This window comes from Vulpes lagopus, chromosome 4 (assembly GCF_018345385.1).
Source record: "Vulpes lagopus strain Blue_001 chromosome 4, ASM1834538v1, whole genome shotgun sequence".
In the NCBI taxonomy this organism is placed as follows: domain Eukaryota; kingdom Metazoa; phylum Chordata; class Mammalia; order Carnivora; family Canidae; genus Vulpes; species Vulpes lagopus.
The window spans coordinates 48,949,902-49,071,797 of NC_054827.1; the positions used below are offsets into that span (position 1 = coordinate 48,949,902).

A 121,896-nucleotide genomic window follows, 5' to 3' on the forward strand; every position below is an offset into this window, starting at 1 on the left:
GCAAATATTACTTATCATGCTGAGCCTGTGAGATCAGGAATTTTCCTGAGCATTGAGCACATGTTGGAGGTCCCGCTGATGAGATTATGGACAATGCAAACAGAATATTGAGTAAACTAGAGGATATTAGGAATGGTGGAAGAGAAAGAACATATCTAACTTTACAAACATTGTGGAGCACTAGACTCTGAGAGCAGCTGATTTTGAGGTTTTCAAAACTTCCAGTAAATAAACATTTTCCAGTTGTAATCTTGGTGAGAACTAGCTCTAATGAGATTTTCCTAAATCCTGATAAACCTTGGGTTTTTTCATGTCTAATAAATCTTCTATAACTCCTTTAATATAACTAGATGAGTAGTGATTTAAAATTCATCAGAGAGGCCTTTAGGATTTTTCAGTATTGAGTATGTATTAAGATCTGATTTCCATTCACAATTATGGGATACTTTGATATAGCACAAAATGTATCAAGTGTGTAGTTATTTTTTTCAAGTGTGTAGTTATTATGCAGAAATTAATCTCGTGTAGCTGTTATGGACTGTGTGCTTGTACCCCCCACTCCTGAAATGCATATGTTGAAACCCTGATCTCCAGTGGAATGGTATTAAGAGGTGAGGCCTTTGGGAGATAGTTAGGTTCCAATGAGCTCATAAGGGTGGATGGAATTAGTAGCCCCCTAGAACTAGAAGAGAAGGAGAGTCCTGCCCCCCCACCACACACACACACACTCTCTCTCATGTGAGGAGCAAAAACATAACTGACTGAAATCTAGGAAGAGGACTCTCACCAGGCACTAAATTCACCAGCACCTTGAACCTAGACTTCTCAGCCTACAGTACTGTACAAAATAAGTGTTTGTTGTTTAAGCCACTTAGTCAGTGGTAATTTGTAGTAATTTGTCATAGCTGCCGCTGCTGACTAAGACACCAGCATAGGTCTTTATTCTGTTCAAATATTTATTTTTAAAAATAATAACTTAAATGAAAAATGGAAGATAGGATAGTTCAATTTGAGTTCCCAGATAGGAAAAACATGTGAGGGATTTTGCTGGAAAACTCAGAGAGCCAATTCACATTGTTGTGGACTCTCTCCAGTTAATCAAGACACTGATAGAAAGACCACATCTCTTACATATTTTCTACATTGCCAAGATATTTTATTCATTACCAATACCTACCATGCTTAGTGTATATTGGAATATCACTAAAAATGAGCCCCTTATGCAACAAGATGACAGAAAGGAAATAAATATCTCTCTGTTGCATGTTATCCATCTCTCCCTACTAAAGTTTCTTTCTCAAATTGACATTTTAGGTAGCCAGAACATGGTCAGACACTTTGATAATGACACAGTCTGTACCCACTTTTTCTATGAGCCTTTATGCAGCTCATATAAATACTCTAAGACGTGTCATTCCAGTCTCAAAGATTTTTCTTGATATATAAGAACTCTCCCTACTTGTCATCTTGAAGTCTCTCTTTTCTCCACTCTCATAAAATGTGAGGAGAGGCTTCTTCCCGAAGGTTATTAAAGTTTATTTTGCAGTCCACTGGTTGGGAATGAGATTTCCTGGTGATTTAATTTTGATGTGTTTCCTAACTTGGGTTTAATTCTTTTCATCCCAATAGATGTCAAAGTAAAGAGGTATATGCTAACTATGAATATGTGTTACACCACTATGAAGTTGATGATATTTTAAGTAATTTAATACGGGCATTTTCTACTCTCGTAATTTTAATGACCCATATCAACCACAGAAATTTCAAAACAGTTGTCTGAAACAGAACTATCACTTGGAAAAGGCAAGCTGTGCACTAGAAATAATCCCATGGGGCAGCATCACAGTGACTACTATTTCATGGTTCAAGGGCTGACCCCAACTGACTCAGAGATTGAGTTATTAGCATACTAATAACGGATACATATGGCAGGCTGAACTCAAATTAACCATGTTATAGAGCTGAAATATAAAATCTTGACCTCCATCACTAATTATAGTGATGAAAATAACTATATCTCAGGCTGCAATACTCACATTGACATGGCATTGGTTTTCTTCCTATATGTAGACCTACACTGGGTATGGATATTTTCTCAGTGAGATCAGTCCTGTCCAGTCAGTGGGGTTGGATGTGGTTGGTAGGTGTTTTTGCTTAATGTTTCTCCCTTCCCTGCGCATGCTCATACTGCAGTGTGGCTACTACAACTCTCCAGATCATCTTCTCTCACCTCCCCCACTACCCCAGACTCCTCCTTCTGATCAGCGTACCCTGGTGGGTGACATCAGTCTCATACCCCTCAATTCCTTGAACTTGTAGCCAGTCTTTTTAAACTGCCTTTGTGTGCGACCAATTAAAATGCTAACTTTGTAGCTTCACTTGCAGATGGTGAGCCATTTTTTTAAAAATACATTCTGAAATTCTCGGAGACTGCCTCTCTGTAGGCTCCAAATGCTAATGATAGGTAAAAATAATTTTACATAATTGACTAGAAATTGAAATATGGTAACTTAAAGTCTGAAAAGATAAACTTAATTAGGAATTATGAAGCAAAGTTCATGAAAATTAGCCATTAAGGAAGCTGAGTTCAAGGTAGCTGTCAGAAAAAAAAAAAATCTCCATGATTCTTGGGGAAAATGTGGCTTCTTTTTAGGAACCACACATTTAGTAGCAAAACTAGACAAAAGATAGTAGAGTATAAAACATGAGAAACCCATATTAAAGCAACTTTCCCACCCTAGTCTAAATTTCTAATGAGAAAAATAATGGCATCTCAAGCCAGAGTAATCAGTTTGGCATGGAATTAATTTTTCTCTAGAGATTAATATCTATTTCTTCAGACTAAACTAACTTTATCCATCACATAGACAGTAGCTGTGGGCTCCTTAAAGTCTGATGGATTATGGACCAGCAGAGCCCAGGGGATGGTCCAGAATCCTATTTCAGAGAAGAAATATTCCTGCTAAGTGCAAGAATCCTAGCCTGGAAAGTGGACATTAAAAAAAGCAAAAGTAGGCATTGGTAGGAAGAGCAAAGAATATGACCATTCACATATTCCATTTAATGTTTAATGGAATTCTCATTTTTTTCTCAGATGCTCTAATGTCCTCTAGACTTACATACCAACATAGCCAAGTACAGTAGCATGGGGTAAGTAATCTTCAACAGTCCTGAAATTCACACTATCTAGATTTTTACTTATTTGTTTACTTTTTAATTGCTTAGTTAGATACCTTTCTCTTCATTTCTTTTTTTCCCAATTTTACCACCGGAAGGCCTAATCTCAAGAGTTGGAATACTATCACGTATCTTGAGAAATCTGAGAGAGAAGTACTCAAGAGTATAAAAGAACCAAAAAATTATAAGGTATCAGTTGGTGTAAAGGTTATGAAAACTTCTGAATCTTCTTTCCCTCCATGTTATAATGATTAACTTTCTTTGATTTTTAAAAATTATTGTTTTGAGTCAAAGGAACTTTAGATCTCAGATAGTTTGTCTCTCTTAGGCAACTGCCATCTACAACAGATAAAGATGCATGGAAGATAAGTTTATTTTCTATTTTTTCCATATGTATAGTATGAAATAGTCTAAAATAGACAAAATAATCAAGTCTAAGAATAATCAAGTTTGTATTAATTTCTTAAGAAAGTTCAGAAGTTTGACAACACCAAGCATTGACAAAAACAAAGAGTAATGGAAACTTGATACTCTACCAGTGCGGATGTAAATTTTGGAAAACGAATCTGCAAGAATTTAGTTGCTTCAACATCCCAAGGGCCTGCCTTGTAATTCTTCCCCTGGGGTTTGCAAGAGCAGCCCACTGTGTTGTGTTTTTTCTCACTGCTGACATACATATGCAGTGCCATAGTTGCTGCTAGATCTTAATGCTTAAGCTTCAGGGCTGCTTGCACCACAGCCTGGACCTGTTGCTAAGGCCTTTTCTAAATAAGGTCCTACTCAATGTTGACAATTCTGTGTCACCTGGTAGATGAGCCAGAGCCATGACCCTAAGAGGCCTACCAGGCCGTGTGCTTTCTTTGTTGTAGTAGCTGGAAACTAGAGCAATATAAGTCTCTTACTTTAGAGTGGTACATACCCCAGAAGCCCCTCTCCCCAGTGGACCCCTAAAAGCTTCAAAGTGTCAGGTCCCTGAATCTTCATAGGACTTCTCTTTTCACTCTTTGGAGCACAAGAGCCTTACGAAGGTCTCCCACGTATGAGCCACCTCTTGTTCATCCTGCCTAATTTGCATGGTATCATTAACATAATAGATTGCTATGATTTTTGTGGGTTATCCAGGTGGCCCTGATCAGACTACATCATGACAAAGAATGGGAATGTTAATACAGTCCTAGAGCAAAATTATGACTGAATAGTGGCTAAACCACAAACACGAACTATTTCTCTTTTCTAATTGGAATCAAAAAGAACACATTTGCGAAAGCAGTGGTGGCCTACGATGTGCCAGAGGCATCATTCATCTGCTCTGGCAGGGATACTAGGCCTGGCACAGCAGCTTCAGCTGGGGCTTCTCTTTGGTTAAGCTCTCAGGAGCCTGCAGTGACTTTTCAGGAACGATTATGTCAAGGTAAAGAAAGACTGGCTAAGAACCACTACCCACTGTATACTTTAGGTTTTTAATGGTGGCACTTATCTCCACTGTCCACCCCAAGGATGCAATACTGTTTTTGACTAACTAAATTGGTTGCAGGAGGACAGGGTCAGAGGTTTCTTGGTCAGAGGTTTCTTGTGAGACCTTTTATTGGAGGTCAGTGACCCAATGAGGGGGTTACTGCCATTGCTAAGTATGTCCGTTCCAATCACTCATTCTGGAATTGGAAAAATGACCAGTGGATGAGTCTTGAGATGGAATGGGCCCACTGTGATATGATTTTATCCAGGGGACTATGTTTTACTTGCTCCCTTAAGCCAGGGTAGAGGGCTCGATGATGATGATTTGGATCTCTAGGTATGAATATCAAGTCACAAACTTTTGTCAGTATTTCTCAGAATGTCTTGGTATTCTCTTGTCTTCAGGGTAAAGTCAACCTTTTAAGTGTCCTTAGATCCATTTGAGGATTCTAAAGGAATCATTATCGTATTTTCTAGTCATGAAGTTGCATAGTCTTTCCATCTAGGACCTGGATCTGTCCAGTCTTTGGATTCTGAATATTAAAATGAGCTCAGATCTAATAACTGAACAAGGAATCATAAGTCTTTTGAGGGCAAACACCCCCAGCCTCCTGCTTTTCTCTTCTTACCTTTTCCTGGTTGTAGATGTTTAGCATCAACCTTCTTGACTGCCTTGTCTTACCACTTAGTCTCTAGGAACAGCAGATTCCATTATTATCTTTCAGACTCCCTAAAGGTAAAGTCCAGTTGGCTCTCCCTCCAGCCTTGCTGGTCATTAAGGTAATTGCAGCCTTAGGTTACTGGCTTTAAGCATGGATGTCTGGCCTCTATTACTTGGAGGCTTCCCCATCTTCTTGATATTAACCAAACCAGTCTGCGACCACTGCGAAACCTGGTACCTTATACATCACAGAATTCATTGCAAAATTCCACAGGCATTGTCCCTAAGCTTGCATATTAACTAAGATTTTAAAAAGTCATTCCAAGTTCTATGGGCCAGTGTATTCTGGTATTCTGTGGTGACTCACCTATTGCAATGCCGTTTTTTTTTTTTTTTTTTTTTCTGTAGAATGGGCCTTTGTATGAGGCAATATTCTGAGGGTTGTGGTAATTCTGGCACTCTGTGAGGCCTTGCATAATTAGGGTGGCTGAGAGGTGAACTCCTATCTAAAATGTGAATCCTGGGGATCCCTGGGTGGCTCAGCAGTTTAGCGCCTGCCTTCGGCCCAGGGGGTGATCCTGGAGTCCTGGAATCGAGTCCCACACTGGGCTCCCTGCATGGAGCCTGCTTCTCCCTCTGCCTGTGTCTCTGCCTCTCTCTCTCTCTTTCTCTCTCTTTCTCTCTGTCTCTCATGAATAAATAAAATCTTAAAAAAAATTTGAATCCATCCCAATAAAAAAATGACTTGGTTATATCCTCTAGAATGCACCATTCCAATTTTATCTGCCTACTTCAGAGCTGCTGCATGTATATGTACACAGAGAATATTTTGGAAGAATACATATAAAAATGTTAACACTGATTATGGCAAGAAAATATTGGAAGGTTATTAATTTTTCCCTAATATATTTCATTTTGTTCTATTTATGTTAAAAAATGAGAACTCCTACAAAGAATCTAGCAAACGTTTATAATATGTTTATATGTTTTGAGGTAGGTTTATCTTATTTCCCTAGTCTACAATTCCTGAATTAAGCTGATAAAACAATCACTGCTCTTATTTTAATAAGAATTTCAGGATTTTGTCTAACCATTGGAGGGAAGACGGTTCCTTTATATTTAGAAAAAGAACAAAATTTTGATAACAAAGTAGAAACTCTTAACACAGTGAGAGAAAATACAATAGGAAATACCACCTGCCAAAACTTAGAGCTGTGTGAAAATGTGTAAGTTACTCCTCAGGTACAGTTGAATGCTAATATTTGTGCATTTCACTTATAGGAGGATATTGGGGGATTCATCTTCTTACCTTGTGTTTTATGGCTGTTACTCAATAACTTCTAGAAGTAATTTACATACAAATGGCAGAATGGATTTCAGTGGCCCTTATTTAAATATGGCTAAATATTATAATATTTAATATTATAACTTTGAGCATATATAATTTTCATTTCATATAATGGGTAAAGAGTGGCTAAAATGTAAGTATTGATACAATGCCTTTGCTCTTTCATACTGTCACTGGACAAATTATTAGCCCATTTGAATCTTCGTTTGACTATGAAATGAAGGTATTAATAGCCTTTCTCTCTCAGAATCATTATGATAATTAAAGATAATCCACAGGAAGCACTTATAACAGTGTTTTGCATGTAGTGGACACTCAGTACATCAAAGTTATTAATATTGCTTTCGGAGAATTCTACATTTTCAAATCCATTATAGGATTTGCTCTATAGAAAAGGAAAATTATTACTAATAATATCCACCCAGCAGAGACTGCCATATCTGCAAATGTGCATAATATATAACTGTAACTAGTAACTTTCTGCCTCTTAAAAAAATTGTCATCAGAAGTGAGTATTAAGCAAAGAGATGGTAAAGTACAAGAGTCTTAGGTGGGAATAGATTTTGAATCCAATCTGGACAGAGATATAACATGCCTTTTTTGTACACTTAAAACTTTGTTGAATTAATGAACAGATCGATGTATGAGTGAGAGAATAACAGCTAAGGAATTGGGAGAGAAGACCATTGCAAGGAGGTCTAACCTCACATTACAGAGGAAGCAGCAGGGACCCGGGCACCAGGGAGAGGATCCAGTGGAGTGTTCTAGTCTTGATAGGAAGGGAAGTCTAGTATTTGAGAAGGCAGGCAGATCCTAGTGTGATAAAAGAGTAAAAGAGCCCCCTTGGGAAAGAATTGACAACAGATCCCTAGCAACACTCTGGGCTTGCCCAGGATTGTGACTTCCATTGGAATAGGGTCTTAACTAATGGGTACCTGAAATAAATTTGGGGACTATGACATAACAGGAAAAAAAAAACATTTATTTTCACACATCTCTGGATGGAAATTTGACATTTTCTTCCATGGCAAATATGGGCAATAAACCACAACAGTATTAACAATATTTGTGACTTCGCCATGAACAGAAAGAACAGAGAATCTCATTTTTCGAGCTTTGTAGATATCTACAAACATCCTTTATATCTATCATTTTAGTGATTAGACTGAGCCCTAGACCCATTATTTAATGGGTAAATTTATTTTTTATCTTATTTTTTATAAATCTGTTTGTTCATTATGATTTTTATTTTTTTATTTTTAAAATTTTTTTATTGGAGTTCAATTTGCCAACATTTAGCATAGGTCAGGTTGCCAACATTTACCACCCAGTGCTCATCCCGCCAAGTGCCCCCCTCAGCACCCATCACCCAGTCACCCCAACCCTTGCCCACTTCCCCTTCCACTACGCCTTGTTCATTTCCCAGAGTTAGGTATCTCTCATGTTTTGTCAACCTCACTGATATTTTCACTCTTTTTCTCTCCTTTCCATTTATTCCCTTCCACTAATTTTTATATTCCCCAAATGAATGAGACCATATAATGTTTGTCCTTTTCCATTAATGGGTAAATTTAATGGGTAAATAGTGAAGCAAAATATTCTTCTATCAAACTTTTTTTAGTATATTTACACCGAATTACAATATAATTGGAATCATTTATAATCCACTGTACTTTAAGCATAGAAACACTGTTCCGTGAAGGCATCCACAGGCTTGTCCAGCCTGCCAAAGGAGTTCACGGATCAAAAAAATGTTAAGAGCCCTACCTGAGAATGAGCATCTTGCGTTTAGCATTCCCCACTGCTCTATCACATGAGTTCTCCACCAATCTCCAGGTAAAGGGAGCTCTATCTCTCCAGGTAAAGGGAGCTCTATCTATCTATCTCTGAGCTCTCTCTAGGACTCTCAGGTGATTGATAGCACAGTACCTGTTGTTGTCTGTGTAGATAAGATAAGGTGTTACATCACCTTTTCTATTGTTTTCTGTACTCTCCCCTGTGCCCATTCTCTTCCATTTAAATGACTTCCCCTATCTCAGCACACATCCGGAGATGAAGCGGATAGCTTCAGGCAGGTAGGACTGATTCAGAAGGGCTTAGATCTGGAAGCAGAGAGCTTCACATATGGATGGGAGCTGCTGAAAGGAAGGGAAGGAAACGAAGGTGATGGGAGAGAAGATGGTAGGAGAGAGAGTCCGCCTAGCAGAGAGAACCCAGCACTCAGGGGCAAGAAGGTGTATAGGTGTCGGCCACAGGTTGGTCAGAGTCTAGCATCAGGAAGGTCTAGGGGAAGAAAAACCTGAACATGTTTGCTGAAACAAAGCTCAGAGAACATGGTAGCAAGTACTCTAATACCAGACAAAATGCAGATTCATTCCCTGACTCACATCAGACAAGTCTCTCCAGATGTGATAAGAGGTTCAGAGCAGGACTATATCTGAATGGAGACTGCATGGTTGGGGAGGGGAGGATAGAGTTAGAAAAACAGAGTCTAGTCTTATAAAGTCCAGAATACTGGGCTGACTTCAAGGAAGTTAAGGGCATGGTGGAAGGGGGTAATAGATTAGAGGCTTTATCTCAGGTGTAAAACATGATTCTGTGTCTTACACATGGGATGCAACCTGAGGGCAAGAAAGCAACAGTGGCTTGCTGGTGAATATCTTACTGGTGAATCAGAGGACAGTTCACAAGACTCTTTATTGGGACTAAGTCTGCTGATCAAGGTGACCTCATTCATGCTAATAGGAACAAGGGGCTCTGAAGTCAGAGAATCAGGAAGTTTGGGACAACTGGTCAGCTCTCTAAATCTGTCTTATTTAGTAAGGAAGAGCTATGTGACATTAGGCTCCCAAAGCATGAAGCAAAATGTGTTATGAAATCAGATCTCCTTGGATCACAAAGAAAATAACAAGGCAACAGTGATAGAAGAGGGAAAAAAAAATAATCAGGAGAAAATGACTTGGTGGCCAGAGGCAAAATGTATGACAGATCCAAATGACCTTCATTATTTCTCTGTCAGAAAATTCCAATAACTTCCTAAATTGTCTCTACATCTTAAGTGCTTTGCTACTTAAATTTATCTTATAAGCCAGGCGACAGACTAAAATCCTTCAAGTGTAAGCACTGTTACTCATGCCAGTCTCCCATTAAAAATACTGGGAACTCTTCATTGTCTAACAGGCTCCTTTCTTTGCTTTCAAATTTCTGTACAAAATGGGTCCAGCCCATGTCAGTGTTTATTTCCTAGCACTCCTTATTTTTAATAGTTTAGTATTAAATATAATGAAAATAATTAATTAAAACAATTATTTTAATGCTTCATTTTTAGTATTTCCTTTTTCTTTTTTGGCATATATGCGCATCCTGGAAGAATGGGCTCTACTTCATTTTTGTGGGACTCCAGTAGGCTGCCAACCTCAGAATCATGGACTTCTGAGAATGGGAGTTCCATGTGGCCCAGGTTAGGCCAATCAGAGGCCTTTCCCAGGAGGAATGTCCCATGAATGCAAGAACATAGAGAGACCAAAAATGATTGGAACTGAGTCATGTGAGGAACTCTTGGGTTGCTCAGATGCTCAGAATACTTGTGTCTTTTGTATATTTTAACATTCCTCTGATCCTCTACCCTCCCTAGCCCTTTCTACTCCATTCTTTGAGCCACTGAATGTCCTTTCAAAATTTCCTTGCACACACACTACATTCAGTTAGGAATAGCAGTTCCAATTGCTTGCAACCTAAGAATGCAGAATGATGCAGATATCAGGAACAAGAGACTGTTAGGTACAGCATAGGGCACAGACCCTCAGAGATGATGGAAGTGTGTAGAATTAATTATCAAGCTGAAATGTCAAAAAAAGCAATGGGATTGACATTAACATTCTAAGCTGAGAAATGAAGGGTCCATGATATAGAGTGAAGAGCTCATAAATGAACTTATTGGTGGGGCACTGGGGCACTGGGGCTGACACTTTTAGGAATAGGTGGCTTTTTAGTAGACCCATCTAAACTAAGCCAAGGAAATGATGAGCTCAAATGTTAACATTTTCATTTTGAAGCATGGAATAAAATCCAGAGTCTTCCTGGCACCAGGCATCTCTTTTTACTAGTTGTCATGGGGTTGGGATTGAAGAAAACTAAACTGAGACATGGATCATTCAGCTCATTAAATTAGATCAGGTCAAGGAGAACTTTGCCACATACCTTATGGGAACCTTGAGGTGAGTTGCTCAGCAGGTATATTAGTAGGGAATTGAGGAATCTGAAGAAACCCCAACCTCCAAAGCTCCTGCCAGCCTTCCTACTTTGTCTTCTTGGTTGAGGAAGCTGTGACTCTCACAGGAGAAATACAACAATTCCTCTGGTTCCCATACCTCACTGGTGCTGCCCTCTTTCCTGTTACTCTGGTGAACTCTTCCTCCTTTTCCCTTGGCTTCCTGTGTCCACAGGCTCCCTGCTGTTCATGAAATGTGTTGGAAACTTCCATCTGGAAGCTTTGCACTCACTGCCTTTACAGAGCTCTTTCTGCCTGGAATGCTCTCCCTGTGGGTAATCTACTCCCTCACCTGCTTCAGGGTTTTGCTGGCTTGAATGTCCCCTCCTCTGATCACTGTATTTCAAATGGCAGTGCTTCCCCAACACTACGTATTGCCCTTCATGGTTTCATTTTCCTCCATGGTGCTTAACACGATCTAATGTGTGTCTTACTTTTTTGTGTATTTTGTGCCCAATAAGGCCCCCAGGGAATTGTGTTTTCCTGGGATTCACCCCTGTGTAGACCACACCTCTAGAATCTGAACTGGCCCTGATGCATTTTCACCATTAGAATGTGGCAGACATGATCCTGGGCCAGGTCCAGGCCTAAGCCTTAAGAAGTCTTGGTAGTTTCCAGCTTTGTGCTTTGAAGAACTCTGTGCTGCCAGGTGCAAAGGCTGGTTGCTCTGCTGGGTAAACCCCATAGAGACAGACAGCACCATGTAGATAGAGTGAGGTCTTGAGACTACATAGACAAAAGGAGAGGTCTACCAATCCAGTGTCCGAGTTGAATCCAATTTGTCATTTCCACTAAGAAGCCAGACCTGACGTTGAGCCATGTTGGACATCCAAACCCTCAACCTAACATCATGTGGAGCAAAAGAACCACACAGATGTGTCCAGTCAGCCTACTGGAAGGGTCATGAGATGATAAAATAATTGTTTCTTTAAGCCACAAGGTGATTTGTTAGGCAGCAATATATAACAAAAACATTATTCATTGTATTCATGATCAGAGTCCTCAGCAGGAGTGTAAATTTCATGAAAATAGTGGTGGGGGAGGGCCGTTTTGTTCTTGGCTACGTCTCTATCACCAGTAACAGCTGAGCACTTAATAAGTATGTTTAATGAAGGAATGCATAAGTTAATGAATTTAAACTAGTCATAGCCTATGAGGTAAAATGTATACTTAGAATTTGGAAGGGGGAAATATACCCAAAGAGGTTTTCAGGAATTAATCTACAGTAATCTATATAAATAACATTGAAAAGTATTTGTTCAAATGGATTTTAGAGATGGACTTAGTAGGAGAATGAGATCTTATTTTGGTTATGGTTAAGTTGTCTTGATAAAGATGCATTCGCCAGAAAGTCTGAATTCAATTTTCCCAGCACTGGTTACACGTCCTAGTTTAATGAATACACACCTAAACAAAATGCTCCCCAAAGAATATTACCTTTGACACCCAGGTATTCTTTAGCTTAATACAGAGGTAAGGAATTCAGAGGTGTCAGAAATGCTTGATTAGAGCAATTACACACCTCTTGCCCACTCTCCTCTGGACTACTTCCCAGAACAGGCCCCTCCTATCTCTCTCTTCATCCTTGGTATCAGACAGTAATTTGGCAAATCTCTAAATAAATTGCTAAGCATTTTGATTATTAGCTGTGACTACCTTAAAAGCATACAACCTTTGAATTTAGAAGCCTAAAATGCCTAACACTTATTGCAGGCATCTCAACCTGTTGGTCATTTATAATAACTATAGTAACATTTGTGTGATTCTCAAAGAATCTCATGAACTAAGATGCTTGAAGATGACTTTGTCCTGTGTTTGATGGATCTGACGATCAAAGGACAGAAAAGAACAATTCTCATGATTATTATTTTATGTAACCCTTGTATCTTCTCTAAGGGAAAGTCAAGTATATGGATACAGTCACTATACCTGCATGGTCTCTAAGGCGATCCCTCCATTCGCAGGAGTTTAGGGATATGATGGCAGGACCGTCCATTTTCATTCTTTAATGTAAAATGTATGGCTTCTATGCCGTTTTCAAAAAAACAAAAGAAAATATGTGGTGATAAACTAGATGTGTAATCTCCTTCACCGACCTCACAGATAACTTAATACAGCAGTTATAATGGTTACGTATGTAGGAAGTACATTGAACAGTCTACAACTGTTAAGCCTGTTAAGGTTAACAGTTGTACAACAACTTAACAGCCTGTTAAGGTTTTGTGTCCTAAAAAAAAAAAAAAAAAAAAAAAAAAAAAAACCACTTTACAGAAATCAGATATTGAGAGCTAATTGAATTTTATGTTTCTTTTCAAATGAACAAGCACATGTAGGTCCGTAATTGCTTGTGTCAAAACATCCTTGAATTACATGATTTTACTTGTGACCCCACCAGGATTGCGCAGCTTACCTTATTTTTGGTGCTTTGCTTAAAGACTGAACAGTTGAGAAGAACAGAAACAGGGAAGCAGGGGGTGGACTTGTAAGATCGTGATATATTTTTCTCTGAATAAGATGTTCCACATCTTTTATTTCTGGGGGAATTAGAGTCTCTGTAAGTTGGAGGTAGGCATTAATTGCTGGATGCTCAGAATAATACTGTGCCCTTTTGATGTAAACGTGTGCCAAGACTCTATATCTTCTTTGAAAAGTAGATTGAAAATGCACTTATTTGATAGACTGGGAGCAGTTACTGTCTGTTGCTAATGTTTCCAAATGTAGGGAAAGAAGTGTCCTGTTGCATTCTACTGCCTCATTGTGGCAGCCAAGACTTAATGGGGGAACACGGGAGAAAAACATAATGTAGAGAAAGACATGGAGGGAATTTTCCACCTCCAAACATATTGACTTGCTTTTTTTTTTTTTTTTTTTTTGAAGATTAATGGGGAGAAAGCCCTTTGCTTTACTCCCTTAGAAAATCTCATGCCTAGGGTGCCTGAGTGACTCAGTTGGTGAAGTGTCTACCTTCGGTTCAGGTCATGATTCCAGGGTCCTGGGACCGAGCCCCACATCAGGCTCCCTGCTCAGTTCAGCAGGGAGTCTGCTTCTCCCTCTGCCCCTCCATGCTGCTTATGATCTTTATTTCTTGTGTTTTCTCTCTTGCGCCAATAAATAAATAAAATCTCTTTAAAAAAAAGAAAGAAAAAACATCTCATGACTGAAGGTTAACAAAGTTCTAACTTTTATGTTTGGGAACTATTTTTGAATAATTCATAGTATTTTCTATTGCCGCATTCAATGCTTCCTAAAGCGTATTCACCTCTGGTTTTCATGGAAAGAAGTTATAAAACAATTGATTTAAGACTTTAAGTAATATGGAGACAAAGTGCACATTATGAAAAAAGTATGTGTGTCTCATTCCTCAAGAAATCTCTGTCTTCTTGATGACAGTGTAGCCTTTCTTTCCTCAAATAAGAAAACACAAATGCAATTAATTCTTTTATACCCACATATCCCCACCAATACAACTTAGTAGAACCTAACAGCTATTTCGAACATTAGATTGTATTTGGAGTTCCACTCTTGCACAGTTAACAGGAAGTTAGAACGTCATTCCAGGAATATATGAAATCGAAATGTCGCTATCCCAGATCCTCTTTGTCTATATGCAACGAATGTGACAGCATTCAGGTATTCAGGATAAATTAGAAAGTCTATCAGAACACAAGTACAGAGGATGCACTGAGTTGAACGAGGACATTTTCTGGTCGCTGAAGACATATTTTTGCTAGGGTTTGGATAGGCTGCTTTGTGCCCTCCTAATCACTAGCCAGAAAGCTTGTCTTCACTCTAAGGCCATGTAAGGAATCACAGCTGTTTTCTTTTTTGTTTGTTTTTAATTTCATCTTATTTTAATTCTAATATAGTTAAAATACAGGGTTATCTTAGTTTCACATGTACAGCGTAGTGATTCAGCACTTCCATACATCACCCTGTGCTCATCATACCAAGTACCCTCCTTCATCCCCATCGCCCCCCCCCAACACCCCCCAACACTCCCCCAACCTCCCTCCCCTCTGGTAATCGGCAGTTTCTTTATAATTTCTTGGTTTGTCTCATTTTTCCCCCTTTGTTCATTTGTCTTGTTTCTTAAATTCCACATAAGAGTGAAATCATATGGTATTTGACTGATGTTAGGGACATTACTGGCTGTGTTCTCTTCTAGGATTTTTATGGTTTAAGGTCTCAGATTTAGGTCTTTAATCCATTTTGAGTTTCTTTTTATGCATAGTGTAAGAAAGTGGTTCAGGTTCCTCCTTTTGCATATAGCTGACCAGTTTTCTCAACACCATTTGTTGGATACTTTCCTTTTTCCATTGGATATTCTTTCCTGCTTTGTCAAAGATTAGTTGACCATATAATTGTGGGTTTATTTTTTGTGTTTTCTATTCTGTTCCATTGATCTATGTGACTGTTTTTGTGCCAGTCCAATACTGTTTTACTACAGCTTTGTAATATAACTTGAAGTCTGGAATTGCAATACTAACAACTTTGCTTTTCTTTTTTCAGGATTGCATTGGTTACTCAGAGTCTTTTGTTGTTCTATACAAATTACAAAGTTGTTTTTGTTTTGTTTTGTTTTGTTTAGCTCTAGTTCCATAAAAATTTTTTACTTGTCCTTTGATAGGAATTGCATTGAATGTGTAGATTGCTTTGATTAGTATAGACATTTCAACAATATTTGTTCTTCCACTTCATGAGCATGGGATGTCTTTCCATTTCTTTGTGTGGCCTTCAATTGCTTTCATCAGTTTTTTATAGTTTCCAGAGTACAGGTCTTTCACCCCTTTCGTTAGGTTTATTCTTAGGTATAATATTATGGATGCTGTAATATTATGAATGTTGTACATACATACATATGGATGTATGGATGTATGGATGTTGTGCTTTCTCTGCATCCATTGAAATGGTCATATGGTTCTTATCCTTTCTCTTGTTGATGTGATATATCAGTTGATAGATTTGCAAATAGTGACCCACCTTGCATCCTGGGAATAAATCTCACTTGATCATGGCAAATAATTTTTTTAATGTAATTTTGGATTTGGTTTGCTAGTATTTTGGGTTTTTTTGTTAAGGATTTTTGCATTTGTGTTCATCAGAGATATGGCCCAGTAATTTTCTTTTTTTCTGGTGTCTTTATCTCATTTTGTATTAGGGTGATATCTCATAGAATGAATTTGGAAGTTTTCCTTCTTTTCTTGTTTGGAATAGTTTGAATAGAATAGGCATTATCTCTTCTTTAAATTTTAGGTAGAATTTGCGTATGAAGCTATCAGGTCCTGGAGTTTTGTTTTTTGGGAATTTTTTGATTACTGATTCAATCACTGCTAGTAATCAGTCTGTTTAAATTTTCTATTACTCCCTGATTTGATTTTGGTAGGCTATAAGTTTCTAGGAATGTATTTATTTTTTTAGGTTGTCTACTTTGTGGGCATACAATTTTTCATGATATTCTCCTACAATTGTTTGCATTTCTGTGGTGTTGGTTGTTATTCCTCCTCTTTTATTTGTGACTTTGAGTCATTTCTCCCCCCTGCCTCCCTTCCTTTTTGATGAATCTGTCTAGAGGTTTATCAATTTTTTTTGTTGATCATTTCAGAAACCACCTCCTGGTTTCATTGATCTGTACTGTTGCTTTTTTAGTTTCTATATCACTTATTTCTGCTCTAATATTGTTTCCTTTCTTCTGCTGGCTTTAGGCTTCATTTATTGTTCTTTTTCTAGCTCACTTAGGTGTAAGGTTAGATTGAGAAATTTTCTTGGTGCTTGAGGTAGACCTGTATTGCTATAAACTTCTCCTTAGAACCACTTTTGCTGCATCCCAAAGGTTTTGGGTCATTGTGTTTTCATTTTTGCTTGCTTCCATGTACTTTTTGATTTCTTCTTTAATTTTTCCGGGTGACCCATTCATTATTTAGTAGCAAGTTGTTTAACCTCCGTGTATCTGTACTCTTTCCAGATGTTTTTCTTATGGTTGACTTGTCGTTTCATAGTGTTGTGGTCAGAAAAGATGCATAGTATGACTTCAGTCTTTTAAAATTTATTGAGACTTGTTGTGGCCTAATATGTGATCCATTCTGAAGAATGTTCCATGTACACTTCTATGTTTTCTGCTGTTTTAGGGTGAAATGTTCTGAATATATTTGTTTGTTTTTTAATTGAATATATTTGTTAAATCTATCTGGTCCAGTGTGCCACTGTCTCCTTGTTGAAGTTCGTTTGAATGGTATTATATAGTGTCCTTCTTTGTCTCTTTTTACAAATTTTGTTTGAAAGTTTATTTTGTCTGATACAAGTATTGCTACTCTGGCTTTTGACATCCATTTGCATAATAAATGTTTCTCCATCCCCTTTCAATCTGCAAATGTTTTTAGCTCTGAAACAAGTCTCTTATAGGCAGCATATAGAGGAGTCTGGCTTTTCTATATTCTGTCACCCTACATCTTCTGATTGGAGCATTTAGTTAATTTACATTTAAAATAATTATTGATAGATAAGTATTTATTGCCATTTTGTTACTTGTTTTTATAGTTTTTCTCTGATCCTTTCTTTTCTTTCTGTCTTTCATGATTTGCTGGTTTTGTTGAAATACTTGGATTCCTTATTTATTTTTTGCATATCATTGTTTTTTTGATTTGTGATTACCATTTGCTTTATACATCATATCTTCTGCATGTAGCAGTCCATATTAAGCTCTATTAAGCAGTCTATATTAAGCAGTCACCTAATTTTGAACTCCTTTATTCCTCTCCCCTCCACACTTCAGATATTTGGTTTCATATTTTATATCATTTTAATTTGTGCTTCTCTTGACTGATTTTTACAGATACACTTTTTTTTCTTTGCTTTTGTGCTTCCTATTTTTCTTACTCTCATTTATGGATTTTGTTTTCTAGACTCCCTCTTAACATTGCTTGTATGGCTGGATTAATGGTCATGAATTCTTTTGGCTTTTCTTTGCCTGCAAACTCTCTCCCTCCTTCTATTCTGAATGACAGCCTTGCTGGATAAAGTATTCTTGGCTGCAGATCTTTCCCTTTCAGCACTGAATACATCATGCCACTTTCTTCTGGCCTGCAAAGTTTCTGCTGAAAAATCAACCAATAGCCTTATGGGACTTCCTTTATAATTGCCCTCTTCTCTCTTGGAACCTTTAAAATTCATTGGTCATTACTATTTTTTGGCATTGTAATTACTATGTGTCTAGGTGTGGACTGCCTTCAATTGAATATGTTGGGGGAATCTCTGTTTCCATCTTCGATTTGGGAAGTTTTCAGCTATTTTTTCTCCAAATACATTTTCTGTCCCCCTTTCTTTCTCTTCTTCTGGCATCCCTATAGTGTGAATGTTATAATATTGAGTTCTCAAAGTCTATTCTCATTATGCAGTACTTGTTTGTCACCTGTTTAGCTTGATTGCTTTCCATTAGTCTATCCTTCAGGTGACTGATACATTCCTTTGCTTCCTATAGTCTACTACTTATTCCATCTATTGTATTTTTAATTTCATGTATTAAGTCCTTCATCTCTGATATGTTATTTTTTATCTCTCTGTCAGGGGTCTCATTGATGTCCTCCACCCTTTTCTAAGTCCAGTGAGTATCCTTATAATCATTTCAGATTCTGTATCAGGCTTATAACTTATCTTTTACTTAGGTCCACTGCTGTGATTTTGTCATGTTTTTTTCATTTGGGACATACTTCTCTGTCTCTTAATTTTGTCTACCTCTCTGTGTCTGCTTTTTCTCTGTTAGGAAAGCCAGCTATGTCTTCTGTTATTGCAAGTGGTGGCTTTATGAAGAAGAGGTCCTGTAGTGCCATGCAGTGCACTGTCTGCTGTTCATCAGAACCTGGCACTTGAGAGAAGTTTCCTATGTGTGTTGCTTGTGTCCTGTTACAAGTCTGAGTCCCTTTTCCTTTATGCCCAGTTGTTTGCATGGACTCTCTGCCTATTGTAGCCTGTACTTGCTCTCTGTGATGTTGGTGAAAGCCAAGCATGCAGGGTCTGAGGAGGCGTGATCACAGAAGGACTCAGGGACAGGGCAGCAGTATTAGGAAAATTTGCACTGAGCTGCTAATCCTAGGCCATATCCCCTGTAACCTGGTGGCTGCTGGGAGCATGGTGCATGGCCATGGTGTTGGTGGCCAGGGGCATGCAGTGTCTGTGTGCATAGCAGTTGGGTGGGGCCTGCACAGCATTAACACAATTTGCACTGAGCCCAGGGCTCAGGCCAGCTGGTCTGGAGTGGGCGAGGCCTCAGGAGAACTCATGGGCAGAGCACACCGCTAGCAAGTAAGGTAGCAAGTGTCTGTGCAGTGCCATCTCCCTCAGGTGGCTCTGTTTATGCTGGGGGTCAGAGGACGAAAATGGTGCCTGCCAGCTTCTTTGTTCCCAGAGAAGTATCCCCATCACTCTCCAAAATTACTATAAATAGATCTCTGTCCTGTTGTGCAAACTGTGGCCTCTATGTTGAGTCTCCTTGGGCTGTTGTCTCTAGGGGCAGGAACCTGGCTATCACTCGCTATCTTGGCTTGCCCAGTGCTAAGTCAGCTTTTACTTTGATTGATTGATTGATTTTGAAAGCTCCAGGCTCCAGTTGCACTGGTTATACTCACAGAATTCAGCCCCTCTGGTTTTCAAAGCCAGATGTTATGGGGATTCATTTTCCCTATGTGGGCTACCCTGTGTTTTCCCGTGTCCACAGCTCCCTTCCACCTTCGGTCAGCTACTAACCACCACTCCTGCCCTTCCTCACCTCTCCAACTCCTAACCTCTCCGATGCAGCTTCTTCTCTACACTTAGTTGCAGAGTTTGTTCTGCCAGTGTTTGGATTGCTCTCTGGCTTATTTTCTTGGCTATGAGTGGTATCTAGTTGTAAACGTGGGATGAAGTGAACTTTGTGTCCTCCTACTCTGCTGTCTTCCCAAGACACTTTTTCTATCACAGCTGATTCTTTTATATCTCCCTTTCCTACCTCAAGGCTAAATAAACTTCAAGGCAAAGTCTGTAAGCCTCAGAACATTTGGGAAGGAAGAATTTGCTGGAGCACTCTCGGAAATGACTGATGATGGTCTGTTTTCTCCTCTTTGTTGGAATCAGTGATTTTTGGAGCTTGTCCTTTTGCATTTATGTTTTAAGTACTTCGGGGAGGCTTTTTATGCTGGGGTAGAATAATTCTCAAGACTTAGAGGAAGTTTCATTTCCTTGACTATGCAACAGCAATTAGCATTCCTTGCTGAGACAGAGACTCAGAGGTTTATTTTAGGGTTTGTTAGGAATCATCCTCCATGCCCCGTGAGTGAAGGGGACGCCACAATCATTTACAGGGCTGCTTTCCCTTGGGGAGATTTTGTTCTAGTTTACCTTAGCTCATTACTGATTCATGAACTGCTAGCTTGGCTAAAGGATGATGGAGGAACAATAGTAGGTGAGAAGCTAACAAAACTTGCTACAGACTCTTCCACCATCTCTATCCTTATGAGACTTTCTATAAAAAACCTACTCAAAACAATGTCTTTCTTCTCCTCCATCTCCATCTTCTCCTCCACAAGTGCTTTTTCCCTATTAAGGCCCCCTTGTAAAAAGACCACATCCACTGTTCGCAGTTTCTGTCGTCTGCTTTTTACAAGGTACTCTGCTTTTATTAAGCACCAGTCCATAAAATGTTTGAGCTTTGTCTACTCCCCCTGGCAGTTGGTTTTGACTTAGTGGGGAGAGACAAACCCCCTGAACATTTCTAGCTCAAGTGGAGTCCTTGACTAGACAGCAGAACAGCTTAGCTTTGTAGGCTCTGGCTGCATCATTAGACCAGTTTTGTAATTATTTTTATGGCTAGCCCAAGGTGTGTTGAAACCATGATTTCTGAAAGTGGACTTGGAGTTATCTTGGTAGGTAGGTGTGTGTTTATCGAGTCTTACACTTGAAAATTAGAGCTGGATTTTTCAAGAGGAATACTAGCTAATCCCAGCTGATTCCTGAGGTGTTATTTCTCTAATAGAAGCAGGGACTTGTTTATTTAAAGACTGTACTTGGAATCCAGCAGATAAGGGAGTTGTACAGATAACCCTTGGTAGTTATCTTGGTACACATGGTAGATAATAGAGTAGAAATCTTGACTTGTAGAAACCAAGTACAAAGTACTATTTTGCATGTTACCCTGTTCCTGATTTGGATTGTGCAAGCCCAAATATATTCAATATAAGTAGAGTGTTTTTCTGTTCCATAAAACTCTAGGTTACTTTGGGACTTTTGTTCAATTCCATAGCACTAAATGCTGATAGTTAAAAATACATAGATCTACATCTACATCTATATTACATAAGCCCTCTATAACATTTGTGCCCATGAGTAATTTAATTTGTATGATAAATTCTCACTGCTAACAGGTTGACTAGGGGAGTGTAGGGGACAAAGGAGGAGGGTTACAGTATCAAATCACTGCACACAAAAGCACCTTTTTCAGCATCACCTTGATTTATTTTCCTAGTCTTTTTTTTCCTCATAAGGAAAAATAATTTCATCAAGAAAACAAATGTCCCTGCCAAAATGAAAGAACTTCTTTTAATGCTTTTCCTTTTTAAAAAAAAAAAAAAATTCAACATTGAATTAGGGCATGCTCCACCCCTCCCCCATTTTGCTGACCAAAGGTTTTTTTTTTTTTTTTTTAAATCCATTGGCAGAAAAAAAAGATATTTCCTCAGATAGGGTGATTATATTTTATTGCTGCTTTGTTTAGTATATATTTTTCTCAATGGGGAAAAAAGTCTAGGTGAAAAAATTATCTAACAAGAATAGTAGTTTACATAACACGTAAATTGCTGCCAAAAGAAAAACATGTAAAAAAACGATTTTTAATGTAAAATATCACATAACTTCAAAAAACTTACCTCAATGTTCTAGCATGTACTATAAGTCAACTTTCTAAATAGGATTACAGTCCTTTATTATAAGTCCCTAGTGGTCCTATGGTATACATTAAAAAAAAATGCTACTACAAAATTTTTCTGTTCTTTTTGTTTCTGCCTATTGTGTACTTAAGCTATAGATAATTTTTGAATAAAAAGCCTACATAGGTATAAATGCAATAGTTAACTGATCCTGCTTGCTGATGTCCTTCTCACATTCCATCAGAAGGTGGTGTCTATTAGTCCAGCATCTTCTCTTGTTTCTTGCCTTCCTTTTTCTTCTTCTTGGATTCTGCTGTGATTAAAAATACAGACAGAAGAAAATCATCACGTTAGTAAACAAAGGGGGCGATTTTCTTATACAGTTGCCCCCTGACCAATGCTCGAGTTAGGGGTGCCAACCCCCCATGCAGTCGAAAATCTGCATGCTTTGTACTCCCCCCAAACTTAACTATTAATAGCGGTTCCAACCCTCATTTTTCATGGGCCAACTGTAATTGTCCAGGAGTGAAATGATTACATGGATAGACAAGGTGTGTGGTGTGTACACCTGCTTTTGCCAGGATAGTGCCTAGGAGAATAGGCAGGAGTCATACAGCCTTCCTTCATGTGAACACCTATAAATGCCTGCCATCTTATTGGCTGTCCCCATTTGATAAACAAAATACTACCTGAGGATCCTACTTAGAAAAGAGAAACACAGCAGACCTCCCTGAGAGAATATTCCAAGACACTGATCCATGGAGAGCTATAAAAGCTCTGCTTAGCAACTCATGCCCTATATGCCCTTTCCATGGGGCTATTGATAAGCATTTTCCTGATGCTTTCGAAGTGCTTCCTCTCTTGATTCGCCCTTTGCTTATATATTTGCCAGCTATTCATGTTTGAAGGACCAGCTATGAACCATGTGGAGCTTTGACTCTATAGAGCCTCCTAGTCTTGGATGAAGCAAGTAGAACATACCAACCTGGCCTGAACCAGGTAAGTAAAACCATGAGAACGTGAATCAAAACATCCCATCCTTTTCCATTCAATCCTCTTGCTCTCTCCCTTTTTCTAGGCAGAGGAGAATGCCATGTAGAATAGGACATGTCAACTTTGGCTCCAGAGATGAGAATGGTCAGAATCACTAGCAATTGAGAGGATATTGCTAAATGTTTTCATGATCCTTCCCCTTTATAAGATCCTTCTACCACAGTAGTGGTAGAAACATAGGGGTTCAGTATAGGCTCTGGAGTTAGACTGCTAGAGTGTTAGTCCTAGCTCCATCATCAAGTTACTTTGAGACTTCCTGAAAGCCAGTTCATGTATCTGTGTGTCTCAGATTCCTCACTTGTGAATGGGCATATGAATCATACCACTTTGTAGGGCCAATATCCACATTAAATAAGTTGTATAAAATTCACTGAGAACAGAACATGGCATAATCGCCTATGCTCAATAAGGGTTAGTCTTTCATCACACTGATGAAAACTGCTAAGAACAAGAGGTCATTTCTCCACATAATTAATATTCTTCATTATCCCTCAGATACATTGACTGAGCAGGTCCCTGAAGAGGTGGAAAGACAGAGGAATCATGAGATAACAATGATGGCCATCAGGGATTGTCCACTGGATCACAGGGCCTGTGTCCAAGAGGGGCTTAGAATGAGAGGGGACATAATGCTAATTGTGTATGTTGTAAAAATCCAAACTTATACTTAGGTAGAGCTTGAACCTTTTTTTTTTCCCTTATCCTTGTCACTTCTTCTAAGTTCTAAAGTCCACTATATACTAGGTGAAATAATATTTCTGCACCAAGTAATTGTCCTGAGCTCCCTTTGTTCAAGCTCCAAAAGTGTGCTAATCACAATTATGTCAGGAGTTGCTAACATCCTGCTAACTTGCTGTTCACAAGTCTTCACTCTGTTCATGCCTATCCTTCACTTTCCACCTAAACTGAAGAGATTTAACCTTTCACTCTGTTTTTGTCATTATAAATGTTTCCTCCTTTTGATCCATGAAAGATGAGATGACTAGTTCTTTTTTTTTTTTTTTTTGACTAGAACTTTCAAGTTCAAAGATACCTATAAAGTCAAAGAACGTTTTCTGTTTAATTTCTGAATAATCATTGTCTTAACATTTAATAATTCCTCAGTCTTTGGTGGAAATTTTAAACAACAGCTGTTTATTAGAAAGATATCCTCAGAGAAGAATCTAGGGTGTCAGCTGGGATATAAACCTAGTCTCTCTTGTCTCAATTTCTCCAAATTCTGTACTCGAGAATGCCCATATTTTATATTCATAATCAACAAGAAACCAAACAATTGCCAGTTTAATCTGCACAATGCCAATCAAACTTTTTTTTTTTTACACTACTGAGAAGTCATCAGGGCATTCCTTTGACACAATGCAGACCTTGAGTCCAGTCTGGGTTCAAATCTAAGTAGAAAAATGAGGAGACTGCGATAGTGGTGGAAAGAAGGATACATTTCTATTTGCATAAGGTCAACTTGGTTTGTCACATAAAAAATTATTCAAGTTTTTGAGAATAAGGATGAAACTTGTGTTGGTAATATTGGTGCCAAACAAAAGCAGGTTTTTTTGATGACTTATGTACATGTTACTGACAGATTAAATGAATGTTGTCACTCCTCATCTCTCTGGCCTCAAAAACTTAGAAACAGCCTCTTGGGCTTTACCCATTCTACATGAGGGTTTTTAAATAGTATCACGGAATCTATAAGCTGGAAAGAACTTAGTTGAACTGCCCTGTGTAGTTGATGAAGAAACCGAGTGCAAAAGAATGTCTATCGTTCCTCAAGGTCCTCAGTGATCCAGCTATAGAATCAGATGAGAGGCCATTCTCTGACCTCCTCACACAACACAGCACTGCCTCCATTGATCATAGCCTCTCTAGTAAATGCACTTGTTCAAATCACCTCTCTTGGCTTGAGTCTCTATGCTTAGGCCTATTTCAGTTCCAGGAGCACATCATTCTTTTTCTCCCCTACTCTTTGGCCTTCAAATTCACTTTTCATTCCATCAGCTCTGTGCTTCCCCTACTACCTCCATCTTCTTAATGCCTCTCATCCTTCAGGTACCAGTGTTGACACAACTTCTAGCTTGTTGATTGCTTGGTCTGAGTTAAAAGCCTCTTCTCTCTCTTCTCTCAGAGCACTGACTGTTAGTATTATAATTGTCCCTAAGCATAAGCTGTGAGGGGCATAATCCCAACTCACTGTCACTTCCCTTGCCCCTAGCACAGTGCCTAGAGCACTGCAGCTGATGCACAACCCTTCAATAAGATACATAAATCTCTAGCATGGAAAGAACCCCTGCCTCACTGGCTCACCATGCCCTTCTCTTCCTAATGGTGGTTCTTTGAGGTTTCCTTGTTTAGTTTCATGTCAGCCTTTGTACAACACTGTGTTCTCTCCGCACCTTTTTCCTCCTACCACCTCAACTTTGCCTAGCCAAAATCTGTTCATCTTTGACACCTTTGTTTCAACTTCATTTCCTCAAGGAAGCCTTCCCAGAACTCCTACACTAAGCAGGTTGCACCTGAAGTTAGATACCTCCATGTGCCTCTCACATCTGCCTTTCATCACTCTTATGAAATCAGAGTTGATTTTATATCTAATTATTTAATATGCATTTCTCCCTCCCTCTGAGGGTGGAGACTGTATCTGTCTTTTATATCTGTGTCTTTAGTGCCTGGCACATAAGTGCTCATGAAATACTTGTTGAATAAAAGTCAAGAAATGAACACTTGGATGGGAAACAGAGTCAATTCATTAGTATACAGAGTAGTAGTATTTCTCAAGGAAAGGAGTGTAGATTCAAAGTCTGGCAGTATTTCCGTACTTCTTTAAAGATATTTTATGAAGAAAAAAATTACAAACGTATATACATGAAAGTTATCCAAATTTCTTAGCCATTTGTCTCTGTTTTTAATATAGAAGACTGAAATAACTCTGTGAATAAAGTCATGTCCCATCTTAGTAGCCTATCAAGGTTACAATTGAGAAATCTGCTATGGGCACAAAGGTCATGAATTGACTTGGAGCGTGGGTATACCAGTGTAAAGCAAGTGTTTTGTAATACAGTCACATAGTGGCTACTCTCAAAGGTTTGAAGAGCCATTGTGATCAGTATCCTGATGTCAAACAGTAGGGCACCTGAGTTCACAGTGAAAAGAGCCAAGTCCAGAGAAAGAAGTACACACATGCCACACATCAAAGAACACCTTAGGCTACATGTCACTCTTCCCCACAGGGACTGAGGCTGTGAAGCCCAAATGGATGCAAACGGGAAATGAGCCATCGTTGGTATGTGAGCACAAAGGCCACCAGCCTGAAAAGTGACTTGTTTTTTCCCTTGGATGATGATCCCTACCAGGACATCACCATACTGAAAACTCACAGTGGTGCCTTTGCTGTGTTTTAACTTCCTGTGTTTATAAACTTTCATTCTTTCTTTGGCCAGTGTTCAAGGTGAGGGAGGAGAGTATTCATTGTTCTCTGCTGGTATGTGTGTACTTTGTATTATTTGAAAAGAAATATTTGAAAGTGTTCAGAAAGTCCCAAGACTTTCTTAAGAAGAAAAACTCTAGAAAGAATTCAGGATCCTCACATTGCTATGAATCACCTGGAGTGCCATCTTTACTGTCTTCTATCTAGAAAGCTCAAAATGGAGCCAAGAAAATTCTTGCCATTCACAGCAAGTACTGATATGGGAGAAAAGAGGCAGTAAGAAAGCATAGGAATTAATATGAGTCATGCTACAATAATTTTTGAATCTATACATTTTAAAAACTTTGATTAGAAAACAAAATTCTAAAAAAAGAAAAAGAAAAAGAAAACAAGATTCTCAAGTAGTAAGTAGCATCATGGCATCATTTGTTAGTAGGGCAATGAGGAAACCAGGACGTTCCATTAGAATCAGTCTAAGAACAAAGAATCGATTCTAATCCATATCTTCCATTTACCAGCTCTGTGATATCAGGCAAAGTGTCCATTTTGCATCTGTTTCCTATAAACTGGGGATAATAACACTGAGTGTATCCTCCTCGGAGGGCCATCATGAATATTATGCGAGGTTATAACCTCTAATATCCTATTTGGCCAAATAGGAATATTCAAAAAACATTCATCTATTCATTTAGCAAATAATACACCCTACATCCACTATATTCCTGGCACTGTTCTAGATGCTGGGATATAATGGCAAACAAGACAAAATTCTACTTTCATTGAGTTTACAAGATTTCAAGATTGCTTTATGTGAGTCTCAAAATTGTAAAATACTCTTAAAGTATATATTTTTAATTGAGTCATGGGTATGTGGCAGCTATTTTTATTATCTCAATGCCTATTTCTCTTCCTCCTAGTTTCTTCTGGCATCGTAGATGCATACGATGTAAAAGATAGAGTATCCACAGGGAGAATTAATTACTAGGGTGAAAAAGAATGTCTATAAAAGATTTAGCCTGAAGGTAAGAGACAGTTTCTCCTCTCTCTGTTACTTCATTCTTCTTAAAAATATTACTTTTCTGGTTTTAAAAGTAATACAAGTTTATACAGAAAGTAAAGAAACATAGATATATGTTAACAGAAATCACCCATATTTTCACAATACAGAGAGAACACTTTCCACAGTGGGTACTATTTATGTTTTCTTTCAATGAATATATGTAACATATATTTAAGTAGGAACGTATTGACAGTTGATAAGGTATCTTCTACTAAAACTTGTTCTGTCCCATATGTTTTGTAACCTTTCCTCTTTTATTGGTTAGCGTGGTCTCACTTTTCGTTACCATAACTAATGGTACGATGCATGCTTTGTAGATAAATCATTACATTGTAAAGTGTTGGCTTAGGATAGATTACTAGAAGAGAATCTACTGGACCAAAGGGCAGGGCATTTGTAAAGCTCTAGATATGTACTGACAAATTTCTTTCTAGAAAGGCAGTACTCATTTACATTCTATCACACCCCATCACAGCAAATTTGTTCTCAAAAGACAAATAATCAAACAGCATGCATCATCTCTTTTCCCTCGATCACGGGCCCTTTTAGGAACAGGGTTGCCATGCAGTTGGTACAAATAAGCACCCACTCCCATTTTCAGTATTCGGGAAATCTGAGAGAAATAATTGGGGAGTGAATCTTGGAAGAAAGATATCAATGTAAAAGTTCTCAGAGAACTTCAGGAAGGTGTTATTTTTAAGGAGTAGAAGAGTTGAGAATTCTGGAATAAGGTTATCTCATTTTTTTAATCAACATGTCTTGGTTTGATTCCATTTTTTTTTTTTCAGATGGCCTGCTTGTGCCTCCAGAAAACATAAAAAGGAATTGAGAGATGAAATGGTCGACTGGAGCCTGGATTTTAACTAAAGTGAGTTCAACTGTTTGCTACTGACTTCAGTGAAGTAGCTTCACGTCATTAAACCAATCAGGAAGTACTGATTTGAATAGAAAAAAAGAGATTTGCACCTTCTCACAGGTAAAATTCACATGGGAGGCAGCTATGGACAGTCAGAAATGGACACTGCAGATTTGGAGGGCAGGAGGGCAGCCCAGCTGGAGCCATGCCAGAAAGACCTTGGAAGCTAGCGTATGGAGACTCCTTCAATCAATCATAAGAACTGAGTGAGGGAAAAGGATCATATCACTGTCCAACAGTACAATCACAATATGAATATGTCCAAAAGTACTGCTTCATGAACCTATTTAAAGGAACTTGCCTGTGCTTAAGAATGAGCTGCCCACTCACCTGAGAATATCTAATCCCTCGCATCAGCTAGCTGTTCCTCAGAACTGGTAGTAAGGCCTGTTGAATCCTGATTATGCAACTCAGTGATCCATCTAGAATCCAGGTACTAGTTGGCTCAGCCTCCTTCATTAAATCTCCCAACATTGCAGTTTAAAGTAGGGTAGCATATATTAAATTGCACAATATAGGTAGAACTTTCTATTTAAAAATCAAAAGTAAAATCTTAAAAATGTTTTCTTCTTAAATCATTCTCAGGTCTGTTTGGTCCAAAGTCTGTGCAATAGTTGTTATTTCTTCTTCGATTTCTTATTTTGTAATACCACTGCTTTGTTTCCCCTTATCGACTCCATGCATTTCCCTCTAGGATTATGAATGGAACACACACATACAAACAACTGCTCCTTGACACTGCCCACACGTTAGTACCTGTTCTTTCCCTCACTGTCCACCTTCCTTTTCACTCAACAATTGTGTTGCACAACAGTACCTACCTCTCCCTCTCAACCATCAGTCCTCCTACACATGTGCTTTCTGCTATCAAATAGATGTGATAGATAAAAGATAGTATGCATCTGTCTAGGCACAAGCTAAACATGTCTGGACCATACAAGGAACCTCTGTCCTGCTCCCTTTTACTCTGAGAGGTGGTAAAACAGAAAGTTCAACTATGAAAACGCTGGTGAATAATACAGATTTAACTGAATGTGGAGTCGAAGAGATGAGGGAATTTATTTCATCAACCTCACGGAGGAAGCTTAATAAAGGTCACTAAAAATGTCAAGTTACTTCCCAAAGCAACCTACCCAGTAGTGGTAGAGTTGCTTTGGAAAAAACCAAAAACCCCTCTCCCTTCATCCAAGAATGACTCTCTATAGCCTTTTCAGCCTCTTTTCCCTCCCATCTCTCCATTCCCCTTCCTTTAAAGGAAGCAACTGAGCTACCTAGTGGCTTCCCCAGCCCATGGCAGAAGTATCACAGGCCCTGTATATTGTCACACCTGCTGGTAGTGGTGGCCCTAATTTCATTCTTAGATCTTCCAAAGTTATTCTGAAGAACTCTATGGAGTTAGGTAGAATGATACACATGCAGGTCTGCATACTTGCGCGCGCACACACACACACACACACACACACACACACAACCATGGAGGGGAGATTAATGTTTGGTTTCCCATGTTCAGCAAAAGCATCTGCCCCTTCCTCAATCTGAACCACCACTCTGAGGACCTTACACTTCTTCACAGTGACCTTCCCAACACAAATCCACTGACTTCTTCCACCCCAAAACAGGAAAGGTGTGATGTCTCTGCAAGAATGAGGGCCCATGTAGAAAACCTTATTATCAAATCTTATTGGTAGCCTAAGCCAGAAATGAAGTATGTTATTATAATCAATAATAAATAGTTCCCACTTAGCACATCATTATTTTCTCTTATCATACCTGATGTTTAACATAATATGACTGGTGCTACTAGAAAATCAAATTTTGATTTATGTCAAAGGGGAAAAAATGTGAAGTCCAGGATATTTAAAATTTCAGTAGGTACAGCTCCATACATCATGTCTTATTTGCTTCCCCAATGGAATGGATTTTTTTTTGTTCCAAGTGATGGTAGCATTTGTTATGAATCAGTTGTTATGAGCTGAATTATGTTCCCCTCAAAAATTCATATTGAATTCCTGACCCTCACATCTCAGAATGTGAACATACTTGGAGAGGGTCTTCATAGAAGTCATTAAGTTAAAATCAGGATGGGCCCCTAATCCAATACGACTAGTGTCCACAGAAGATGGAATTTGAGCACAGAAAGGCACCGAGGGAAGACTATGTGAAGACACAGGGACGAGACAGCCATCTATCAGCCAAAAAGGGAGGTCAAAACAGATCCTTCTCTCAAGACCTTCGGAAGGAATCAAGCCTACAGCAATCTTGATCTCAAACTTCTAGTCTGCAGAACTGTGAGAAGACAGATTTCTGTTGTTGAAGCTACACGAGCTTAGGTTCTTTGTTACCTAAGGGTGCAAGCAAACCCATACATCAGGGAATTAGATTTCACACTTTCATTTTTGCATAGCTTTCAGAGCACCCTCATTAATAAGTGCAAAATACATGTGAGTTCATGGTGTCTTAAATGTGTCCTCCAGAATTTTAAATACACACCATGTAAGTCTGTGACTTTGGTAGTATGCAGTATAGGATTTAATGTCCCTCACTAGTTTCACAAGCTGCTCCCTGCAGTCGGCAGTTCACCCATCTGCATGCATGTCTTCCAGATTTCCCCTCCACCCACCTCCTCTCACCCCCACTCACTCCACCCTCTCTCTACAGCAGCAGCATCAAAGGTTAGACTTGAAGAGGTGCCTCCAGACTTCTCTCTCTTTAGAGAGAAGCCTTCACAGCAGCTTAATTTATTGCTTTTCCTGTGTCTGGGTGAAGATTTGAAAATACACTTTTCTATTAATGAAAATAATATCTGAAAGACTTACAAGGGCAAATGAATATGTGAACCCATAGTCAACAGCTCCAGGTCTTGTCCCCTATGTGCCCAGGCAGTAGGACACCAGGAAAATTTTTACCTGCTTTCTGTTCTTTGCATTTCTGATGAGTTCTTCTATAAATATTGTTTATCCCTCTAGAAAAAGCCTCCCCCCACCCTTTTCCCTGCCTCTGTGCTGAGCAACAACCAGCCTGCTTTGATTTCCCTGAGGGTTCCCAGAGGCTTTGCATCAGTGCAAAGCTGGCTGGAGTCACTGAGAGTGTGCGAAGTGTCTCCACTGGTTACCAGGACAGCGGAGCCTCAGATCCTTGCGAAGCACCAGAGTGGCTATGACTCTCACAGCAGCAAGGCAGCAGTCCTGGATCCAGCTCAGGGTCTGGCCTGGCAGGCCACAGGTTAACAGGCTATGATGCACTGCTTTGTCTTACTCTGCAGGATCCCAGCTTGAGAAATGCAGCCCTAAAAGTTATTATTTGCTTCAGTGAGCTTATTACGCAAAGAGGGCTTGAGCCAAAAATTATCTGACACGTCTCAATCATCAATGACCTTCAAACGTGCTTATAGTAATGTTTTAGGATTACAGTAGAAACACAATCCAGGGCACCTGGGTGGCTGCCTTTGGCTCAGGTCATTATCCCAGGGTCCTGGGATCGAGTCCAGCATCAGGCTCCCTGTGGGGGAGCCTGCTTCTCCCTCTGCCTATGTCTCTGCCTCTCTCTCTGTCTCTCATGAATGAATAAATAAAATCTTTAAAAAAAATGAGATACAACTAGAATTCTTAATTTCTTTCAGAATATCCAGAGAGATGCCATAGGTAACACTCAGTTTGGGAAGCGTTGGGATATTAGAAAGAACTCTGGAAAAGGACTGTCCTGCGCTCAAGTTCAAACCTGACCCCTCTCTGGCTGAGTGATGTTCTGCAAACTGCAACCTTAGTGACTTGTTTGTTAAATGGGAACAACTCCTTGGAGCTCCTTGAGGACTGAATGAGACCATGCACATGAACAACCTAGTGTGATGCCAGTCACATCACAAATACTACTTTTATGTTGCTCAAAAATGCTGATGACAAGAGCTACAACTTAAAACACAAAGCAGAAATTCTCCATCCAGAAGTCAGAAGGGAGAAATGCAAAAGCTGCAGGGGGGAAAGAAAGAAGATCCCTTGACTCGTAACTGATTTGGGTGAACACTGTTCTATTATGCAGCCTTCCTTCATACTAATTATTACATAGCTGTTTCATGTGTGCACAGCTAATGAGCCCCTGAGCTTGGAATTTACCAAGGGAGATGAAGCTAGACACACAGTGTGAGGTAAACCCTACAAATATTTATAGTTCCTAGTTCTCACATCTGTCCCCACAATGAGGACTAAAAATCCTTTTAATAAGGATGGGAGTGAAACACCCAGATGACTCTTCTTCCCAGCAAACTGTGCCTCAACGGTGATTTCTCTGTACATTTGCAGCCGCTGAATGAATGATGTGGCCTTGTGAGCCAGACCAGGACATCCGGTTGGATGCTTCATTGACTCATTGATTGACTGATTGACTCATTCATTCAAATCAGTACTATTCATTGAATTCCTCTCATGAACTAGGGACTAGGAGATGTAGTCACTGGCAGTGGTGAGTGAGATGTGGCTCCTGCCCTCAAGCAGGTCAGGGTTGAGAGGCAAAGATGCACTCACAAAAGCAGAATGAATGAATGTCTTATCAGAAGAGCCCGTCCTGCAGAAAGGCAGCAACCTAACGCTCGGGAAGGGAAATCTTGCAAGTTCCAACACTGATCTCTTTGCTAGTCTTTGAACAAAACAATCTCATTTTGGCCTCAGGGACTTTGAGCTTGTCCTTATGTCATTTAGAAACTAGTATGGCTAGCTCCTGTGCTCTGTATTCAAGACCAAGTTCAGAACTTCCTTTCCAAGAAGCTTTCCCTTGTTTCTCTATCTAACTTAACTGCCCTCCCCTCCCCAACCCCCGCCAGTCTAACACTTGGCTCTTTAGTTTTTAAGACCACTTACTCCAATACATAGTTATTCTTTTAGTTATTGTTTTTGTCCCATTATCTACCCACTACCCTCACTAGAACATAACAGTAAGAGGGAGGAAACTTGCTCAGCATCACTAGCACCTGACATATTGCTTGCTCCACTGCAGGCTCTTCATAGATTTTATAAATAAATGAATAAATTGGAAACAGTACCAGAGGACCATATGCTTCTCTCTTTCATAGCATCTGTCACTCTCTGCAGTACATTGGGATTTATCCTTCTGCTTTCCTACTGCATTATGGGTCCATATAGATCAGTAGTTTAATCCCACTTAATAACTATTTGCCAAATGAACAAGCTAGATTTTACGGAATGAGATATATGATGTATAGAAAAAGAACAGATTGCCTGTTTCTAGAACCACAGGGTGCAGAGAAGTGGATGTATAAGAACTCATGGCCCATTTAGCCATCCAGTTTGGGGGCATGGGATGGCTGGAGCAGAGCACATGGGCAAGGGTCAGCCAAGAAGATGATGCCTGAGCAAGATGTCCTGTGAAGGAGCAAGGATCTGATTCTGTTGCTGATGGAAAGCCATGATAAAAGTGGGATTTTAGGACTGGGTCTGAAATTCATCCTTTCTTAGATAAGAAACTGAGATTCCTGTATTAGCTATACAACTTTCTCTGACTCCATGTCCCCATCTGTAAAATGAGGAATGATGATAGTAACTATTTCACAGAGTTTCTGTGATTATTCAGTGATGCAATGTATACTCAATATACTAAAATACACTCAAAACATACAAGTCTCTCAGGAAATATTAATTATAATTACTACTGTTATAATCACCATGGTTCTTTTGCCTAAAAAGGTAGCATGATTTCTACTAAACTTAAATACATGATATTTTAAACAAATTTTTATAGTAAATGACAAAAACCTAAACAGGGAAACACCCACCTCAAGCTTTTCATTTGGAAGGAAGGAAATAGTTTGTAAATACTGCACAATTTTCAAGCATTTTTACATATTCACTTCATCTTTGCAATAATGAGGTATTCACTGTAGACTTCATAGAAGAAAAAAAAAAGGTAATTCTAATAAGAAAGGGGCAGAACTAGATCTTCTCATTTCAACTACAGTATCATGAATGGGAAATAAAATATAAATGTTCAAAGGCATGTCCACAGCAGAATAAAAAAGAAATCAAACCTCAAGACCAAACTGAATGAGAATGTTTTTCTCTGATCAAGAAGAAAAAAATTCCTGCAGGGTTCCCCAGGCTTCTCTTTCCGGTCAGACGCAAGGGCAGCAACCACCAACCCTGCTGGGCCTTCAGGGAGAAGTGAGCCCATCCCAAGCTCCCCTCCACCTCTCTTGACACAGTCGAGTCTCTCAGCCTAGCAAAACTCATCTGCATAATGGCACCATGCTCATTGCTAAGGTGTATCAGAGCCCAGACTCCAGAAAGAAATGTCGGGAACTTCTTTTATCTTTAAAAGAAGTGACAACAACAAAAAAATCTATTGAGCAGGAGAGACCTTAGAATGCTGGGAATATCACTTTACTGACCCCCTTTCTCATTTATAACCAGCTGCCAAGTGCTGTGTCCAGCACACACAGCTGAGTCTTGCACTGAAACAGTTGCCTTTCTTTTGATCTTTAAAGATGAATTGTCAAACCTAAGAGAGGGCTAGGCAACTGTCCAGAAAAAAGAACAGCAAGATGGCAAAACTTTTAGAAATAGCTGGGAAGAAATAAAAGGAATTGGGGTCCTCCTGAGCGAGGGAAGCATAGCAAGGATCTGGCGAGCGCAGAGCATGAACTGGTGGACAGGGCAGCAGGAGGGATTCACATTGTTCCCTGGCCCACCTGTAGCACAGACATGCATTCATGTGCTCCCGCCTCCTCCTGCCCTAGAATACCCTTCCACAGGCAAATGTGGAAACTGTCACAAATGCTCGCCTGTCAGTACAAGAAAAGCTCCACAATACCCCCTTATTTATGTATCTTGTTTAAATAGTAACAACTAAAAATTTCCATTTCAACAATAACTTAAGATTCTAGAATGTTCTAAGACAATCACTCAGGCCACATCTCCTGTGGTCCCTAGGAAAATCTCAGCTCGTACGAAGGCCTCCTGCATAAGCCCTGACTCAGCCTCCACTTAGATGCTTCCCTCCAGTGATAACTGGAAAGAAGAAAGAAGCCTGCTCCCTCGCACTGCACCTGCTTGCACAGATGGGACTGCCAGTAGGGCCACGGCTCTCCCACAGGTGGGCCATCTTCTAATTCCACAGTGAGCCCATCCTCCAAGGGGACCCCTGGGAGACACTGTGGCTTAGACACCACTTCTTTGCCCTCTGGAATAACTGTGCTCTGATGGCTTATGCAGTGCTGTCAGCGCAGACTGAACTTGGTTCCCACTTTCTTCATTGGTCCACAGCTCAATTATCCCCATGTTTTTGGTTTTTTTCAAGCTGAAAAGATCGTTAATGACTTGACAGAAAAACTACTGGCAGTTCCAAAAAGGAGAGCCCTAACTCACTCTACGCTGGAGTAACTGTCCCTATCTGAGATTTCTCTCAGCAGCTTCCTCTCCAAGAAATGTCATCTATGCCTCATCTACACAAAAGGAATAAGCGTTAGGTCCAGTGAGATACTTCAATACATTCCACCCTCCTGCCCACTCCCTGGCCAATTGCTCACTAAATACCAATTCAAGCACCTTTCAGCTGTTCTTCTCCTATTCAGAGGGAGAGTTTTGAAGGTTAAAGACACATGCCTCAGAGTCCCTTGCAGCAAGATTTTACATGTGATCTCGTTTCCATCAAGCAAGCACACTTTGAGTCTTAGAGGCAGAAGTCAGCAACCAGAAAAAAGGGGGGGGGGCAAATTTGGGGAAATTGGGCATTTTGGCAAGAAAGGAGGCCAACGAATCTGGTTTTGAGGGGACAGGTATAGCAGAATCTCCAGTGTTCAATTCTTAGCATATGTGCTGAACTGTGGGTAATTTTAGCAGGAGGCTTTCTGCTCCATCAGTCATGTTTGGCATGATTAGACATTTCTCTTGGATCTGTTGCCTTCTGCTGCAATACTGCTGGATCCAATCCTCTGGCCTTTCTGGAGATTCTGTGAGCTATATAATACCCTCAAATAACCCCCTTTTTGCTTAACTAGCTAGAGTAGACCTTGCTGCAACTAGAAACCCTGACAGGTACAGGATTTTCTTAATTAGTGATTGTAATTAATACTCTCAGTCTCTTTTCCTAAGAAAGTAAAATCTCCAGTGTCCAACACAATTGCTCGCCAGTTGATCCCTGGTAGATTCTGGCTGCAATTAAGCAAATTCTGGTTACAATCTTTGAATCAATGGCCTCCCCAGAGCAATCCTGTCCCCATTCCCAGGAAAGCTATATTCTGGTTACGCACCTTTCAATTCTTATGTCTACATAAGACTATCAATATTCGCTCTTCCTCTGGGTATATAATAGAGAAGATGACTAAAGCCTCTTCTTGGATTAAGTGGGGTTTCAACACAGGAGAATCTCTAGATAAGAGTTTCCAATTTGATATCTAGTATCACTGAAATTGTACCAAGGCTAGAGTGTGGCATTTGTACAATATTGACATAGCAACAGGAAGAACCACTTCTATTCAATAGACAGGAGTGTGGTGAATTTTAAGGCTATTTTTAACTAAACCAAGTGGGATTGTTAGCAATTTCCCAGAGTTCAGGTGCCAACTCCGGATATTAAGTGCCCTCTCTTCCCCCAAGCAAGTCTTTTAAACTTGTGGCCTTATTGGGAATCATATCACAATGATATTCTCCAGTCTCTTCTCAATTTAATTGCTGAGTAGGCTCAGCCTTACTGATGTCTTTATGTTCCATTCCAAAATTTAAAGACCGTGTTTCCCACACTGCAGGTCATGCAGTTTGCATATTAAGCCACTATTTTTTTCCAAAACAAAAGAGGACAGAAATCAAACCAAAAAGTTTTAGAAAAAAAAAAAACAGACCCCAAAAAGGCAGACAAAAGAACAGGACCTGGTGATGTGTTTGATGAGAAGGATAATGATGAGGGGAGGAAGGATACTTTCTGGCCATGAGCTCAGAGACTCCATTAAAAAGCCAGAAAATGGTGCTAAAAGAGAAGAAAACCTGAAACTGATTCTGCTCCTACACAACAGGATGGATTTAGAAGATTCACTGATGTTCTCGTCCTCATCTGTTCCATCAGGGATACCTCAGATGAAGGTCTCCAGGAGCTCTATTTAATGATGCTAGACATCAAGATTTATCTAACATGGCCAAAGTGTCATGAGCTTATAATGCCCAGAGGCAGCTTGGTGCAACTGAAAAGGCAGTGGTGTCAACCTGACTTTGAATTTGAATCACCCCTTACAAGCTGTGAAGTGTTAGGCAAGTTGCCTACCCTCTCTGGGCCCGTGCTTTGTCAAATATAAAGTAAGATAAATACAATGTAGTGCACAGAGTTGATTTGAAACTGAAGTGAGGAGTGCCTATCACAGTGCCTGATTCAAAATAGTAAGTTCCTTACCCCCTTCTTTCCTCAGTTAAAATAGCAGGAAGCCCTGTTGAGTTGTTCTTTTCAAAAAGGAAAAAATAATATATAATTTTATTGCTTTATAAAAATATTATTTAAATGACTTTTTTTACTGCAGCTTCCACCAGTCTTTGGTAAATGTAATGTGTGGAACTTTTCTTTGAGCATTTACCTTTTATACACATATTTATTCAGCACCTGCAATGTGCTATGCCTTATTCTAAGCAAAAGTGACACAGTAGAGAACAGAACAGGTCAGGTCCCCGCCCTCCTGAAACTTATACTCTGATAGATGTCTTCCAGAACAGTTTTAGAAATAATGTTTGAGAGAGCACAGGCAGTAATTTCTCTGACATCAGTCTTAGCAACATTTTTCTAGATAGGTCTCCTGAGGAAAGGGAAACAAAGCAAAAATAAACCATTGGGACTCCATCAAGATTAAAAGCTTTTGCACAGCAAGGTAATCAATGAAACTAAAACAACTTGCTGAATGGCAGAAGATATCTGCAAATGACATATCCAATAAAGGGTTAGAATCCAAAATCTATAAATAACTTAAGCAACACAACACCAAAGAAACAAATAATCCATTAAAAAATGGGCAGAAGACATAAGCAGACACTTCTCCAAAGAAGACATCCAGATGGCCAACGGGTACATGAAAAGATGGGCAATGTCACTCAACATCAGGAAATGCAAATAAAAACCACAATGAGATATCAACTCAGATACAACACATCAGAAAGGCTAAAATAGAAAATGCAAGGAACAAGTGTTGGTGAGGATGTGGAGAAAAGGGAACCCTCACGCACTGTTGGTAGGAAGGCAAACTGGTGCAGCCACTGTGGCAAGCAGTATGGACGTTTCTCAAAAAGTTAAAAATGCAACTATCCTAAAACCCAGTAATGGCGCTACTGGGTATTCCCCAAAGAATACAAAAACACTAATTAAAAAGGATATACATGCCCCTATGCTTACTGCAGCCTCCTTTACAATAGCCAAATTACGGAAGCAGCCCAAGTGTCCTTTGACTGATGGATGGATGGAGATGTGGTATATATACACAATGGAATACCATTCAGCCATAAAAAGGAATGAACTCTTGCCATTTGCAATGATGTGCATGGAGCTAGAGAGTACAATGCTAAGCAAGATAAGTCAGAGAAAGACAAATACCATCTGATTTCATTCAAGTTTGGAATTTAAGAAACAAAACAAAGAAAAAAAGGAGGCGAACCAAGAAACAGACTCTTGACTAAAGAAAACAAACTGATGTTTACCAGAGGAGAGATGAGGGAGGATGGGGGGAAATAGATGATGGGGATTAAGAGTACACTTGTCATGACGGGCACTAAGGAGTGTACGGAATTGCTAAATCACTATACTGTACTCCCGAAACTAATACAAGACTGAATGTTGACTACACTTGAATGAAAACTTACAAAAATAATAAGAAATCATGCTCCAGAAAGTGTCTTCTTCCATTTAGGAGTCCTCTTTGCACATCAGTGTTAGGCTTTACCTAGTGCTGTGAAATATAGAACTCGCTCAGGCTAATCCCATTTTCAATTAATTGTATATACCTTAATTTTTGATATTTGAAATTACAGACTGTTTACCCACTTAAAATATTTTACCCCCCATTTTTCAAGGTGAAAGCATGAGCCAGACTTATAACCTTCATTATATATTACCAAATGAGAAAATGGAAAACTATCTGCCAGTCCAGTTCAAAAGAAATCCTCACATACTGTCTTTGCCAAATAACCCGAAGGGTCTTCCTGAATCATGTCCCCACACTGTCCTATCTATTCCAGACTTTTCGACATTTTCCATATCCACCCAGCCCTACCACCACCCACCACCTAATCCTTCTCTCATTTTTCCCTACTCATCCATTAGACTGCAGTCTCTCTCCACCACAGGAAGGAACAGAGTAGATTGTGTACACGTGTGTGCACACATGCATGGGCATGCATGCGTATATGCACATGTGAGTGTGTGTGGTCTCTATGAGTTTCAAACTCAGTAATTCTTGTTTCTGGCTGATACTGAAATCTTTCATGGGACATCTCAATTCTCAAGGCTACTGAGGCTGAGATAGCTGGTCTGGGTTACGCCTGGACAACTGGCAGTTTTAGGTAGGAAATTCTAATGTGCAGGCCAGGGTGAGAACCACTATGGTAGAACATGGAGACTTCTTTAATCCCTTTTCTTTCCCATGCTCTATTTATGCTGAACATTTTGGTTCTCTGGCTGGCTACAAAGTAATTTGGACACTGTATATATCTGAGAAGAATTATATCTCCTCCAGTTTTGGAGAAGTCTCATTGGATAGATACGGCCACTAATTTTCATTAGATCCGTGTAGTTGTCTCCAGGGCAAGTAATACTCGTAAAGCTGGCGCACACACACTCATGTACTGACCCCAGCCTCACATCATGCCTTCCAAATACACACTGCAACCAGCAGATTTCCATGATCTGCAAAGGGCAGCTTGAATCCTAGATGTGCCATCTGCAACTCTAGCCTGCATCTGGCCACCAGGCAGTTGAAGGTAACCATATCCATGGACAACTCTATCAGAGGCTAAAGAGCTAGGTCTGTGAAATGAGTCCTTTCTGACTATCAGCAGCAGGCCAGCCAATCCTCCTGATTTTTGGAGGTATTTTATCCCCATTTTCATTTATTATGGACTTCATGTTCATTTTTCTGAGTTTCCCCTTATATTTAATCTGGCCAGTAAGAATTTTCGGGTCCATTTTCAAGCTCAAATATGAGCAAAAAACAGGGAGGTATCTTAGAGTTCCCAGAGACCCACTGTATTCATTTGCATGGGTGGCTTCAACAATAGAAATTCTTCTCAGAGTTCCAGAGGTGAGAAGTCTAAGATCAACAGTCAGCAGGGTTGCTTTATTCTGAGGTGTGTCTGCTTGGCTTGTAGATGGCCATCTTCTTGCTGTGTCTTCATACAATCTTCCTCTGCATGTGTCTGTGTCCTAATCTTTCTTTATATGCCAGACAGATTGGACAGGGACCCACTCATATGACTCATTTCACTTTAAGCTGGCGCAGGGTGGGGGGACACCATTCAGCCCCTAACACCCATGAAACAAGACTGCAATCCCCCCTTGTCTGCCCTCAGCTGAGATTCTATTTCTGTGAAACCATAGCCATGATATTTGTTTTGGTTCCCCTTCTCTGGCATGAGAGCAGAGTGTAACTCTCTGGGAATGACTAGAAAGACAGCCCTACATAATTTTAAAATTCTATGATAAAGGGACTTGGTAAAACTGAAAGAATTGTAAGAAATACAGGAGAAATGTAAAATCATGTGGCTGACTTCATGCAAACTATATATGCTGGATAATCTAGAAGAGACCTGATTTTAGATTTTCTGCCTCATGATCTTCATAAATGTGTTCATCATACTTGTCAGGATGCAGTCTCGATTTAGGACTTGGAATATACAGTCACCATTCAACGACTGGCGTGTTCTGCTAAGTTGTTTATTTGTGCGAGGAGATTATTCCAATCCCCACCCCCACTCCCCATCTGTGCAGAGGATTCTAATTTGAACTCATCAATTGCCTGCTGAAAAGCACTGGTGTGATGCTCAACATACGGGGCTTTTTCAATCCCTTTCTTGAGGTAATTCACCTAAGATTTCCCTCTAGAATATTTGAGTCTCCACATCTGGAAGATCCAGCATGACCCATTAACATATGCATAAAGAAAGCATGCTACGATGACAGGAACCTACCTTGAGGTTTGGGCTTAGTCAGTTTGCCACAAGGCTTGGAGATGGTGACTGTCTTCTGGCAGTCGGCATTGTGGAGGGCTCGCTTCAGACTTCCGGTTCTGGTCTTCAAGGCCGTATTCAGGTCACATTCTCCCCAGGCCTGGAACTGGTATTTGCACTCCGCTAAAGACAAGGTAGGATGAAAGAGAAATCTTTGAGTTCCTCTAGATAGACACTTTTTAACTTTTTGCAGTGGGATCATTGTAGAGTCACATGTAGTTGAAAGAAATAATATGGAGAGATCCCTATATCCTTCACCCTATTTCCCCCCAGTTGTGATTATCTTGCATAACCAGAGTCCATGGACACAACCCGGAAATGCAGAGGGACACATTCCTCAGGGGTTATTCATGTTCTGCCAATTTCACAGACACTCAGTTGTGTGTACCCATGAATGTGTGTGTTTAGTTCTGTGTGAGGTGTCACTTCTATAGATACGAGCAAACACCAATACCATTAAAGTGCAAAAGAGCTCCAACATGAGAGTCCTCTGGGTTATTCCTGTCACAGGCTTAGCTTTGGCACCTTTCTCCCTTTCCATCTCAAGTCCTGGCAATCACTCATCTCCTCTCCATCTCCATAATTTTTGTCATTTTAAGAATGTTATATAAATGGAATCATACAGTATGTAACCTTTTGAGATCAGCATTTTTTCACTCAGCAGTGAAACATTTACTGGAGGTTCATCCAGCTTTTGTGTTTCAACAATCAGTTCCTCTTTTTTTACTGAGTAGTATACATAGTAGGCATATAGCACGGGTTGCTTAACCATTCACCAGGTGAACGATAGCTGGGTTGTTTCCAGCTCTTGGCTGTTACAAGTAAAGCTGCTATCCGCGATTTGTGTGCAGATTTTTAGAGGAATGTTAAGTTTTCATTTCTCTAGGATAAATGGCCAAGAGTGAAACCACTGTGTTGTATGGTAAACAGATGTTTATTCTTACATAAAAAAAAAACCTGTCATATCCCTTTTTATTTTTCTTTGTATTTTTATTTTTTTGTCATATCCCTTTTTAATGTGACTGTACCATTTTACATTTCCATCAAAAAGGTATGAGTGCTCTAGTTTCTTTATCTCCTGTCTAGCATTTAGTGTTATTTGTAACTTGAGTCCTTTTGATAGGAATGTGGTATATAGTGACATCTCACTGGTTTTCATTTCCATTTCCCTAATGAGGAAAAGATATTCAACATCTTTTCAGGCATTTATTTGCCACCTATATTTCATCTATGGTAAAATAATTATGTCTTTTACCCACTTTCTAATTGTATTCTTAGTTTTGAGAGTTCCTTACATATTCTAGGTATACATTCTCTAAGACACACTTCTAAAAAGTGTGGATCTGTAGGTGGATCTGTAGGGGATCTATAGGTGGATCTGTAGGGGAACCCATATATAATTTAAGACTATTGTGTCTGAATTTCACCATGCCCTTATAAAACTTATCACCATTCATAAAAAGTACCTTAAAGATTATAGAGGATGAAAAAGATAGATACAGCATGTATATTCATTGTTTTTCTTTACTGGATTATAGGTCAGAATACATTTCTGCAGAGAATAAGAATATTTGGGGCACTGTGGACCACCATGGCCAAGAAAGACAAGGTCTGGAATGTGGAATAAAGAAGTAATCTGAGTGTTCAATAATGGGTTTAAAAGTTGGAAGTGTTGAAAAGGATTCCTTCCCAAATAGGCAGATGAGGCCTGCAGAGGAATGACAATAGTCAGGGAGAGAAGAGTCTATGGGAAGTGACGATAAGCAGGCCTGCTGGATTTGATATGTAACTCTATTAACCAGTGTGGATGGTGCAGAAAGATCGAAAGAGAGAGGGGGCCTGAAAGTCACAGAAAGAGGACTGGAGAAGAAGAATAAGAGAGGGGGCAAGGAAGGAAAAAGGAATGAGAACTAGAGGGAGAGAGAGGAGAGAAAATAGATCAATGCACACTTAGGAGGGATCAAGGGTATATTTCAAAAAAAAAAAAAGGGGGGGGGGTATATTTCATGTCCCGATTGGTACAAGAGTGGTTCTCAATCTGGGACTGTTTTGACCTCAGCGGTCATCTGGCAATATCTGGAGACATTTTTAGCAGTCACAGTTGGTGGAAGTGAGGAGTGCTATAGGAAACTAGTGAATTAGAAGCCAGAGATGCTGGTAAATATCCTACAACGCACAGAATAATATCCTACAATGCCCTCTACAACAACAACAAAAAAATACACAGCCCAAAAGGATGGTAGCACCAAAGTGGAGAAACCCTGGGGTAAGGCAAGATATCTGGCTATTTGCAACCTGATAAAATCAACTTACTTAAAATAAGTGGTAGTCAATCTGAAAAAGATAATTGGTGGAAAAATGCAAGCATTAGCTCAGAGTGGAAGATTAAATCAATAGGATAATAGGGGTGGGGCTTACCTCCAAATTGCTTTTTCCAGTTGCAGGGGATCTTACATCTCTGGGTCTTCATGGTTTGCTTACACTCAGCTCCAGTCCGGGTGCCCTCCCGAGTGCCCAGGCCACAATCCCCACTGGTGGGCACACACACACTCCACTGCCATTCTCCACAGTCAGACTTCTTCACTTTTTTTTCTGGAAAGAAGAACAGAAAAACAGTCAACCTCTGGAAAACTCTCATTCCTATAACAAAGTTCATTCCAGGGCACCTTAACTGAGGAGTCTGTGCTTTTTGCCTGCATCTTCCCTGTCCAGTCAACAGGAGCACTTTGATGAGTGTTAACCAAATGACGAATCAAGAGAAGGGAGAAGGAAAGCTGAAGGAGATAGAACCAATACTAATGTAACTCTAGGTGCGAGGGGCTGTACCAGGGATTTAATGACATCTCCTTTTAGGAGCACACGCCTCTGTAGAAGATGTTCAAAAACAGTGAAACATGAAAAATAAGGAAACAGTCTATTGGAAGTCACGGTTGTCAGATTAGCATCTCATTGCAAGTCAATGTTCTTTTCTCTGTCTTGGAAATGGAATCGCATAAGCTAAATGTGGTGGATCACAGACATACACAGACTCCCAGCTCCACAGCCTACTATTTATGACACTGGGAGTGACACAGGAAAGATGCTGTATTGCTCTGAGCTTCAGTTTCCTCCTTTGTTAATGTAAGATAAAACAAAAATTCCTTGCAGGACTCTTTCTGAGGAAGAGAGGCAACCTAAAGTAAGACACCTGACGGCCCGTCAGTGTTTTGTACATGGTAGCTACTGATATGATCATTATGTTAATCGTCATCATATCTTAGGGCTTATGATGGAGGGTGGGGGGGTGTCAGGGGTGTCACTTAGCTTCCTCTAAATACATGGAAAGAAGGAAGAAAGGATGGGAGGAAGGAGGGAGGGAGGGAGGGAAGACAAAAATCAGGTAGTTGGATCAGATAGACATTAATCCATGAGCAGTCTCGCCTTCATAACCCTACAGCTTACCTGGCTTCTCTTTCTTTCCCGCTTCAGCAGTGTCCACAGCTGCCAAGATGAAAATGAATGCCAGGAAGGCAGCTGCAAATTTTCGACGCTGCTGCACGTACTGTTGGGACTGCATTCTAGGAAAAAACAGAGCAACAGAAGAAGGTGGTGTCATCCTAAGTCAGAGAGGTAGGCTGGTGGAACTCCTTAACGGAGGGCACCATTTTCCATTTCTGGAATAGATTTTTGGAAGATTTCTATCAGTGCTCTCAGGCTGAATCTATCTTTTCTCAACAACAGCCACTGAAGTAAGTGCATCTGCAATTAGTCAGATATTCACCGACAAAAATACAACGGTTCTCCATATAAGAACTTCACACACAATCATTTGCTTTGCTGAGTATGACTCAGGAATTAAGGAAGCAAAAGAATTTTCATGGCATGTTTTTGAATGGACTCCTGCAGTTAATGTTGCTGACGGTGACACATGGTACTGTGTCGAGAACTACGGTCATCTTTGTAACTCCTAACAATTCCTAGAAAAACCTTGGTGTTGTAGCCCACATGGATAATTTGAATGACACAGCTAATGGATTATCTGGGCCAGTATATTATTTGCCTTTATCTTTAGATGTGTCATAATGACCAACATCTCTGACTTTTTTTAAACGTTTCCTACAATCATGATTATTTTATCATCACTGTTCCATTAGTCATTGGTCCACCAAAGAGTGAAGCAGAAGACAGAAGTACAGCTAACACACTGATTTATTTCAAACACGTGTGTAGCTCACATACAGTCCCGAAATCTTCTAAATTCTAGGATAAAGAGATTACACTCCCTCATAATTTGAAATTCTCCCCATTTTATATGAATCAAAAATCCCAGATTACATTAGAAAGACTGTCCTAGTAGTTGAAGTCACTCATGACAACTAATTGTCAACATGCTCACCCATGATCATTAGCTCTGAGGATTTGTCTTTCCAGAAGAGTGATTTTATATTTCCTTGAGTGTGCACAACAAAACCTCACACACACACACACACACAAACACACAGGACTGAGATCATCCTGTTTTACAGTTTCTTTCTATAATTCAAAATCATCTATGAAATGATATCCTTGTCTGCAAATTTGTCTCCCTCTCTGTGTCATGGGAATACTGTCCCTTATTAGTGTTTTTTTTTTTTTTGATGACTTTGGATTCCATCGTATGAATGAAGCATATTTCATTTACTAATTAAAATGAGTATTTTGGTCATTTGGTCCTTTTGCTGACTTATAAGTCCTAATTAGCTATTCACCATCTCCATCACTCTCTAATACTGGATGCTCTGTTCATCCTCCTAATGCTGAATTTTTATAACTATACTTCACTAATGCTCACACAGAAATGTTCCTATTGATTCTGAGACTTTTCCCGTGCCTTTCATTGGGCATGAATGACATGTAAAGCCAGTCTAGACTTCCTGGCTGGCAAGACTTCTTAGAGTTGACTACCCTGGTGCATCTATACTGATATATATTACCATATATTTGAATATCATGTAAAATTATTAGGTGTAAAGTGAATCAAAGTGAAGTTCTCCTGTTGTTTTCTCCAAAGGCTGGCCGAGAACCTACTCTCAGTGACTACTTTAGAGGCAGTTTTTTTTTTCTTTTTTAAATATTTATTTATTTGAGAGTGAGAGAGGGAGACTGTACACAAGTGTGTGAGTACAGGGAGAGGCAGAGAGATAGAATTTTCGAGCAAACTCCCCGCTGAGCGCAGAGTTCAGTGCAGGGCTCAACCTCGGGATCCATGAGATCATAACCTGAGCCAAAACTAAGAGTTGGACGCTTAACCAGCTGAGCCACCCAGGAACCCTCATTTGAGTTTTCTCAAAGGGTAAATTAACTTTTCAATTCAGAACTTTAAATGTATTTCTTTCCGAGTTAGAATTTGCTTTTACTTTTAACAATTACCTAGGAATACCTGAAGCATTTAGATTCTGGATTAGAGTCCTTTGAGAATTCACAAGTTCCCACTGAGATAGCACAGCTCATGGGCAAACTTTCTGACCACACAATGGGCTGATCCTTGTAGGTTTTTGTAATACTTGCAGCAAGAGGAGAGGGCAGGAGCCCTTGGAGCCCCCCAGAAAACCACAGCCACACCGGCAGACACAGTTCTTAACAGAAAGGTGCTCTCACTGGCTCATTTTAACCTGGGCGTTTCTAGTTTTACATTACTAAGTTCTTTTACATTTATTTTCAAAAAGCTTTCTCTCAAGTCAAATTCACTTCATTTCAAAGGAAAAAAAACCCATCCAGACCAGAATTTCCTAAGGATAAACTTGTTTTAAGTCATGAAGTTGCCTTACTCATCGAGTAAGCTGACAGGAAGGAAGCAGAGAGAGGAATTGGATGAAAGTGGGGAGAGTTAGAATGGAAATGCAGCCATTCTGTTTCTGATATTAATTCAGAACAATTCAGAACCTTAAGAAGTGGGTGAATGGGGAATTTCAGTTTTAGATGCACTGAGGAAAAATGCACACAAGTCCATGTGTACAGGAAGTCTCTCTGTGTAAAATATGCGATCGGCCATGGGGTGAGTTGGAGAATATCTTTCTTCTCATTTCTTTCGCCCCTACCTCCTATTCTGCTTGATAGCTTAGATTCTTCTGGCTGGAGAAAATGAATAAAGATTATTTAATAGAGTAAGGGGTTTCAGAAAAGGGAGGATTGAAATTATCCCCAAATTCAAGTGTTCCCAAACAATGTCCAATTAGCACGCTGATGCCTGCTGCTGTAAATACTTGAGTCTTCAGTACATGTGTAGCTGACAGTTCCCTGCTTGTGGCATTTGCATAGCTGATTGTTTATTTGTCCTTAGCATCAAGTAAAGGCAAGAGTTCTCTCCATATATAGTTTAACCCTGTCCACTCTCCAGCAGGGTGCGAGATGAACAGAGACAGAGACATTGATCACGGCTAAGTTTTTGCACTGAGGGAAATCAAACAGTGGAAGAGGGTGACTTGCCGAACCAGCTGTTCTTTCGAACCATTTCCTTATATTCACCTCCTCTAATTTCCATCTTTCGTTGTACTTGCCCTGATAGATTTAATTTCATAGGGTTTAATAGTCAAATAGAAGACTGCCATAGATGGATGGTGGTTTCTGGAAATTACTGTTGAGTTAATCTCCATCACTCATAAGTGTAAAGCTCAGAGATGAAAGGAAATTAAAGTGAAAGAAACCAACTCAAAGGAAAAGTGTTAGTTTATTAAATCCTCATCCCTTCCCTAGAGAAAAAGCTGACGAGAAGGGGAAAAAAAAAGAGAGTTCCATTTCCTTTAGCATTTTAATAGGATCTGGAACTTTAAAAGGTGTTCAACCTCTGGTATAAACACAAGACAAGGATGCTAGAATCGAATTGGCCCCTTAGTGATCTGTTTGGAAGGACAAACATGGGAACTGGAGGCAGAAGCTTTGGCTGAGGCTCCAGCTCCACCACCTAATTTTGGGAATGTCCTCAGGCAAAAACCAATCATTGGAACTTCTGTTTTGACACCTGCAAAGTGGGAGTGATTATAACTACTTGAGAGGCTTACTGTGAAAATGCAGATGTAGACAGAGAGCCAACCCAGAATATTAAGAAATGTATGATTAGTTGCTGAGTAAAGTTAATTCACCCCTACACTCTTCTTGCCACAAAGAAATATTCTCTTTAACTTTTTAAATTAAGATATATCAACATACAGCATTATATTAGTGTCAGGTGTACAACATAATGACTCAATATTTGTATTGCAAAACGATAATACTTCTTAATGAGAAATAACAGGCATCACACCTTGAACTATCTAGCATCATTCAAAAGCAAAAGACAAAAAAATGAAACCGAAAAGGAGACAGAGAGAGATATGATTTGACTGTCAACTGAAGATTTGTTCAGCGTGATCAGGGCACAAATTCATTCTGCCTTTTGACTTCTTAGGTTAAAATAAATCTGAGGACCTTTATCCTCAGTATTTTCTTTGAAGTTCATGGAAGTCAAGAGGTTCCATGTTGAGAATCAGGGATCATATCAAGGCAATTTAACTTGTATGAAATGTGGGGGAAAAAAAATCTCACTTTGCAACTGTACTTTACGCCCTCGGGGTGCAGAAACCATTCCAATCCCCTTTTTCTGTTTTAAATACCTGGGCCAGGGCCCCAGTCCATAGCAGCTGCTTGGTAAACTTTCTGCTAGTGAAAAGTATCACTAAAACATGGCATCAGAGGAATTAATTTGCCAGCTCAACTGATTTTTCAGTCCTTTGTCTAAGCCAAGAGGATATGAAATTTACTGAGGAAGTTAGGCTGCAGACAACAGCCAGAATCTAAAGCAGTCATCCATAATCAGTGCAGAAGTGTGTGTGTATACACACACACATAACCAGGGTCATCAGTGAATGATGTGGAATGCTTCTGCATCATGTATTACACATCACTAGACCTTTCTAGACTTTGTCATCTATTTGTCCAAACTCCTATGAAATCGTTTTTTTTTTACTTTTTATTGTAAAATCAAAAACACGAGGTACAGAAAACCACAGAAAGCAAATACGTAACTTCGTAAATTATAAATTTTCCACTCCTATCCAAAGCCTTTAACATGCTCCCCATCCCCATCATAGCCCTGTACCCCCAACACTAATATGCAGTAATTGCCTCTGCACTTCTTGAGGGTTTTACTCAAGTGAGCTTCCTTTGACACGTCTCATCTTAAAAACTGATGTCTTTTGAATTGCTCTTTATTACACAGGCTTATCCTCTAGCTCCTTTTTCCTTTTCTGGCTTTTCATTTTTTACAAGAACCAGGCCATTTAATCAGCAGTAGCCCACATTCTGGATTTCGATGATTGCAAATTCATGATGAATTTCAACATTCCTTTGTTCAGCTGCAAATAGGCAGCTGGATGCAGAGGCTTAATCAGACTCAGGTGTGATCCCTTTGGCAGGACTGTAAGTGGCACTGTGCTGTTTCACCAGGAGCTGCACGTTTGTGTTTGGCCCTTCTGTCATGCTAACAGCAATGGGCACTACTCCATGATTATCGGTAGGATATTATGGACTGAATATTCATATCCCCCCAAAACCTGTATATTGAAACCCTACCCTTCGTCATGCAGATGATACTAGGAGGCAATTAAGATCCAAGAAGTCATGAGGATGAGTTCTCATGAATGGGATCTGTGCCCTTATAAGAGTCACCGGGGAGTTCCCTTTCTGTCCAGTTTTCCTCTGCCATGTGAGGATACAATGAAAAGCTGGCAGTCTGTTACCCAGAACCCCAGATCCTGGCACTCTGATCCTAGACTTCCAGCCTCCAGAGCTGTGAGAAATAATAATAAAAATCTGTCCTGAGTTTTGCTTTAAACCTTGTCCCTGGGTTTTTAGTTTTGTTATCTACCAAGCTGCACCATCTATATTTATGGGAGGATTCGGGAAGATTCCAAAAATATCCTGATACCTCCTTCCTCCTGACATTAGCAAATAATTTCATTAAACATTTTGGGGACACCTGCCTTATGCCAGCCATTGGGCTATAGTCTCAGGATACATCAATGACAAGTGGTAAGTTTTATGCTTGTTCTCATGAAACTTGCACTCCAATAAAGTTTACACTGTCAAATAGCCAATTGTGGTTCACTATGTTCTGATAACAACTACAAAATGTCATGAAGTGTAAGGGAAGGACAACAATTTTGCATTTCTCTTTCTTGAGGGTAAACTAAAGACAGGGATTCAGTTAAGGCCAAAGATTTAATTTCCTTTAAGTTCCATATGAAGCAAACAAAACCACTAATGGTCGGATATTCTGTTATGGAGCATTAACTATTAATCACATTCCAATTATTGCAGTCTTAAATTAAATGTCTCTGTTCTCTTATCAGAACTGACCTCAGCTTGAGGGAGATTGTTCAGCTCGTTTTAGGAAGGTATTCAATGAGTTAAACATTTATTATACTATATGCAAGGACCTATTTTAAGTACTCTATAAATATTGACTTAGTTAATATTAACCAATACCTGGAATATCACAAATATTGGTTAATATTAACGAATACCTGTATCCATTTACTCAATTGTTCAAAAAGTCTGTGTATGAAAGAGTTGCATCCTTTGTAGCATAAGCTAGTCTAGGCAGTGGTGGCAAGGAATTGAATTATATGGACCAGAGTACTGACCCTGTGGTGCTTACACTTCGGGGGTAAAGTCAGAAGATAACATGTAAACAAAAAGGCAAGTAAATAAGTTCATAAATAAGACCATTTCTGACTGTGGTAAATTTTATGAACAAAGTAAAAAGGTGAGGTGAGTTTGAAGAGGACTAGTTCGGTAGGTGGGTTATGGATGGCTTCTTCCATACGACTGAGAAAGAGCCAGAAAAATAAAGTATCTCTTACTGATATTTTGCAGCAAGGCCCCTAATTATCACTTTCACTACTCATCATTATCTTCTGAGATGGAACAGTCTTATGTTAGCCTCTAAGCTTTTCTAATTCTTCTGGAATTCAATAATCAGCCATCCAGTCCTCCTGACTGATCTTGTTCTCTCTACTCTGCTAAAATCAATGGGTCCACTGAAGGTTTGACCAACAACCAACAATTTCTAACTCCTATTGACTTACTAGTAAGCAGCCTAGTCAAACCTGAGATCTTACCAGTGTATAATCTATATGAATATCTAATCCCATATTTCAAAAAGTAAACCAACCAAATCATCGTGTTAGGAAATGTTTACCTTCCCCAAGAAAAATAATGACCAGCATTTATTTCATTTAAAACATGATATCTCCTGTTTTCTGACGTGGCAATATAGTAGGAAACCCATTTTTACTAAAACCATGTAGCCTTCTCACCTCTGACCCCTATTAATCTTTACATGGATGTGTAGGTTTCTTGAAAATGGCTTTCTACTTCAAATTCAACTCTAAATACATAAAAACATTCAGGGATGAAAAAGAGGGAAAAATCAATCAACAGAAGCAAGCATTCAAAGGAAATCGATTTGGTTACCTTCCATAATATGACAGTGAAGTTATGTTTATTCAACTATTTTTTGGAGTCACGTGAGTTCAAAAAGGACTTGGGTTAGTTGTAGTATTCCTTTACTGTTTTCATTTGTCATAATCAAAAGTAAGTGGAAATCGACTTTTAGAATGTTCTAGTTTCCTCTTAATCCCTTTCGTATCCATCTGCTACAGCTTGATACAGAGGACTAAGCAAGGGCTTTATAGTAGGTCAGCCTTGAGTTAAGATCTCAGCTCTGGCTAGGTGATGAAGCACTACATTTAATTTCTCTGGAGCTTACTTTTTTTAGCTGTAGACATGGCTCTAAAGTCTGTCTCACCGTGTTTTGAGACGAGAGAGTATGCATGAAAAGTTAGCATCGCAGTACCTGGCACATGGCAGCCCCACAGTGCCTTCTGTCAGTAGGCTTTCTTAACTTCTGTTGCAGCCCCCTTTTTCCTTTATCCTTAACTGTACTAAGACAACAAATTGGCATTTGGAGTGGGATGTTCCTAGAATAGAATGGAAAACACTCAATTTTCACTGGGCACAAATGGCAGTCCAGTTCTCCTCACAGATGACTGTACTATCTTGTGATTTCTCTTGCAGCATGAAGTGGCCTTTCTTGCTTCCTTCTGATCTATATCCTACAAAGCCAAGGTGTAAACAGAATATCTAGAGCATCCCCAAATCTTTCTTTCTCACAGGAGTTCCTTTCCACCTGTGCTCACCCTCGTACACTCAACCCATGGGTCTCTTATTCTCTAAACTCAAAAATATTGTTTCAGTCAACTGATCTTTTGCTCCTGCTATCTCATGCAACCAGTTCTTTCCCACATCTCTCTACCTAGCAAACTCTTATCTCATCCTGAAGTTTCGCATATGGGATTTTCACCTTCAGAGAAGCCTTTGTCAAGGCAACATTGTCCTCTTTTCTTTGGAGCTCACTGTGCCATGTCCATCTCACAAACTCTGCTCATTCACAAACCCTGAAAGCTCAAGGGGCATATTACTGACTCTATGAACGGAAGCACAGAAAACTGAAAAACATCATGAGCCCACAACACCATTATATTTAATAACCATCACTTTGTAAGGCCCCTTTAACTTCTCTCTCTCTTTTTTTTTTTTTTACCATTACTAGCAAACGACTCTAACAGTCATTCCTTTCTTTAAAAAAAATAATAAAATAAAAAATAAATAAAACCAAAACAAAATGAAAACATACAATTACAGAATTGTAAAGCACAAAGCAAGTGGAGAATAAAAATCTGTAGTCACTGAGCAGTTACTGGAGCTCAGGCTCCTCACTAGCTAGTTGACTCACTCCCACACACCAGCCAGGAAGTAAATGCTCATCTCTGAAAAACTGCCAACAATACAAGCCATGAACCTTTTGAGGTCCTCTTAGAATGACTAACATTTAGAATACCCTCTACTGCTGAATTCTTTCAAAAGCCTTAACATCAGGGATGCCTGGGTGGCTTGGTCAGTTAAGTGCCCAACTCTTGATCTCAGCTCAGGTCTTGATCTCAGGGTCATGAGTTCAAGCCCAATGTTAGGCTCCACGCTGGGCATGGAGCCATGGAGCCTACTGAGGGAAAAAAAAAAAAAAAAACCTTAACATCATAGCATAACTTTCAGTGTGTGCATGTGCATTTGTGTATATAACTGTGTGTACACAAACTGTATACATTTTCCTTCAGTAATCCATAAACCTTTTAAGGGAAAAGACACTAACTTTTTGTTACATTCATTTATAAAGTTTAGAACAGTGTTTGACACACAGATGTCAGTGACATATTTTTTAACTGAATAGAATAACATAAATTAGAGAAAAATAAGAGAAAAAATAGCCCAGTGTCAAATATGATAACCCATTCCACTATCTAAAATTGCACTAATCTCACACATGTATGTTCCCTCACCTGGCTTTACTTTTTCCTTGGCACAGATTATTGTTGGACATATTATATCTTTATTTTTGCTTGCCCATTATCCTCTCTCCCAAGACAGCAGACCTCTGGAGAACGGAATTAGGTGCTGGCCGCTGAGGTCATATTGGCGTGGGGAAAGCACACAGAAATGTAAAGACATCCCAGGCAGTGTTATCTAGTTGCAATAGTAACTAAAATACATGTTAATTCATGTGTTTCTTAAATAGCTCAGGACCTTTGATTTTGGAGTGGTTTATTATTTTTTTTTATTTAAGTCAGCTTTCTCCATCTTGCTTGTGAAATGCAAAGTATTCATAGAGGTAGTTTACTTCTAAGGGTACAAAGACAAAAGGTTAAACAAAAACACCACTGTAATCTTACCTTTCCACATTATACCTTTACTAAATAATGGTGATTTCTTCTGTCTCCTACATTTGAGAGAGATTTGTTTCTACGGAGAATTTAGTGGGTTTTTTAAAAAAGATTTTATTTATTTATTTGAAAGAGAGAAGGAGAGAACATGAGCAGGAAAGAGAGGCAGAAGTACATTGAAGAAGACTCCCCACTGAGCAGGGAGCCTGATGTAAGGCTCGATTCCAGGACCCTGGGATCATGACCTGAGCCAGAGGCAGATGCTTACCCTGCCTGAGCGGTACCCTGGGAATTTAGTGTTTTAATTTTCCTTACTTACAGGTTCCCTTTATTTTCAATAACTCTTCTTCAAGTCTAAAATCATCATGTTGATTTATTCTCGAATGGTTTGATCATTGCCTCAGATTCCTAAAGTCTCACATAAATAAGCATTATGTTTATAATGAAGTCTGTTACTAAACAGCCCTTCATTTTGGCCTTGTTAAGCTGTCTTATTTAAATACTAAGCCTTGAAAAGAATACGTCCTAAGCGCATGCATGCATAACCTCAGGTGTACTCTGCTCACAGCACAGAAGTAAATTCAACAGCGTTCCACCTTTGATTTTAACTAAGTGCATATCAATTAGATTGATAAAGTAGGGCATTCATTTAATTTTGCATAACTCAGTATCTCAAATGCAGAGAACTTTCAGGTCAAAATATACTTTATGGCATGGTGGCACCTGCTGGAGAAGTGTGATATTTAGGACATTTTTGTTATACGTCTATTTGCCAATTTTGAAAGCACCTGCAAAAGGCTGAGTCTATGCTGAGCATGGGAATATGAATATGAATATGATACAGCCCTTCCCCAAAAGAGTTCTAAAGGGGAGAAAAGGGAGACAAATGAGTATGATGATTCACGGTGGCAAATATTAGGAAAAATTATACGCACGGTGTTATCTGAGTGTATAGGCCCAAGTACTAATTTTGCTTAGCAAGTCTGAATGAGGTAGAAGGTTGGAGCATTTTTTGAAAAACAAAACAAAAACAGTTGAAGTCTTCTAAGAAAGTAAGGAAAGAAGGGAACTTCAGGCAGAAGAAACCACGTAAGCAAATGGGTGAAGATGTTTGTAATAATATTCAGGGGAAAAATGTGATTAGAATGTAGAGTACAGGGCAGCACGTAGCAATGGGTGGATCTCCAAAGGAGAAGCGGAAGTCAGTACATCCTAGGAGCTGTGAGAGAGGAAGATAGAGATAGAGAAGCAAGGGAAGATCCCGGAGAGAAGGAAAGGCTGCTTGTTATACAAACATGGCTAAAACTATAGTTACCACAGAGAGGAGAGCCACCAATCAACAATCCATCCAGATACTCTACGTGATGGCTCTTTGGGTTGGGTTTTGTTGTTGCTACTTGTCAATTTATGAAGGTTTCAGAGATTTCATTTTGTGGGATTTTTTACAAAGGTATTATCACTGAGAGTCAAGAACAAGATCCAAGACTCAAAAACCTCGCACACAGACGCACACAGACGCACAAACACACACACACACACACACACACACACACACACACACACCCTTCTGATTTTCATTAGAAAAACAAAGTTGGGCTGAAGCAGTGATTTTTAGATCACTGGTGTTTCCACAGAGAGACAGTGAAGGCTGGTGCAAGGCATTAAAAGGGCATCCTGAGCAGGTTTATTGAAAGCCTCCCATGTCCCTCACCTTTATCTCCCCTCTGGCTAGAGCAGTCCTTCTTTCACTACTTTCCTCATTGGTTTCCTTGTAACTTTCACTAGTCAAAAATGAAAAATAAATTTAATAGTCACTGGCCTAGCCAATCTCAAGTCTATGCTGGGGAGGATACAATAACGCAAAACTTTTTGTTCAAAAAGCAGAACTGAACAGATGTCCCACGTATGGTGATGTAAATATGAAATATATTTTGAGTATTCAAAATACCTTGCTTGTGGTATTAACAGGAATTTACATAATTTACAAATAGGAAGTTTACAAGTGTCTATTTCAACAGTTTCATACTTCACAAGAATTTGGTGTGATTTTATCCTTTTATCAAAGATCAAATGCATAGTCTAACAAGTATGATCGTTAAGTATGAGGATAGTATAAAAGAAAGTCATATGGCAATAAAAATTGTTTTAATACTGTGGAAAGAGAAGAGGCTTTGGAGTCAGCAAGATTTTCTCCACGATGACTCCAAAAATATTCCATCAGTGATCCGAACAAAGTAGTCAATCTCTTACTCAGTATCCTCCTTTATGGAAACTTATTATGTAGGCTTACAATCTGTTTGAAGATTAAAATGAGGTAACAGATATAATATGACTGGCATCTCATGTGCTCCATCAATGGTAGCTCCTGTGGTTCTTATCTTCCTCTGGAAGATAGTTGGGATAGAAGACAGCATATCTTTATGAAAGTTAACCAGGGACAGCTTAATAAACATAATGGCAATATGATCTTTTAAGATGGTTTGGAATCTGATAAGTAAATCTGGAATACGAAGCATTCCAGTGGGAGAAACAGAACTGGCTAAAGCTCTACGTGAGAAATCAAGAAACCAATTTAAAGTAAACAGTTCAATGTAGAAGCTATAGTTTACTATATTTTGGTAGTAAAAAGAAGAAAGTACAGCGTAGATAAGCTGGAGTCACAGCAGGCAAAACTTTGAAATCCTAATTATTATCAATAAATATTTAGTGACCACCTACTAAATGCAATTATAGGCTATGTTATAATAATTATATAATATATAATATATATTATACACTAATGTATATTATAGGCTATGTTATAAGAGAGACACAGATGTGAGTTATATCTGATTTCAAAAAAACCTACTAGATTACTAACTTATTATGGAGACCAGGGCAATGAAAGTATATACCATATTTTGTGTGAGATATAAAAATGCTGTAACTGAAAGCAAATGTGTTTATGATAAAAGAAGTGTCTAATGTTCTTTCCAAAATCTCTTCTGAAAAAAAAAATCTCTTCTGAATAGTTAAAGAACACTTCTTAATTTGGGGCAGTAAAAATCCAAACAAAGTCATCTGTATTGACAAACTGAACTAATTTCTCAGTAGTACTAACACATCATAAATAAATGCCCCGTGTTGACTGGAAACAAAAATGTATACTCACTCAGGCTCACTCAGCAAGCAACCACATGTTCTCTACCTTGATCTCAGCAGTGTTTTCATGGGCACACACATCTTGCAGAGATTTATTGCAACTTTCATGTTACTTTACCCCCCCCCCCCCGCAAAAAAAAAGGAATATAAAGTCTGTTTAGGTTAAATAAAAAAGCAATATCCACAAAGCAATCAAAGACCAGTTCATTCCAACCTTACACAATTCTCCCAGAGAATAAGAAAAATAAATAATATTGATTAACTTATATTATGTGGCAGTATAACCTGCAGGTCAAGACCAGACCAGGAAAATGAGGCAGTAAAAAGAGGACTTTCTTATGAACAGAAATGAAAAATTCCTCAACAAAATGCTACCAAAATCAATCAGGAATTACCAGTTTAGGTTTGTTCCCCAGAAAGCAAGGTGGATTTAACAGTCAAAAATCAAGCATCAGGCATACAATAAATTAAGAAGGAAAAAAGTATAAATCTCAGCTTCAATTTAATTTTAAAAAATTAAATCCATCAAGATCACTACCACATTTTCAAGCTCTTCTAAACAGGTCAGTACAGCTTTTATTAACTACTGAGTTCAGGTGGGATCTTTAATAGCTGGTGGCTTTATTTGTTCAAATGAAGTGACTCAATTAAAAACATAACCAACAAAACAGCATGCAGATTTTCATGTTCACTAATATACCATTAAGCAAATGAAAATTATCTGACAATATCATATTGGATAGGTAAAGAATAAATATCCTATGGCTGTGTGAGGCAGAGAATTCTCAGGGCAGCAGTTAGCACCAACCCCAAGAAGCAGCTCTTCTACATTTGCCAAAGGGTCAAACACATAATGAAAGTGAGACCTTGAAGAAGGACCTAAATTTGTGGATCAGCCTGTCACAGACCATAAATCTACACTGGAAATGCAACTTTTACTTTTGATTGCAAAGAAATTACAGAAAATCATAACCCAATAAACCTTAATTGTATATCAAAGGCTGCACCAGGTTTCTCAACTCAAGAACATAGAATTATCAAAGAGCCTGGAAGGAGCAAGATTCTACTCACAGATCAATGGAATTACCCCCAAAAGCTACCAGGAAGAATAAATGAGTTCAGTAATGCTGCAGAATACCAGATCAACATACAAATATCAATTATATGACTATATATTTGCAAGATATGTATCTATCAAAGGGTTTCAATCTAGAATATATAAAGAACATTTACAACTCAATAACAATAAGAAAATCCAATAAAAACGTGGGCAAAAGAATTGAACATTTTTAAAAGAAGATATACAAATGGCAAATAAGCACATGAAAGATGTTCGATGTTAATGGGAAAACCTCAGTGTGATACCCTATATACCCACTCACATGACTTAAAGGCTGACCCCAGCAAGTGTTAGAAAATGTTGAGTAAGTTTACCTCTCATAATCTTCTGATTGCAACTACTTTGGAAATCATTTTGGCAGTTTCTTAAGAATTCAAACATATACCTATCATACAAATTGACTACTCTACTATTAGGCATTTTCCCCAAACACTTGAAAACTTGGGGCTACACAGAGACTTATATACAAATATTCATAGAGGCTTACTTTATTTATAACAGCCAAACTTGGGGGATCCCTGGGTGGCTCAGCAGTTTGGTGCCTGCCTTCAGCCCAGGGTATGATCCTGGAGTCCCGGGATCGAGTCCCACGTCAGACTCCCTGCATGGAGCCTGCTTCTCCCTCTGCCTGTGTCTCTGCCTCCCCCCGCCCCCCCGCCCCGTGTCTCTCATGAATATATAAAATCATAAATAGATAGATAGATAGATAAATAAATAAATAAATAACAGCCAAACTTGGAAACAACTCCAATGTCCATCAACAAGTAAACTGGTAAATAAATTGTGGCTTACTTGTATTATCTGACTAAGCATAAATAAAAGATAACTGATACATGCAACATGTATGAATTTAAAAATTATTGTGCTTAGATGTTATACAAAAAATAATATGTACTGTACAATTGTACTTTCATAAGATTCTAGAAAATGCAAACTCATAAAGTGACAAAAAGATTATTACTTAAATATTGAATTTGGGAGCATTTGGAGGATGATGAGAGAAAGATTACAAAGAGGCATCAGGAAATTTTTGCAAGTGATAGATGCATTAATCATCTTAATTGTGATAATTTTGCAAGTTTCGATTTACATACATAAAAGTCATAAAATGAATAGATTAAATTTGTGAAGTTTGGGGTATATCAGTTAAATTCAATAAAGCTTTAAAACTGTTCATTCCAAAGAACTGTGAAGCAGGGCATAATCAAGATAGTCAACAGAAACAGATTCCAAGGAGTGCTTGGGTGGCTCAGTTGCTTAAGCACCTGACTCTTGATTTTGGCTCAAGTCATGATCTCAGGGTGGTGTGATAGAGCACCCTGCTAGGCTCTGTGCTCAGCAGGGAGTCAGCGTGGGATTCCTTCCCTCTCCCTCTCTTCTGCCCCTTCCCCTGCTCTCTCTCTCAAATAAATAAATCTTAAAAAGAAAACAGATTCCAAGATGAAATAAATGTTGGCATTCACTGAGAATACTGTAGATAGGATAAATATTGTCAATGATTCCAAGAAAAGATGGAAATACCACAATAATAAATGAGGAATCTTGGCAGAAAAAAATGAGAACTGTAAAAAAGGATCAAATGGACATTACAGAACTGAAAACTACATATGTAATGTTTGCTGGATGGGTTAATAAAATATTAGATACAGCAGAAGAGAGACTTACTGAACTTGAAAATAGAGCACTAGAAATTATCTGAACTAAGACACTGAGGTATAAATTAAAAAAAAAAAAAAAAGAGGATGCCTGGGTGACTCACACAATAAAGTGTCTGTCTTCAGCTCATGTGACGATCTCAGTGTCCTAGGATAGAGCCCAGCATCAGGCTCTCTCCTCACCAAGGAGTCTGCTTCTCCCTTTGCCCTCCTCCCCTGATCATGTTCTCTCTCTCTTGCTCTCAAATAAATAAAATCTTTAAAAAAAAAATAGTGCTTCAGTGTACTGTGAACCAGTATTAAATAATCTATCGTACTCCAGTGAGAGAAACCCAGAAGTAGAGAAGAGAAAGAATGCAGCACCACAAGTATTTGAAGAAATAAGAATTGAAAACTTCTATAGTCTGATTAAACATCAACCCACAGAAGAAGCTCAGCACACCCCAGGCATGAAGAAAATAAAATATGCCTCGCATAGGCCCTTCATATTTAAACTGTTGAAAACAAAATTTAAAGGAACAAAACAAAAAGCCTTCCAAGCAACTGTGGAGGGAGGTATGTCATGTAAGCTAGAACAACAAGGATGACCTTTTCTTATTTAAACAAAGGAAGCAAAAGACCATGGGACAACAAAAAATCACAAACTGTAATTGATATATTTTAAAGCTAAAGGCAAATAAATATATTCTCAGGAAAAAGCTGAAAGAATTAGGTGCTGGCAAATTTTCTTTATAATGAATTCTAAATGATGTTGTTCAAATTGAAGGGAATATTGTGTGGCTGTGTATGTATTATAGATGTTAAAATATATGTAATATGTAATTAGACCCCATATATATTTTATATACACACAATGTATTATAAATATCATATATTGTAAATAAATTGTTGTAGGATTTACAGCATATGTAGAAGTAAAACAATTAATAAAAATGAAGGAAATGCAATTATACTGTTTTAAGAACTTTTGCATTTTACAAACGTGATATAACATTCATTTTAAATAGAAAGTGATATGTCAAAGATACATATTTTGATTAATCCAAAATAGGAAAGGAGAAACAAAGGAACGAAGAACAGATGGTATAAAAAGAAATAACAAGATAGTATGTTTAAAACCACACAAATAATTGGATTAAGTACAAATACACTAGATATATTAAGCAAAACCCAGATTGTCAAACTACATAAACAAGCAATACTAAACTGTATGCTATCTACAAGAGACACATTTTATATATATTAAAAAGGTTGAAAGTGAAAAGACATAGTAATCATAAAAAGGCTGGTGCCTATAGTCCTATTAGTCAATATAGACTTGAAGACAGGGAAAATTAACAAGATAAGAGGGACATTTTATAATCTGAAAAGATCTATTAATCTATAAGACAATACCAGATGGGTTGTACCTAACAAAATTTTCAAGAACATGAATTATTCACTGACAGAACTGAAGAAGGAAATAGAACAATCCAGAATTATAATCTGAGGTTTTAAAAATCTCTCTGGTTAATTGAAATAAATAGGAAAAAAAATAAATGAATTTTTCTTTTTTTTTAATTTTTTAAATGAATTTTAAAATTCATTGATTGATACCAAAACCTGACAAAGACATTGAAGAAATTGTAGACTAATATTCCTAGTGAACATAAAAACATGAAAATATTTTTTAGATACTAGTAAATCAAGTCCATCCATCAAATATTTAAAAAGCTAACAAATCATCACCCACGGTATTTATTCCACACCGCAAGGTTGTTTCAACACCTGAACAGTCATGTATTTCACCACATTAACATCATACCAGAATAATGGAGAAAAATCATAGGATCATTTCAACAGATGCCATAAGAAAACTGAATCAAATCCAACACTATTTTCTATGTGTAAAATTATGAAGCACTAAAGTTTAAAAACTGCTACAATCATTTTTATGCGCATAAAACAGTTACCTAAGTATGTTCAGAGATTTTAAGAAAAGTTTCCAGAGGAGACTAATTTTGAGTTTAGTCCCAAATAACAGATGAGGAGAGGGAAGAAAGAACACTGAGGCACAGGCCTGCAGACTTGAGCAAGTGTGATATATTCCAGGAGTCAGCAAGGAGTTAAAGACTGCTCAAGCATCAGAGAGAAAAGTGTGGAAATTGAAAAGGAACAGAGAGAAGCCACCTTTCTTGGTGTTTCCTTCTTGTGTGTAAGGCTCCCATGAGATGGGCAGTGATGCTTTACCTCAGGACACCCGGAGCTCTGAGGAACCCGGAGTGCAGCGGGGACCACAATCAGCTGCGAGGACCCCTGCCAACAGTCAGCAGAGTGAACGGAGGACACAGGACTAGGGTCAGGGAGGCTGAGAGGGGACCATCTGACATATTCCAGGTGAGGCATTACAAAGACTTAAAACTGTGACATTAGAAAATGAATGAAGGGAAAAAAGAAAAGGTACTTAAGAGTTAAAATTGATTGGCTTTATCAAATAAACTGAATCTACTGTGGATGGAGAAATCTCGGGTATCCCCTCAATTCTGACCTCCAATCCAGAGACAGGTGTCAACACAGAGAACAGGGGAAGGAAGACATACTGTGATCTGTTTGAAGGACAGTAGTCTAAGCCTCGGGCACGTATTAAATGTGATTTAATTCTCAGCAAATATGATTATTTAGTTTCTTTTATTATCTTTAATTTTCAGATGGATCACAAAGGCTTAACGATGTTATGTGACTGAAGTTAGGAAGATGTGATAAAGATCTTCATGGACATGTTGAGTTTCAAGTGCCAGTAGGACACCTGAACCGAAATCGATAGGATGTTATAGATCTGGAAAAGGGCTCCGGTATGGTGCTCGGAGTGAACATGGAGTCAACGGAGGCTCTTTGAATGAATGGAAAGCCTTGGGGCTGCCCAATGAGACCAGAAAGTAAGAAGACCCAGCAAGAATTGGAGAGGCACGCAAAAGGTGAAAACAATTGTAGTTTTTACGTAAGTGAATTATGGGTAGCAGCAAAGGGGTAAAAGCAACAAGTGTAAGCAAAGGGAGTTGAATCCTGCAAACCAAGCAAAGAGGAAGTTTCAAGAAGTAAAAAAATGATGAGCAAAGTCAAATTCTACCCAAATCCTGCGGGGAGGTGCCCACAGGAATTAGCAATAAGAAGTCACTAGCAATCTCAGAGATACGTTTCAGTATTATTGTGAAGTTAAAAAAGCAAACAGCTATCTCAGAAACAATCATTAAGATAACATTAGAGACTGTTTCTTGGCCAGTGAACATCCTGTGTGACTTTGCCCAGATATTATATAAGAAGAGCCTAATAAATATTCAATGTGACATAATGAAAGGCTTTGAGAACTGATACAGTATAATGGAAAAGACTGTCCAAGAGTCAAGGACCAAATACCTGTTCAAGGAGCTGGGGTGACTCAAAAGGACGGCAAAGACAATGACTCCTGTTAGAAATTGAATCCCATGAGACCCTTTCAGGTAAATTTGATTTGCACGATTTGACTCATAATAAGAGAAATAAGAGACCCTCTCACTGCTTTTGGTTGTGATTCGGGGAGTCCCAGCGCTAGATACTTTGTTTCTATAAAGCTCTAGAGATGACATCCCTATCTCTCTTCTGAAACCCTTACTGCACAAAGGGCTACTGGAGAGCCAGGCACCATCCACCTACCTGGGAGCACTAAGAAATGCTGCTTCTCGAGCCCCCACCCCCAGACACTTCCGAAGTATAACTGACATTTTAACAAGGACAAGATCCCCAGGTGAACTCCTACATAGAAGTTTAATAGATGCTTCTTCAAAACCATTGTTTCTTTAGAAATAAGAAGTTGAATATTGGGGTGGCTGAGTGGCTCAGATGGTTAACTGTCCACCTTTGGCTCAGGTCATGACCCTGGGGTCCTGGGATTGAGCCCCATGTCTGGCTCTCTACTCAGTGGGGAGCCTGCTTCTCCCTCTCCTCCCTACTTGTGCTCACTCTCGCTACCTCTGTCTCTCTCTCAAATAAAAGCTTTTTGAAAAATTGAATATTTGCTATTGATTGATTGATTGTCCAGCTTCTTCCAGTAAGCTTAAGGTAGGTTTTAAAAATGTATACATTCTAGAAAGGTTAAAAAATAAAAATAAGGAAAAAGGCAGAGGGACAATAAACGTAGGGAAAGATAATAGTCACTGTGGACTAAAGGCTTTGCCTGTGCTAAGAGCTTTATCTGATTTTTATCCTCACTTTAGAAGGCAGTCAATACTATTCCAATTATACAGGTAAGAGAAAAAAACGTACGTGAGAAAGTTGAGATAACTTGCCCTAGATCACAAAGTCTGAGAAATGGGGTTGGAACCTAGATCAGTTAAAACCAAATTAGACATGTGCTCTAATTGAATAGTGAAGTTAAAATACAAGATGCCTGTTAAGCACTCTACGTACAAGCTAATGATTTACGCTGCATTTGGCTCCACATTTTCTAGAAGCTGATATGAAGACAGCATGTAAGAAGAGCATGCACAGAGCCTTTTTAAATTATCAGGATGTAATTTGTGTAGAAAAAGAGCTATCATGTTTTTCAGAGGAGCTATACGTCTTTGTAAAAGTGTGAATTATGTAAAACCTCAACAAATTGAAAGGCATACTGATTCAAGGTCCTGTTTCTTAGCTAAAGTGTATCCAGAAAAATTTTTAGATTCTAGGAAAATCATGTACAAACTTTAAATGGATGACTGATAATTTATTATTCTGAATTTGAAAATGAGGCAGGAGGCAAGTAGTAGAACAGAATAAGTACAATAGAGGGTCAGGACGGAATTCCTGTCATTCACGGCCATTTATCCACCTGTCCCTATATTGAGAGAGTCTGGTACCTTAGGCTTTTTGGAGGTCTTCAAAAATGTTTGAGATTTGGGGGGAAAACAGGTTTCTCTAAAACAAGAAAACAGCAAAAACTGAAATTAGTATTTAATAATGGCTACAAAATAAAGCCTATGTCAACTTCATATGATCTAATATTTAGCAATAAAAAAAATTCACTCTACTTGAAAACCATCTTTAGATTAGGTTTTCTCACTTTGCGGGAATTCTTGGATACACTTAGACTAGAAAGGAATCATTGGCAGGTAAATAATTTTCTAAAGCAAAATTAAAAATAATCTTGCTTCCCTCCCCAAAATGTGTGTGGAAACAGGTCTATATCTCCATCTGTGGGCTACTCCTCTCTCTCCCCAACCCCCATAGGTCAAGTAAAATCCCTTCCTGCAGAGTTCCCACACTACTAGAAAGTGACCGAATGGGTACTAAGACACTGCAAGGTAAAGATGTGATGTGTATTTTCTTGGGTTAGCATGCAAAAGCTGGATTATTAATGTCTGGTTCTATACCAGGAACAAAGCCCTAGGATAATGGAACAATTGCCCAGGAAGCCATTTGGATTGAAGTTAGCCTCTCCTTCAAGAACGGAAGAGCCAACACTTGCCAGCTTTGATTTGCACGCTTTTCAGCTACTAGTTCCAGCCAATTCAGTTCATACAACTCCAGCTTTCATTTGGGGCTGAGTTCATTGACTAAAAAAATAAAGAAGAACGGAAAAAAAATCCACAAGAAAAGAAATCAAGGAAAGGCTTAATTGTTTATGCAGAGTGTTGCTTTGGGAAAGGGGAAAATCTTGTTAGAAGGCTGGCAAATTCACTTCATTAGGGACCTAGTGACATCTTCTAAAACCAGAACATTACATCAGGTTAGTTTGAAACATCAAATGACCTTGTAGTTCGGTAGGGATACCCCATCTCCATTCAATCTGTCTGGTTCATTCTTTGCATTGTTCACCATGCCCTTGTCAAGGATGAAAAGGTTGCTTACCAAATAAGCTGAAAGAAATGTGACTTATCAGAAATTAGAAACACAAAAATCAGGGATTGCGATTCTGCTCACTCACTTTGTCCTCGTCTAAAAACCCACTTTTCTTTTTTCAACTTCATGATCATTTAACCTCCTTTCCACCATCCTTCTCTCTCCTACAGTCCCACTCATTCTCCTCGCACCTGATGATTCTCTGTACACAATGTTGAAATGAATGCAGCCATGATCATCAGATCTCATATTGGTGTGTGAGAATCCCTTGCTTCCTACCCCTTCAGAGATCCCCTGAAGTATGCCTTCATGGTTTCCACACCAAAAAAAAAAAAAAAAAAGGTTATTTAGTTTTGTCCTTCCTTTCATTGGGAGAATCAAATGCCCAACTCATTGAAATCTCCCTACTTCCTAGAAATAACTAGCCTAAAGAATAAAATTACCGTTGTAACTTATAAAAGAGGAATTAAGAGATCAAAATGGTTCAGTCGTACCAAATGAATCTTATTCAGTTATGTGACAAAGTGGCTAACAATAATGATCTCGTGGCCATAGAGTACCTTGATTTCAGGCAACATTTGACACGTATTCTGAAAACACACCTATGAGTCAGACAATGAAGTTTGAGTTAGACAGTAACATTATAAGGTGGATACACTCTGGAAAAGTCAACTGGAGAGGTACCTACAAGAAATTCACAGAAGATTCTCTCTTTAACGGTGTTCCACAAAACATCGTGTGAATAAGCGAAAAAAAAAAATCACCAAAAGGATAGTTAAATGTGCTACCTCAAATCTGAGCAAATATGAAATTATTTTGATGACAAAAATCAAGACTAATTACATCCTCAATAAACTACAGTATCAACTTAAAATAAATTAATTAAAATAGAACAGTGAAGACTATGAGGTCCTGCATTTGAATGTTCTTAAATCAATAGCTTAAGCAACAGAAGATAACTTACTTCACAGTGGTTCACAGGACACCAGGAATGTTTTACTGGATGGCCAAATTAATATATGCAAACGGTAAATATGGATGGAAAAATGAAGCTAATGAGCAAATCTGCACATTCCGTTTTTGAGGGACTCCAATTGTTAAAAAGCTCTTTCTTATATGGAGCTGGAATATATTCACTGTCATTTCATTTAATTTTTCTCAGAGAGGAATGAGGTTGAGTTCCTGATAACTCAGACAGAGACAATAGGATATAAAATTAACTCTGATTATGTCTATATGTGACTATGACAGCAGGGACTAACACCCAAATGGATTAGAGATTATTACCTTGTAAATTGTAACTAGATTTTGAGTAGTGGCTAACCTAGATCATATTTGTTTCCTTAAAAACCATACTTCTTAAAAAAAAAAAAACATAATTCTTATTTTATTGGCATATAAATCCAGCAACTTCCTGTTTCTGAAACACTGTGTTCTGTATGTCTTTCTACCCACATGCTTACTAAAGTACCTAAGTCCTTGGCAAATATTTACAGAATGAATGGAAAAAAATTTAAAAGGCTGACCAGTCAAACCTAATGAAACAATATAATGTGGTGGATTCTCTTAGGATATTCATCACTACCTTTTGAATTTTACATGTAATTCTGCAAGCTTGGCTAATTGGTTTTTCAGGCCTATAATTAATTAGAAGGAAGAGGGCAGCCCGGGTGGCTCAGTGGTTTAGCGCTGCCTTCAGGGTGTGATCCTGGAGACCCAGGATCTAGTCCCACATCAGGCTCCCTGCGTGGAGCCTGCTTCTCCCTCTGTCTGTCTCTTTGCCTCTTTCTCTCTCTGTGTGTGTCTCTAGTGAATAAATAAATAAAATCTTTAAAAAAAATTAGAAGGAAGAAAACTAAAGGCCATCACCAACTATACTGGTATCAGCATAAAAATAAAGGAAAATATGGAAATGTTTAAAAATTCATATGCATGTATGGATCATTGAACAGAGTCAAATAACCCCCAACAACTCAGTTTGCCCTGATTAGAGCACCCACCAATGTCACAGTACTAATATCTGTAAGACACTGAGATCATCAGTGTACATATTATGGGTATCATTAGGTGATCAACGATATAGCAAAGTATGCACAAAGGAGCCTTACAAGACTATACCTACAAAGTTAATTTGTTGAAAAAATAGCACTCAAAGGCATAAACCCTCCGCTCTCTACAAACACTCCACTGTCCACTATTTGTGATTACTTGCTTCGGCCGAGATCCTGAGAGTTTCAGTTTCATTAACACTTCCGAAAACCTCCTTAGCGACTTCCCTTCTTATATTCCAGCAATTCCTATTTTTACCTCAATTATCCTAACAGCTCAGAGTAGCAGAATGAGGACATTATATCCATTTTATGGATATGCAAGCCAAATTAACACAAAAGAAACCAAATCAGATGGAGGTGAGGCTGGTCCACTCCTCAAAGGTCAAGATTTTGTTTTTCACTCAATCATTAATGTAGACTGAATACATTTATGATGTGGATGTGTACTGAATTCCAGGCACCAGGCTGGGTGACGCACATGTAGAGCTAAAGCAACTCTGCTGGGAAAACAAATAATTGGAGGAATAGTTCAGAATGCGTTAAAAAATCAGGACAGATAGGTTTAAAATACCATATACAGTACTAAATGTCTGTCTGTAAAGCACTTTTCCTTTTAAAGCCCTAATTAGACTAAATAACCATTAACTACTTTTCAACTCCAAAATGATGTGATTCTACTTTGTTCAATTTCACAAAATCACTGTGAAATAAACAATGTCAGGCATTGTTAATCTGCAGTTAATAGACTATGAAATTGAAGATTTTTATAGATTGTGTAACTTACCCCAAACCACACAGCTAGTTAACAGTGAAGCCAGATTAGAAGTTAACTTGATTTGAATCCTAATTAATTATTCTATTATGATATAAGCGTCATTCATGTTTTATGATGGGAAATCATTAGCTGTCTCATTTCATAGATTGAAATCTCACTCTGGTATATGTTTACGATAAAGCTCATCCAATAAATGAGGCTTGTTCCCCAAGGGGTGGATTGTTTGCTGTTTTGCTAGTGAAGTTTTTCTTTCTCCTCTCTTGGCATTCCACATGCACAATTTGTGAACAAATCCACTGTTATCTTTGCTTATACTGCTTCTTTTAAATAACTACTGCTTCCAGACCCTTCCAGAGTGCTTGTAAAAAGTAGCTTATGAATTGCCAAGCCTCATTACTATGTGTATGTAAAGCTTGTCAGCTATTTTGGGGATGACATGGAGTTCTTTTCTACTTAGGGTCCTTCAGGATGTGATCTAAGTACAAATAAAATGTGCATTTTTTTCCCCAGAGAGTTTCAGAAAAAGGAACGACCTTAAATTGATCCTTCAGCTACTCACCCATCAATGAGAATTTGTTTAGTGCTGATATATACAAGACTCTGTGGACATAAAAATAAATAAGTGACCCTTATCCTTAAAGAACTTAAACCAAAGCTTGAAAGTTTTCATGAAAATTTAAGTGTAACTCCTTCGTTCAATAAGACAAGAATGAAAGAAATTCCCACATAATTAAAAGTTTATACTACACGTGCTTCTCAAAGTCCCCTGGAAAGCCTTCCTCACGTCTCATCTTACATGTAAAATACAATTTGTGATTACTGTTTACACTTCAAAGGACATTCAGTCACATTCTAGGGGCCTCTGATGAAAATAGCACATGCATTTATTATCAAATATATTTAATGTTACCAAAAATCACATTTTCAGTTTTTAACTTAGTGTCGTGTATATAATCATATGCACAGAGGTGGAAAGAAACATGTATTTGCGGAAAAACAAACTCTTCATTTGGAGTTTGCACAGTTTGGGCTTACTGTTCTTCAAGAAGGCTAAAGTTATAAATAATACATTTATTAAAAGTGGTATTATTATGGGATATCACTTCCAGTAAAAGCACTAAAAAGGCAGAATCAGCCCTTCTGCTGGATTGTGGATTTAATTTAAAAAGTCCAAGAGAAGAAAATAACCTAAATTTGCATTTTCTTTGTTTTCTTCCCCACTGAAGCAACATTGAGATCATTATTCATCTTGCACTTAAATGCAGGTGCTGTACTAAAGCTTTTTACATGCACATTCTTACTTCACAGTCAGAATGCCCTTGCGAAACAGGTAGCATTCAGTTTCACAGGTGGAAAAACAACAGAATCCAATAGGTTACACATGTTGCCAAACTCATACAGGTCTTAGTAGAAAGACAATTTGAATTTTGTAGATCTGATTTTTTTTAAGAGAAGAGGAAAGGTAGGGGGAGGGAACGAGAGAGAGAATCTCAAGCGGGCTCCAACAACCCAGCACAGAGCCCGATGTGGGGCTCCATCTCATGACCCTGAGAACATGACCTGGGCCAAGTCAACAGTCGGACACTTGACCGACTGAGCCACTCAGGAGCCCCTGTTGATCTGATCTCTAAGCCTGTTCTCTTGGGCCTGCAAAGAGGAGGTTAGGGTGACTGTCGTCATGAGTTAGAACCTCAGGAGTGAAATGTCATCTCCAAGCTCTCTAGAACTCAGACTTACTTATGACTCTTGCACTGGGAGTTCTCTTTATTCAGAGAACAAGTATAGTCCTTTGAATCACTGGAAGAGAAGAATCTTGGATTTTGGGGGTATAGAGACAGAACACTAAAATGTTGCCCAAATTTTCCGCCTCTGGGTGCACATACCTTCTCCTCGTTATTCAAGTAAACACTGAGTGTTGCTGTGACAGGACCTCAGAAATGCAATCAGGTCCCAAATCAATTGACCCTAATACAGGGAGACTATCTGGGTGGGTCTAATCTAATCAAATGAGGCCTCTAAATTAGGGCCATGACGTCAGAGACAAGGAAAGTGTGAGAGGTATTTGGACAAGGAACATTCTCCCGCTGGCTCTGAGGGTCATGTGGCCAGAAAGTAGAAAGCTTCTAGGAACTGACAGTGGCTCCTTGCTGAAAACCTCCAAGGAAAAGGGGACCTGAGTCCTACAACCACAAGGAACTGAAGACGGCTAACAATCTGAATGAGTTTGGAAGCAGATTCTTTCCCAAAATGTCCCGAAATAAACAGAGCCCTACCAATACCTTGATCAGAGCCTTAAGGCCCTGATGGGAGAGCCCAACCACATCATGTCCAAGATGACCCGCCGAACTATGAGCTCATCAATGGGTGTTGTTTTAAACCACAAAGTTTATAGTAATTTGTCCCAGGGCAATAGAAAACAAAAACAAAGGGCTAAACACTTTTAGAAAGTGAGAGAGCTAACGTGTGATTAGAACATTAATGAGTACCTCCGGTTACTTTGAAAACGAGCTTGCCTTATCTGAAAGTAGTGTAATCAATCTCCTACAAACACAGTTTCAGGAAAACATCACTGGTGTATAAATTAATTGCAGATCCATCAAATTCCTCTGGCCATCTAACCATGGACCTATAAATAATCATAACAGCAATAATAATAATATGGAAATAATGCTTTGGAGTGTTCCATCGACTTCCACATTCATTGTATCATTTGAGCTTACTATAAACTCAGTGGAACAGACAAATAATTACTATTCCTTCTTATTGTACACGAACTGAGTATGTAGAAAAGGAGATAACTAACTCAAGATCAACCACAGGAATTTGGGAGTGCACTGTGGTGGCCCAGTAGGTGACAATCAAGGTCTTCTGATTTCCCTCAAAATCACATTTTATTCTCAGGGCCGAATAAAATATTTTGGCCAAATTTTATTTAATTTTCTATTTTAAGAAACAGAAGAATAACTAGATAATTTTATATTTGGAATAATTGCTTTTCTTCCCACCCACATTAACTTCCCTACCCTTCACATAAGGCTATTAAAAAACAATTTTTTAAATGTTCATTTTTATGTTGAAAACATCTTTGTTTAAAATTATTTTTTACTATTTTAAAAGAAACTGATTTTTGTAAAAGTTTGAACTAAGCTTCAAAATGACTAAAGCTGAAAAAAAAAAGACTAAAGCTGTATGATAAAAACTTTCTAAGAGCCAGCATGAGATTCATTAAATGTGTCTATGAAATGAAGTTTTATATTCCCATTAAAATGAGATCTGTAGTTATCCACAAGAAAAATATTAATTCTCACAAGAAGTTGTTGATTCCCTTTGTACCCTACAATCCTATTCTGTAAAGAAAAGAGAATACACATAGGCACCCACACACTGATATATACAGATACTAAATTCTTGACAGAGGTCATCTGTGGAATGGGGGCATTTTAATGCTTTTCTAATTTTCTGCATTTCTTGTAAGTATTGCATCTTATAGTGTATTTTTTTATCCAAGGAAACCTGCCCTGGAGTCATTTTCATTTGACAAAATAATTTGCTTGAAACTCTCCATCTAGTTGTATCAAAGCAACAAGGCTATCAGAAAATAGCCAGGAATCTATATGAAGGCCAAGAATTTCCACCCTGTCCCCATTACCATAGCTGGGTGCGCCCCCAGCTGCTGAGCATGTGTGACCACCAGTGGTGGCTGGGTGGTGAGTGCCAATAAGCACGGCCAGGAGCCCACAGCAGCAAAGTGAGCCTGAGGGAGCTTCTAGTCCTCCCTGACTCCACTTCTTCAAGGCTTCAACTGAAGTAAGTGGAAGAGAATTTCCTTCGTGGTCTATGAAGCATCAGGCTCTCTACATGGGGCTTCCAGTCAGGGTCGCTGAGACCTATCAATCTATCACCAAGGGCAGTAGGATAAACATGATTCCAAGTTCTTTTGACTCATTCAGAAAAGTTGGTGTGACTGGGCTGGGGTTGCCCACTCGCACTGGGACCGTGTCCTGTGGCAACCTCCCCTAAGGACCTAACCTCACTCACCCACCCCATGCTCCTTGGTGTCTGAGGAACAAAGCTCCCATCCCTAAGGAAGAGTGGAGACTCGGAGTCTTTGGCCTGCTCTGAACCAATAAAAATGTACATGGATTTAATGGTTTTCCAGCCACTAGAAAAATATTCCAGCTAAAATCAAGGGGGTGAATTTCAGCCTCTCAGGAGGGTCATCTTCAAAAGAGGGAAAAGAAATCCTCAGAGTGTGGAATAAAGTAGTTTTTTTTAATGTGACAAAGAATGAGATCTGATTCCTTTATCCTAACCCTCTACCCAAATGCTTTTAAAGCTTCATCAGCTTTCATAGCTTACTCACCTCCGTATTTACTTGCCATCTTAGGATACTCACAATTTTCCATGGTTTGTCTCAAAATTGAACAAGCTGTAAGAATCTCTCCATGCTTTTTATTATTTTTTTAAGTCTTCATTTATTTATTCATGAAAGACACAAAGAGAGGGAGGCAGAGACACAGGCAGAAGGAGAAGCAGGCTTTTTTTTTTTTCATGCCCACTGCCAACCAGTGACTGTGGCAGGGATGGGACTATGGCTGCTTTTTTTAGGTTGGAATTATGCTAATTTGCTTATATTGGAACCATATGCTCCATCATGCAGCCAGGGCAGGGATGTGATGGCTAAAAACAAGGGGGAGGGGGTTGTTAACCTAGATAAGGGAGAGTGAGCAATGGAGAAGCTACCACAAGGTCCAAGGTGTGCCCACTGACAACCATGGAAACCCCCAGCCCCAAGCAAGAGTGGCCTTCTCCCTCTGGACAGCTTGGGTTGCAATAAAGCACAATTGCAAATTTGCAGCTGAATCTACCTCCTTGTGTCTGCCAAGTCTGGGCTTCCCTGACTCCTTCTGGCCATGCTGTTGCCCTCAAGGTGTTGGCTGCTTCCTTCAATTTGTTACTTTGGACGTGTCTTGCATGGAGCCCGACCTGGGACCCAATCCTGGGACCCAGGGCCATGCCCTGGGTGGAAGGCAGATGCTCCCCCACTGCAGAGGCCCCCAGGGGTCCCCTCTGCAGCTTCTAGCTGGTAGGTCAACCTGTCTTTGCACTAGGCTGCAGAAGTCCTCCCAAGTCAACGGGCCACGGCTGCAGGCGCCAACTGGGTCCCCCCCTTGTCACCCGGGGCGAAGATTCCTGCGTGGACACGGGACCGGACGCGCAGCCCCCAGCCCTGCTGTACCGCCCCGGCCTCGTTCCTGCCCGGGCGGTGCTGCAGGACCCCGAGGGGACCCCCATGTGCCGAGCAGCCTGCAGAGTCCGGGGCCAGCGCCAAACCACAAGCCAGTAATGCGCCGGGTCCCCGCCCCTTGCCACCGGGCCTGCTCCCCACGGCCTGCGACAGCAAAGGGCCAGGCCCCGAAGCGCATCCACGAGCCCCGCGTCACGCGATCGGTGAAGCTCCTCGGCTAGCACACTGAAGTGCTAGTGACTACTAGTGACGAAGGGCACAATCCACTGCGCAGGTGCCAAGGGAAGAGAGCAATCTTTTGGGGATCCCCAGGTGGCTCAGCAGTTGGGCGCCTGCCTTCCGCCCAGGGCATGATCCTGGGGACCCGGGATCAAGTCCCACATCGGGCTCCCTGCATGGAGCCTGCTTCTCCCTCTGCCTGGGTCTCTGCCTGTGTGTGTGTGTGTGTCTCATGAATAAATAAATAAAATCTTTAAAAAAAAAAAGAAATCTTTTTTCCGGGAAGTGATGCTCTGGATGATTCTACTACATGTAGCACTCTGAGGATGGCAAGCTGAGGTCCTGACCTTAATTCTTTTTTTTCGGGGAGGGGGGGATGTTATTTTTTATTTCTTTGGCAAATCTATTTTTTTAATTCTTTTTTTTTAATTGAAGTTCAATTTGCCAACATGCAGTCTAACGTCCAGTGCTCATCCCTTTTTAAAGTGAACAATTTGGGGGATCCCTGGGTGGTGCAGTGGTTTAGCGCCTGCCTTTGGCCCAGGATGCGATCCTGGAGACCCGGGATCGAGTCCCACGTCGGGCTCCCGGTGCATGGAGCCTGCTTCTCCCTCTCCCTGTGTCTCTGCTTCTCTCTCTGTGTCTTCATTAATAAATAAAATCTTCAAAAAATTATTTAAAGTGAACGATATGTTATGGAAATAGAAAGGGTGGAACAAAGAGTCTTAAGTGTTCTTTTTTTATGAGGTGTGATGATGGTATCATGGTTATGATTTCTAAAAAGCTTTTTATCTTGGCAGTTTCAGATGAAAGAATAACATGTCCAGGATTTGCTTTAAAAGTACTCAGGGAAAAGGAGGGCCTAGGTACACCATCCAAGCAAAAATGTTGCCAGAGCATTACACGTATATCTCACATCTGTTCTCTATTCACATACTTACAGAACTTTGTTGTGTTCCTTTTGTTTCCTTTTACTTCCTAGAAAGAAATAATATTCACTCATATTTAGACCAATATAAGGTATATGAGGGCTTCCGTATTTTAGCATTTAGCTACAGAATGTTGTTACATTACCACTGTTGTTTTTTGTTTTTGTTTTGTTTTTTTGTTTGTTTGTTTGTTTGTTTGTTTTACAGCTTCAGCAGAAGGGAACTCTTCCTTCTGGCATAGCTCGAGTGTCAAATGTGCCTACCTAGGTCCTAGAGGTGGCCGCCGATGGTCCATGAGGCATCCTTGGACAAAACTTAATAACGTACCACTCCCTCCAGGTGATCACAAGCCCCCGGGAGGGAACACGGGATACGCACTGGGCACCCTTGTGCAGAACACGATTTTGCATCATGTTGCTTGGTGCAGAAGAGTCCTGGTCCTGAACGCTTAGTGGGGTTTTTGTGTTGTTGTTTTTTGTTTTGCTTTGTTTTGTTTAGTCTCTGGCTGCTTTGCTTGGCAGTCAAGTATCTAGTCAGAAGCCAAATTAGGATCACTTGCTCCCCACCAGGACATCTCAGGCCCCACCAAGTGACGTTGGCCTGTTAGCAAGTTTCTCTGCCATCTACCCCAGCCACCAGAAAACAGGCCAAGTTGTAGTTACTGAAAAGCCTATTATCTATTGTGTCTTAAAGTTCCTCTCAGCGCTTCTAGTTATGTGCCCTGCTGGTATTACACATACAAACATTTTGGAGAAGGTGAGGCAGGCAAATGAAAATCTATGCCATTTTCATTAGCCACATTATTTGGATTGTGAATGAAGGTAATAGTAGTTGCTTTGGCTAAGTAAGTGTGGCAGTATGGTATCTCTGCTGTTTCCTCTTTTATAAGGGGACTCAGAGTCTTAAGTTGGAAGTCAGGCCTCCAGAGAGCTGGCAAAGAAAAAAAAGAATTCACCTCAGGTCACAATATCTGGTGACTTACGTTGGTCACAGTGTAGCCTTAAATCCCAACAACCTACACCTACCCTGTCTCACCCAAGAACCACTAGTCACACGTGGCTGCTGAGCACACAGGATGTGGGCAGAGTCTGCACTGAGATTCTGTGCGGGAAGTGTGAAATGCACACCAGGATTTGAAGACCTAGTATGAAGGAAAAAAAAATGTCAAAATATCTCAGATAGGGTGATATAATTCATTTCATCAATAGTTCTTTCATTCATTCAAGAGTCAGGCACTGTACCAGTCATGAAAAATAGAGCAAGATATAAGACAAGCTTAGTCCTGGCCCTCATGACACTTCAAGTCTAGGAGAGGACATTGAAAATCTCCTTCCTTTACTGATTGGTCATCCTCCTGAATACTATGATGACACTTCTGATAGCCTCAAAGCAAACACCACTGTAGCCCTGTGATGTCGAAAAAAATCGAATGTGTGCTAGGAGCACGTACCACTTGCCAACCAGGAAAGGTGCCATTTCTCACTGCTCAATAAAACAGCCACTCATCCCAGGTGAACACCTGAAATGCAACCAGTCTGAATTCTGATGTGCTGTCAGTGTAAAATACGCAGTGGATTTCAGACAGTCTAAAAGGAGTATGAAGTTATTTCCTTCCTATTTCGTGTTGACTACGTGATGAAATATTTTGTACATATTCAATCAAATGGATTATGAAAATTAATCTTATCTGTTTTTTTTTACTTTCTTAAAGGTGGTTACAAGAAAAATGAAGATGACATATGTGGCTCATGTAGCATTTGTATTGGCAAACACTTCTCTATACTGATTTTTTTCCACTCCACCAGCACAAATAACTACCCCGGCTGGAGCTTCACCCTCAGAAAGCTGTGGAACCACTGACGGAGGAATTGATCTGACTAGGATGCTATAAGCAGCCTCAGTGTTCCCTTCTTCTATTTTCTGTAGGAGGACACTTGTACCTTGAGTGATTAATTAATATAGTGCGAGGCAAGGGAGAGGCACTGGTTCTCAATCAGAAAACTGACTCCTTGGACACCTGGGTGGCTCAGTGGTTGAGTGTCTGCCTTTGGCTTAGGTCCAGATCCTGGGATCCTGGGATCAAGTCCCACATCGGGCTCCCCGCAGGGAGCCTGCTTCTCCCTCTGCCTGTGTCTCTGCCTCTCTCTCTCTGTCTCTCTCTGTCTCTAGTGAATAAATAAATGAAATTTTTTAAAAAGAAATCTGACTCCTTTGGTCTCTGAGTTCTTACTGAAAAATCAAGAGCAAATCACAAGATCTTGCAGAATTTCCATGTCTTTAGGTTAAAATATATATATTACAAAATCTGTCCTATTTCAGACAGAAGTATTCAATGAGATAAATGTATGTGAACCCACCTGATAAACATAAACCATGATGCCATTATCGTCATTTATAATAATACTTCTATAAATAAAATGTTTGAGCTATAGAAGATTAAAATACCTCCATCCTGCAAAAATTCCAATGCAACAAAATGTCAAATACGATTATTAAAATATGAATGTTTCGGTAGCAAGGTTAATGAGAAAAGAGGGGAGTCAAAGAGGTGGGGACCTCGAGTGGAAGCATGTCAAAGAGTTGGGGACAATTTGGTTTCGGAGCTCACATCTGTATCAACTGCTCACGACTCCAAGAGATCACTTTGTTATTACTCATCTTTGGAATGAAAATTCTCTTATATATGCTGATTAAAGAAATAACCAACCAACCAAACTCACCCAACTTATACTCTGATCAACCGAGTATTTCTGTAGTAACAAAGGTGGGAGCTCAGCCTCTGGTTTCACACTGTGTAAGCTGAAGCTTGTTGAAACAGAGGCCACTTTGTATGACGTCTGGCTTAGCGATGCCAGGCACCACACCACTTAGCCCGTAACCGCACACGAGTGAAACAGAGACGTGATTATTTTTCCCAGTGTCTGAGCTAGTCCCAACATTCCTGGTTTCCATCAAACCCTAAAAATCGAGGCGGATCCAATAGCTTCAGAAATCCTACTTTCGTTGTGCTCGCTGCAGGCTGGGAAGCTTAAAGAAACTGAGTTGTTTTATGCCTGACTATACAAGAGATTCAACAAGTTTTCCAAATCAGAGCTAATTTAAACCAGTAAATACATTTTCCAGTGCATAGGACAAAGAGGTTGGTATCATGGGGAAATGTGTGGAAGTGAAAGAAACTGACTTTTCCTAAAGAAGCTTCCAAAAGACATGACCAGATAATGTTGAATAATGTATTTTTTTTAATATGCCATGTTATAAAATAGCACAGGATCATTTTTTCCAAAGAATCTGGACTATTGCTTTCTTACAGAATGGCCAGCTCGGGGAAGGGGGAGGGGATTGGCATGGTTAAACTCGGGTCTGGTGTGGTTTTGTGGCATGAGAAGGCATGAGCCACCACACATGTGGAAGTGGGAAAGCCACAGAGAGAATGTTTGAGGCACGGTGACAAACCAGTCTGAAGGAATGGAGGTTTCATGTCACCGCACAGAGAAGAGAGTATCAGCAGGACGCAGATGGCATTGCTCAAGTGTATTCTTTGAGGACAGTTTAATGAATTCATTATTTAAAATGATGCAGGGAGAGCTAAACCAAACCAAAGGAGATACTGAAACAGACTGGGGTGAGCCACAACAGAAAAGGTTTACCACTGTGAAGTCTAGATGGAAAGTAGAAGGGATAATTGTCAGAGCCTCAAAATGGCTAGAGCTCCAGGAGAGGACGGGCCACAGCCCATCAGCCTCAGGAAACTCACAAGTGAGCAGGAAAGGAGGGACAGAAATTAACAGCCTGGACTACTTCTTTCCCCCTTTTTATGAGCTCTTGACAGCGCCTCTGTGGGCCAAAGCCAACCAAAAGCCAGATGGCAAAGGAATCTGGTTTTCCATGAAAGGTCAACCTCCTGGTATTTAGAGCAGACTTGAGAAGACTAGAGAGGGGGCCTGGAGGGGCAAATGGAACATATCCCAGAGAGCTGATGAGTTAGATCAAGAGGATATCATGGGGCCAGAAGCTTCCCTATGGTGGGCAGGGTGGGCATGGTGGAAATGTGTGTTTCCTGTCTACCCACTCCTGTCACAAGCTTGCCCTGATTGATTCTACGTGACACAGGTAGCTCATGCTGCAGGCAGCAAAAAACTGGTACGAGCAGCTCATCCATGGGCGTTTAAAATGAAATATCTCCATTGAGGATTAAGGTGCAATACAGAACAAAAAAGAAGTCCACGCGCAACTTTAGGAATACGGATTCTTAGATATAAAAACATGATTGCTTCTAATCTTGAGCCTTCTACAGTCCTGAGATTTGTGTTAATCCAAATTTTGATTAAATTTTGATTGAACTAATCCTAAACTCTGTATTCATTAGCTGAGCAAATATGCTTTGGATTTCCTTTTTCCTGACTTGGCCAGATATTGATCTGAACTGTCTAAAAGCTCACCAAGTCACTGAGTGGATATTAAGCAGAGAAAAGTATCCTAGTCATTTAATATAGCAGATTCTTTAATGAGATTTTTTTTTCAGACTTTCTGATCCTCCCACAGGTTTTAACATAGAAATGTTGGTAATTAAAGAGTTCTAAACCTCTTAGTATAATTCATGCTAATAAATACATGGCACCGGGGTGGCTGGTCAGTGAGACACGTTGAGACCCTGTGAAAATTCTGTACATACTCTTGGTGGCTCGGCACACCGTTATTAAGAACAGATTGTTTTAATAGAAGCCTTGCTTTATTCCCAACCTCGCTGCCCATAATTATTGTAAAGCGGGACTATTTCCTGCCTTCCTGCCCAAAATAGCAGGAAGCAACCAACTCTTTCAACCCACTTTGCTCATGGCACCACCTCTCTGCAGGGGTTAGGGTTCACTGCCAAGAATTTCAAAAAAGCTAACTCTGTTTTGGTTTCTTATCCAGAAAATAGAGCTTGTGAGCAAAGAAATGAGGCAAGATCTGTAATATACCCAGGGGTTAGAGAAATGACATGGCTCCAGGCCTGGTTAATCACAACTTGAGTGGGTGCCAAGACGGCAGCCTTGCTTTTTTTTTTTTCCAGATCCACTGTGGGAATCAGTTCCAGGTGACACTTGGTAAGCCTCTGGCCAATCAGAAACAATTGGGGAACTCCGGAGAGTTCTTAGTAAGTACTAAGAGACCATTCACTGCCCGTTTGGGATTTAATAAAAAGTTACACTGAGCCTTCCTACATGCCTCCTCTCTGGGCCCATGCTACTCGCCCATGGGCATTCACAACTGGTATCCTACTCACTTCTTCTCTTTACTGTGTCCAGCCCTACGTCCCACCATTGGTAGCATCTGGGGTCATGTTCTTCAGGCATCCTGGTGCTTGGACAGAGCGACTTCTAAATAACCTTTAACTGTTACCTGTTGTGGATTCTTTTTTTCTTTTTGGTTCTGGGCACCATATGAAACGCTCTGCATGTTCTGATCCCGTTAATCCTTATTACAGTCTCATGAGTCATCACTGTTGACCCCATTGTTGAAATGGGAAAGCCAAGTTTAGAAAGATCAAGTCATTTGGCAAGCTTCTCAAGAAACAGAGAGCTAGGGTCCAAACTAGGAAGTGCTGTACCAGCCAGTGCAAAGTCCACTGTGCGTGCACCTCTGAGAGGCCCCAGAGGGACATGTAATAGCAGCAGGTGGCACAATAAAAAGCAGCGTTCCCGAGGAGACCACCAAATACGGTGGGCAGTCATCTCCAAAGAGGAAACAGAAATTATTAATATGACTAAAAATCATGCTCTGGTATGAAAGGCACGCTCCCATCATATCACTTTTGACCTCAGATGCTCTGCCCTCACTCCTCATCTCTGTTTCCACCCTTCTGAAAGGGCCAGATGGCAAGGAACATTAATTACCCTTCTATTTTAAATTTCTCTGCCTAAGAATCAGCCCTAAAGAACTTGTCTTCTGACTCTTTCGCCAGAGACCCTGTCCTGGCCCTAGAATCAGAGTAGCCTTCAAGTAAAAGGTACTCATTTTTTGAAAGACCAGGGTAGCCCCCAATTCTACCAAAACCCTCAAAGTCTCCTCCATTAGATCTGAGCCAAAAATCCTATGGCGAAGAGATCAGGCCCTTCTACCCTAAGTCTTATGGTGGAGGCAGTGTAGGGACCAGAGGGTCTCAGGCAAGGTGACTTTCCCCCTCCAGAGAAGCAGTGTCTCTTCTTCTCTAACCCTTGTATCTTCTTTCTTTCTAGATGGATGGATGGGTGGGTGGGTAGATAGAACAAATGAACACTGATACTCCATAAAAATTCACTGTTCAAATAATTTTGTGTCCTGTACCCCATTGGGCTCAGAGTTCTGTGATCATCAAAATGACCTTAGGGCCTAAGATGCAGGCCCTAAGTATCATGGGAGTATCGTCATCTGAGAAGCATAAAAATGCATCAGCTATTCCAAGTGACCTTAACAATTTGTCCCTTATTTCTTCATGCATTCATTCATCACCAAGTGCCTCTGAGACGTCAGCCACTGTGCTGGAGAGCAGAGGCACAGAGCAAAACCCAGCTCAGTACGTGCCCTCATGGAGATGATACCTGATGGAGGAAACTGACAAGTAAGCCAAGAAAAAGAGGATATCGGGGCAGTTCGGCAACAGAGAAGAGCAAGGACCTAAGAGCACCTCTTCCTTAGGAGTCAGGGGTGAGTTAGGGCAGGTGTTTCAGAGATGGTCAAACCTGGTGGGCCCTGGAAGGGATAAGTGGACATTAGCATGAACCGATCTCATGACAGAGACAAAGAGGTTGGGGAGGTCTACTCAGCGCTGTGGCTGCCCTGACTAACAAGGACGGACTCGGGGGGTTGGGAGAAGAGTGTTGCAGGAAGAGCCTGAAAGCAGACATTCTCTATCTCAGGTGATCATCCCAGAGCTTGGATTTTTCCCTGAATTCATCCCACTTCAACCCCAGGAGATAACTAAATTGCCGAGCACTACCTGGCCCAGCAGAAGGTTTCATTTTCAAAATCCTTGTCTGAATACAAAGTACAAAGTCTCTGAAGCCTATTCCTTTCATGCTATTATGGATGAGCCCTTCTACCAATAACTTAATCTTTCCACCTGCATGTTAAATTGACTTGTGACCGGTTCCCCACTTTTACTGTTGTGCTAACTGGCTCTTTGAGCTGGAGTTGGATCATTATCAAGGAGTCAGGCCCTGTTTCTGGAGAGAAAAAGTATGAAGGGTAATAGCACCATATTTGCCAGAAATGTGGCTCCTGCAGTCTTTTTTTTTTTTTAAGATTTCATTTATTCATGAGAGACAGAAAGAGAGAGAGGCAGAGACACAGGCAGAGGGAGAAGCAGGCTCCATGCAGGGAGCCTGATGTGGGACTCGATCCCGCGTCTCCAGGATCATGCCCTGGGCCAAAGGCAGATGCTAAACTGCTAAGCCGCCCAGATGTCTCTGCAATTAACATCCTTACACACTCAGGTCTCCTCAACAATACCCTGAAGATGTGCAAAATGTGCCTGAGAGAGAAACGAACCAAGACAATCCAGGGAGTAGAGCAGACGTGTGAAGCTGAAGCACACCTGTCACTGAAGCCTGCCAGGGGAAAGAGAGCAGGAAGGGGAGAGCCCTTGGCTAGGGTGAGGGACCCCGGAGAGGAAGGGGGGTTCCCAAAGAGACTGAAGACAGGGAAAGGGGAAGGCTGCCCACTGAACCCACACTCTGAATGCCTGCAGATCCACCTGGAGAGACAGCAGGGAGTTGTCATAGTGCTGGAGGTGAACCAGCTTGTGGAAAAGCTGGACTGGATATTTAAAAAGAGAGAGGCGTATTGAGTATATTGATGAGATAAATAAGTAATAAATAGAAGGATCCAGAGTTCCTCTGTAGGATGCCAAGAGCGACTGCGAATTACATACACAGAGTCAATAGAATTGTACAGCAAGCCTACCTGGGGCAGAGGGCCCTGTGCCACAGAAGTTTAGGTTTTGAGTTCTCAAGGAGAAGTACCCATGAGCTCCCTGACAGGTCAGAATAAGCAAAACTCTGGGAACTCAAGTTAAAAGAAACAAATAAATATGCAAACCATATTGTTGTTGTTATTCTTTGAAGTCAATAAGAAGTATGTTTGTCCTGTTTTGTTTTTTAAATTAATGTCGTAATTGAAAACATTTATCTTGGCATTTGAAGATCAAGACCTGACAAAGCAGGGGCAGTTGAGCATCTACCTCTTGTTCTCAGCTCAGGTCATACTCTCAGGGTCATGAGTTTGAGCCCTACGCTGGGTCTACCTAAAGAGAAAATAAAAGACCTGGCAAAGTAGAGGTGACCCCCGTACCCCTTACCCTGGATTGTCAAAAATCCAGGTTAAGAATCACAACATGAAAACATACCCCTAAGAGTTCTCGTAATTTATTATTTTTGTTATCACCTGTTTTTTTAAATCGTCAATCCATGGTTTTTTAGTCAATTTTAGAAATACGTATTATAGAAAATTTTGGTCTGTGTAAAATAAAAATTATTCCAAGGTGTAAGAGAAGTCAATCTGATGCAGTAAGAAGGTAAAGCCTAATCATTCCCTACATTTACTTGGTAACTTAAGATTTACAAAGAAGGCCGTGCATATTTTCTCATTTGACCCCAGCCTTTTTGGGCAGCCAGCAGGGCGATGTATATTACTCCCATCTTCCAGAGGTGAGACCTAATCCTCAAAGAAGCTAAATACCAGAAAGAGGTGGACACAGCTAGTCACAACAGCAGAGGCAACAAACCATGTCTGCTGGTTCTTCGCTCCCTAGGTCTGGAATGTTGTCCTTATTTTCACGCAGAATTTAACTACTTGTAAAAGGAAACATTTGGTTGCTTGGAAAATGAAAACAAACAGTTCTGGCAATCAGGGGACATTCAGTGAAAAACTTCAGTAGATGGAACTAGATAAAGCAGAGAAAAGGAAAATCGGAAATGGATGCAAAGAAGTTGAACTGACCGCCAAGCAATGCCAGACCTCACCTGGAGTTCTGCGGGACCACAGCACCTGCTCCCTCTGGAGCACTTCTGGGTTTGTTCTGCAGACTGACATTTTTGGTAAGGGTTTTATAGAGGGCGCCCACATGGCTGTTACCCTTCCTTCCTGAAATGAAAGCTTGTTAAGAGGAACGCAATAGTGGACTTCAGCTTCCACTTACTGGATGCTTATAGTACTGTAAGGCGCTTCTATTTGAATGATCTCATTTTATGGTCTTGGTAGGCGGTTGGAATATACAGCATCAAAACGTCTCAAAATGTGCATCAGTTCAGCTCTCCGCTCCCTTCTGTCAATGTAAACTGTATACAATTTAGTTCCTTTGTGAAACAATAGCTATTACTTATATGGCCTCAAAGACCAAGCACCTGATGTTCATGTTTATTCATTGTATAGTATTTATTGTGATCATATCAATAAGGCACTGTTTCTATGGGCCAGCTGCATGAGACACGGAAATAGCTTTGTTTTATAACATTCTCTTTGTATTTGTGGTTGTTGTAATGGAATTTGTCATATATGGTTCTGACTGCCACTAAGGGTTGCAGACTTGGAGAGTTTATTGGCAAGGCTCTTTCGCTCTTTACTTGCCCTGGGCTGTGACAGCAGCTTATAAAACAAGTCACATCCTGGAATCACAAGTTACAGAGCCCAGGAAGAATTTTTACATTTTCCCCCCAAGTGATTCTGATGACTTGTCAGATTCTAAAAGGACTGTTCTATGGAATATTCTTTTATCCCGGTGTTGATTTGACTTGAATCACTACGTTCTGAGGAGTCCATCTATTTATTGTATTATTAGGATGAAAACTTCTCCCCAGACAAAACTAAAGCCTGATTGTATGAAAAGTTCCCTGAGGAGGACTCTTACTTTGTAGTAGGACCATTCGCTATAGGCCAAGTAATATCTTAGCACATAAAAAGTGTTTATGATGTCCGGAAAATTTAAATCCTCCTTATCATTTCTTCTTTCCACACACAATTATTGAGCACAGCTGAGGTTTGTGCTATACGCATAAAGACGGAGAGGATGGAGACCAAGGCCTTAAAAAGTCAGTGGGGAAACTACAGTTTGATTTTGAGCCTACTCTATTGCTCACCAAAATTAAATCTGCAGGGTTAAGGAGCGCATATGAGTGGAAAACCAAGCAAATCCCACTCCCTGAACTACTTCTACAAGATTTCTTGTGGTTTAGCCTCGAAACAATCACTAACACACTAACATGGGTACACTTCAGTGCCCGTGTATGTGCAACAGGACACAAGTGGCCTCCTGAGTGCTGGCTTTGCAAAATCTTTAAGAAGTGACGATTTAAATGTAATTTGGAGCATAACCTCCCAGCTCCCACAAATGCTTTCTTGCTGCACAATAGTTTGCTACCTAATTAAATAGTTCTGAATATGGTTGCCTGTAAGGTAGGAAGGCTGTAATCTTCGATGTCTGGACTGCAAGATATATTCCAGGTCCGACCCTTGAGAAGATATGCAGAGCGGGACAAAGCATAATGTCTCGCGTGCAGAGTCACCAAACTCTATCTCAAAAAGCACTGCAAATAATGTTAACTGACTCCAGGGTCTGCAATCCTCCCCTCCTCTCTGATCTTTCCCTCTTTTTCTCCTCCCTCCCTTTGCTTTGAGGCTTCTGACAGCCAATGACTTGCAGTTACTTTGGGTTACAATATGTTATCCTCAGTGGAAATCAGAAGCTTTAATTCAAAAGGTGACCACTCTTGACCTCTGACCCTAGTGCCTCCCACCCTGCTGCTCCCTTCCATTTTCTGTCTCCATGGAACTGAACAGCCAAGCGGAAAAATGGGAGCAGGCAAAGTCTATAGCTATTCACAGACCACCCCGCTTCCCCTCCCCCCCCAAAAAAAGAGAGAGGGAAAGATGAATGAAACTCATTCATCAATAAGCAGGAGATGAAGAAGAAAGCCTTATTGGCTGAAAAGCAAGCTGAGAAATAGGCAGGGCAAAAAACAAGGAGTGCCAGGAAAGAAAGAGAAGAGTAAGGAACTACCGTGGACCTCGAGCTGTGAGCTCTCAAAAATAAAAACCCTGAAGACGAAAAGCAGCATCGCACGTTTCCCCAAATGGAGTTAATGTGCAAGGGGCCAACTGTTCCAAAATGCATGCCTGTCACTTGCATCACAACTTCTTACAACAAAAGCACCTGAAGGAGCACCAAAAGGAGAAGGCACCGAATGTCTGAGATTATCCTTTCTTTCCTTTTTTTAAAAATTCTACTTATTTATTTGAGATAGAGAGAGAATGAGCACAAGCGAGGGGGCAGAGGGAGAGGCAGGTTCCCCACTGAGCAGGGAGCCCGACTTGGGGCTCCATCCCACGACCCTGAGATCATGACCTGAGCCAAAGACAGATGCTTAGCTGACTGAGCCACCCAGGCGCCCTGAGGGTTGTCCTTTCTTTAAGTATCGTGGCGGCATGGTGTGGGAACTGGGAGATGGGGAAAGAGAACACCTGCCCAGAGTGCTGGGACTCAAGACCCCCACCTCCCCAATCCCACACTCATTCAGAGGAAAAGTTTTTACGTGGCAGAAAGCAAGTTATGGCCATGCCAGCTGATGTATTCTTTGGATTACTCACACAATTTTTATTTCAACAGTCATGCTAGAGCATTTGGATGTGCCCAAGGCCAAACCACAACCTAAGAAAGTGACCCAAACCAGACTGGCTGATGGCCTCACCATCAACCAACTTGGAAACAGCAAAGAGGTTGGCAAACCCAAGATACTTTCCTTTCAACATAAGAATGTTAGATGTGGGGGGGAAATCAGTATTAAATTCAGGTCAATCTCAAGACAATGTCAAGGTAGAGTTTGATATTTCCACATCATTCACCATATTGATGTGCATCCTCTGCCCATGAGACGTAAACATTTCCTCATGTCTTAGTCATCTATCTGAAAAGTGGTTTTCTTTTTCCCACGTGGCGCTAGCTCTGGGATCAGCACCCCTAAAGGTCCTCACTGTCCATGCATCACATGCAACATTGGGGCAAGAAGACGTTACCATCACCCCTCGGCCCATTCTTCCTCCACCACAGGGACATTAGTCATCCCATTATAGCTCCAAGGGTAGGAAGCAGTCTTCCTCCTTCCTCACTGCCATACTCCAGTTACTTTCTAGTACAATTCCAAGGTGATGTTGCCAGAAAATCTGGCCTTGGTACTAGATAACTGTTTGCACGCCCCCGCCACCTGCATTTTTTATCGCTGGTGACACTTCCCTGACTACCCAGGTTTGCTGGCACAGATTTTGAAGCACGGGAATGTGCATGAAGGAGGTGCTACATGGTAATGGGGAAACGAGAAGGATGAGGCCAATGGGAAGTGTGGCAAATCTACATGAGCTCCAATCATCAGGTGGAAGCGCAAGCACTCGCAGGACACCAGCTTGCCACTGTCAAGGGCAAGGACCCTGAGCATCGCCAGAGCCACAAAATGGGACACAGACACAAGTATGAGTGTGGAAGAAGCCCTCACTGAAGGAACAGCAGGAGGCTCTCTGCAACGTCACTGGCCCCAAGGACAGAAATGACCCCATGGTGGTGATCACTGCGGTAGTTACCCCTCCCCGGGCTGTTCCCTAACCTTCTCTGCTTCCAATTCTGCAGATTCTCATGAAAAGCACTGAAATGGGGACTAGAATGCAGAGGCAGAGTGGATTCAATTCCTTTTGGGCCCCTGCCAGATTCTCATTAGGTCCCGGACATGTGAGCCAATGCCGATTTCCATGATCTACCCTAAATCTGCCCTTCCTGAAACACTAGCCTTTGTCCTTCCAGTCGCCGTCTCTAAATGGGGATTTGGGTGAGAGCAATACCAAAGGGACCGTCATTATACACCCATTATCATGGAATTGATGGGCTCTAAGTCTTTCTGGCTGAAAGCTCGGGCAGGGTGAGATCACATCAGATTGCAGAAGCGTGGCTTTCCCTGGTAAATCGGGTTACAAATGAGAGCTAGAAGTGGGAGGGAGGGTAAGCAGGAGGATAAAGGAAGAGTGTTTTTCCTCAAACTCACCTCACTTCATGCTGGAGTGAGAGGCCATCCATACTCGCGAAGGGCTAATTACATAAATCAGATGCCCTGGCTGAGTTTCCAACCCCCTGGGGGCAGGGAGAGCTAGGGATAAATGAGGTCCTCTGCAAAATGAAAGAAACCCTTTGAAAAAATGCCAAAACCAATGGTTATACAGCTTCACTCACAATTTTTTTTAATAGGAAAAGGAAAATCTGGACCAAGGATAACAAAAATAGCTGAGTTTTCATCTTCCAGCGGGTTTGGAAATGTACTCTGCATTTATTTACCTCCTTGCTACTATTTACTAGTCTTTACTTTGGCATCACTAAACATGACCACTCCTGAGATGCTCAGACACCTAAATACATGCTCAAAATGAAACCTGACTTGTGTCTTAGGAAGCTCACATTTATGTTAGGATGTCATGATAATAAGTCATTGTTCAGGTAGGAGACTGACTGAGGTGGGGGGAAAAAATCACAGCACTAAGACTGAGGGATACAGGCTTTCAGTCTGCCTCTGCCACTACTCAGTAGCGCACCACCTCGGGCAGTCACTTCCCTTTCCAGGCCTCAGATTCCCCAGATGACAATAATGGGATTGCCGTTCATCAGCAACTAGCACCACTTGAGCTAGGATACTAAATTTCCACACAGGCCACAAGTGGCCCGCACTCAGATGAACAAGTGAAATTGAATCCAGCTATCAATGGTATGCGTGCCACCTGATTTCAATATCCGATTTTAAATTGGGGCTTTGGTGTTGACATTTTACCTTCTCTATGGATTATCTCAGCCTCCATGAAAGTGCACTTCTATCGCGTCCCTGCTGCTTTCCAGGATCTGCAAGCTACTTAGTTCCTGACAATGTTAAGTTCCTTTTAGGACAGGACAGGACAGATGCCTGGATTCCCAAGCCTGGCACCTAGAAGTCACTCAATTACATAAGTTTACGAATGGAAAAGCCACGTAAGTGTTTTTCAGAATGCCTCTGATTGGATGGAGGGCTGGCTTATTCCTACTGGTTTTTCTTTCCATTTTTCCTAATCTTTATTTCTAACCAGATCAACTAATTAAAATTAATTGCCTGATTAAGAACACAGGCTAAACATATAAACATAAGTTATCAAAATCATAGTGATATAAGGAGATGAAACAGATTACGGACCATCTGGTGTACCCCATTTTTCAGAGATACAACACTGAGAGAGAGGAGATAAAGTTCTTATCGAAAATCATAGATATATACATGGCTTGTGGTGGGGCAGAAATCAAAACCCGTAGTTCAGGATACCTAAGCCAATTCTTTTTCTATCATACAATATCCTGATTTTATTTAAGTTTCTCTTACTTGAATATATATTCATATTTATATAATGTATATATAATCAATGTACACATGCGCAGCTTTAATATTTAAAATATATATTCAATGTGGGTCATCCAGTTTGGTGTTTTCTGCATGTAATATGCTTTATAATTCTGTGATTACCATTCACAGTGTGTTGTAACATGCACCATCCTACCTGATAATATCAGCAACACTGCCCAGTAGAAAGGGATGCTGGGAAACTGGCCAAAGTCACTAATAAAGGACAGAGCCAGGGCCAGAATGTATCTGTGACACCTCTCCTGCCCCTCCAAAATGCCCTGCACAGCCACTTCTACTCCTGCCCTTGTTCCATGCACAGTGTCAGAGGTTGGAATGAAAGGACACCGCAGGGTTTGCCGTGTTCTTTGGAAGGGAGAAACAGATTCATCTGTTCATGGAATCTGTCAACCATCTAGGATTGTATTTTCCACCCTCTTTTCCTCAAGTTACAAAATACCTACTGAGAGACACACCTATGTCTTAATAACCCTGGCCCTTCTGACTTGCTTTGCTTACAGCCTATAAAATCTTTATCTGGTCCAAGGGGAAGAAGATAGGTCTTCATTGTTCAACTCATTGTTATTGTTGTAACTTCCATGCCCCAAGTCCCCCACGGCTTTGAAAAGCCCCCAAATTGATTGCTCCTCAAAAGGCAAAAATTTTGCTCTTCTTTTCTCACAATCTGCTATAGCCACTTTCTCTTGAGAGTTGTATTATGACTTTGTGTAGCTGCTCAAAGGAAGAAGGGGTAAAAGATAACTGGATTTACAAGTAGGAAAAAAAATCAGTACAGAACTAATTCTATTTTCCATCACTACTTCCTAAAAATATATACATACTTATGTAAACTCATATATCCTACCAGTAGTGATTAGATTCTCAAATCAGCTGACCAAAGCCTACTGAAACCTCTAGAGGGATTAGCCATCTGCCTTAGGTCCTTTTCATGGTAGGTTATGCCAGACTACTCACGAGTTCTCACGCTCAGGGCTTGGGAAGGCATTATTTGTGAAAGATACCACCATAAGGACTCGCCATTGGGGGGATCGGGTCACTACCAGAGTTTATATGCTAAGATAGGTGAAGATTAAAATCTTAGCAGCCGACAGAATGGCCAAGGAGAAGACACTCCCAACCCAAATTCCATCTCTCCATTTCTCTCCAGGACATTGGCTTTCTGTAAGTTCCCTGGAACTTAGACACTACTCTGGGAGTTATAAAGATTAGGGAAGAGCAGGAAGGTGTGAATCAATTGGCTACCCCTACATTTACTGAATTACACTGAATTGTCTGAGATTGGTGTTTCGCCATTTAACGGGCTTGGCTGGAAATTCCCTCTCCACCTGAGAGGTTGATTTATTCTATTCATTTCAGATGGCCATGGGAAGCTAGGACTGAAAGGGAAAGCGAGATGATGGAACACAAAATAGACACTGAAATACATCCTAAAGCAAAGTGAAGAATGAGAGTTGGATACAATTTCTCGGGGAAATGGATGGTTGGGATGCCTAATTCTGGAGACTGGTTTGTATCACTGATTGGCCATGTCACACAAAAGTAGACGGACCTGGTTTTAAGAGGCAGGTAGCAATTCTGAAGCCCTAATAAATCTATAAAACCTACCAGACAATGCCAACAGAGAAGAAGTGTGATGTCTTCCAATTCGAAGGACAGTTTATTAATTATTGTCTACTTTTGATGCCCATGGTTTTCAAAGCCAATTTTTAAGTTATACTGTCATAATCATTCTCCAGTGAAAATGAACATAAATGAGGGTGTACGGTAATGAGGCAGCCAAATGAATCCATCCCTTTCTCTTTGGGAGTCTCTATAGTCTACACTTCTTAGGAGTTTGACTTGAAGGCACTTTGCTTGCTTTGCTACCAATGACAGAGAACAGGGTAAATGAGACAGAGAACTAGGCCATGAGATACCTACTGAAATGTGAAGTGGAAGATGCTCGAAGACAAATGTCCCCTGGTTTGACAGTATGTTTGGTTTTTGCTGTGCAGTGGCTTCCTTTATTGCAGCTTACTTATTCTCTCTGCCCACTCTCTATCTCACCTGTCCAACTCAGTTTTCAATACCCACTTTCTGGAAGGTTGTGGCAGTTTAGTTTGCTTTTAAAAAAACCACTTTAACACCCCTCCCTTAGATTTAATGAAAAGTAGAAGCTATTAACATGAGAGATTTTCAACAACCAGTCCATGAGAGAAAGCAAAGGAAGTAGGGTTTAGAAAAGAGCTAGAAAATTCTATTAATTTGTGTATAAAAATTTTAAATACTGAGCTTTAAATAGACTCATACTCTAGTTTAAAATAACTTACTACAAAAAAATGCATAAAAGGCCTGAAACTATAAAATTCCCAGAAGACAGGCCATAAGCAATCTGACACTGGTCTTCGCGGTATTTTTTTAGAATTGGCCTTTGCAGGCAAGGGCAAAAATAAGTTAAATAAATGGAATTACATCAAACTAAAAATCTTTTGCACAGTGAAGGAAACCATCAATAAAAACAAAAGGTGACCTACCGAAGATAGGAGAAGATATTTGCAAATGATATATCCGATAAGGGGTTAATATCCCCAAAATATAAAAGTAAAGTTACACAACTTACTATCAAAAAGCAAAAAAGCAAAAACAAAAACCCAACCTGATTAAAAATTGGGCAGAGGGCTTGAATAGACATTTTTCCAAAGAAGACATTCAGATGGCCAACAGGCACATGACAAGACACTCAACATCACTCGTGATCAGGGAAATGCAAATCAAAACCACAATAAGCTATCCCCTTACACCTGTCAGGATGGCTAAAATCAACATGAGAAACAACAGGTAGGGATCCCTGGGTGGCGCAGCGGTTTGGCACCTGCCTTTGGCCCAGGGCGCGATCCTGGAGACCTGGGATCAGGTCCCACATCGGGCTCCCGGTGCATGGAGCCTGCTTCTCCCTCTGCCTGTATCTCTGCCCCCTCTCTCTCTCTCTCTCTCTCTCTCTCTCTCTCTCTCTGTGTGTGTGTGTGTGTGTGTGTGTGTGTGACTATCATAAATAAATTAAAATTAAAAAAAAAAAAGAGAGAAACAACAGGTGTTGGCGAGGATGAGGAGAAATGAGAACCCTTGTGCCCTGTTGGTGGGAATGCAAATTAGTGCAGCCCCTCTGGAAGAGTATGGAGGTTCCTCAAGAAACGTACATGCTCTTGGAACATTCCCACTCCTCAGCACTGGATGTTCATCATGCCCAGTCTGACTGGCCTGGGCTCCAGGCAGGTCTACTACTCCATCTCTTTAATCAGCTGCTGGGTGATGAGCAGAGGTGGGACGTCACATTACGAAAGCAGAAAAATGTGTCTATTTTGGAGTCCCTGAAGGCTGTCTTTCAGCTGGACCACATAGCCAAAACTTTCAGAAGGCTACATAATGCCCTGAAACACAAGAATCCCAAGGCGTGCTCTTGAGAACAGTGTCTGTACTGAGTCCTCCACTAACTAAAGCAAGTTCAGTAGTATCATGGCCCGCTATTCTTCTCTACATTTCTTGATCTACTCTGTTCCGTGTCGCCATGGAGATACCCACTGTTAAGGCAGATATGTAGAAAGATATTTAGAGCACAATGCAAAGTTGGTATTTTAGAAGCAAAAAGCATTGTAAGAATATAGACTCTATCTCAGGAGATTTAATAGGCTCGGCAGTCTGGGGCAATTATATATACAAACGTATAATATATACTATGCCTATTTTTATCTCTTAGGTCCAAGTCCAACCTTATTTATGCTGCTATGTGATGCTCCAGGATTCTTCAGTGGTTCATTTTCAGTTTTCTGGTTACTAACTTTATACATGGTCAGCTAATATTTATACTCATTCTGTTAAAATAATTGGCGTGGTTTCTCTCCTGGCTGGTCCTAATTGATATAAAAATTGATAGCAGGCGTGCAATTGGGAATCAGACCCTCATAGATGGCATTTAGGATTGGTTTGGTTGCGTCCTTGGGATTGAACACAATTGATGGGCTCCCTGCCAATGAGAAATAGCATGCTAATAATTAGGCCATAGGATGGCATCACCGTCAATTGAATGAGCACCTGTGGGGGACTGTGATCAAGCACCTACTGAAGAAAGTGTCTGGAGAGCCCAGCCGGCTGCTGTCTTGACCATTATGTCAGTGGTGGGGTATGAGCCCTGTGACGTGCACTGGATTCTTCGGAGTTCTCTGGAGAGACTACAGAAAGCAGTGATAGATAAGCTCAAGTCTAAATTCTTAATGCGAATCACAGAAGAGAACCTATCTGGCAGTCCTAAAAGAAGCTCTTATCTCTTATAAACTCTGGGCTCAAAAACAAAAACAAAAACAAAAACAAAACTCTGGGCTGATGTCCCTGAAAATCAAGCACCACATCTACGTGTGGGTGTTACAGAATTACAAACCACGTTCAAGTAACAACTTGACCAATTCTCTCATGTGCCCATTGGGACACCGTTTGGGAAGCAGATTTCCCAAAATGTGGAAAGGGGAGCTCCAACCTGGCCTCTGACAAAACCCAGGCTCTTGCACTTCAGAGTCACTTTGAGCTTCCCGCTCATCAACAGCTTCACGTGCAGCCAACTGGCAACCCAGCAATGTGGTCTGTGGTGTCCCAACCCCAGCATCCCAGGGCGGGGCAGAGAAGGGTGGCTGTAGAGCTGGGAGATGAGAGCACCGCATCCAGAATGGACGTGCAGCTACACCACCTGCAGGTAGGCCCATCCCACAGTTCTGTGATCTCAGCCTCGGTGTCTGCATGTGCAGGCTGCAAAGAAAACACTGGACTAGAGGATAGGTTCAGTTTTGTTGCAAGTAGTAAAATCATATACCAAAGGCATAAAAGCAAGCTGCTCTGATCACATCTCCTACCAAGGCAGGGGACCCTCCCTTTGCTCCCCGCATCTGCCCCTCTTCAAGGCCCGACAGCTCTACTGCATGTAATCCGCTTCTGAGTAAAACCATCTCTTAACACCCTTCTTGCTCGTGGGTAACTGATGCACAAGTAACGTCTAACTAACGCCCCTCTTCTCACAGTGAGGTCCCCAGACCTGCAGCAGCACACCCCAAGAGGCTTGGCAGACGGGAGCACTCTCAAGGCTCTGAGCGGCAAAGGCCTGGGCCCACTGCTCGCTCGCCTGTGCACACTTGGGGCGACGTGCTTACCCTCTGCTTCCTGTGCCTGGAATTCCTATCTTGGGGGCCTGCTCCAGGGTGAGGGGAATGCAAATTTTGCAAATGGCAAAATAAAAATCCCTCGGGAGCCCAAACACGTAGTGCTTCTGAGAAACACCAAGCCAGGCCTTTTCCACGACTACATATGTCAAGTGACGCAATGGCAGTAGATGCTAGGAAGACAGGTGGGGGCCACCTCGCATTAGTAACAGGCTCTCAAACAGGTGGGGGGCTAATTTCACAACTGACCCAGGCAGATGCCAGAGGCCCCAAGAGGGCCCAAAGGAGCGTGGAAAGCACTTGCTTTGCTTTAGAAACTGGCAAGTTAATGCGAGAACAATAAGCAGGAGACGAAGCCCTCCTGGGGAGAGTTAGGGGTGCAGAGAGGGCTCCCAAGGCATCACCTTTCCTACACTTGAGCCAGCTGCCACATTTGGTGAACATCATAGATCTCCAAGGCCAGGGCTGCACTCAGGACGTGGCCCAGGTGTCTGACCATCCAGGACGCGGAACTATGTGCGGCCAGCGAGGCCTGTGCCAAACGGGTCACAGCTGCACCCCACCCCCCGGGCTGGGGTTTCCCAGGCCCCGAGTGGAACTGCTCACAATTCATGCTTTGTCTGTCACCAGGCCCGCCTCTCTGCTGCACTTGGGCTTCCTCTCAGTTTGGTGGTCTCTCTCCCTCTCCCCTTCCCTCCCCCTCTCTCTCTCTCCTTCTCGCTCTTTCTTGTTCCCCCACATGCCTAGCAACCTCAATCAGAAATCGCCCAGAGGCCCAATATGGCAACCTGTAGACCCCCAAACTGCTGGCCACACACACGCAGCAGTCCCAACTTTGGGAAATTCTGCAGACTCCAGAACTTGACGACTTCCCTTCCATCCAACCCTAGAAGCTTCACAAAGTTCCAGTCCCACATCAACAACTGCAGGGATGGGGGATCCCTGGGTGGCTCAGCAGTTTAGTGCTTGCCTTTGGCCCAGGGTGTGATGCTGGAGTCCCGGGATCGAGTCCTGCATCGGGCTCCCTGCATGGGGCCTGCTTCTCCCTCTGCCTGTGTCTCTGCCTCTCTCTATGTCTATCATGAATGAATAAATAAATAAATCTTTAAAAAAAAAAAATGCAGGGATGGAGAACCATGTGTTTCCTTTCTTTCTGCCTCTGGATCTTACAGAGCCTTCCTTCACCTTAATACAGTGAAGTGACTACCTGTGGAGCACTCAGTAGGATGTAGTGATGCCTTGTGGGGTATCGTGCTATCAGAACATTTTTAGAATAGACATAGGATTTACAGCCTTTGAATTAGTTTACTGTCTCTGCAGGAAGAAGAGGCATCAACTGAGAAGGTGAGTGACACAGCACGTGTGAGCAAGGGTCGACACAGGTAAGTACACCCTTGGAGCTCGAGGAATGGATGCTCAGGTTGGCTGGAGGGTTTATGGATGACATGGACTTGACCCTTTGTTCACAAGAAGTACCTTAGTAGCAGAGAGCCAATGCGCCAAGAATTTCAGCCCCTTGTCATTCCCAATTTCAGCAACTCCACACACCTCCTCCTCCAACAGGGAGGTCAGAATTCCACAGGTTCTTCTAGGTAGCATTTTATCCCATGTGACTCCACATTAAATATTCATTTTTATATACTGCAGCCCCATCATGTATATTTTTAAGACCACAAATGGTAGGCTCTATGCTTCATTTAACTTTGGATTCCTTTCCAGACACCCGACACACAGATGTGGGCACTCGGAATGAGTAAGTGAATGAACAAATGGCTACAGGCATTGCTGGATGGCACCCTTGCTGCTCCTCTTCCACCTTTCAGGGTACTCACTTTCAGTCGCCATGAGGCTGGAAGCGGAGGGTGGACTCTGGAGTCAGACAACCAGAGTTCAAAGAGAGCCTTCATCAAATACTGGCTGATGACTGAGAAACTGACCTGCCCTTCCTGAGACCTCATTTTCTGTATTGATGAAATGGGATAATAACACCTCGGGTGAATTAAGGTACGTGAAGGCAGAGGCATAGCATTCAATGCTTAGAACTAACTTGCCTCCACCAGCACCCATTTGTTGTTATTTGGCACTTTCTTTTTTCTAAGATTTTTATGTATTTATTCATGAGGGACACAGAGAGAAAGAGAGGCAGAGACCCAGGCAGAGGGAGAAGCAGGCTCCCTGCAGGGAGCCCGATGTGGGACTCGATCCCGGGACCCTGGGATCACGACCTGACCCGAAGGCAGATGCTCAAGCACTGAGCCACCCAGGTGCCCCTGCTCTTGGGCACTTTCATGACTAGTGTCATTTGTATCTTTCTTTTTACATCACTAAAGGGAGATTTTTCTGCTCCATGTATCTATCAGCTCCCCCCACTATTATCTAAGCTACGTACGGTACAGGTACTGTAGGACTGCTGACAACCTGTGGTCCAGACCAATGCACACACTTGCCATCAAGCCTCACCTACTTACCCAAAGAGCACTTTACCGGCTCTCAGCCTTAATTTTCTCATCTGTAAAATGGGATGAACTGATTCCCACCTTACAGAACTATCGTGAGGATTCACTGAAGTCCTACACATAACAAAGGATTTATCTGCCTTCCTGGCTCAAAAAATGTTAGAAGATGTCATGAAGGTTAGCTTTCCTCCCTTCCATTTCTTTGCAAGCTTCAACCTCTAAAGAGGGCCTCACTTGAATACCCATTACCTGAGAGCTCTTTTTTGAGCACCTTCTTTAAAAATTGACATTGAAGAAGGCACCCCAAGGGGCTGAAAGCAAATAGCTCTTCGTCATTTCACCAAGACAGCAGTGGCCCTCCTCAAACAGCTCACAGCTCTTTTTTGAGCTGTTCAGCTTCCTCTGTAGTCATTGAAATGGAAAACTCAGGACGCCTCCCCTGTAGAGTTTTGTGTTTTTTTTTTTTTTTGTCATTTTATCAGAATCTGAGATCTCAGACTGTCCTCTTGGCGTCCATAAAGGGTATTCAAACCTGCACAGTGGAGGAAGACACCAAGCCGTCAAGCCTGCAGGCCCCAGAGGCTGAGCACAGGGCCTGTGCTACACTGATGCAAGCAGTGAGGGCATGTGGCCTGTTCTCCACCCTCTCCAGGTTTCCCAGGACTCAGTGACATTGTATTTTTCTATACACAGGGTTAGGACTTCAGTGACATTGAAAGGTCAAAGACACTGTTAAAATGGTCTGGGCCATTTTTCCAATCTGTACTCAATGCACCTGGCTTCCTTGAAATGCCCCTTAAATATACGTTCCACCAACTAAAAAATCCACATGTCCATGTGCCCATGACACTCTAAGTGGCAGAAAACAAATCCCTCCCTCTCTTCAGCTCTGAAATGCCCTTGCACACTCTATGTATGCTCGATGTGTGCTTGCCTGCTTGGAAGACACAGACATATATATTCATATTTAAATGACAACTTTTGAGCATCCTCAATTTTATTCTTATCATTATTTCATGCCTTGGAGGAATAAAATAGTCCTATATTTTCTTTTTCTACTCATCATTCACTGCCATTCAACCACGCACCTCAACACCCTTCCTCGTGCTCACTCACTTGCCTGATAGAAAATGAAGAGCCACACCCTGGCACATAAAATCTTTCTTGAACATTTTAGTGTCAAGTCAAAAATATGGACTGCATGTCCTAAATATCCTATCTGCTCTGCTCAATTATCAATGGGATCATTTCACACTTCTAGGAAATTTCACACTGTTTTTCTCTTAGAGTTTAATATCTGTCTCTGCATTAATAAATATGTATTTATTATAAAGATTATGAACATGCTCGCTCCTTCTCAGACTTAAAGCTGCAGTAGAGCAGGAAAGTGGGGGGATTTCTCTAGAAGATGTTTAAAGAGGATAAAGAGCTCACACACCATTAAGGAGTCTTACAGAAAGAAATATAATGCTGGATACTGAATAGAGAAAAATTAGCAAACTTTTCGAATGTGGTGGGGTTTTTTTCAAGTTTGCGTTATACACTTTCTCTCACTTTCCCAACAGGAGCTTGTCAATCGAATTTTATTCCTAGCTGCAATATGCAAACCAGCACCCTGGCTTCTCTGGTCCTTCAGACCTATGGCCATCTTGCCCCACAGGAGGCCTTGTTAGTCCTCTTTGGAGGTCTTGATGTAGCTATTCATCCTACAGAGCAAGCTGAGATTGGGAGAACTCTCTGTGCCTGAACTTCTGGCCCCACCCCCCCACCCCCCCGCCCCAGACTCAAAGTAAGCTTTGAGGTGAAGTGTATGTGCTGTGGCTCTGTAATGAGTATTCAGCAATGCACTTTGAGTCCACAGATGTTGAAAGCACCCAAGCTAATGGACAGTTAAGGAAACAATTCAACAGCTGGTAGGCCTCCCTTGCTTTTGCCAACCAAGTTTCCATGCTCTAGGTGATGCTGACTTATAGGGTACGTGCACAGCTCAGCAGCAGAAATGCTCCCCACTTACGCTCTCCCCTCGCCCGAGTCCAGGGTTCATACTACTTATCCAACTGGCTTCAGGGCAGGCTTTATACCTGCTCACAGCTTGGCTAAAAATCAGAGACATGTTTGTTTCGTCAAAAGAAAACCCTTTAATCCAAATATGGTTTGAATTTCGGTTTGGCTTCAAAAGAGTTTTTTTTTGTTTTTGTTTTTGTTTTTTTTTAAATTTTTATTTATTTATGATAGTCACACAGAGAGAGAGAGGCAGAGACACAAGCAGAGGGAGAAGCAGGCTCCATGCACCGGGAGCCTGACGTGGGATTCGATCCCGGGTCTCCGGGATCGCGCCCCGGGCCAAAGGCAGGCGCCAAACCGCTGCGCCACCCAGGGATCCCTTCAAAAGAGTTTTTAACCAAATACTGTCCTATAGATTTTTTATACAGATTTCTCTTTCTCTCTAGAATATGAAAAAAATATGTTTGTGTACATTATATACTTTCAATATAGTTTATCTCACTATATAGATTCTCTATAAACATACTTAGATGGCAATAGTCGCAAGATCTCGCTTATCAGCAATAATGTTTTATCACTGATGCCAAGTTCTTAGGTGACAGGTGATAAAAGATTAAATATGTGAATTTATAATCTATAACAATATTATCTTTCCTAGATACTGACTAGTACCAGCTTCAACTGAAGGTTTTGTTTTTTTTTTATGGACATCAGAATATGGTTTCCTCTTCTTGTCCAAACACTATTTAATATGTTTCTCAGTTGAAGTATAGATGCGGCCTTTGGAATTCAAACATAGTATCCCAAATTTAAATTTAGGTAACCAGCAAAATTAAAATATTGTTTAATGCTTAAACTGTGCAAGAAAAAATTTTCATAGTTTCCTAGTTTTAAGGTTTCCTAGTTCTAAGTTTCACATAGTTTCATATTTATAGATTTCTTATTCAGTTTGTTTTACTTAAAAGAGGCCATACATGACTAGGATAAGTAAAACAAAATATTTACTATTAATAACTTTGATTTTCATAAAGATACTATACTGCAGTTTACAGAATAAGAAGTTTGGATTTAGTCATTGAAAATGAGGGAGATAAAATATAACTGTGGTTTTATCCCCACCCAGGGACAGCATGTGGTGGAAACTAAATAGGCTTTTAAAAATTTTTTTATTTATTTATGAGAGAGAGAGAGAGAGAGAGAGGCAGAGACACAGGCAGAGGGAGAAGCAGGCTCCATGCCAGGAGCCCAATGTGGGACTCGATCCTGGGACTCCAGAATCACACCCTAAGCTGAAGGCAGACGCTTAACTGCTGAGCCACCCAGGTGTCCCTAAATAGGCTTTTCTTGACAACCATCCTTGCCTGGCACAGGCACCTTCATAATGCGTCTCATTCCCCTCTTTGATTTTCTTCCTAACTTCAACACGAACCAAAATTGCATCTGCTTATTTGGTTCATTTGTCCAGAATGAAAGCTTCCAGTAGAAGCAGGCATTCCATATCTTTTCACCCCTGGTTTCCAAGGCTTAGAAGAAGAGTATGTGAGCATCCTATAAATATTTGAGAAGCAAATAAATGGATGGCTGTTTTCAGGTGGTGACCTCTCTTCTATTTTACAAATATGAAATGCAAAACCTCATCGTTATTGTTTGGAAGTGATGCATACACAGACATATGCAGATAGTCATGGCTTTGCCCAGTAGTGCTGACATAAAAATGGTCATGCAGACTGAAACCATGGAAAGCAGGCTTGATAATCATTAGGAAAAAGTATGACTGTTCCTTAAACTTTGAAAATTTTCACCAAATCATTAAAAACCTATAGGGAAATAAAAATATGGCAAAGCTAACAGCATACTGTCATGTACAATGCTAGTAATACTGAGATTTTTTAAAAAGGAAATTTTTTGTGTGTGTCTCATCATTGTTTTTGTAAAATACTTATCCAGAATCCTCTGAAGAGCTTGCTTTCTTTCTCCCATTGTGTAAGTCACAATACTGAGCAAGCATCTTTTCTATGCCTTGGCAAATTTCTATGCCTTTCTAGGCTAAGATTATTTTACTCTTTCATTCTTCAAGTTTTCAAGTCTTAGCATACACTCAAGAATTCTATTCAAGTGAGGTTTTGGCCAGCGTCAATCACTTTGGCACATTTTCATCTCCTTTGTCTTATCTGTCTTCCTCGTTTATATCAAGTTGGTGTTCACCAAACGTCTGGCTGCATTCGTGCTGTCTCTCAAAGGGCAGTGTGTCCATGTTCCTGCCTCTCATTATTTCTTATGTCCATTTGGATGTCATTTCAATTTCACTCCCAGTAGTAAATCACTTCTCATTCCTTGCCCACATTTTCAACTTTGTTGGCCAATTTCCCTTTAGTTATCCATTTTTGAAAAACTGTCATGTGAGTTTATACTGGGAGACAAGGAAGTAAGAGGACTACCTTCTTTGCTGTCCTTGCATAACATGAATGACAGATGCAAGGTGACGGACAAATCTGGACCAATGACCAAAGAAGTGATGCGACTGGTCACCAATTGGAAAGCAAATCTGTTACTTACTAACTGGGGTGAAATCTGTACTGTGTATACTTACTTATGGTTAATATACTAAAATTTAAACCATGCTATTGGGGTAATAGGGTTAAGTAAACTGTAGAAACCAAAATTCATGCATATTGGAACCATGCAAGGTAAAAAAAATGCCCATAATTGAAAATTTCATTCCTCTGCCAAGGTTTCCTATGACCTCTAAATACCTCTATGTATGGGAGAAACTACTTTAGAAACACAGGAAATTGGGTTTTTACCCTCAAAAGTCATGGATTATAAACAGATTATACTTTTTTAAATGTCTTTCCCTGAGAAACAGACAGCAGCATATAGTCACAGCCCAGCTCCAGGAAAACAAAATGTAATTATAGAGCAAGTGATTTGCATGTACTGGCCAGGATCAGAAATGCCTACACACATCATTCTTTAACTTGATCATGTATTATAATCACTGGAGGGTTTATTAAAACACAGCATGCTGACCTAGAGTTTCTGAGTCAGTAGGTTTGAGGTGGTACCTGAGAATGGGCCTTTTTAGCAAGTTCCCAAGTGAACCTGATGCTGCAGATGAGGAACGCCAATTTAAGAACCACAGACTTAAACATAGTCAGAAGGCTATTCCATGGGGAGAGAGGAAAGTCTTGCGAACCAAAGTTTGGTAAGAGCATAGATGCTGATTCCAACCACTTAAGGGTATCTTAGTGATCTTTTAGTTGAGGTCCCTTATTTTACAATTAAGGACATGAAAGCCTGCAAAATTCAAATGATTTAATTAAAATATGAAGTTAGCCAATTCTTAGAGTCTGGTCTAGAACCTAGAATCTATTTCCAATAATTTCTGGAAGACAGCCAGCATCATAATAGACCTTATTCTCAATAGACATATGGTGAAAATATCACACACACACACACACACACACACACACACACACAATTTCTCAAATTTTACTGAGTATGAAATGGCCTGGCTCAAAATTGCTTTTCCTAATCCCTCACCTAAAGTTTCTGACTTCACAGGTGAAGGATGAGGCGCTTTCAGATTACAACCCTGTGAGATTCAAATGCAGGTGAACTGTTCTTCAAGAAACATTGGGCAAGCCAATGTTGTAAGCCAAAGAATCTATACACAGGAAAGAACAGAATACCAGCTGTCTTTGAATTCTTTTTTTTTTTTTTAACAAATACTTCCACAGATTATGAAAACTATCCCAATTCTGAGGGGGATGAGGGGGATGAGAGAACTCCAATCTGCCTTTTTAGAGAAACTCTAGACAAGTCTTTCCCTTCCTAGACCCTCTTTTTCTTCATCTGTATAAGAGGTAAAAATATTTTTTAAGTATTTTGTTTATTTTGAAAGAGAGAGAGATCAAGTAGGAGAGAGGCCAACTGAGAAAGAGAACCTCAAGCAGATTCCACAATGAGCATGGAGCCCAACTCAGGGCTTGATCTCATGATCCTGAGATCATGACCTGAGCTGAAAGCATGAATTAGATGCTTATCCCACTGAGCCACCCTGGCATCCCAAGAAGTAAAAATATTAAATCTGACCTCATACAACTGTTCTGAGGACAAAAGGAGTTAGGAACTATGAAAGAAAATTGCAAAGGATAACGTATTACCTATATATTTGTTGTTAGTTTCATTACAGAGAAGCTTCAATAGAGAAGAGAATTTTTTTAAATCGAGTGAGATTATCTGCAAATAAAAGATTCTGAATTGAATTATAATAGCTCATCCTGACAGAAGCTTACTGACTGGTCAAAGGAATCAAAGGAGGGAAAATCTCTGTGAAATCACATGATTTCACCCTCAGAAGCCCCAGATTACTTGGACCAGGATCTGCAGACTAACCTCTAATCTGGAAAAAAAAATTTTTTGAAGATTTTATCTATTCATGAGAGACAGAGACACAGGCTGAGGGAGAAGCAGGCTCCATGCAGGGAGCCCGACGTGGGACCCGATCCCAAGACCCCAGGATCACACCCTGAGCCAAAGGCAGATGCTCAACCACTGAGCCACCCGGGTGCCCCATAATCTGGAGTATTTTTAAGGATAATATATGCATGGCTAAATGGCTTTCTTAGAAAATATCTTGTCTAATCTCTATCGCCAGGACATTTCCTGACTCTTCAGACTCCAATTGGATTGGAAACCAGACAGTTGTGACTTCTTCCTGAGCTTTCCTGTTTTTTAGCAAAGCTGAAAAATAATTTTTAAAGCAGAAAAATGAAAAAATGATCCATTTACCTCCACTCTGCCCTCGGGTGCAAAGACGACCCCTGGGGTTGGATAAAGAAATGCCAGAAAGGAGAGTGTTCATATCCCAGCAGGATACGTGGAGGAAGAGGTGCTGACTGTGGATAGCAAAGAAGCCATCATGGTACAAAACGTTCTCCCCAGACAGGAGCCCTTCCAACAAAGAACACGAGAAGCTTTCTGCCTTTGAGGGCCCAGCTCTAGTTTTTCTCCATGTATTTTCCTCAAAGTTTGGTGAGCCATAACAGTCTGGCTTTCCCAGTTACTGTGGTGTTGCTCATCATGAATAACTACTTTCTTCCACTGGCTGCACAAGGGATGACCCTGCCCATGACTGGCACGAGATCATTCACTTGAGGGAAGGAAAATGAGCAGCTTCAGGGGAAGAGCGGGCACCTCGGTGTGAGTGATCGGTGCTCATCTCAAATGTGGTTCCTCAAATTACAGAAGGGTCTTGGCTAACAAATGATCTCTGGTAGAAGATGTGGCTTCAAGCCATTCCATATGAAATGCCTAGACCTGATTACAGAGCTTTTTCAAAGGCCGACACATCCAAGGGAAATTCAAAGCGAGGAGCAGAGTCATCAAAAATATTACTCAGAAAATAAAACTGTTAATGTGGTCTTACCTCATTGTAGCTATAGGATGTTGCAAGATCTGCTGGGGCAGAAGAAGGTACAGGAAGGAGCCTGGTTACCACTGACCCATGTGACATGCCTGGAGCTCACACTCATCATACGGCCTCTCCAGGCACTGAGGGTGCCCACAAAATTCAGAGAGATATGGGATGTGTGGGTCCTGCTTATGCTCAGGTCTGAGGGAATCTCATCTTGCCACAACTTCTTCAGACCCAGGACATCCACCTCTTCCCCCAAATCAGCTCTTTCTCCAGATGTCTTCTTTCTATCCACGGCACCAGAATTCTCCCAAACTGGGTCAGCTTCAACATCCCATTTTTCCAATCACCTTTTAAATATACTCACCCTACATCCTAACCTCTAGACTTCAGATGGCTTTTCTTTTCCTTCTTAGTATCTCCAGAAAGGATCCCTCTCAAGTACTTAGATACACCAAGGCATTAGAAATTCATTCATTCAGTTATGGTGCCCAAGTACCGGGGCAAAGGGCTCCACACATAAGGAATAGACAATCATTTCAAATCACTGTTCAAGACAAGAATAAAATCAGGATTTGCACTACTGTATCTACCTAGAATGCCTCCCTCCTTTCTCCCTGGTCTTCTTCAAGATTAAAACACAAGTCAGGAGACATGACTTCCTGGAAGCCTGCTTTGACTCCACCTCCAGCTGAATTAGGGGTCTCTCTTGTGGATTTTCAGAAATACCTATCTAGATCATTGCCTGGGCGTTACATTGATGTACGGGTCTACCCCCAACCAGACTGTGGGATGTGAAGACAGAGATGGGGTCGTATTCATCTCTGCATTCCTAGCAGAGAGCTCAGCACACTGTGTGTTCACTCCATATTTTTGAATGAACGAATGAAAACTAGAAGAGAAATCATAGAAAATTGTGGAACAGGAAAAGGAGGATTCATTTCGACTGGAGGAATGAAGACCATTTTCACAGAGATGGTATTTAAGCCAAGCGCTGAAGTGTGAACAGGATTTCTAGAATGTGAAAAGATCAAAGGTTTGAGGAGGAAGGCCAGTACCCAGAGGATTACTTTTTAAATTTTTTTTTTAATTTTTATTTACTTATGATAGTCACAGAGAGAGAGAGAGAGAGGCAGAGACACAGGCAGAGGGAGAAGCAGGCTCCATGCACCCGGAGCCCGATGTGGGATTCGATCCCGGGTCTCCAGGATCGCGCCCTGGGCCAAAGGCAGGCGCCAAACCGCTGCGCCACCCAGGGATCCCGAGGATTACTTTTTAATTTTTTTTTTAATTTTTTTTTTATTTATTTATGATAGTCACAGAGAGAGAGAGAGAGGCAGAGACACAGGCGGAGGGAGAAGCAGGCTCCATGCACCCGGAGCCCGATGTGGGATTCGATCCCGGGTCTCCAGGATCGCGCCCTGGGCCAAAGGCAGGCGCCAAACCGCTGCGCCACCCAGGGATCCCGAGGATTACTTTTTAAAACCTGATTCTCTCCACCTATAATCTACCACTCTTCTAAAAATAATCTTTCTTCTTCTCTATCACTTTTTTTCCCCTTACTTACTTGTGGGGACCATCAGTGATTCCCCACTGTCTAACACAGTGGAATTCAAGCACGTTGGCTCGCCTTCAGGGGTCTTGCTCTTGTGGCCCTATGCTTTTTTCTGTTCCTCACTTTGGTTCTCCGGCCACCTACTGTGTGCACGAATCAGGCCCATCTGCAATCGGTCCCCCAAATCTCAATTTTGTCATCTCTTTGGCTGTCCGCTTCTTCACCCCTCACCTGGAATGCTTACTCCTTGCCCTTCTCCCACACATAGCAGCACTCCATCTTTGCAAACCCTACTTCCTCATGCAGCTCTGCCCGCCCTCCCCTTGGCTGCTCCAGACCAGAATGCCTTCTTCCTCTCGGTAACTTGATAGAACCATCCTTTTGCCAATTCACCATGCTCTAGACTGTATAGTTTTCTAACTACAAGTCTCCTTTGTCCCTCTCAGGGGGACCCAGGTAAGGTACCTACAGGCTAAGAGAATGAATGGGGTCCTTCTGTAACACGCACAATATCTCAGGCAAATATTCTACTGGCTAAAAATGCTCACCCAATTAAATACTCCTCTAAGGATTTACAGGGGGTCTGTAACTTGGGCTGATATCTTATTATTCAGCGACCAATGGATAGGGTGCTTACAACAGAAAACCTCATTTCATGAGAATAAAATTCTATTATGAGTTTGTCTGTTACAAAATCACTAACTCTGTCTCTATTATGGAATAAAACCTTCCCATTTCTATCATTGATAAAATTACAGTCACAGTTATTCTTACCTCGTCCACACAACCAAGGTAATGACTTTTATTTTTTGGTATAGTGTGACCAGCCCTTTAGGATGGGTCCATCCTTCCCATGTTTTTACCCCATCCCTTGTAATAGTGGGGCTCTTTCATGCCCTTCATCCTTCCAGGCTTTGCCTCCCGTCAAACCACATCAATACCAATCTCAGACCTTAAATCGTGAAAGACATCTAGACGCAGATGGCTCAACACTCCACGTAAAGGAGTGACTTCACCCCAAGCAGTGGGGTGGCAGAGCATGGAGAACCCATCGCCTAACCTTTCCCAGCCTCTGTCCATCTGGGCCCCACTGCTGGAGGTCCAAGCTTGACAGGGAATGCTTTCCAATGGGAAACTGTAGCAGGATTTTTTCCCCCATCCTTTGGTCCCTATTGTATGTTCAGCTGCACTGGAGCTAGCTGCTAATCAAAGCCAGAGCCTCTCATACACAAACATGGCATTGTGGCCTCCCCCGGGGCTGGAACACAGCAATCCAATAAACAATTTAGTCAGGTGATAGCAGGCCGCAGGCACGGACAAAGCATCTCCCGGACATTCTCCAGCCCATGTTCCTCTGTCTCCTCCCCTCAGCACGAGCAAGCCTGATGAACCACCAGGCCAAAGTGATGATTGAGGAGAACAATGGAAAATGAACCAATACACAATCAGATGCAGCCAAAGAGGCCGAGCCTAATGACAGTATTCTTTGTCCAAGGGAGGGTACTTTCTTGATCAGAGGGAGGTAGAAATAAATTACATGGTATGAGACCTTATTTCTGGGTCCTGGCTAGGGGAAAGAAGGGAATATTGAACCCGAGCCTCTTCAGATACTCATGGGATCCCTGTCATGGAACAGGGGATGGAAGTGGGAGATCATGCCGATTAAGAGTTTGTGGTCAGAAGTATTTGGACCACGATCTTAATTCTCCCTCTCACTAGCTGGTGATCTGGGACAAGTTACCTAACCATTCTGAGCCTCCATTTCCTCATTTTGAAACTAAGAAGGAAAATAATCTCTCTCCCACATGGTTGTTAGGAGCATTTAATCTGGAACTGAACGTAAAGTTCTAGCACTGTACTCAACACATAGAAAGCATCCAATAAACATCAGATATTATTATTCGAGTTGGTGGATGGTGCTCAGAAAGGAAAAAAGGGGAGGAAATCACACAAGAAAGCCAGCTAGGTCTGCAGCTTCTAGAAGTTACTGATAAGGGACAAAGTCTGGCCCTAGAAGTTCCTAGAAACAGCACCTCTGCGGTGCTGGCAGGTCCTGAACTTGACTGATTGCCATGTGTCCCCACAGCACATCAAGGGAAGTGAGGGATGCCAATGGCCAGTGTGACACTTGGATACAAGATGTCTTCATATAACAGCAGAAGGCAGGCCCCTGTGTGCCTGAACATCGATAGAAGAAATATCCGTGAGTATGAAGGATTGAGCAGAAAAGAAAAACTGGAGATGCCAAGAGAAACAATTTCTCAGGTCACAGTTCGTGCTACGGCAGCCAAGTAATATTAAATCTTGCCAGGGTTGGTGGAGACAGGGCAGTAGGGATGGAGGGGAAGAGAAGAAACTAGGTAAAATGTTACTCTAATTCTATGCAGCAACAAATGTGAATTGAGTCCTGCTCTGTACCAGTTGCTTGATGGGCAGTGATAGACAGAAAGAACTAGAAAGGATTACCCAGCAACAGAGTTTAGAACGATGAGATTCAGTGACAAGACACATGGCCACTGAAGCTCAGAATTAATACAATGATTTCCTTTAAACACAAAGGATCAAAAACACAAAATGATTTAACAATTGAAGCATCTTCAGGGTGTCTGGGTGGCTCAGTCGGTTAAGCGCCTGACTCTTGATTTCAGCTCAGGTCATGATCTCAGGGTCTTAAGATGAAGCTCCGCATCAGGGTCCATGCTCAGCAGGGAGTCTGCTTGGGATCTCTCTCTCCTTCTGTTCAGCACCCCCGCCCCCCCCAAACTACGCATGCATGCTCTAATAAATAATAAATAAAAGGTTTAAAAAAATGGAAGCATCTTCACGCAGAGGTCTACAAATGGAAATAGTATTAGATGTTATCTTGAGGGATAGGTCATAAGATCCGCAGATATGCTTCAAGAAACACCGGTCAATATTTGCTATGTCTTATCCTTTCTAGTATGTTCCTCAAGTATCCCTCAATTGATACGGTGTTCCTCACTGGGTATTTATTCTTCCTTAATTCAGTCAAAGTCAAACTTACCTGATGAGCCACAGTCTCAGTCAGAGTTTCTCCATCTGTACCCTCTGGGAGAATGTTGTTACTTGCTCCTTAAGGCCTTACTAGTTGGTCTGCACTTCACTGCCATGTTCGTCGCCTCTTCCAATGCAGAGGTTCCTGGCCTCTCTGCAGGTCTAACGGGTTCCCTGATCTCACTGCAGCATTATGAGTCATAACAGATACAAATATTTAACACTTTCAAGGGACAGAGTGTGATTTTGCTTAAATTGCACCAAGAGTAGAGATAAGCCATCCCTTATCACACTGGCTAAGCAATGAAATCCATTCCCTTTTGAGAAAAACAGCCTCTAATACTTATGTTGAGCTTCTTCACCAAAGATACATTAAAATCGCAGTAAGAAGAGTAGTTACACCTTCCCCTTATTCTGTACTGGTTTTCAAACGTTGCTCAAGTTCTAATGGATGATAATAAACCTAGCCACACCTTGGCATGGACTTGGAAACCAGATAAGGAAGATGTCAGTCAGTTGGAGGTAGGGAGAAGACAAGGGGATAATAATTTGTTCAAGATAAAATTGGACTTTTTAATAGAAAGGACCAAGCCTAAACTTTTTCTGATTTAAACAACATTGCATGCTACAGCTGGTAAGTGGAAGGCAAGGGACAAAACTCACCAGGCGAGGCTCACTGGTATGTGTGCAGCTAAGCCCTGGGCCTGGAGGATCTGTTGTGCTCCAGCGCAGGAAAGGGAGCCTCTCTGTCTCCTCCTTGAGCCCCTTTCATGACCCTCCCCCCCATCAAGGGTGGAGAAGACAGTTGGTTAGAGGATGTGCACCTTTACGGAAGAGTTGGCTCCGGCCAACTAGACCAAATAGTCTCCCCTCATGGTCTTGCATCCAATATTGCTTAGGCCCTATTTAAGGCACTGGAAGAGCTGCTACTGTTCTGTCTTCCAAAGCTTCCTCTAAGAACAAGGAGGGGACAAGCTTGCTCCACGGAGCCAGACTGACTGCATGGTGTCATTATACCAAGAGGCATCTAGAGCTCAGGGAATTGAAAAGCAAACAAGACCAACCCAGCCCAGAGGAGTCTCCTAACAAATCCCACCAGAGCCAGTGGGTCCAGTGGTTCCTCTGCTGTGAAGGAAACCTCAGTTCCATCTAACAGAATTTTCTGGGAGGCCCCAAGTTCCTCTCCCCAAGTACAGGGCTTCCGACTCTCAGGTTTGGGGATGTTTTCTCTAAGGTCTCAGACCAAGTCCACTTGCATTTCTTTTGTCTGTTGGATCTGCTGCCTTTGAAGTTAACTGCCCTCATTTTAACATCTTGCAAGAGAACATCACTGGATGAGGCAGTAGAACCCCTGAGTTAGGCTGCTTTTTGGAACTGCAGATCAATTTTGAGAGAAACTGGTTAGAAATCCACCTCTACCCACTTACTCCTGCCACATTGCTTTTGATCTATCTCTCCAAACCAAATTCATTTATGACAGCCTTGAAATACATCTTCAAATCCCCAGATATCACGTATCAGGGGGCAAACTCTGTGATCCCTGTCAGACTAAAACCGCTATTTGAAAAGGCTAAAAATCATTTCAGGCTCAAGTTGGTGGGAATCCCAATACTGGCATGGACAATCAAAGCATTTAAGTACCGCATGTCCTCTCCAATCAGGAATGCGGGTTGTCAAACGCAAATTTGATCTGACTCACTTTCAACTACAGCCGATCTGTGCATTAGACCTTCCAAATAGCAACAGAGCAAATAAACAACTCTCCGTTGGGTGCCAACGCATCAAAGAGCCATGGACACATCAAAATGTTTGCTGCTGGGCAGGTTGACCTCCTGCAGTGCTTTGGGCCCAGCCTCTGGGCCCCAGAACAGCCCAGAGGTCCCCTAGCCTCCTGGGAGCTGCTACAGGGGTTAGATGGGACCAAGGCAGGATCTGACAGCTGTAGCTCCCCTGGGGAAACCCTAACCCCCTCCCCTTATGTATCTGGAAAGGTCCTCAAGGGTAAGAATGGAAGATACTGTTTACTGAGCTTGACCTTTCATTGGCACACACTAAGTTCCATGGGATTACTTGTTCCTGGCTCAACAGTACATCCTTCGCTGAGACGAAGATTTTTTTGTTTGCTTTAAGGGATTATGCTTATTTGTTTTCATTTTCCTACTTCCAACTTTATTATGAGACTCTGTAATTGTAATTTACTAGGCTTTTCTTTTTTAATGATTCAAATTTCCCCATGTCAAGCTAAATAAATTGAATTTCCACCATAATTGGCCCATTTCGTAAAATCGAATGCACATTAATGTGTGTAAAGCTATTAAAAGTATAGCCTGCATTAATAATGTTGATTTTTTAAAGACCTACAACCATTCATACAACTATTTTTTAAAGTTATATTGGTAAATCTGTAGATGTATATCATAGTGTTAATAGCAGTATCCATTTTGAGCAAGACTTAAAGTGAGTTTTTCTTCTTTATAGTTCTTAAAAATTTGAGCATCTTATACCAGGAACGTGTAGTTTTCTAAAGTGAGAGAAAAAAATAATGTTTCTTCAGGTATATATTTGCTTTTCTAATAACAAATGTAATAATGTAAAAACTCTTCATTATATTTCATATGATTAAAGCGAAGCAACCTTCTCACAAGTTTGACATGCATGGAGCTCTTTTTGAGATTCTGAATATCGCCAAAGACACTGAACTTAATAATTAAACGTATGCTATAAATAAGAAAAGAGGATAGGAAGAAAGGCTTCTGTTTCAAAATGTTAAGTGCCTAAACCTGTTAAAATAATCTAATAAACTACCTGCTTTCCTTCCCGGGGCAGTTCAGTCTCCCTCAATGACACCCCGTGGGCCATACCTACAGAAACATACTGCACAGAGAAGGCAACATTTTTTTTTCTGGAAACTACTTTTTGGACAACAAAATTGACCCTTGCATAAGTGTCTCCAAAGCTGCAGGGTATTTCTTTTAAGCCAAAGATCCCACTTCTGGCTTAACATAGAAATGCCCCAGGGACAGCTGGCACACGCTCACTGGAATCCCTCCAGGGTTCTAATGATCCGAAATGAAGACTGCTGTATGTCAAAACCTCAGGGATGATCCTCTGCTCTTGGGGGCAAGGACCCCAGGGCCAGGTTTCAAAAAGTCTGTATTATTAGCAAACAAGTATGAAAACACTGTTTCAAAATTTTGTGCGGTCTCCATTTGTTTTAGCTTGAGTGAAGACTTTCTGTTACCAAAGAATGTTACCGAGATATGTTCCTTATTGCTGAAACCTGGCTCTGAGGCAAAAATCTCTGGCTTCTTCTCCGGGCAGCCCCGAGTCTTCTCGGAAGTCACACAGATGGATGACACCTCCTCGACTTCCATTATGGTATGGATGGGATGATCAAAGAGAATGACATATACACAAAACCTAAAGAGGAGAATATTCTAGCACAAAGAAAACAAATTATATTTTATCCTTTTCATATTAAGAATGAAGTCTCAGTCGCTTTTAAGGCAAATTAAGAAGGCAGTGCTTGGATCCCTTCTCCCCTCTCAAGGGAAAGCACCGGGAAAGGAGACACTAGTACCCACAGGGCAGGGGGGCACTGACTCTGAGGGTTTTTAGCTGATGCAGAATTCAGAAGGCAACTGCAATTTTCTTGAATAAACAACCAAACACTGTAAATGTTTGGATGGCAAATATGGGGAAGAGCAGCTTTTGCATGCAGCAAAAAGGGTTACTGCCCATGACTCTCCATGTTTGTTGGAAGCTATGGATGTCACGCGTGGAGAGTTCTGATCCCTCTCCCATTCTCTCAGGTTTGTTCAACTCAACTCCGGTGGCTGGCTACTCAAAGTCAGGTCCCCAGGCCAGCAGCACTGCTATCCCTGGGGAGCTGGGGAGAAGTGGCCTGATGCCCACTAACTCAGGATCTGCATTAGCAAGATCCCCAGGGGACTGAAATACACAGGAAGGTGTGAGAAGCACCTGCTATAGTGTAAACACAGCGCTGCAAAGACCTAAATTGAGGGAGAATAAGAGATTGAAAAATTGGGTGTCTCCTTGACAACTCTTAGGAAGAACTGTAATATAATATTTAGTAAAAGAATGCAAAACCATTTTAGTTTAGCCTTTTTTTAGGATTGTCTTCTTGGGTTGTGCCCCCCCCCCCACTCTGACTCAGATTTTCGTTTCTTCACACCCTTCACACATCTCTCGTCCTACTCACCTCATCCAAACTTACCTTCCAGCAACTTAAGCAATCTCTAGGAGTCCTCAGAAAATGACAATGACATGCAGCAAAATTGGGAAAAGAGACAGACCTGGCTCCACTGATTTTATTACTAACGACTCACATTTAATGTAATAGTTTACAATTTATAAATGTTGGATTGTCACAGTTTACCTTTATCACCAAAGGCAAAGCAGGTAATACCATCACCATCCTCAGTGCCATCTGACAGCTAAAAAGAAACCCTGAGGCTGCGGGAGACTCAGTGACGTACGCACCATCCCATACCAAATAACAGGAAGAGCCACAAGGAAACAATGTGGGCTTCTACACCTTAACCCTGACAACTCCTCTGAGCTGATGCCTCCTTGGTGGCAGGAGTCAGGGAGGGGAGAACGAGGTTGTGGGCCTCACCAGCGTCAGCCATAGGATGGCTTTCTTTGGGCCGGGGGTGCCCTAAATGCACACTGCCCTGCTAGACCATACAAGAAAGGTCAAGGTCCCCAGCCTGATTTGGAGACCCCAGGCCTTAAGCATGACCACATGTTGCATGTTTCTTTTCAGAGGAAAGGCATTTGGGAGCTGCATTTACAGAGAATGATCTGAGAGTGTGGAGAGGAGAAGCATTTCAACAAGCAGAGGGGGCGTCACCCAAGTTTCTGTCTGCATGTTTGAGAACCCAACTGGGCATGAGAAATGAAAGCAGTGAGGGAGCACAGTGTTGTGGGGTGCTGCGTCACCATAATTAGCACCTTCATCATCCTTGTCAAACACGCCCCCACAGACTCTGGGTTCAGTCCGTCATGTTCATTTTCTAGATCAATACTCATGTCAATCCTACACAGTATTAGTGCTCTCATTAAAATGAGACAGAAGGCAATTGAAGAAAAAACATGATAACTACTGATGGTCACACAGCTAGTAGCAAGTATAGCTGTGGTTTCTACCTTGAGTTCCTTGACCGTGGAGCTCAAATACTGGAGTGTTAGGGCTAATATTTTTAACATATCACCTGCATCCAAGTGGCCTGTCACACGTCCAGACTCCCTGATTCCACCTCTCAAGTCAGATTCTGTGGGGATGGGCCCCAGGCATCTGGAGGCTTAGACAGGGCTCTGGTTATTCTGATAAACATTGAAGACAAGGAACCAGTACCCTAGGTCATTTGGCCTCTTTCTCTCTCTCTCTCTCTCTCTAAATATATATATACACACACACACACACACACATTGGAGTTTAGGTTTGCTATAAGAGGCAACTGGGACATAAAATTAATTAGCCAAAGGAAGAAATGGCATTACACTATAGAGGAGAAGAAAACACACAAACTGGGAATTTAAAACCTTTGTTTCAGTACTTGCATGGCACTTAACTCATCTTAACTCCTCGGAGCTTAACTGCATCAATTTTTTAAAAACCCTGCTCAGCCTAAGTATAAAATTTTATATAGAGAGATAGATGTAGAAAGTTCTGAAAAGCACATATTCTAGTGCCACGTTGGAGCTATGGTGAAAAAGAAGGCTTCAAGTGATCAGTCTTGTAGCTTTGACTTTTATGGTCTGTTAAAGAAGAGGTAAGTCAGATTTCTCTATTAAGGACGTAGCCATGAGTCGGAGACCATGCAACATTTGGGCATAAAGTGGATGAGGGAGTCTATGATTAGAAGATATTCCAGAGCACTGGCAGGCTTAGGTGGCCTCTGGAACGAGAGATGGAGAGGCTTCTTACAGAGGTTGGAAGCTACGAATGGGGGCGCTCAGATTTAAATAGGAAATTGGCACCAGGTGATGTTTAGAGGGATCATGTATAGAGGACAGACCATCAAGGTCTTTAGAGCATGAGAGGCAGAAAAAATGGTTTTCAAAGTCATTTCTCTTTTCACTTGCCAGACATTATTGGTCATTTTCAATGATCCAGTGCCAGATATTCTAGGGTCCTTGAGATGAAGGAGGGAGTCCCTACCTTTAAGGGTACATGGTGTGGGGGGGTTGAGCTCGTGACAATGGTGAGTAATTATGATTGGGAAAAGATGAGCTCTTCCAGGGTCAACCCTGCTGCAGAAAGCAAGAGTTAAAGGTCACTTGGAAGGGTTGATGTAAAGGTGGAGAAAAGAGCAGGGCAGAATGAGAGCTCCACCTAGAGGGCAGATTTGCCTGGGAAACCCTCCTTGGGTGCCTCCCACTCCCTTACAGTTTCCTACAAATTCCAAAGAGGACATCGGAGGATTTGCTTTCTTCTCCTCCATGCATAGATTTCCCCTGAAGGGCAGTCATCTCACTCCCACTATAAATTTTCCTGAAGAGACATCTATGGTGATGTGTCAAATCTTTCAAATTATATTTACTCTAAATAACTCCGAGTGAATTCTAAGATGTCACTTGCAGTCACTTCCTGCCTGCTGTATTGCATGGCTGATGTGAAATGAAGGCACGAAGGAATCAAGAGTTCAATTTCTCTTCCAGATAAATGGCACTAGAGTAACCAAAACACAGTGATAAGTTTGAAATACATATTATCACCTTCTCCATTTAGCCTTTTGAGTTAAACTCCTTTTCTCATAATTTTTTTTAAAATCACTTTGTCACTTTGTATGTACTTTGTATGTACACATCTTACTCGTACAATCACTTTGCATGTACACATCTTACTCTAACTTGTAGTAATTTTAATGGTATTCACACAAACACTGAGTAGCCCAAAAGCTATGTGAAGGCCTATTTTTGTAACCCCTATCACACTACCTGATATATAATGGGATAGTCAATATGTGCAGAAGTCTGTTAGGGTTAAGAACAAAGTAACAAAAAATCTTTTATTTCAATCTCCTTCCCCAACTAGGATTGTGCTCCCCTTAAGTATTCATTAAAAAAAATTAAGAATGTGACACCAAAACTCAATAGAGAATGGAGAGATTTGCAAGTTCTCTCATGAAAAGTGAAGTAGAAACTCAAAGTCAAGATTAATACTGAAGCATCTGGCGGGGGCGGGGGTAGTGGAAAGGTAGGGGGTGAGACTTGAATATTTGGAAATAAATATCCACATTTGGAAGTTGAAGGGAAAAGATGCAAAAAAAAAAAAGTACTGAGAGGAGTGTCCAAGGAAGTTGGAAAAAAATTAATAGGTCAAGGAGGTTACAGTAAAATATAATCAGATAATCGTAAGAAGGCAGTGTTGGCAAGCAAGGCTGCTGCATGCTAAGGAAAAGGAAGCCGTTTGTTTGATGAAATGACCTGTGACTTAAAATGTGTTTTTTTCCAGAGATGGGAAGGGAGTATAAATGGATTTTCATTGACATCTCTTTTAAATGAATTTGTAATAAAGGATTTCACAAGTTAGCACCATTTCCATATACAAATGGAACTGTAAAACTGTAAGCCTTAGAGAAAAGAAACTATGTGTTGTATTTCTTGAGTATATTACATTAGGCATCTAGCATATATAATAAAAATTATTTATTATGGTTAAATTGACTTGCCAAAGGAGCAAGATACATTTGCATTGTTAAGGCAGGACCTGGGAAGATGGAAGTGAGTAATCCAGGCTTCGCTAAGAAACAATGAAGCCAAGCCTCTCCTAGTGACAAAAGCATGAAATGATCCTAACTAGGGTCCTTCTTAGTCAAAAGGGAACTAACCCAGGGTAGTCGATAGAGTGCACATTGGCCTGAAAAACAGATTTGAGTGAACCGGATGAGAAATATGTGAAAATTTCAGCTACAAAGGCCCAGCCTTCCATGCATCCCACATATGGGCAATGCTTCCAGATATTCACCGTCACAGATATGGCAAAGGAATTGGGCAAGACATCATGGGATTTGTTAAATGGGAAATGATGGCATTGGATGAATGGAAGGGAGCAATGAGAGCCAGAGGAAGGGGACAGGGAAGTGTTACAGTTGGAAGAAGTGGAAACAAAGGGTTAAGAATACAGCAGGCCATTTTTTAAGTGACATTTTGGGTTGTACTAAGCACAGTTCTTAGAATTAAGAGCGCGGTGTCAGTTACTCTCACCTCTTTCGAGATTCATATACAACAATTGACTTTTTTTTTTTTTTTCCTAAGGATGATGTTTAGGACTCTAAGAATTCTGTTAGGAAATACATGATGGTGATTTTTTTTTTAATGTCACTTTACCAAAAAAAAAAAAAAAGAAAGAAAAAGAAATAAATGTCAGTTTACCTAAATCCACTGTGAAGAAATGGCTAAAAAACAAATCCCAGTAGAAGAAATTAAAATCTCTCAAACTACCTCAAGCATCAACTATTCACTGTCTTCTTTGCCTACCCTTAAGAAATAGGGATTTGCGGTGAATGTGATCTACATAATCAAATCCACAATGTTAACATAAATATAATGCCCTCTGAAAATGTTCCATTATAGCTACTCTTTTACACCGCAGACATTTTAACTTTTTTTTTTTTTAACCAAATACTAAACCAGGGCGGAACAAAAGCCCTGTTATATTTTACAACCTAAGAAAGATTGTATGACACTGAGAACCCTGTCACATACAAGACTGGCAAGAAGTGCATGGAAAAATGGCTCGATGGATGGAAAGTGGAATTGGCCTTAAACATCAGGAATGAAGAACAGCTTTCCAAAGGCAGGCTGCGGCCCAAATCCCACTCAGGCCAGTTGGCTCTGGATGGAAAAGAGCCGACCCAGCTCATAAAGAGAAGATCCATATCTGAATATTACTTTACCACAGAGCAATGGCATGGCATTGTGCCAAGAAGAGACAAAAGTTCTTCTGATTATTCATTAGAACGGCAGCCTTAACCTTTTGAAGAAGCCCCATTCAGCATCCAAGCAGTGAACAGCACAGTTGGAGAGCCCTGACTCCCCCGGGGCTCCTTACACTAGACTTCAGTGCACTCAGGTGTAGACCATGCTTGTGCTCTGGTCACCCTGGGCACTCTCAATGAGAACAGTACCTTCAGGAGAGAAGTAGGGACAACTCTCCATATCCCTATGCCACAATACTAAAAGCATGAATGGAGGGACACCTGGGTGGCTCTGCGATTGAGCATCTGCCTTTGGCTCAGGTCGTGATCTGGGGGGTTCTGGGATCCAGTCCCACGTGGGGCTCCCCGCAGGGAGCCTGCTTCTCCCTCTGCCTGCATCTCTGCATCTCTCCCTGGTCTCTTATGAATAATAAAAAAAAAAATCTTAAAAAAAAAAAAAAGAAAAGCATGAGTGGAGAACTTTAAGGTGTATTCCGACTTCTGGGCCTACCTTAGCCATTAGGTAACCACATTTTGAGTAAGCCAACTAAACTCAGTCTCCTGAGAAAATTTTGAAGAGTGATTAAAAAAAAAAAAACCCACAGATCAGAAAATGGGATCAGAATCCATGGGGAGAGATCACTTAAATGAGAAAACAAGAGTATCTTCAAAGGGGGAAAAAAGCATTTGTAGCTAAAACAGTTCATTTCTAAGATTGATTTTATTGATAAAAGTGATTAAACTATTTGGGGACCTTATTTCTTTCAGGATATTTCCAATGATCAAGTTTCATGGATATTCAAACAAGGCCACTGATTTTACTACACTGATTTTTTTTACAAAGAAAAATGCCTAAAAAAAAATGTGCATCCTGCTACATATTGCTATATGTAAAGACCAAATAAGGTGCATTGAAGCTCTCAATAAATTTGCAAATTTATTACAACAAATACAGGAAACCACAGAACTATGTATTATTATATAATATGTACATATGTTACTCTATATACTATTACATTTTTCTCATCTCCTGTGATACCTCATTTAAACATCAGGTAATACAAGTTATCTACTAATGGGACATTAACTGGGCATTAGCACAGCTCTGGCTTCTGTAAATACAACGCAGGGCACCTGTGTGGCACCATTGGTTAAGCAACCCCACTTGGTTTCAGTTCGGGTCCTGATCTCAGGATCCTGGGAACAAGCCCTGCACAGGACTCCATGCTCAGCGCAGAATCTGCTTATGACTCTCTCTCTCCCTCCCTCTGACCCTTGCTCTAATAAATAAATCTTAAAAAAAAAAAAAAGAAAAAAATACAATGCAGTTGTATCCACAAGTGACCAGGCTGAAATAGAGCACCCACTGTAAGCCTACTGTAAGGCTTCAGGTGGGCATCCCTCACTGGTTTCACTCATGGGAAGAAAACTGTCCTAAAGGAAGGGGGTCCTCCTCCCTCCCCTCTCCCCTCCCCTCCTCCTCCCTGCCCCCTCACCACCTGGGTGAAGAAAAAATTCCCAGGGGGAGAAAAGATCACCTTCGGAAGATGTAAAGCACAATTGGAGAACTCACAGCACCAAAGTTTCTTAAAGCACAGAATAATAGCCATAGGGTGTTTGGGGTTTTTTTGTTTTGTTTTGTTTTGTTTTTGAATAAAATTTTAAAAAGTCTCATCCTCTGGTTTCAATGAGGAAGTATCACCGATCTATCTAACGTATCTCACCTCTCAAAAGGGGAAAGGAGCTAACACCCACTCTAATTTCCTCTGAATGTAACTGGACTTTGTAAGTAATGTAAAGTGATTTTTTTTTTAACGATTTGGTCCCTAAGGTGAATAATTTACTTAAAAAGGCACCTAATGAAGACGGAAAATCCATGCTTGGTCTTCTGGGCTGGGAGACACTTCTTTTGTTTCACTACCACTACCCGGGAGGATCTCCACGCATCCATCATCCCCAGTGACCCAGGGGGCCAAGTGGGCTTTCCTGTTTCACCAACTTGACGCTGGCCTGGGATCCTGAAATTGCTTCATGAGGGGCTTGGGGGCGGGGGATCCTGAAGCTCTTCTTGGCCGGCCCTCGGTCTCCTCCCAGGTCCGCCGCTCCAACACGCACACGCACACGCACACACCACCTGCCTCAAGCTGCTCAAGCAACGAGCTATCGAGGTGGAAGGGGAAGGGGGGACGTCCCCGCCGCCCCCACGGTCCGCTCCTCCTCTCCCCGGAGCCACCGCGGCCTCTAGTTTTCCAGGACATCCCCACGCACTGGCGGCCGCGGTTAGCCTGGGTCGCGGGGGCTCACCGCGCAGAAGCCAGGTGTGGGGGTGTGGGGGTGTGGGGGTGTGCGCGCGTGTGTGTAGGGGCAGGATGTGCGTCCTCCAAGAGCAAGCGGTATATTTTGTCGGATAAGCAGGGAAGCAGTCGAATGCATTCCGCGCTTTTCAAAAAAAAAAAAAAACCAAAAAACAAAACAAAACAAAAAAACCAAGAAAAAGAAAAAGAAAAAGAAAAAAGGTCAACCTATGAAAAACCTCAACTCCGACCGGGCATCCGGCAAGTTAGCGGTGAACATTCCACCCCCCACCTCCAGGCGTGCGAGCCCCGAAGTTCGAGCGCGGGCGGCCCCCGGAGTCGGCGTTCGCAGCGCGCACGGGCTTAAGTTGCGCCTTCTACGCTTCGGTCGCGGCCACCTGCCCGCAGAGCCGTTCCCGGGCCGGCCGGCAGCCGGGGAGGGCTTCTCGACGTCGACCCCTACATCCCCACAAGGGCCAGCGCGGTGGGCGCAGCCCGCAAGCCCAGGAGAGAGGACGGGGGGCTGCCCCCGGGGCGCCCCCACCCCGCGCAGCCCCAGACGCCCCTCCGCCCCGGGCAGCACAAGGTGCAGATGCTCGCGGGCCGGGACAAAAGCCGCCCCCACCCACCGCCTCCGGGCACCCTGAGCCCCCCGGACCGCCACCCTGCACCCCACGCCCGGCCGGTGCCTCCGCCGACCCCGGGGCGCAGGGGCTTCGGAGGCGCCCCCGCCCCCGCCCCGGCCGCCCACCCCGCCGCCGGCCACTTACTCGGCGTCGCGCGCTCGGGCCGCCTGGTTGCGCGGGGCGAGGCCGGGCGCTCGGTGGGCTGCCGGGGGCCGCGCCCGCTCGGCCGCTGCTGCGCTCGGCGGCTCCCTGCGGGGCTGGGGGACGGCCAGGCGGGGACCCCGAGCCGCCTCGGCCTCCGCTGCGCGCCGCCGGGAGGGAGCGGAAGGCGACTGGGGAAGGGGAGGGGGCGCGGCGGGCAGGGCGCGGACGCGGAGGCCGAGGGAGGGAGCGCGCCCGGGGCTCGCGAGCTGATTGGGACGCTCGTTCCAGCCCGAGCCGCGGGGCCCGGACCAACCACCGCTCCGCGTGGGGCGGGGGCGCACACCGCGTTCCCTCTGCAAACTTTATGCCGAGCCGCGCTCTAGGTGCGCGCGCCCCGCGGCTTGAGAGGCAGGGGCGCCCAGAGGCACAGCTGACAGCAATTTAGGAGACGCTTGGAGCCCCAGACTTTTTTTTTTTTTAGCCATATTTGAGATGAAAAATCCCCGTCTTCCAAGGCAGCCTCTCCTCCCCCCTCCCCACCCCGCGCGCGGGCACCCGCCCCTGCACCCTGCTCCACGTGCATCAGCTGTCAGCCGCGTCCCACCTGCGCCATCGCAAGTGTGCGAAGTCCTCCCTG

The 121,896-nt window shown here is 41.1% G+C and overlaps 1 protein-coding gene across 2 annotated transcripts; it reads right to left on the reverse strand.

Annotated features, from left to right (window-relative positions):
- Positions 1-21,615: 21,615 nt before the first annotated feature.
- Positions 21,616-121,463, reverse strand: PTN (pleiotrophin). Of its 2 annotated transcripts, XM_041751444.1 has the most exons (5): positions 121,260-121,463; positions 44,885-45,000; positions 43,862-44,035; positions 41,405-41,566; positions 21,616-22,113 (listed from the first exon to the last, which is right to left on the reverse strand). In XM_041751444.1, exons 2-5 carry the CDS (start codon positions 44,997-44,999, stop codon positions 22,058-22,060), a joined length of 507 nt encoding a protein of 168 aa, XP_041607378.1. In that variant the 5' UTR covers position 45,000; positions 121,260-121,463; the 3' UTR covers positions 21,616-22,057. The 2 variants fall into 2 exon arrangements, with proteins under 2 accessions (XP_041607378.1, XP_041607377.1); XM_041751443.1 differs by lacking the exon at positions 121,260-121,463 and having other exon boundaries at positions 21,616-22,110.
- Between the last annotated feature and the right edge of the window lie 433 nt (positions 121,464-121,896).

Bases quoted from the DNA above. Each gene is read 5' to 3' on its own strand.
- PTN (XM_041751444.1), bottom strand. From the start codon at position 44,999: ATGCAGTCCCAACAGTACGTGCAGCAGCGTCGAAAATTTGCAGCTGCC. The intron at 41,567-43,861 runs GTAAGCCCCACC...CCTTGTCTTTAG, and splicing joins CTGGAAAAAGCAATTTGGAG to CGGAGTGCAAATACCAGTTC. The intron at 22,114-41,404 runs GTAGGTTCCTGT...TTTTAATCACAG, and splicing joins GACTAAGCCCAAACCTCAAG to CAGAATCCAAGAAGAAGAAA.